Source organism: Anser brachyrhynchus (genome assembly GCF_964034855.1).
Source record: "Anser brachyrhynchus genome assembly, chromosome: 17".
In the NCBI taxonomy this organism is placed as follows: Eukaryota; Metazoa; Chordata; class Aves; order Anseriformes; family Anatidae; genus Anser; species Anser brachyrhynchus.
This window is the reverse complement of record NC_137710.1, coordinates 778,063-919,581: the sequence shown is the minus strand read 5'-3', so window position 1 is coordinate 919,581 and position 141,519 is coordinate 778,063. Positions and strand designations below refer to the sequence as shown.

The following is a 141,519-nucleotide window of genomic DNA, read 5'->3' as shown; positions in this document are numbered from 1 at the left end:
AAATCAAATACTAGGCAGAAGAAGATAGGTCTTTGGGGCCAGTACGTCGAGCTCTTTGCATCACGGCCCTGTAATCTTTGCTCCTGCAGGGCTGCTCCGATCCTCGGCAGGGGCACGGCCTCAGGGACAGGGTCTCTGTTTCTGGGGGACCGAGGGGAGCCTCCCTGTGCCCCTTCCTTCTTGGCCAACCTCAGAATTTTCCTCAAGGCAGCAACAGCCCTTCCCCTGCGAGGTGGAGCCCAGAGCTGCCGCCGCGCAGCTGGGCCGGGTGCCTTCAGGTGGTTTGCGTGCTCATCTCTCGGTGTAGTGAACTGGTGCTTCTACACCACACCAGAAATGACGGTAAATGTGTTTTAAAATTTTGTGACAGTGCATGCACAAATCACCAATTAAAGACTCCCTAAGTGCCCATTAACATGATAAGTCGTAACAGCTCCAAAAGAGACATTATTGTTTATCACGTCAGCGACCCGTGGATTAAGGACTCCCCAAGTACACATTGACAGGGTAGAGCGCAGCCTCTCCGGAGCTGTTCTGCGTGCCGTGGCGATGAGCTGGGGAGGAGGGGAGCCCAGCGAGCGGCGGCAGCACCCCGACCACCCCAGCCCACCCTGAGCCACGTTTTGCTTGGCATCGGCCAGTCCGCCACCAATTCCCACTGCTTTAGAGCAGGCTTAGGAAATAAAGTCTCGTGACTTTTCTCTTCCTACCTATGCCCATCCCACGTCATGAATCTGCAACAATTTGAGTGGATTCGTTTGCTCAAACTTGATTTATTTCAGATCCACTTAAAAGTGTAACAGCAGTAGGTTTCTAACAGAGGTTTTCCACTCATTCGTTTGCAAATAACATCAATTTTCTCTAAAAATTCTTCACTTTTAATTAGAAAGCACGGTTCTCCTGAGCTAAAATATCATAGCCAAAAATGGAAGCGTTCTGAAGGCATTTGCTGCCACGGTGCCTTGTGGGAGCTGTAGTTCCTGCAGCGCAGCTCTGCTCTCCGCAGACCCGGCTCCAAGCATCCCCTCACCGCGCCGGGATCGGCCGGGCACAGAGGAGGCTGCCGGGGAGCTGGAGGCTGCTCCAAGGAGCATCCGTGCTTCTGCATGGGGACACGCGCTCCCAGGGCAGCGCAGAGCCCGCCCGAGTGCCCCCTTCGTGCCAGGACCCCAGCAGCCCTGCCTGCCGGCCCGGTGCAGGTGACAGCCGAGGCAGTGCCTCTTCCTGAGCAGGGAGGCCCGCAATTTGCAGCTCAAAGTGTAACGATGTCTCTTAATTTCCGGCCACGCTCATTACAAGTCAGGCCAGCATATTATACACAATAGACAATTTGCGCAGGGAGCGCGAATTCCCAAGCCTATAAACATCCCATTTCCAATTCCAGATGCACTGACAGAGTTGTACGGTTCAATTTCTACTTAAAACCTCATATGCTGTCTGGTCCCATGAAGGGCTCTCAGCTTTATTCTGCTCATCCCAATTATTGTCTCAGAACCTTAACTCAGGCAGGATTCAGCCTGAATTCCCCAAATCTCTCCATTAGACAGATCTGTTCTTGTTAGAACCTATTTATTCAAGATGCAAATGACAGGCTCACTACCCAATTGAAATCATTTTCATCCAGAGCCAAATAACACACTTTAGTCTTCTTGGCATGAAGCAGCGAGCTATTAAAAATGGGAAGGAAATACAGCCAGCCTACTTCATTCCTAGCTTCGGGCCTTCATCAATATTTTACTTATGGAGGCATAGCTCCATGGTAATGTGCCTGCTGTGAGCAGCCAGACGGCCGCTTCGCCCGCGTGGCAGGTGCGCCAGCCGGGAGCCCAGCGGCACCTGCTGGGGCAGGGGCAGGCTGCAGAAGATGCAGGGCACGCTCCCAGCTGGCTCCGGCACTGGACAGGCAAAGCGGGGCCCCTCTGCCCCTGTGGCCCCAGGATTTGCTGTAACGGCAGCCCCAGGCTATCAGCGGCACTTGGCTCTGCAGCCTGCGCTTACCTGCTGCCTGCTGGCATTTCCCAGGGCAGGGCCACCAGGAAATGGGACGATGCTTATGGGATGATGCTCGTGGGGTGGCTTTTGTGGGATGATGCTCATGGGACGATGCTCATGGGATGATGTTTGCAAGACAGTGCTTGCAGGACAGTGCTCACAGGCAAGACGGGGGCTTTGCTGCATGAGGTGCCCAGCAGTCAGTGATGCCGTGTGGAGCCCGACCCCAAGCACACACACGTTGGCAGGAGGCAGCCCCGGTGCACCACAGCATCCCTGCGCAGCCTGCACCGCCCTGTGCCCACGCGCTCCTCGGTGAGGCACCGGGGAACAGGAGAGGGAAGAGCAGCCGGTGAGATAGCAGGCTCCGTTACAATGGAAGGGGAAAGTGTTATTCGATCCAAGAGCTACAGGAGCAGAGATGAATAATGAGTCTACAGCACTTCCACTTGTTTTCCTCAATAGTCAGACTTGGCTTCTTTCCCTTAGATCCAATACTAACAAAACTGTATTTGAAATTCACCCAAGTGTACAGTAACCATGCCAATGTGTTAGCAACTTACTTCTGGCACACTGCTGGTAACATATAATTACACCTGACACCATGCTATTTAGTGTATTTCATTCAAATTAAACAGTGTGCTTAAGAGTATTTTAAGGCGATGCCTACGTTGCGCCGCGCAGAGGTGCACGGCTGGGACTCGGTGCCAGGCGCGCGACGTCTGGGCACCAGGACCCCCCCGTCCCACCTGGGTGAGGGGCTGGGACAGATCCTGCTCCGGGCTGGTGCTCAGGCCCCCGTGGGGTCTCATGGCCAGAAGCTGCCCCGCCAGCAGCGGTGCCAGCAGCGGCTCCGTGCGGTGCCGAGAGCCAGGAGCTCGCAGCGGTTCCCTGTGCCGGCGGCCGCGCAGCCCCCGTGTCCCTAATATGCTCATTAGCGTCCCCGGCACTCCGGTTGCTGGACGTGAGGCTCCTCGGTATTATATTTAGAAAGTTAACAAGGATCTGCAGGGCAATTCTGAAGTAATGGGAGCTTTTAAAGGTTTATTTTATTGAAACATTTTAGCATTAAATCTCCTGTTACACCAGCAATTTCTATTTCAATACTTTAAGCTGTTTCTGGGCTTGTCACTGAATTTTAATGGGAGCGGAGCAGAGCTTGGTGCTGGGCCCTGCACCTTGCGGAGCAGGAAGGCGCTATTACTGGCGACTAATGTCATTAATTACCCCCCAGGCTCCCCGCCTGCCCCATCCCTGCCGTGTGCAGGTGACCTAATGGCTCCGCCGCCCGCAGCCGCCCGGCCCCGCAGCTCTGCCCGGTGCACGGGGCTGTGCAATGGGTGCCGAGGGGACTTTTCAGGGCAGAGAGGGCCACGGCCCTGCGCAGGCTGTGGGCACAGCAGAGGTGAAGGTGGTGGGCACAAGCTCAGCTCTCTGGCGCCGCGGGGCACTGCTGGCACCCCCATGCAGGGCACGGGCAGGAGGCGCCCGGCCGGGCGTGAGCCTCGTCCCCAAAAGCTGGCTGCACGGCCCCCCCGGCATCCCCGGCCTGTGCCCTGCCCTGCCTCCGCGCCACAGGGCTCTGTAGCTTTGCTGGGCTTCAACTCTTTCCCCTTGCTTCTGCGTGCTCGACGCGTCTCTCATTTCTGGCAGGTATATTGAATTGCTCTCCTGAACGCATATGAAGTGTATGAAATGTTATAGAACAATAAATACATTTAAAAGATGGGGATGCAGCGTGTCAGCCAAGTAATTTCCCCTCAGTAAAAGGAGCCGGGAAAGGGAGCAGTGAAGTTGCTGCGATCCTATTTCAGACTTCATACAGTATCCGCAATAACATCAGCGCAATCCAAAAAGAAACAATACATAGTTTATGAGCACCTTAAGTGCCTCTTGTACCTGTATTTACTCCATTAGGCTGTGTCACATCGCATTTGAACCGCAGGCTTTGCATCTCAGCCTGTTCGCCGCGCTGCACGAGGCAGGAGAAATCCTCGCGGGTGTGGGAAGGGCCCCGCGGAGCTTCCCTGCGCGGCGGGGGCTTCGTCCCGCTGGGGGGCTGTGGGGGCTTCGTCCTGCTGGGGGGCTGTGGGGGCTTCGTCCCGCTGGGGGGCTGTGGGGGCTTCGTCCTGCTGGGGGGCTGTGGGGGCTTCGTCCCGCTGGGGGGCTGTGGGGGCTTCGTCCCGCTGGGGGGCTGTGGGGGCTTCGTCCCGCTGGGGGGCTGTGGGGGCCGGGCCGGGGTAGGGCAGCAGCAGGAGGGCCCACCACAACCCCACACACTTCCCTTGTGACCCCGCCGGGACAACGGCTCGGTGCGGGTCGGCAGTTATCTGTAGCGAAAAGCAGCACAGTTACAAGCACACTAACAGCACGCGACGCCTGGGCACGGCTTGATGGCGTGATGAGCTCCAGCTCGCTGCTCCAAGCGGGCTCTTTCTGCTCCAATTCCACACGCTGCTGTGGACGATAAGCTGCCTGCACTTAAAAAAATACAGCAAGCTTATCTGGATGCTCTGAAGGGGATGGGTTGTCTAACCTTTAGTGCAGCTGGTGATACACTGAGGCATGATTTATTAGTATAAGGCAGTGATCTGCATGTGATGGATAATAGTAGTTCATTATAAGTCTGAAGTAAAAATTAATTGTAGCACATTGGAAAAGGTCACAACTCTCTCTCTAAACTTTATAGGATCCGTTAAAATACCGTAGAACAAAAAAGAAAGGTGATAAAAAATAAGTATGAATTCTGAAAAAATAGATCACTAAATAGGTAGGTAGGTAGGTAGGTAGAAAGATGAACGGGGTATAGGAGTGTGCATTATGCAGAGGGATGAGAAGCCATCCATGGTCCTGATTTCTCTTCCGCCTGCTTGGTGTCACCCCCTGCCCCAAATTCCCAACTTCTCTCCCAGTTATTTATTTGTTTCTCTGTGCTCCTGGGACAGATCACTGGGACTCTCGACCACAGAAACCGGCTTTTCCATCCCATTCAGAAACATGCATTTGCAATTAGCGTTTCACAATTCGTGTTGCATTCACGAGCTCTACGAGTGAGCCGTTCAGAGACCAGGTACAAGCCCCTCCAGTTTCGCAGGGGATCAGCAGAGCAAGGAGGCTGGCCAGCCCCGGCCGTCGCTCTGCAGCACCGGTGGCCCTGGCATGGAGCTTAGGCACAGCGCGGGGGCACGGCTGCACCCAGCTCCCCCGGCCGTGGGGCTGTGCCAGGGCAGGAGGGCTCCAGGCAGTGGACGTGCACAGTGCTCGCCTCTAACGGGTGGCTGGGGGAAGAAACTGTGTGTTATTTAGGAACGCCATCAGTGGCGAATGTCAAAACCGGCTTGTGAGCAGCTAATGAAAGGATAACATTTGCTGAATAAATTATCTGTTGCGATTTTTTTTTTTTTCTCAGCTTTGGTGCGTTATGGTGGTGCAAGACAATAAAACTTTTATTTATGCCTGTCTGTAAGCTGGTGGCTGACAGTGGGGAGAGATGAATGATATCCTGAACGCTGCATTGCATACTCTCCCCATGAACCCTGCTAATATTAGTTTGTCCAAACTGTAAGGCCCTGAAAATAAGAGCTGATAAATGGAAACTAAAGCAGACACTTGACCCTCCTGACGTGCGAGCTCCTCCAGAACAGCCCGGCATTTCCAGCACCTGCTCCGTTTGCTGAATATTGATAACTGCCGGGCTCTGCGGCGTGCGGGGCTCCGCAGCACCTGCTGCACCTGCAGCACGGGTGATCCTTGGGGCTGGGGGGTCCCCAGGGAAGGGGGGCTCGGGACCTGCCCCTGCCCTGCGTCCTGGGGCAGCGCCGTGCCCTCCTCCTGACCGCAGGGCATAGGGATGAGCAGGGACACAGGGACGCAGGGTCAAGCAGGGACACAGGGACACGGGGCTGAGCCAGCCGAGTCAGCCCAGGCGCTGCCGTCCTGCTCGGCTGCTCTCCTGCCCGCTGCCCTTTGGCTTCCCGGCCACGTGAGGGATTCAGGCAGCGCAGGAAAAGCACACAAGGGATCCTCCGTGGAGCTCGCAGGCAGCTCTTCCATCACGCGGAGCGAGGCACAGCGTGCAGTGGTGGGAGCTACAGCTAGGGAAGCGCAGAGGGGATGTGCTTTAGACAGGGAGGATGTTTAGCTGAGTTAGAGCCGTCTGAGCTAGGAATGTGCTGGATTCCCCATCACTTGAGGTTTTCAAATCAAGACCAGATGCCTTGCTAAAGGATCTGCGGTTGCTCACAGCCAGGCTATTCGGCCAGAGCTCCACGGGTGCCTGTGTGACGCAGCAAGAAAAGTACAGTGGGGTGCCCAGCCCGGCAAGCCCCGGGGGAGCCGCCCTCTCACGGCGCTGCAGTTCGGCCCCGTCCCATCTCTCCAGGGGCTCGCCGCGTCCTGGCACCGCGCGGGCTGCAAGCAGGGAGGGGGATGCGCGGGGCTGGGGCATGGCCAAGGCTGGGGAGCAACCTTGGCAGATTTTGCAGACCATAATTTCTAAATTTTAACAACGGGTGGAGGGGAAAAAAAAAAAAAAAACCAACAAAAAAAGTCTAATTAACAAAGCCACACAGCATGGTTCGGTACAAACTTTGGGGCCATTCCATCCTTCTTTTGCTTCGGTGATTTCAGAAGAACATGAACCATCCAATTATCCAATCATTTTTACACTGTCTGAGAAGCAGCTAAGAAAGGGGAAAGGTCAGCACATTCCAGAGAGCAGGACTAAAATGCCTTCATTTTCTCTAATATCTGCCTGTTTAATTACTGGAACAATTGTTTGAACATTTTAATATATTAATTTAGCAGGAGGATAATTGTATGGTTACAAATTCACTTTGGCCACGATAAACTGAAAAGCTGGAGGTTTCCCTAAAACCAGAATTTGTAGGAAGAAAAAAATAATAATAAAAACGTGATGTGCATTGGGTTTCCCTGGTCTTAATTAATTGTGCGTGCACACAGTTTTGTGCAAACTCGAAATGCCCCAGAGGAGGAGGGTGGTGGCAGGGAAGGGCAGGGGGCAAAGCCCCGCGCCTGCAGTGGGGGGGCGGCGGGCCCCGCAGGGAACAGGAGAGCTGCGACAGCCACAAAAGCAAAGAGAATTGGGCATTTCCCACTGAACTTCTCCAGGATTTTTGTCCTGATGCTCCTGGGAAGGGTTAGCTTCGAGTTTTTCCCAAAAAGAGCCTTAAAAACGTTGAAACATCAACACTTTGGTGTCAAAGCACTTGTGTTTTGACATTTAACAAAGCCTTTCAGATTTTGTTTGAAATAGTCCATATTGATATTTAGTCAATTTACAGTAAAAGTATGTAAACAGAGGTCAGCACGGGAAGGCAATGTTTTGAAATGCCTGAAATGAAACATCCCTGGGAGCCGAACCCGCGGGGCTTTTATCGACCGCAAAGCGAGATCCCGACCTCCCTCACCCCGTCCCTGCCTGGCCACGGGTCCTGCCCCTTCCCCTGCATGGGTGGAGAACTGGGGGGCACCCAGCCTGCCCCCGCTGAGAGGTCCGGGGGTGCTGGCCCGGGGACCCGCTCGGCACGGGTCTGGGGTCCCCTGGGTGCCCCTGGCCACGCTAGCCAGGGCCGGGCGCAGCTCCCTCGCACAGCTCAGCTGGCATTTCTGCAGCCACCAGCAAGAGAGAAAATTGGTCTTTAACAGCTATTCATAGAAATGTCACAAAGTGTAAACACCAGGTAACCTTTGCTTCTCCCCTCGCTCCTCGGGGAGCGAGCAACAAATTCAATAATACAGCTAGCGGTTTCTAAATGATATCACCTCCCATTTTAAGTAAATTAGTATCAAATCCACCTGGCCTGGTGCCTTTGCTGGCCTTCAGACAGAGGCGCTCTGCCCGCAGCGCAGCAGCAGCCGTGCGGGCAGCCCCTTGCCCCCGTTCCCGCCCGGCTGCCGGAGACGTCCCCAGGCCCCTGCCTTTGTCCGGTATCTCCCCAAGTATCTCGTCCCAGACAACAATTATATAATCCATCCGTGACAGCACGATCAGTCACACTCTAAATTAAGCATCTCAAATAAGGATTTATTAGAATTAATCAGACAATTAATGTACGGCTATTAAATAGAGTTTATTAAAATACATTTCAGTGCGTTAACTATTTAATGGCATAGACGCTGGTTGCAGAGCTGGCCAAAGGCGCACCGGTCACACCGCCCCCCCTGAACACGGACGGACAGACGGGCACGGTGCAGCCGTGGGGCTGCTCCCCCCCAAGAAATCAGTGCCAGTGGCTCCATGGCAGCCCCCGGACCCCCTGCCCCAGCCCCCAGGGGGCTGCGTCCCCGCAGGGTCCTGCACCCGCTGAAACCTGCGTGCGGCTCCCAGGGCGCTGGGCGGGTGCTGCTTGCTCCAGACGTGCACATGCAGGTTTCAGGGTGTTTGTTTAAAGACAGGAATTTAAAAAAAAGTTGGAACTAAAGGGGTCTCTGCCAAATAGGTGCAGGAGATGCTTTTCATGTCACAAGTGAGTTCTGCCGGAGGGAAGGACCGCGCGGCGCACAGAGGGATGGGTGCCTCCATCAGGACATGGTGCAGCCACCAGCTGCTCCCCAGGCAGGACCAGTGGCGTTATCACTACTGCCCTACGAGACAATTGGCAACCTTTTAAGTGCAGCAGTGCTGAGAGAGCATCGCCTGGACAGCCAGCACCATGCTTCTGAGCTCCGGCACGGGGCCACACTGTGTCTGTGGCACCTTGCAAATCTCTGCAGCCCCCGGTAACACCCCCGGCCCCCAAGCCCCCTCGTGCTGCCCGGCCCAAAGCCCAGGCTGGATTTCCCTGGTTTACTACTACGCTTTTAACTTGCATCCCTTCCTTCCCTCTTACCCGCCTCTCCTCTAAAGTGTCTCTCATTATCTCGAGTACCATTGCAGCTAGCTGGATCATCCCATTTATACTTTGCATAAGTACAGCGCTTTACATTTTCAAAGCAGACCTTAACTAATTAATCAGATGTTAATGATTCCTCAAAGGTGCAGCAGACCAGACAGCTATCAATTCTTGCCTCTCCTTTTGTATCTCCCCCGCCTCCACAATTAGATTCCAGCAGATTTTCCTCCTACTTTGCTCTGTTTTCCCTGTGGCCTCCGTTTCGGGGAAGGACGGCTCAGCAAGCATCCATCAACTCTGCGCCCTCATTACAGATGCATAGTAAGCAGGGCTTGGCCGCGTTTACTGCGAGCAGCTCCAGCCGGGGAGCACGGGAAGGCTAAGCAGCGAGCACGCACATGCAGACCAGCAGACATTTGTTTTAGTCTGAAAAAGCTGAATTTGCTCTTAGAAAAATGATGCGTCCCGGAGACATCCTGTGCTGCCCACCCTCGCCTTGGTCTCCCTAGCAGAGGTGACAGCATTTCCCCACCTCTGGGCGTACAGGCATGGTGCTGGGAGCTGGGGGCTCATGGCACCACGGGACACAGAGCGCCGGGGGTACGAGGGGGGGCTGCTGTGGCAGGGATGGGAGGAGAGCCAGCAATGCGAGCCACTGGCTTCCAGGGCCCCCATTCCTGGGGCCAGCGCCACCTCCAGAGATGAGGCAGCTCTCTCTCCTCCGCTCAGCCACAATGCGTGATTCATCTAACCTGTGGGGTTTGCACTTCCACTTCCTAATGGAAAAGATGGGGAGGGGTAGCAGGGGGAAAAGGGCAAAGCAAAAATACAGATCTTTATTATATGCAAAAATATTCCAAGACAATGCAAATTAAGCAATTTAGCCTCGCAGGCATTCCTCTGCGCACCGTTATTGAAAGTTCCCAGTCTGGAATCGCAGCGTCTGATCACAAAAGAAACCCAAGTTGGCCCAGCAGGAGCCAGGGCTGGGGCTCGGCAGGATCAGGTAAAGCAGCGCCCATGTGGCGAATGTGTTCTACACAGAGGGACAGCGGGCATTTAGTGCCAGGAGGTGAGCAAACAGGGGCACCCCTGGAAAATTGCCTGCAGGTTACTGACCTCTACCATCCAATGCCTGCAGCATGGGGCAACCCCGCAGTCACTGTGCCCCTGCGTGGAAGGGCCCCATCCCATCCCATCCCATCCCATCCCATCCCATCCCATCCCATCCCATCCCATCCCATCCCGTCCCGTCCCGTCCCGTCCCATCCCATCCCATCCCATCCCATCCCATCCCATCCCATCCCGTCCCATCCCATCCCATCCCATCCCATCCCATCCCATCCCATCCCATCCCATCCCCTCCCGTCCCGTCCCGTCCCATCCCATCCCATCCCAGGAGGAGCAGAGGGCGCTGGCTTTTCCCTCCTGCACTGGCAGCGTGGGGCTGGCCGGGGAGCACGGGGGTGGGCCCCGAGGAGGAGCAGGGGGATGTGAGGGCTAATTAGTTAGCAGCTGTGAGGTATTCTGCAGGAGCATATGAAATACGTAATTATAATTACAATAATAGCAACTCCATGAGCAGCGCGCAAGTGATGAATTCAGTTCAGCAGTGGTGATACAACTTGACAGGGCTTATCAGAGGGAACGTTATATCCAATTAACAATTAACTGTACTGCAAGGCTGTGCTAAGCACCCCCGTGCAGCCACCGGCTAGTGCTGGCAAACCTCTCCCCTCTCCAAACTCCTGTGGGGTGCAGCCTGCTCCTGCCCCGCCGCTCGGAGGCACAGGGCTGGCTCCCTGTGCCTGGGGTCTCCTACCTGGTGCTCATTTCCACGGTGAGGTTTTATTGTCTCCTCTCCAGAACGTCACCCCCCATAGCCCCACGAGGTGCAGCCAGGCAGAGCGAGGAGGGAGGCACTGGAGGCACTGGTCCCTTCTGGCCAAGCCAGCTGCTGTGGGAAGCCAGGGCGAGGGGAAGGCCCAAGAGATGCAGCGGGGCAGCTGTACCCAGGGCAGGCACGGCGAGGCAAGAGGTGAGATGCTTCTTGCACCAGCTGCCAGAGGCGATGGTCAGGGTGCTCTCCTAAAGCCCCTTTTGCAAGAGGAGACTCAGAAGACACTACGAGGGGGAACAGACAACAGCTCTCACCTCGAGGTCCGCCCGCCCCAGCCCCTCCGCAGTCCTCGCAGCGCGGGGAGAGGGCGGCCGGAGCAGCCCCGCTCATCCCACCTCGTCCTGAGAGCCACCACAAACACCCCCAGCCAAGGAAGGAAACGTGAAAAGGGAGCGAACTCTGAAAAAGTGAGAACGAGCTCCAAGGAGAGAGGAACCCGGGGCATTTCAGCTCAGATCTCGTGGAAGTGCTCATCACGGAGGAAGCACTGTGTGACCTCTCTGACCCGAGTAACAGAAACAGGATGAAATATAATAGCAGAAAGCACAAACGCCTGCATTTAGGGACCAGTAACGACAAAGCACTCGCCTTAGACTGTGGACTCACCAGCTGGAGGCAGCGGGAGCAGCGGGCAGCCTGGTGATCACAAAGCGGTGCCGCGGGTGTGGTGCTGCTGCTAAAGGCAGCGCAGGTCAGGCTCCGACACATCCACACCGCTCTCCTTCATCTCCCTCTTATCTCCTAGCTGCTACTTTTTTTTTTTTTTTTTGCCTCTAGTGTTTTTGTAGGAGCTGTAATTAAGCTGAGCAGTCTCACCCAAGACAGATCTCCATCTCTGTTTAAGGGGGAATTAATCTTTCTCCTGGTCTCCTTGTTCTCTCCCACTGATGCTCGTCCCTCACAGCCCCTCCGCACTCCATGTCCCCCCTCGCCTCGGCCTCTCGACATTTGCCAGGCGTACCTGGGCTGGACTTTTATACCTACCCACAGCAGTTCAGTCAAATCTCTACTTTTTCTGCACTTTCCACACGTGAAGTCACTAAGAATCCTGAGATTCCCGTATTTTGAAGTGGTTTGTCTGTGTGTATTAGCATCATTTGTTTAAGGAACTGGCTTCTCTTAACGTGTTTCTGTCAGTTCTGTTTCCAAGGATACCATACCTATTAGTTCTCTGAATTTACTCTTTCTCAGAAGCCCGCTGTTTTCACTTTGCTCGCCTTCCTCTTTTCCTTTGTAGGAATTACGAACTTTATTATTTCATGGCCATCCCCTCTCGGACAGCCCGCTGCCTTCACATTCCCAACCTCTTCCTCCTGGAGCAGCATCAGATCCAGATGAGCTTCCTCTCCCTTTGTGTTTTTATCTTCTTTGTTTAAAAGCTGTTTGGTGCAGAGGAATTCAACAGCACAATGAAGGCTAATCTGAAGAGCAGCTAGAACGGGGGGGTGAAAGGGAAGACAGAGGAAGCTGCTCTTGGTTAGCCAGAAGAAAAGTCTGAGGGGGGACACGAGGATTGCCTCTGGGAATGCAGAAGGTGACTGAAGCAGAAAGCAGCGTGCTTCCTCCTGCAGACACCAGCTGAAGAGCCTACCTGGGGGGGAGGGAGGATCGATTAGTAGCAGGACAGCGAGGCTCTCCGGGAGAGAAGGGCCAACAGGGCAGGAGTGGTGCCACCAGCCCGTCCTGCCCGCATGCCCCGGGGGTGCCCGCGGCACGCTGCGGGGCGGGGGGGACGTGCCAGCCCCGGCTCTGGGGCCCCACGGCACCGCTCCCCATTACATCAGTGACTAACGGTGTTAGACTAATTAATAAGCTATGGAAGTGTAAACAATTGTGTCAAAGGGAATTTAATTATTGGCAATATAATATGATTGTGATTAATACAATTAGGTTCCCTAATTGCATTAGCAAAACCAAAAACTAGCTCCTGGTCGCTAATTTGATTGAAATTTCCAGCTAAACAAGCTTCTTCCCTTCTCGCCTCCCTGCGGTGGGCACGACCCGCGGTGTGCAGGCGGCTGCAGAGCCCCCCTCCCGCCCGGGCAGGGGCTCACGGCCCCAGACCCCCGCCTCGACTGCCGCTCCCCACAGCCCCCGGGGGACACCCGGCCCCCAGGGAGCACCGCAGCTCCCCGGGCACGCGCCCCGAGGCAGCCACCCCACGGAGGACCCCATCGGCCCGGCACGGCCCCGTGTCCTGCCATGGGCCTGGCACAGCCATGAGCACCTCTGGGGCAGGGGGAAGCCCTCTGCTGCATCTCGCTGAGGTTTCTGGATTTTTCATACAAGTGTCAAAGAATGTTTAAAGAAAGTCTTAGTGCTGGTTGTTTCTCCGGCAGCTGAGATATCCCAGACTGCCCAAACCACGTGCACAGCTCATAGAGGACAGCAGCTCAGCTGGCTGGGCAGCAGTTCCAATTACCGATGATGAAAATCTAATTATTGACTTTAATGGGAGCTGAATCCAGCCTGAAAAATCCAGGAAAAATTATTCTGTGTTCCTGATATATTAAAAAGGAACGATAGGATAGCTTCATTCCCCTGTCATGCAGAAGTCAGAGCCGTGTAAGAGCTGAATAAAAACTTTGTCCATCGGATTTTGTTTTCTTCTAAATGCAGGAAGTCAGACAACGGTGCTTGTGGGAGCTGAACCCGTCCCAGGGTGCAGGGAGCGCGTGCAGGGGGCAGCCAGGCTGATACGGACCCCTCCTTCCTGATTTGGTCGGGACCTCTGTCATACTTGAGACAATAAAAAAGGAAAGCTCAGTAAAATGCGTGTGCGCCTAGGTAGAAAGTTCACAACCAGCAGTGATAACTTGCTGGGACAAGGGCAGCCTTGCCAGCACAGCCTTCCATATCGGTTCACGCATTCTTAGACATTTGTTTGAATCAGAACAGTAAATGCCCAGCTAAATTAATGCACGTGCACATGCAGGAGTGCAGCCCAACGACAGCTTTGCATGGTTCGCAGGTACCAGGTCTCTTTCCTTCAGCCCCAGCTCGCCAGGCATGGGGGGCAGGACCCATGGGAGCATCGCCAGTGCCCTCGGGATGCTCTGGCCTCGGGTCTGGTCTGGCCTCAAGCCCCGCTGCGGCCTGCAGCTGCCCAAGCCTCCAGATTTATCACTCCTGCAAGTCTCTGAGAACTGAGACGATTTTTAAGATGTGCATTATCCACCCGCTAGACTGTGACGGCTCTTTGTGAGCTGTAACGCTCTATCGTATAAAAGCAGTATTTAGGATCTATTTTAAAATTCATATTTTCTACCACATAGAACATAACGGCTCCTTGGGAGGCAATTTAATGATTATCAGATAGATATGTTTTTGGAGTTATTTTTTTTAAGACACACATTTATTTAGAGACTCTTTTAGAACACGCATTATGTACCAGCCACCACGGGAATGCCCCGCCGGCCTGGCCGGTGCCTGCGGGGAGCGCGGGGCCTTGCTGGGAGGAGCTGTGGGGCACGGGGGGCATGGGCTCTACCCCCACACCCAGGGCCAGCAGCAACCCTGCGGTGCGTGGGGCCAGCTGGGCAGGAGATGCCAAGGGCAGCCCCACCAGGAGCGAGGGTTCAAGCATTTCCTCTTCCTAATGCACTTTGCTCTGTTCATACAGAATTTTCAAGGATTTTGCAGTGTCTGTGCGCTCTCCCAACACTTTGTGCCCGAGGAAGCAGCGGAGGCGCCTCCCTTTCCCTGAGCTTTCTCCAGTCTTGCTGCACATCCGCGGTGCTCCAGCCCCTGTGCCCCAAATACCGCCTTAAACACAGCCTCCTTTATGTGTGACCCGTGTGATTAAAACTTGCCAGAGTACCTGGAAATAACGACCCCGGTTTGCTGGTCTAATCACCGCTCTCTCTTCCCTCCTGGCACTGGGAGGCATCTGAAGCTGCGCTGTTTTTTTCCACGTTCACATTAGAGTTTATTAAATTCTCATTCCGATCTTAACATATTAGGTTCCTAATCCCATTACAGCCAATTAGCCCGCTCTCCATGTATCAGCAGGGTGGGTGGGCTCACAGCCCGCGCCGGGGCCACGAGCGGCGCGCTGCAGAGCGTGGCAGAGCGCTCCCCTCGCCGGGGGCACAGGGCACCGCCTGTGCCCATCGGGGCAGCGTCAGGATCTGCCTTTCCCCAGAAACACAGGGGCTGTTTCGCCTTCTGAACCAGCAGCCCTTAAGGCAGCCCTGCTCGGCGTGTGCAGAAATGGGGGAAAAAAAATGAGAAGAAAGAGCCCCGTGCTTGAGGGGCTCTGCTGCTGTCTGCAAAGCAAACGAGTGGTGCCGCTGCCGCCGGGTCCCTGTCCCGCACTGCAAAGTGCTCCAGGAGCGTGGTGGGTGCAGCTCTGCAGCAGGCAGGGAGCAAGCACAACGAGGGGACCGGCTTTAGAATGAAGGCAGAAAACCTCTTTCGGGGGCAAAATTTTCCTTTGTTTATCGCAAAAGGCAGATTTATGGGTTAATAAACATCTACAATCGACCTCTGAAAAAATATACCCAGGTAGACAGGAATTATTCATTCAAATTAACTATAAATTAAAATCAGCCTAATTTACGTCCATTAAAATGGAAAAGCATATTATCTCCCATTCAAAGGAATTTGTATTTGATGCAAATAGAACAAATTCAGAAACTTTAGAAATGTTCTCTGATTGTTCATTTGCATCGTTAACCAATGTAGAATGGGACTGTGATTCAAAAATGGGAGAACAGAAGGAACAATAATTAGTTATGTAAATAATGTGGCATTCTTGTTTATAATTAGTTCAAGAATAAAATAAAATTCACGCATGTCACAGGACTAATTTTCGTATGCAAATTAACAATCAAAATTATAAACGGTAATAATGCAGTTTGGGAGAATGTGGCATTTCTAATTTATTAGCCGCGGCATAAGCTAGAGCTGATTCCAGTTGACGTTGGGAGATTTTGAAGGTACCTCTGGGATGAGAAAAACAAGCAAAAGAAGAGAAAAATGAGAGAGAAAGGGAAAAAACAGTGTGGCAGGCACCTGTGAGAGCTTTCTGCCAAAGGGAAGAGAATGCAGCGCTCCCCTGGGCTCCAGGAGGATGCGGTGTGGTGGGATGGGGCTGGGGGTGGGACGGGGTTAGGGGTGGGATGGGGCCAGTGGTGGGATGGGGCTGGGGGTGGGATGGGGTTGGGGGTGGCTTTCACACCGAGAATGCTCATCTTGAACCAAAAAGTCAGAGGGATGCAGGAAAGCTGTAAATTCTTCAAACTTGCCATGGTCAGTAGCCACTGATGCAGTCTCTTTTTTCCCAGGACAATGCAGTGCAGAAGAAAGCGGAGCTCAGAAACCCTTTCAGCTGTGGCCTGAAATGCCACTGATTTTCAAAGCAACCAGGGGGAGCTCCACCACATTTTTAGAGTGGGTTCCACCCAGCGTCCCATTGGAAATATCCATCCCACGCCCTTACAACAGTCTGGTTCCACTCCTTCCTGCCGCTCTGCATTGCAGACCCTGCCGTGAATTTTAGTCCGTGAGGATCAGCACCAACAGCTTTCTGCAGCGACAGCTTGGGAGATCTCTTCCCTTCTCTCCCACTGGGGCTGAGGCCAGGGACAGGAACGTGACCCCAGGTTTTTGTACCCTGTTCCCACCTAACCTCACTGTGAGCCCGGTGCCCGGTGCCTCCTCCGAGGATGCGAGGAGGTGCAGAAACCTTCGCTCCCGGCCGCGGCTGCTGCCCACCCCGCACGGCCCCATGAGCCTGGGGATGCTTCAGGACAAGCGGAGCTATAGGAATGTAAGGGATTATTTGGTATTAATTATTAATTATGGCTTATCTTGCTTCAGAGTGTGGAACAGGAGTCAGATCCTGCATCAGGGAGGACAGGACATCTCGGGGAACAGTAATTCTTAGGCTTCTCTCTTAAAATATGCTTTCCACCTCAGCTCTACACTGGAGCTGAAATCTCTCAGCGGAGCAGTGGAGCCGAGACAAGCATGTTTTATAATAAAAGCGAGCACAGGAACTTTAATTAAGGCTCCTCAGCCTCGTGCTCCCGAAGCCGTGCACAAGGGCGGGCAGCGCAGGCTCTCCTGGAGCACCTCTGCCGGAGGCTGAGGCGGGCATGGGGGGTGCTGGGGGGTGCTGGGGGGTGCTGGGAGCTGGGAACTGGGAGCTGGGAGCTGGGAACTGGGAGCTGGGAGCAACGAGGTCCCGTTCCTGGCTCCCGCAAGCCGGGCGCCTGCAGCGAGGCGTCTGCAACTGTTTGCGTGCGTCACTTAGGCCCTTGGATGCCAAACCACTGACTGAACCTTTCTGTCAATCCGACACTTTTAGGGTAATTTAACTTAATAATACCTTTGTCTGCACAGGCATTTGTATCTGAAGGGTTATTACCATAGGAGTTATTTTAGGTTGGTTAATGGTATGTAGTAGACTCTAAATTGACAGAGCAGCTACGCAGGCTGCTGTTCAAAGTGTTTACCTTTCAAATCCTTCCCTCACTTTGCAAAACTTACTACCCTTACCTAAAAGTGCCATCATAAATTATTAGCAATTTTCCCCCAGGTTCTCATGCATCATTAATTCTTTGTTTAGAAGGAAAAAAAAAATAAATCAAACTGTCCAGGTCTTAATTGTTATCACTTTGTGAAGAGTCTGAAATGGGTGCTGGGCCTGTTGGCACTGTCAGAATTTTTCACTTGCTGCAGTTGATATTTAACTCATTGTGTCGGGGGGGTCACAAAGAAAGGGGGCAGGAGGAAATAAGCCTTCTAGAAAGAAGAAAGGAAAATCCTTGTAGAAAATCAACAGGAATTTTGCAAGACCAGGGAGGAGCCCGGTCTCCCTTCCTGCTCCCCATCCATGATTTTTGTAGGGGAACCCGTGACCACAGGCAGCAGAAGTGCCACAGCCCACTGCCCCTGGGGTCCGTGTTGCAAAGCAGAGGGGAAAGCAGCTTTGTTGGGAGCATCCCCTGTTGCTGGCAGCACAGGGGAACACCCTCCCTCACGTTCTGTTTGCTGTAATGCAGGTGTGGAGGAAGAAAAGCGAGGCTCCTCCAGCACCTGCTCTGCATCACAGGCTGCAATAAATGCGTGCCCCGTCCCTAGAGCACTGCAGCTGACACCGTCCTGGTTGCAGCCAGCTGCAGGGCCACCCCCGGCCTTTCCCCTTCTGAGGGGTGGCTTTGGGGTTGGGTCAGGTTTTGGCCTCAGGTCAGGTTATGGGCAGTGCCACCTGCCCCTGTGCCAGGGCTGGCCCCTCGCCTGGCGCTGCCACCGGGTCCCCACCGGGTCCCTGCGCTGCCACCCCTGGGGCAGGTGACCTTGAGGTGGCTTTGCTCTTTGGCTCAGCTGCAGCCGGAAGATTAAATTCTGCTCCTGTCCTGGGAATCTGATGATAAAAAGTCCTTTCTAGACAGAATCCAGATAATGAACAGCTCCCTGGCTTCGCAGGGGAAGAGGGAGAGTGGAGTTATTACTGCATTAAAAAATCTCCAAAGTCAACTAAATTCACCACAGAAGCCGAGAACCAGAATTCTTCTTCATTACAGCAAGGTAGTGCATTAAACATTATAAATAACACTATGCTAATTGCCAGATGGGCAGCGCGGGAGCTGCGCTCAGCCTGCAGCAGCCGCCCTCTCACCCTCGCTCCCCCTGCTAGCGGCCCACCGCAGCTCCTCCGGGGCCACGGGGTGGCTCCTTCGGTAGGAAAACACTTCTCCAGAGCATGTCAGAAACACACTGTGGGGTGTGAGAGGCCGAGCGGTGCTGCTGGTTAACTGCCAGCCCACGGCGAGCGGAGGGGCCCTGTCTCACTGCCCCCTGCCCAGAGCGAGCTCCCCTCCGGCCGGGCTGAGTACAGCCATGCTCTGTCCAACCAGCAGGGCAGCACGGGTTTCTCCAGAGCGTTTTGCCCATAATCTGTTTGGGTATTGTTTGTCTTTTGTTTTTAATATAACCCGCAAGAAGCTAAGAGAACCCCTCAGCTGTCAGGCTGCAGCAGCCAAGGTAAAGGACGGCCCCAGCACCGCGACGCAGCGAGGCTGGGGGGGCTGAGCACTTGTGACGGGCAGGAATGGTGATTAGGCCGGAGGAGAGACCCATGTCTGTGTTTTCCAGGCGGTCAGAGACTCGGCTTCAGCGGCCAGCAGGGAGGTGAAACCTAATTCAGTGAAATGCCCGGTCCCCTCGGCACAGCCAGGTCCAGCAGCCTTGGTGGCAATGCCAATGGCACCTTCATGAGTGCAATCAAGGAACAGGGAGACCTAAGCCAGCTGTCCCAGCTCACGTGTGGTGGCTCGGGACCGAAGCAGGGGACCTGGTCCCTCGCCCTGCACTGCTGGGACGTCTCCAGCCGTGGTGCAGCCACAGAGAGGTGCAGCCGCAGCCACAGAGGGAAACAGGGGCAGCACCGGGCGTCACGGGGACCTGGCCTGGCCGGGCATTTGGGTACAAACACCGTGCTTTAATTGTGCAGAACAAAAGGAGAGGACAGGCCAAGATAGAGAACAGCTGCAGTAAACAATGCTGTGACAAGTCCCTGGTATTAGTCACAGGCAAACGGGGAAGTGGGACATATATCTGGGAGGGTATTCGGCTGCCCGCTAATTAAAAAAGCCTCTGACTGCCGCAGACAGTGCTTATTCATAGAAAGTGTGGTCCCCCTGGACTGTATTTAGGGCAAGAAAGGATTTACACCTTGTAAAAAGTTATTCTTTATGTGAAGCTTGCACTTAATATGAATTTTTCAGGAAAGTTTGTTAAATAAGAAAGGAATTGAGCCCCTGATGGAAAGTCTTTCGCTTTCCTTGGTGCTTTCATTTAGCTAAAGCCATAACATCGCTCTTGCACACACCAGCTTTCATTTGTCCGTGCAGCATGTCACACAGCCCAAACCTCGCTCGCTGTAACGTCACCGCTGTCACGTCTGAACCCTGAGCTAAACCATTCTGGCTGGGTCAATAGATTTTATGTTCCTCTCTCTGGTTCAAGGGGATTGTAGAAAGCCAGCATCTTGCAGCATTCGCCCGCTCTCCCTGATGGATTATTTTCTGGGAGATGGGAATGAAGCAGGAAGATGCCAAGAGGTCTCATTGCCTTCCCTTGCCTTGATAGGAAGCAGCAAGGGCTATTTAGAGATGGCAGAAACTTTCAGCGTGAAGATGCTTTCTGACCTTCAAAAACATCATTGCAAAATTGCCAGAAAACAATCCAGCAGGCAAGCTGAGCCAAATCCAAACCCGGAGGTTCACCCATCACTGCGCGCTGCGAACAGACATCTCTGACAGCATAGAATAAAAGCAGAAATAGCAATTTCTCACTGAAGATCGCGCCTGACATCTCTCTGACCTGTAAGCAGCAGGGACTCTCTGCACACAGGTATAGCCTGTTTGTTTGCTGTTGCTTTAGTTGACACTGCTGATTAGAGAAGACAGCCAGACAGTTGGACACAGCGCGAGGGAGCAGACGCTCCGGCCAGTGATTGGGATGCCTCCTTCTGACCCCAAACCTGAGTGCTATTGCCCTGCATCTGCAGCTAAATAAACGAAGTAAATCATCCTGGCAGATAGATAATTAAATAATTATCAGCCACTTAATAACAAGGAGTGGGTGTTCAGCATTAGCATATTAGACAGTGTCTTTAAGGGCTAATTGTTGCATTACATCAGAGTTACTCATTCATTATTCTTGTCATTTCGGGTGATAATTTGCACTTTAGGAGACAGAGACAATTTTAGCAGGCAATTAGAGACATGTCAGGCTTGGCCTAGTGAGTTACTGTCACAATTATTGCATTTTTTCCGGTGTCCTCATTTGCAGGAGTGTATTTAAGGGCAGTCTAGTAATTTCATGGTTAGGCAAAACAGGCATCGGCACCAGGAGATGCAGCCTGGGCTGGGAACAAACCCGATGCTGCGGGGCTGGGGGCAGCACCAGGGGTGCTGCTGGCTCCTGCCTGGACAGGGGCTGCCTGCCTGGGCTGCTGGTACTGCACGGGAAAAGAAAACAAAGGAAGAAAGGGGTTCTGCTCATGGAAATGCATCGTGTATGCTTGTTTGGGCTCCCGTCCGGTTGTGGAACCCGGCCCTGTAGGATGGCTGTCACAGGGAGGAGCTGCCCACACCCCGTGTTTGTGTTGTTTCCCCTCCCTCACCCCACGCCGCAGCTGGCTGTGCCCTGACCCGGGCATGTCCGCACGGTGCCATGACCCCTGTGGGCACCCAGCACAGAGCCTGGCCTCGCTCCCACCACCGCGGCTCCTCAGGGATGTGTGGGCGCTGCCGGCAGTGGCGTGCAGGGCTCCTGGTGGGGCCTGGGCACAGACATCCCCAGCGGCAGCGGGCGTGCACAAGAATTCATCTCAGAGATGTGCTCTTGGAAGCTTGGAAACCATTTGCCAGCTTTCACTTTTCCGTGAAGCTCTGCGAAATAAGCCAAATTGCTATAAAGCAGCTGGATGAGGGGCTAAAGTGTCCACGCCAGCTACGACATAGCGGGGGTGCAGAGGGCCACGAAGGCTGTCGGCAGCAGCGCCAGCCTGCTTTGCCGTGCGTGCTCCCACCGAGCCGCAGCCACCTCTGCCAGCCCAAAAGCACAGTCCCGTGCTCCACCCGGCCTTCCGGCAGAGCTGCTGTGGACGTGTAGGCCCATGGGGCACCGATGCCAAAGGGGTGAGGATGCCCCCAGCCCACAGCCCCACGTCCCACGCCCGGTGCAGCACCAGCATGCACAGGGATGTGAGTTCCCCCGGAGAACAGCGCGCCTGCACATCAGGCAGATGTAAATTGTACGGCTCCTTCATCAGCCAGACTAAATACAGGGATGCGCCCCGCGATTCTGCAGACCAGCGCCTGAGAATTATGGCGAGGATTAAATATTTCTTAAACTACAATTGAAGGGAAAAGCTAGATATGTAACAGATGCACCTTGGGATACATGCATTATAAGGGCATATACAGTCAAATCGAGTTAATTAAGCTAAAACCACAGTAAATCTATCAGACCCATATTAACACTATAGTCAAAATTGTGGAAAATATAGTATTTTCTATAATAAATCCTGTTCTGTTACAGATTTATGTTGGCGTCTGCATAGTTACCATAGTTTTACAATAATCATTGATCAATCAAAGTTTTATGACAAAACTATAATTTTACTGTGTTTCTTTCTTACTTAGTTTCCTAGTTTGCTTAATTCCCAGAATGCAATACAGTAAATCTTTTGATCCGAGATATTAAGTAGATAATAAGAATGCCATGTAAGATTTGCTTATATTTTAAACTGTCTTTACAAATGATTTATAATTAGGACCAAATCTAAGACAAAACATTATTAAAGTCCAAACCCTCCATAAATTACTGGAGTTTGCTTATGCCTGTAGTAATTTATTAGGGTTTTACTACAGTATTTTCTCTGGTGATATCCAAAGCTTTATATGTCATAAATGGAAAATATGAGTTTATAAACCATACAGAAAACTAGAATGATCCCCAGTGACCTGAGATGACAAACTCATACTCTGATATAACATCAAAATCATTTTTCATTGGAAATATAATGGCGTGGATAATACAATTGTGCCAGACTCAAAATGCATCTTTCTTTTTTCAAAATTAAATCTTTATTTATATGCTTTTTTAAGTTATCCCATTTACAGAAGGTATATAACCTGTAGCTAGGCTGGCAGAAGGAAACACTCTGTGTTTCCTGGCATCCCGCAGAGCGCTCTCCCAGGAGGAGCCGCTGTGCTGAGCTGTGGCTGGTGCTGGTGCTGGCGCTGGTACCCAGTGCTGAGCACGGCAGCATTTTCTGTGCCATGGCAGCCGGCTCCTGACCCTCTCTGCTGGGTAGCAAGCGGACAAAGCTCCAGAACAAGAATTAAACACAACGCTTAGCCCCTCTTGGCGCTACCTGCCCTGGTGCCGATGTGATAATTTGTCTCTGCCCCTTTTTGTAGCTCTCTTCTCCGCCCATGAAGCTGCCGAGCCCACAAACCACACGAGCCCATCCAGACGGCATTTGTGAGCCACCCTAGCAGCGACCAAACATTTAATTTTCCGCTGTGCTGGAATGACACCACTGCGTCGCATGGGGCAGCGCGCACGGCTCGGCAAGGCGGGAGCGTGATGGACAGGCGGGGGGCACAGGGGGTGCTGAGGGTGGCTGTAGGCAGCGAGGAATAAGTCAATTGTACATGAAGATGAAAACTAGATGTGGGCAATCTCAGTTTGCTGCTTGGCTGCTGGAAGGGCTGAGTGCGGGGTGCAGGGAGGCAGCTGAGTGAGGAGCCACTGCTCCTTTCAGCGAAAAGATCCTTCCTCGTGCCTCACTGCAAATAGCAGCAGTGAAACCTGCAGCCACTTCAGTCATCTGTTAAAACAGAGAAAAACAAAACTAAATAAAATTAAGTAAAAGAATATAAAATAAAATAATAACAGATAAGAAGACAAAAAGACTGACTGCAAAAGCCATACTAGTGCATGGTTGTGGCCATCTCTGGAGCTGCTCCATCACTGCTCCCCAGCTTGTGATACCATCAGAAGGCACTGATTGAATTGCAGGTTTGTTATCAGTCTCTCACTATCCATCACTGCAGATAATCCTTTAGCTCTGACATCGGATGATGATGATCTCTGTTGTATACCTGGTACGATGAGCCCGGGATGCTCTCAAAAGCCACAGAGATTGTTTTAGGCAAATCACTGCAAACAGACGAGCAATAGCAGAAGGGGACAGGCAGCCTCGTCGAACAGCAACTTCCATAGGAACGTCTTTTATTGCCCAGAAGAGCAGCAAAAAGGCAGAGATTTTTCCTGAAAGTGATTTGTATTCCTGAGAACAATCACTCATACCTTGTCTGATGTGTTTTGTGGGGTGGATGTATAATTTCAAGTCTATTTGATAACACTGAATTAATCTACTCTCAGGTTTTGCCAGGTTGTGGACACTCAGGAAAAGAATTTGAATTAAACTTCCATGCAAACAGAACACAGATTACTTAACTTGCTTTAAACTCATTTGCGGACATTCATTCAGAATCAAAATCCCGTTAATTTGGTTTAGTTCAATTTATGAGCACTTTAATTCTAAATAAAACTTTCACTGCAGGAGGGGATTTAATGAGGTTTAGCTAATCCAGTGTAAATTCATACCTTAAATTAATTCTAATTAAATTTCCTGAGCAACCCTGGAAAAGCAGGACCGAGGGCAGCGGGCCCGCAGCTGCACCCCCGGTGGGGTGCGGGGCACCGTGCCAGGGACTGCTCAGCCCCAGTGCAGCGGGACAGCTTTGCAGCAACACGACGCTTTAAACAGGAAAATTTCAAGGTGATTCACGCAGACTTCGCTTTTGTATTCCCCTACTCTCAACACATTGTATTCCGTTATATCAGTGTTATCATTTATCTTTTACACCGTTGTATGTGTTTCGCAGTATTGTGACTTTGCCTAAGTGGGATGATTCACTGTTATCAAGGCAAAGTCTTTCAACACTCCGGAGCCGAAATTGCAAATTTCTGCTGAGAGTTTCGAAGTTTAATATTGCATGCCAGTATAGTTTTGATTTTTTTTTGATTTTTTATTTTTTTACAATATAGTTCCAATAGATAAAAGATTTTATTCCAACAGAACCTTGTTATAAGTCATCACTAGAAGCCCTATTGTTCTGCTTTGTCTGGGGCACGCGGAGGCTGGGATGTGTGGCCCCAGAGCAGAGCTGCCACCAGCGCTGTGCGTGGCACTGTGCCCTAACACCGACACTGCCCCTGCCAGGACAGCAGCACTGGCTCCCAGTGACCGCGGCGGCAGCTAGCTCTCGCACAGCAAGGCAATTAACAGCGGCCATTAATTCTCAGCGTCCCCTGACGTGAGGGACATCTCAGTCCCCTCACAGAGGCAGAAGCTGAAGGAGGGTGCATGTGCTCTCCAAAGAGAGACATCTGGGGAGAAATCATTGCCACAGTGAACGCCCCCCGGCTGCAGAAGCGGCTTCAGCCTGCACACCAGCAGCCAAATCCAGCATATCTGTGGCCAAAACCACCATCCTGCGTGGATGAAAGCTCCCACGTCCCCGGTCCACGTGTGCCGCATCCCCCTCCTGCTCCTCGCAGGATGCCCGGCCCTGGAGCCAGCTGCGGCCCCGCTGCCGGAGGACCCCGCGCCGTGCTGCTCCCGTGGGCAGCCCCGCACCCACGGGGACAATGCTCCTGGTCCCTGTCCTCTCCTGGGGAGGGGGGCGGAGAGGAGCCCGCGCTGAAATATAGACATATGCAGATTACACCATTAATTTTTTATGTGAATTCAAAAAATTCAGTGTTGACTTCATGACGCAAATAGGTATGAAAATTCTGGTGAGCACGCTCATTGTTACAGAAATCAAATGGCTGAACAGCCACTAATGAGGCAGACAAGAAGCTTCACTCATCCTCTGAGGATTTGAAGGCAAGAAGAGAAGAAGGAGCGCATTACATTATTCATGCTGCCTTGTTTGAGTTTCAAATCATGGGAAGTCACAGCGAAGGGGGATTTGGGATGTGCTGGTGACCCGCTTGGCTCGGGGAGGGGCCGCGAGGAGCCCTGTCACCTCGCTGACAGCCCCCGATCGCAAACCCGGCTCTCGCCTGGCCACCACCGCCCTGCCTGCACGGAGCCGGCAGGGACAGCGGGAGGGGGCATGGGGAGGGCACCCTGGGGATGCCGCAGGAGCCTGTGCGTGGCCACTGCCACGGGGAGATGTCCTCGCGGTGCCACGCAGCCCCCACGCAGCCAGGGCTGCACCAAGTGCCCTGCCCGCAGCCGCAGCACCTGCTGGCAGCCCCCAGCGCCTCCCCCCCAGGCGCTGCACGGCGGCCGCGCAGGGGCACCGGTGCTCAGCAGTGGGGCGGTGTGCGCTGCTCGCAGAGCCCCGGGGAGCTGGAGCACCCAGGGCAGGCTCTGCCGGCACCTGGGAACCCCACGAACCCAAACCTGAGCTCTGGGAAATGCACCCGAACCTCTCCCCTGTGCAGCCCCCCTCGCCTGCACCCTGTGCGGCATCACAAGGAGGAGGGCAGGTCACATTGGTAACTGTTTTAAACACCCTGTGATGTGCTGGAACACACGCAGAGTCTTTTTAGAGGAAAACTAAAGGGAAAACATGAGATAATAACGGACTGGAGAAGTAGGCATGTGGGCAAGTGTTCCATAAAGCAGAGACAAGGCATACGGTATAACTGTTGACCAAGCACTCACAACTAATAAACAGATTCCCTGAGTACTTCTGCATTTTGTAATTATTACTTACCCATAAAAATCCCTTCTCCCTCCTGCCAACATTATCTTAGTAAACTTTATGAGTGCTCATGAGGTTAATGCAGAACCATAAATCTGCAGTGGGTCGAACAAGTGAGAGGAGAGGAAGTGTTCGTAAATCTGCTGGAATTGCTCCAGTTTGTTTATTTAATAAAATACAGTTTCATAAAAATGCTCACAGCCTGCGGCGGGCGGAGGAGGCGAGGGGCCGCACGCTGCCAGCTCTGCTGTGCGCATGGCAGTCGTGTGCCCCGTCTGTCCGTCTGTCTGTCTGACGCACCACATGCCCGCAGCCACCCTGCCCCGGCGCCGATTTCCCTGGGCCGTGTTGGGTGTTTTGCGCTGTGTAGAAAGCAGGGCACAGACAAAGGGGTTTGGGAGCAGCTCGGGGGGCAGCAGCTCGGGGGCTGCTGGCAGCGACGGGGGCTGTCAGGGCCACCCCTGGCCTCGGCTCCCCTGCCCGGGCAGCGCAGGGTTAAACCCACACCTCGCTCCCCGGGGCCAGGGTGTGTTTGCCTGGATTTTGCATTGGAATTTGAAATCCACAGTTACAAGGAAACATTTATTTTCTTGCCCTTCAATGATCAAACAAGTGGCGTTGAGGCACAAGGAAGCGGAGTTTCCATTAGTAGAGCTGTTTTCTTTTTGCTGTAAAATATCAAATATTTTGACATTTCCATCAGACTTTTCTTTGTATCAAAGCTTTAATGGCAGAATAATCTCAAGGCTTTTATACTTCATAGGTTTTCGTATTTCCGAGCCCTCCCTCCTGAGTAAGGGGACACTTCTGAAGGTCCCTGCTCGTCCTCCCTCCGAGACCGAAGGGAAGGCACCAGCACCGCCAGCCCCGCCACAGGCAGGCAGGATGCGGGGGGCAGCGCCCGGCCCCTCTGCGGGGAGCGGCTGCAGGGTTGGCGTGCAGGTAAGCTATTGTCCTCGCTGCAGCCTCTGACAGCCGGGGAGATGAACACCAGGGCACCATCATCCCCCCCGTCATGTTCGCGAGGTGGAAAAACAAGCGTGTCACTTAAAGGCGAGATCCACCACGGTGCTCTGCGCTCCCCGGGGAAGCAGCTCCGGTCCCTCTCACGCCGAGCTGCGGGATCTGCAGCAGCTCCCCGAGGGCAGATCCCTGTCCCGGCCCTGCTCGGCCTGCCCAGCGTGGATCAGGAGAAGTCTGTGCTGTGCCCGGGGCCGAGCTGCACTTGGGTCTGATACGGACACAGCGTCCGTAGACACTGTTTTGACAGCAGGGCTGTTTTTGAGGACAGGTTCCCAGGCGTGCCGTTGCTTATATCACATTTTCACCCTCATCCTATGTAGCTCACTCGGTATCTGCGAGCTGCCGGTTCCGGCTGCTGCCCTCCAGTCTCCGGTGCTGGCTCTTGCCGCATTTCGTGGCAGCGACCCCGCACAGAGCTGGCGAGCTGCCTGCCCCCTCTGCCGTCCCGCTGCGCCTCCACCGGGGTCAGCTCATCTTCTGAACCTTTCCATTGCTGAAACCAGGGCCACTGGGCAGCACAGCTGGGTGCGTACACAGTCCTGCTCACGACAGCCATCTTCCCTTGTGTTGTTTTTTTTTTTTTCTATTTTTTCTTGATTTTTCCATTCCGGTTTGCTGCAGAACAGCCTGGGAACCCTGCCGCTCCCTTCACGCCTCCCCCACCAGGCAGCCCCGTGCCGGATCACCACCGCAGGTGCCTGGCTGCTCTCGTACATCAGTTGCGGAGGTGATGGGAAGTGAAGAGAGAATGAGCTGGAAAATGGGTGCTGGAGGAGGATGGATGAGTGCTCTGTCACCATGGCAATGGAGGATGCCGAGGGTGCCGCGGGGCTGCCCCAGCCCAGAGCTCCCCTGGGTCCCGCCGGGGGGTGAGTCGGGGAGCAGAGGTTCCTGAGGTGAGGCATCGGCAGGGGGAGAGGGGAAGCAGGGCCCCAGCTCTGCGAATGTCTTCTTAGAGAGAAATTGCTTTGAAGTTACTGTTTATCTCACTTTGATAATAATCTGCTTAATGTCTTGTGTCAAAGTAATTACAGTGTAATTGCCTTCTTTTTTTTTTTTTTTTTTAAATAACAGGTATTTTAATTGCCACAGGGTTAGACAATTCTGCTGTGGGAATACCTGGTTCTGCCCTCGTGGCCTCTGCTGTGTGGCTGTGCTGGGCTCACCTGTGCCTGTCCCCGTGAAGGGCGGCATCACCCGCTGCACCTCGCACCGGGTTCCTTGGGCGCTTCTCCCGGCTCTGTCTCCACCTTGTCTGGGTCCCCTTGCCCTGCCCTGCTGTGGGGCCGCTGCCTCCTCCCCAGAGCTGGGGGTCCTCAGGTTCTGGAACCCCCCAGCTGCTGGTTTTTCAGCACAAAGAGTGACAAAAAAATAATGCGACGGCTACATTTGGGACGATTCAACCTGTTGTTAGCTTTGTTAGAAACCTACCGAAGTCAAAGAGCGGCTGCTCTTTTGCGTTTGGGGGGAACACAAGCTTCGCCTCTTGTGGCGGCGAGCAGCGAGCAGGTCCAAGAGAGCCGCGCAGGGCCCCCACGGGTGCCTCGGGTGCCCGCGGTCCCTCGGGGCGAGGTCTCCGCTCAGCAGCATCGCGCCGCGAGGCGTGCGGCGTACCGCTCGAGAGGCCGCTCTGAAGCTTCCTAAGTGCGATGCTCCAACAATTATAGAGAGATTAAACAAAGACAGCGCTCAGCAGGGAGGAATTACGGGTAAGAGGGATCCTGACAAGAAATGACAATGAAGAGTGGCCCAAAGAGAGTTATTCAAGATTAATAACTTTGTTATTGGAGGCGTTTCTTGCGCCTGAGGGCAGACAAAAACACACTCGGAAGGTTCTGGAAGGGCACTCAGAGCTGTGCTCCCCACGCCCGTGTTCGGTGGTTGTCAGCTCACGGCCAAGCACCCCCGACAGCAAACCCCACCAGCATACCCCCTGGGGTGGGAGGTGCAGCAGGGCCCCCAGCACCAAAACATGCCCAAATTTTCCCCATATGTGCCCAAAATTTGCTTTCCACCCAGTCAGAAGCAGCCAAATATGGCCCACGCCGGTTTGCTGCCCCGAATCCCGTGGCCCTGCCAGCCCCCAGCGCTTCGGCCCTGCCCCGCTGAGCTGCCGTGAGCCCCTCGGCTTCCCCACAGAAGGGGGTTAGACTTTTCTCTCTCTTCTTTATTTTTTTAGTACTGCAGGGTGTTAAAACCAGTCTTCCTATTAGGGGCTAGACATATTCAGAGCCTTAATGATAGATTAAATACCAAATACCTTAACATTTGAAAAATGACATTTATTATACAGAGTTGTAAATAGAGAAAAAAAAAATGACAATAGAACACAGTGTAGATCTTACATAAACTGCACCAGTTCTGTGTAATGACTATGATAATGTCAGTGCTAACAAGCAGATAATTGGCATCACTGAGATAATTTTTGGCACCTTATGCAGAGGGGAAACTGTTCTGCATAATTATTTTACCTAGGAATATTCTTCATTTAACAGGTCTATTTGCATAGCGGTTGGAACTTTTTAAGCTATAAAGGGTGTTTAATACATTGATTTGTTTTATCCATGAAACAATTGTTTATTCATGAGAACTGGCACCTGAGGACTTTAGTAATTAAGCAACAGTGACCCAGTTGGAAGCAACAGCCTTTTATTGGATTTACAGGTCCAGGCGGAGGCAGGATTAGCAGACCACTCACAAACACCAAGCAGGCTTTTATAGGTGTTATAAAGCTGAGTCATTCCCCGTAGTAAAACTTTATTTCCTTAACTTTTACAGAGTTGATAACTTCGACATTTCGCTATTGGTGGAACACAGCTGCCTGGTGCTGCGCATCGCCGGCACTGCGGCTCTCCCGCGGGATGCGCGTCCCACCGCCAGCAGCTCCACAGAGCACAAGGGAAAACACACCCTGAGCACCGGGCCCCTCGGCTGAGGCACCGCAACGAGCCAGAGGAATTCCCAAGACCTGCTGGAAGCGGGGCTAAAGCAGCTGTGACTGGAGCGGACCTAACCGGGCTGGCTCAGCCGCAGCACCCTCCCCCTGCTGCGCCTGCCCGCAGTGCTGCTCAGCTCTTCCCATGGGATGTGCAGCAGCAGCAGAAGAGATTCTCCTCCGGCTCTCATGCACATCTCTGCCTTGCAATTAAGAAGGGGTATGCGAAAAAAAAAAAAAAAGATGAGCAGTGTGATGCATGCAAGCCGTGTTTATGCAGTAATTATAATTGGATCGGCATGTAGTAGGTCAGTATTACCAACACATTTCAGTGCAGAGATGAGTGCATTTTTCAGTCCAAGTGCAGTCTTGACAGGTCAGGCTGATGAGCTTTCATAGTGTCCCGGCAATGTCCCTGCAAGCATGTGCCAAGCTGTCTGGAAACATAAAAGATGCTGGACGCCAGCCTTGGCTTCCTAGCGCAAGCACAGATTTGGCCAGGGGCCAGGCGCTCAGTGGTGCTTTTTCTGAGGCTCTGAGCATCCCGCATTTGTCTTCCTTTGCCACCCCTGACTCAAGGGAACTTCAAGTCATCCTTGCCAGATTCTGCGCAATATATCAGGCCCAGGTTTGTCCCATCCAAAGTACATTTCCAAAACAAGGTACGAACTCTGGCTTAGACTGGCTGTTCCATACCAAAACCTCAGCATGTTCATCAACACAGCCCCGATCAGTGTGATTCATAGCAATCCTGAAGCTTAAAGTCTGCATTGGAAAAGTTCAAATTCCCCACAGGTTACACGTTGACACTTACTTGGCTTCCCTAGCTCCTTTTCTGAGTCTGCTGGCGAACCGTTCCTGTAGCTAGGAAAGCAGCAGATACTCCCTGACAAACACTTTGCATCCAGCAAAGCATTCTTGACACTTGGAGAGAAGGAAGCACCACTCGAGAACCCACTGCTGTCTGAAATTTCCTAGCGGACACTCAGAGCCTCTAACGCCATCCTCCCTTCGTCCTTGTGCCTTGCGCAGCCATTACTTACAAAGAAAACCCTCAGAAAATATAATTACAAGCAAGAACTGTGCCAGAAACCAGCATGTCAGTAGGGAACCTTTTAAACTCTGGTCTTACGAAAAACACATCCAGCCCTTTAGATCCCACATCAACAAGGCCAAAAAGAGTTGTTAGTAAATCATTGCTATGGCTTTGATTCTGCAAGGTCTCGCGTATCCCTAAAGTTTCAGTCTGTGAGAACTCCTATTGACTTCCAAATTAATCATGTGCTTAAGTACCTTGCTGAATAAAAGCTCTAGAAATGATTTGCCAACAGACTTATCGCCAGGCAGCTCCACACTCTGCCGAAGCAGAACCAGGCAATGTCTGCATTCAGAAGCCTGAAACCAAAGCGCTGTTCCCAGGGATGTTATCCCGGCGCCGTGCTGGTGCGGTGACACTGCCCCGGGGGGGGCGGCCAGGCAGGGCTGGTGTCCCCTGCAGCACAGCTCGGCCCCGGGGGGGATGCCCTAAGGTTCGGTCTTTGCAGCTGTGATATTGCTCCTTTAATTTCTGTTAGCTTTTCTCCTACCTGCCCAAATAAACCGTGCTTGAGATGAGCAGCAAAATAATCATCATGTTCGCATATGCACGCACAGTGTGTGTCCCGGGCTCACAGGGTCGGAGACTTCCCAGTTCCGTGCACAACGACACTGATTTGAAAGTAACACTTCCAGGGCCAGCTGAAATATGTGTTAAATATGATCACGCTAGGGTGTTATTAGCAGCGCTGTAACTCGGGGAAAGTTCTGGCACGTCGTGCAGCGTGTTTTACTGATCAGGCATGCATCGAGTCCAGCCTGTTGTCAAACAACAAGCACTTTCTGGCAGCGAAGCTGACCTTTGTGGCGGTGATTGCCACCGGCAGGAGCCCATGCTCACCACTGAGTGGCCCTGCACGGAGCGGCCGTGCCGGGGGGACAGGGGCTGCGGGGCGTGGGGCACCGCCGTGCCCCCGGGGCAAGCCTCACCTCTCTCCAGCCTGGCCGCTGGGTCTCCGCATGACTTGCTCAAGCTGTTTAACGTCTCTGCTTCTGGCTCTCGGCTTGCAGTCGTGAAATGTCTCCCCTGCGTGCAGCCAGGCTCCAACCTGGGCGATGGGAAACCCCCCAGGCAGGAGGGAGCCTCTGGTGCTACCATCCCAGAGACAACCCCGAATGTTCCTCTGCGCGGCTTGCAGGTACCTGGCTTCTGCCTTTAAAAAACCTCTTCCTGCTGCCTGTCGTCTCCCCTGCTTTAGGGAAAACTATTACATTTGCTAAAAAAAGGTATTTATTCCCTGAACCTGCAGACCAATTATTTCTCTGAAAAATATTTCTATTTTTTTTATTATGCACGTCCGTATGTGCAAATGTATGCATGTGTGTACATACTTGTCTGCGTTCCTCTGCAAAAATAGGGGCCTGCAACTTTCAGCTCAGTTAACTTTTTATAGATTAAGTTGAATTTCTTCCCAAACAAGGCTCTTGGCTCTAGAGAAGAGAGGTCTGTAATGTGTTTGCACATGAGACATTTGACTTCTGACTGTGTTTTGATGAGGTTTCCCTAACCTTCGTTCTAGCATATCTGCTGGAAGGAATAGCCTGTACCAAAGAGATGGACTCGGAGTCAATACATCACATACTCATTCTTTCAAGGCCATCTCACTGGCCTCTAATGTTCTGCAAAATGTTGCATTCTCTGCTGTTTTATAAACTTTATGTACAAGCATGCAATTTTTCAGCTATCACCTGGAGTTTCCAGCACATCGAGCCACCCTCACCTCCCCCTCGCCCTTGCTGGCACATGGGCTCCGGGAGCATGCCAGCATAAAAGCTCAGACATTTCCAATAGGAACACTCCATCTGCTGCATTAAAAAATGTTAAGCGCCTGCCTTAAATCACAGTCCTTGCCTAGTTAGAGACAGGTGTCCAACCTTCTTAGGGATTAGCAGGTGATAGCTGGAAGCCACTCTGCTCTTACTCATTGAAGGATCATAATTACTGCATCCCGTTCCGCCCACAAGTTCTGTACCACTTTTTTTTATGACTCCACCAGGCCATCTGTCTCAGGGATGGAGACCACACTCACTCCTGTTTGATTTTTCTCCTTTTCAATTCCCAAGTCAGCTCTAGTTCAGTGGGTAGATTTATTACTACTCCTCTCTGCTCCTTGGCTTCGTGCCACAGCAGGCAAAGCAGTGGCTCCGATAATGCTCTAAATGCACGGGGCTCGGTCCTGCGCTGCCAGCCCCGGGCTCACGTCCCCGCTGTCCCCCAGGCGAGGCGGTGATGCCCTGCCCGGATCTACCAGCGCTGCCTGCCATTGCCTGCAGCACTTGAGATGGTACAAAGTGCTGTACAGAATGCTGCAGGTGACTGCATCTACCACGGCACGGAGAAACCCGCGCAGGACCCCAGACTGTGTGCGCGGAGCAGGCGGGGAGACCCCAGCCTTTGCAGCAGCTCCACCAAGGAGAGTCCTGGGGCCTGGCTTTTGCTTGTTTGGCTGATGGAGCCCATCTTGATTCAAGACGCTGAGGACATTATTGATCTAAACAAGTTGTCAGTGAAGGAAAAGTTGTAATTGCTGCTGTAGTTCCATTGTAACACACCAGCCCCGAAGGGAAATTAAAGTTTGCAGCTAATAGGGTTGTATGATCCTTCAACCTTTGATGTATTGAATCTAGAGCAGCCCATGGAATACTGATTTGATGCACAAAGGATCATTTTTAACAGCGGCTGTACCTCCAATTTCCTCACATCTAACTCTGCTTTCAAACCCGAGGCCGGTGTCGGTGTGTGCAGGGGCGGCGCGGCGGCGAGGGGAGGGCTCACGGTGCGCGGGCAGCGTCCGCCCACCCGGCTCCGCATCCTCGCTCCCCCAGCCGCGGGTCTCTGGGTTGAAGCGCTGCATTTCTGAGCCCCTCGCTCCTACTGTGTGGGTGACACACGCATGAGTGACAGCCAGGATGGGGCAGCACTGCCTGTGTGCGTGTGCGTGCTTTCGGAATTAGGCAGAGATTGCTCACCTTCGCGCGGTTCCCTGCATGAAGGATTGTTTCTTAGCTTTGGATAATTTTCTCTGTGCCTCAACGACAACCAGATCAGCTGGCTGCATGGCTGATCAACGGTGGGAAATTCAGCCCTGGTGTCCAAAAAGTACAGCGTGTCTGTGCACTGCCAACAGTGAGGAGCTCGCGTGTGCCTTGCACGCCTGTGCCCAGCTCCACGTGTGGCCGCGCCGTTGCTCCGTCCCGCGGCTCTCACCACCCGCACCCACACCGCAACCCCAGCGCCTGGCGAGGCTCCAGCTCCAGCCTGTGTGGGAAGCAGCTTACGCTGTGACTCCTCTAATTCATGCCGTACCTGGCGCTGCCACATCCATTCAGAGAATATGAATTTTGCAGCAGGAGCATCAGTTTTCTGAATTCAGTCTTCAGCGAGAGTGCAATGTGTCATCTTCCTGCCTGGACGTGATTTCCTTAAAGAAGCAATTACTGGTGTTTCTAAGCACAATTGCCTGCTCCCCATTAATCACCCGTAATTACAAAGCAGAACTCTGCCACGCAGCCGGTCCCCGGTGTCACCAGCCAGGGCAGTCGGTGGTGGACGTGGAGTCCCCGTGCTGGGCGCTGGGCACTGGGTCCCAGCCTGGCCGCAGGGGAGAACCCGGCTGCCCCCAGCCCCTCTCTGCATCCCAGGCTCTGCGAGCTGCCTGCTGTGCCTGCTCTGTCTGCCCGGCCTCACACGGCACAGCAAATCCATGCCATGAAGGCACTCTCCCTAATTACTTCAGTTAATTAGCACCTCGCAGCCTCCTCAGGTTGCCCAGGAGCCCCCAAGGCCGTCCCACCGCCACCAAGACTGCGCCGGGGACCCTGCACCACCAGGACCCCGCTCCCGGCCGGGGACAGTGCCCGGCGCCTAAATCCCTGCTGAGGACAGCAGGCAATTTAGACCAGAGTGCAGCAACTAATTAAATCAATATGAGATAATGAACAGCAATTAGAGGTCCAGCTAGGCACATCTTCTCTTGTAAATACTGTTTCTCTCCCAACGGGAAGCTCTTTTTTAATAATCTGTTTGTGTTTCATTTCCAGGAGCCGTAATTCCCCAAAGAAGCAATTTGGGAAAGTGATTTGTTTGTCTGTATAATTGCCAAAGCACTTAGTTAGACTTGTTTGTTTTTCTTAGCTCCTGCTACTCCCGGAAAGAAACAATGCGGATATTTCTCCTGTTGTTTCCACCTCTCTCTGGCTTCCTCATGTTCTAGGGCTGGGGTGGCGGGTCCGCCACCAGGCACCACCAGGCGCACCTCCCTTCGGCCGCGACAAAACGAGCTGCCACGAGGGAGCTGTGGGAGCTGAGCCCCACGAGTATCGAATCCACAGCGAGCTGCTGCAGCGAGTGCCACGCTCCAGCCTTCTGCCGTAGGACAAAGCATTTCCTTCTATAGCTTCCAGAGCACGGCCTCCCCGTGGACTGCTCTTTCTTTTTTTTTTTTGTTTTACAGCAAAAGTTCTGCAGATGTTCCCCATCCAAATACCCTTATCTCTCCCGCGGTGCCGCACGCTTCTCTGCTTTGTGTCAGCCCCGGCAGGATCTCCTTATGTGGAAGTTTCTGCAGACACCACGAGCTGACAGCCCCACGCCGCCCGCTCCGCCCGTCCTCCGCGCGGGGCTGGGAGCAGCTCGCCCCGCGCCGGGCCGAGCTCGGCGTCACCGTGCCAAGCACAGCATCGCCGCACCACGGGCAGCAGGCGCTCCCTGCACCGCTTCTGGTGCGCTCCCCGCAGCCCCCGACGTGCCATTTCCTTTTCACTCCCGTTCCTTTGCACGAGCTCTCCCCGAGCTGTCCACGGTCCCAGCCGGGGCCCGCTCCCAGCTGCCCGCAGCTCGCTGCCAGCTCCCGGCAGGCGCACAGGCAGGGCAGCGTGTTCCTGCTGCTAGGTGCTGGTGGCAGCTGGGCAGTGACGCGCTTCACCTGCTGAGGGCTGCCCCCTCGCAGCTTTGGGGGTCTTCCACCGGTGCCTCCGCTCCCCTCCGCGCCTCTGCCTCCACCACCGGGCAGGGCAGCAAACCACCAACACCACAGAGGTTGCTGTCAGCTCCTGTCCCTCTCTCCATCCATTTTCCTCCCACTTTTCAAGGTTGTGTAAACCTTGTTTAAGTCCAGAGAGGAAATCACGCTTTTCCCGGCTGCCATCTCCTCACGACATTCCCCGGGGTTAAGGAAGCAGCGTCCTTTCAGGAGGCTTCCACCTCCCGTCTGGGCCAGTAGGACCACCAGGAAGCAAAACCCACCCCGAGTACGTCCCGCATCTGTGCCTGAGGGTTTCGCACTGACCAGATGCTTCGGAAACTCCTCACACTGCCTTTGTATGATAATGGCCCCAGCAGTGTGCCATGTGAGTGCTCACCGCCATTGAGTCATATTAAATTGCAATAACCTTTCAAATTAAACCAAGCACCTTGTTTATTAGCAGTTAAATGCTTCCCTGAGCCTCTGAGCTACGGCAGGACATAGGATGCTCTGTATACAATCACATAATTGGATATCTATGGCTTGTTTAGTTTGCAGCCAATTAGATAGCAAACAGGTTATAGTCTGCGTACATATTAAATATGACTTTAAGCACTTCCTGCAGGGATTAGCTATTATTTAATCCAGCCACACCACAGGCTCCGTGCTACGTCAGGCAGTGCTGAAGGCCTCGGGATGGGAGGTGCCTGGGAGCAGCCCTGCAGGAGCAGGGGCAGGGGCAGGGGCAGCGGCCTGGGGCCACGCGGCAGCACAGGGGGCTGCGGGGCTGGGGGCTTGCAGGGGGAGCAGCGCAGAGAGCCCCCGCTGCAGCCCGTCCTGCGGCCAGCACCCCCCGGCTGCGCACGCGGAGCTGCAGGAGTGGAAACGCTGCCTGCTGCCAAAAATCATACGCTGTATTTTTCTTCTCCGTCTCGTACGGCTGAGCTGACTCCTCCAGGGCAAATACTCATACTGTCTCTCTGTTTAACATCTCAAAACCTGAAGCTGCACAGTGTTTTCCTTGCAGCTTTGAAAGGAGACAGGCATATTTTGACAAACCGAGATTATCTGAAATCATCTCTGTTAGAGTGAGCGGTTGGTGTATAGAACTTAATTATAAATTAATTAATAGCAGCAAATTTACAACCCAAACGAGAGGGAGAAAGAGGTAGAAGAGATGATTTCAAAGTGAAGGCGGCAAGCCTGGAACACGCACAGCCAAAAACACAAATGCCTCTGCCAGCAGAACCCCGCAGTGCCCGGAGCCGTGGGCGCCGACCTCTGTGCTGTGGGGTCCGCGGGCCGTCACCCCGTGGGGTCAGCGCTGCCGGTGCTGCTGTGTGCGGGCAGCGGGTGCCGGGGTTGGCTGTGATGGCAGGGCCGGGACCGCCTGCAGCAGCCCGGGCACCCGCTGGCCCCCGCACCGAGAGGGGAGCAGCGCGAAGTGACCGAGGGTCCTGCCGGTCTGCCCGTCCCCAGCCAGCAGGGAGCGAACCCCGGCGGTGCGTGCCACCCATCTGTCTTAAAAGCAGTTGCTTTCTTGTCAAAACTTCCACAGCAGCTGTGTGGCAAAGACTTTTACTTTTGCTTACAAAACAGTGCTGGGATTTCTCCAGGGAGGCAATGGATTCTGAATTTGTAAAGCTGCTTTCACCAGCACTCAAGACTGAAGGAGGAATTGAGATAAACATTTGCATTTTTATTTTGCTGCTACAGATCTCTGATGGAGCTTTACAAGCAAAAGGATGGCCCCTTTTGTGTATGTTGCTGGGCTAAGCGTCAATCACTTACAGAACGCACGGCTTCAAGCCATCTCCAAACGCAACGTGTTTGAGCCCAGGTGGGGCTGAGCTGGTCCAGCACCCCGACCCCATGGGGTGCTGCCCCTGCCGCCTGCCCCGGCCACCGGCTGCCCCGCTCCTCTGCGTGGTCGCGAGGGAACCTGCGGTGGGGGAGACGAGCAGAACACGCGGGCAGCTCGGGAAGTTTCAGTTCCTGCACTTGCATGCCAGGTGCAGTGCGAGGGAGCCAGGAAAGCACCGACCAGCATCAGAAGCTGCCTTTCCAACAGAACAGCCATGGCCCGAAGCTGGGAGGACCCGGGGGGTCTGGAGGGCAAACCAGTGACCTGAGCAGGCAGGACGCCGGCAGGACACCAGAAGGACACCAGCAGGACACCAGCAGGACACCAGGACACCAGCAGGACACCTCCAGGACACCTCCAGGACAGCCCCTTGCCTCGGTGCCGTGACCGAAGAGCGCCCTGGTGCCCGGAGCCCTGCCCGGGGCAGGGGCAGCAGCTGCCCTGTATTCGGGGCTGATGTGCGGAAACCATCGCTTTGTTCCGGCTCCAGATGTTTTCCCCAAAAGTGCCTTTACATCCCCATCAAAACATCCCGAGGGGACTTGCTCATCGTGATGACTTTTTCAATTAAATAATCCAAGATTAAAACTGATCCGTTTTGACTTTCTTTACTCTCGCAAACATTTCAAAGATAGTAATGAATTATGGTATATTTCTCTTTTTTCTTACATTTTATTATAATATTTTAACAGCTGTCAGATTGTGTCATTCTAATAAGATTGTTTCAGTGTTTATGAATTGGAACATTTCTCGAAATTTTCCGTTCTGTGAAACACAGATTTCCGTCTCTGCAAACCAGCTCGGGGGGAGAGAAAAAAGATTTCAGATACTGAAATTCCTCCCGGAAAAGTGTTTTGTTTTCCAAATAGGCTAAAGTTAACATGAAGTGAAAATGCTCCACATTCCACCCCAACGTCACACCATGGTTGACTGAATATTCATTTTTCTACTGCAGGTCTCACAAATCAGGGTTTCGCCATGCCGAATCCTGTTCCGTCAGATAAGATAAAGCTGCTCCGAAGGTTAGAACCCCTCTCTAATTAAGCCCTCCATAAGCACCTCTATTAATTTGTGGTATTTATGCCTAAATACAAAGAAAAAAAATCTCTCTTTTTCCTTACAGTAGTGTTATTTTGAACTCTCCACGTCTTCTGGAGAGAGCGCTCAAGTTTTGTAGACTTCTTAAAATTCTTGTTGTAATTTTTTGTTGTTGTTGTTACAGAGCATCATAAATTAGCTGTCACCATTTTTTAAAGGTTACTGAATGTGTAAAATAATGTTTGCCCGATTCAGGAGTGCAGTAGTTTATGCAATTATAAAATAGCACATCAAAAAAGCCAGCTTTTCCCTCGCTACTTGCATAATTCATCACTCATTCTGTTGTCATGGGCAAGACCTCTCATATCTTTCAGACAACAAAAAATTAAGTTTACATTCTCTTACCTAATTAAAAATTTAAAAGTTTAAAGGAAGAGAGTTTGTAAGCTGTACAATCATTAAAAAGCAGCAGACGTAGAATTAAAAAACACAAAATCCAGTGACAGGAATAAAACACAGCTCTGCGGTGGGGCGCCGCGGGGAGCGGGCGCGGAGCTCCGTGGCAGAGACGGGCGGCGAGGACGGGGACGGGGACGCCAGGGCATCGGTGGCCCGGCCAGAGCATGAGAGGGGCGACCGAGCCCCGGGTGGGCACAGGACCCTGGCACCAGGCACCAGAGACCGGGCATGGGAGGAGCACCGCTATTTGTGCACACACGTACATGCACAGACACATATGGACGTGTCTATTTATATGCAGGTGAGTGTGTGCGTACACGTGTGTGTGCGGATGGGTATACACCGGGGTGTGTGTCTGCATACACACGTGCAGCTGCAGCTTGAAGGAATCAACAGGCTCACTTATCTCGAATCTGCACCGGCACAGCTTGTGACATCGCTCCACACAGACGTGGCTTTTCAGGCACCCTACAGCTTTTGGCCTGAGCAAGCAGATGCCCAGAGGCAAGCCCCACGGAGGATGCCCTGCAGCAGCCAGCCGTGCTGGTGGCTGCTGGGACCCCCGTCCCCAAGAGGTGTCCTCCACGGAGGTCACGCCACACGGCAGAGCTGCCGACGTGCCGGCGCAGCAGGGACGAGCCGCCTGTGCGGGGACGGGGACCCCCCCGCTGACCCCAGGTGACACGAGGGCAGCGGTGGCAGCAGGAGGTGGAGCACGGCCAGGGCTCAGCGGAGATGCCCCCACCTTTCCCCACTGCACGTGAGAAGGAGGAGAAAGCACGGAGACAAAACCCACAGAGCCAATGCAGGTGGTAACGAACGCTCATAATGTGTGTTGTGTGAAAACACGGCCATAAATCAGGTGGAAACGCAGCGATCCCAGAAAGGGGGAGGCTGAACCGCGCCGCTTGCCCCTGCTCTGCCCTGCGGTAAGCAGTCGCCTGCTCCCCTTGCTCCCCGGTGTCACCCTAGGGTCTCCCCACGTGTGCCCCGCTGGCACGGGCTGGGTGTGCTGCTCTCAATGACGCCGGGTGACAAAATCTGCATTAAGTGAACCAACAAGGCCGTCTCGGAAGAGGCCAAGTAGGCAAGAGCGGGCCCCATTGCCTAATGGGACTTATCAATTATTATCTCAGGCCATATTTCTTTGAGGGGTGATTGTTTCACAGAGCCTGACATCTCATATAGCTTTAAATTACTCACAACCGGGACGCCTTACAAGATAGCAGTAAAATCAGGAGAGGATTGGGCAATGTAATTATAGTATGGAAATGATGTTGATCGCTCAAGCAGTGAACAGACCTTGAATCGAACCCCCCCGGCCCCCCCTGCTCCTCGCTGCCGCCGAGCACCTGAGCGGGCTGGGGAGCGGGCAGCGGCCGCGGCTCCTCGCCAGGCGCCCGCGACCGGCACGTGCTGCGGCCGGGGCTGGGAGCGTTTCGGGCCCCTTTCCACGGGCACCTCCAGCCGGATTCCCTTGGCCCCACACCGCTCCCCCCCAGCTAACTTACACCGGGCAAGGTGGGGCAGGAGGTGCGCCGGGTGAGGCCGTGCCTGTGCCAGAGGCACGGCCGGGATTTTGCACTCGTTGCACAAATATGCATTTAGTCATTGACCGAAGTGCGAATGTTTCAGCAAAAACGGCCCGAGACGCAAATCTGACTTTAAAACCCCCTAAACCTGGTAGCATCTAACAGAAGTTACTTTGCAAATGTATGTGCACCGTTGTGACAGAGGTACACCGACAGTCAGCCCCTGCCGGCACTGGCTCTAAAACACAGCGCCGTGACCCAAATGGGGCTCTCAGGAGGACCTTTACAAGGGCCAAACGTCCTTCCTTGGACTTCGATGTGTTAGAGCCAGCACTGATCCAAAAGTAACATTCCCATTTCATGGAGAATTTCAAGGCTTTGAAACTTCATTTTGCCCTTAAATGGCATTAATTTTTAATCTTTTAAAATAATATTTCAAAAGATGAAACTTCAGTTTTGCTACTTCAGGTATTTTGCCATATTCTATTTCTGAAGTCAAAAGGAAAAAAAGCAAGGGAAATGATAAAATGAAAATGAAATGCTCATATTAAAAACAATATAAAAATTTCCCATCAAATTGTGAAGAAACCAGCAAATCCCTTGAAGCGTTGATTTCACAGGACCTGCTTTTTCTGTTGCTGCAGAGCACGGCCGTCAGCGAGCCTTCAGGCACCGAGCGGGGGGCGCAGCGGGACCCTCGCGCAGCGCGGCGGCGCAGCAGGACGGGGGTCACGCACCGCGAGCATCGCGTGCTGCACGTGGCCGGCAGCTCAGATCTGCCTGGCCCACGCCAGCGGTGCCACGGGCAGGGCCTGGGGAGCAGGAGGAGCAGAGGGGATGCCTGAGCTTATTCTGAACACCGCCGGCGACGTTTTCCAAACGCCTTACGGATTTTCAGAGGTAATGGAATTGAAAGGGAGAAATCTTCCTCTGCAAAGGCTCCTTTGGGAGGTTACTCAGAAACGAAGCCAGGGGATCAGCCCAGCCGGGCACGTGTCGGAGGCAGGGCTGAGCCCGCGGCCGGCGCTGCAGCAGCCGAGGGGACACAGCGGGAGCAGGGCACCCGGCCAGCACCAGCGGGCAGCACCTCGGGCGGGGAACACCTGGGGCAGGACGCTCCGGCTCGTGTTGGCTGGGCGCCCTGACAAACGCGGAGTGCGAGATGGATTAGGGAGGCTTAGGAATTAAGGAAGTCAGTGATTACGGATGTTTGTGCCTGTTTTCACTTCCTTGCGAGGATTAATGCTCCCCTCTGCTTCCCTTATGATAAAGACTCGTGTTTTATGGCTGCGAGTCGTAAGTGCCTTCACCCGAGACAACACTCCTGATTACCATTCACCCTCTTCAGAGACAGAATGAGCTCCGAAATAAGAAAACTCCACATACCTGTCAGGAAATCACAGGTAGAGAATGAAAGTCACTTAGCGTTCTGCATAAACCGTAACAGTCCCCGGAGCCTGAGTGGTAACCACAAAGAACAGTTCCCAAACCCATCGCCTGCCTTCTGGGGGGATCCCCACTGTCAATACCTGCTACCGGCACCAGGATTTACCTGGATGCTGCTGGGAACGAGTGGACAATATGAGCCTGGCGGGATGTTCGCTGGAGACAAGCAGCAAGTCTGCAGGAGAGAAAATGAACGTCCCTGAGGACAGTCACAGAGCGGCGCCTTCGCCTTCAAAGGCAAACCCTGGCGGGAGGGCTGGGGCAGGGAGCAGTAGCCTATGGGCACGGATGACAGGGCCATCACTGTGATGCTCCTACATGCTGGAGCAGGAATGCTGCTTCCAGGAGAGCTGAGCAGGAAAGGCAGAAATCGAGTCGCTTTTTTTTTTTTTTTTTTTTTTTTTAATTAAAAAGCCCTGCTTTCCTCGACTCCTTAAAAGTTGATGCTCTGTCAGGCTTAACAAGCGGCTGTCAGTGCCGTCCCCAGCAGGGAGGAGCAGGGGCAGGGGCGCACACAAGGGCTCGCAGACACGCCAGGCCCCCGCCGGCCCCGCCACCAGCCCCACCGCCCGCCTTCTGCCCCGTCCCTGCCCAGCACGGGCTGGCAGGGAGCCCTCCTCCTGTGCTGGACTGCAGGCTCAGCCACTGTTACACCCTCTCCCTGCGGCGCTGGAATGATCCCAGCTAATGAGGTTAATTAATATGTTCCTCCAAGCCCAGAGGATCTAGGGAAGATCTGGATCCGCCTGTCCCCACCGGCTGTAAGACGTGCACCCAGGAGCAGGTATTGTCCAAAGGTTACACGGTGCAGATGTGCTCCAGGCCATGCCAGGAGATAATAAATCACTGTTTATTAAAAGCCTTTTAAGAAGGCTCGCAGAATAAAAGGACGTTGGTGGCCCTCCCCGTGCTTCTCTCCTCCTTCAGTTCATGCCCAGCCTCGGGAAGGGAAGCTGGTGCTGACAAATCGCTGGTCTGAGCTCATCGTCCCAGAAGCACCTTAAAAAGCTGGTGAACGCTGGGCTTTGGGGCCAGGCTGGAGGGAAGCCAGTAGCCAAAGAGGAAGCTAAGAAAGATGGCCAGCAGAGCAGGGAGACAGGCAATAATGCTGATGGGCCTGATACGGCAGCCGCAGAGAAGTCCCGATCTTGAAACGTATCCAAAACAAGCATTGCATTTGGTCTAAAATGATGTCACTGCTGATCATTAGCGTGGTAATTACAGTGAAAGCCTTTTGCAATCGTATCCTCTGAAGGGTCATTAATGCAACCCAACCGCACCAGTAAATGTCTCATTAGTCTTATTTCAGACTTATGTATTTTTCAGAGCTACAGAATCCTAATAGTCTTTTCCCTCCAATAACATCAATAGCTGCTCCCCACTCGGCACGGCTGACGGTGGCCCCCGCTCAGCGCGCTGTGCTTCTCCCAGGGACGGAGGGGCACCGAGAGCCAGTGCTGGAGAGGTCGAGGGCTGGCTCCCGGCCTCTGGTCCCCACAGAGGCTCCAAGAGCAGCTCCCGCTCCTTGTTCACAGCAAATGTCATCTGGCTGGAAATCGGGGCGAGGTGGGTAGGCATGTGAGCCCGCAGACACGGGATCGCCACCTCTGGAGCTGCCGGAGGCAAACGTCAATAGGCAGCGGTGGCTGCAGGGAGGGTGGGTCAGACGCTGCTCTGTGTTCCTGCTGACCCCGTGTTGGGGGAAAGGGAGAATGCCAGCTGTGTTTGCAGAAGACTTACGGCCGTTGGGGAGTATAAGACCACTGGGAGGAGACCTGAACTCAAAGCCTTGTTGACAAATTGGAGGCCCGCTCCAAAAAAAAGCAGACCGAGCCCCAGCAGAGACAACCACTGGTTGTGCAGCTCAGCAGGAGCAGCCAGCTGCACAAACACGGCGGGGCAGGCAGGCGCTGCCGAGAGGGGACCTGGATTAGAGGGGTCAGCAGCTGCACGGGGACGGAGAGCTCCCTCTGCCGCGAGAGGCCAACCCCCTGCTGCCGCACCAGCGAACGCGCTGCCTGCGAGGCGCACGGAGACTCGCCTGGACCTCGCGCGGGTGGGACGCGTGGCTCCGGTTTGCCACTGGGGCAGCTCACACCGAGCAGGGAGACCCAGGCTGATGCATTTCGGTCCCCATGGAGCAGCCCCAGCCCTAAGGGTCCCCCCCTTTAGAGTCTCCCTGGCCAGGAGCGCCACGGTGCCAGGCTCACGTCTGTTTAGCACCACAAGGGAGCCGAGAGGCTCAGCGCCGGCCGCGGCCCTCACACCCCTGCTGCAACAGGAGATGTGGGGACCTGGGGAGACCCCTCCCCAGCCAGGACAGGGGCAGGGGAGCGGGGGAGCTGCGGGAGGAACCCACTCCCCAGCAAATGGCAAGACCAAGAGCGTTGTCACTGCGGTGCCAGAGCCCCCGAGATGCTCCACAACTGCTGCTGGTGTCCCAGCAGAGAGAGCAAGGGGCAGGTGAGCAGAGGGCAGCGGTCGGCCAGCTGCCCTGGTTTCTGGCACGAGGGTGCCACCCTGTAGGAACTCTACAAAGGAAAGCCTGGAAAATCTGCCTGGCTGCATCCTCAAAGGCTGCGAGCGAGAGCCGCTCCCCAGGATGCGTCCTGGTCCCGCACCCCCTCCCAGCACATCATGTGTAGCTGTTCCTCGCACAGCCAACTCCTTTCATCAGAGAAGAAAAACTCTCAGAACACAGGATTCAAATCCACCAGGAAAGGTGACAGATTCTCCTATTCTTCAAAGAGGCTCTTTAAATATTAAAAATAGCATTGTTGTTTTAGCAACGTTAATTTAAATGATGCACACATGACACATTTAATCGCCTGTGCGTGCTCCAGACACAGCGCTTCTCTGCAGCGACAGCAGCCAGGTAGGAGCTCTCCCTTTCTAGTTTGGCCTACGACAGGAAAACAGAGTACAACTGCTGTGTGCAGGAGGAGGTTTCTTCCCAGCCTGCCCATGCACAAGGTGGGACAAGACACGGGCAGCCAGCAGCCCGTGGCATGGAGCCAGGGAGCCCAAGGGCAGATACATCCTTGCCAAAGCCAAGTTTCCAGACCAGCCTGGTTGGAAACTCATTCTCAAGAGACAGGACTTAAGTAGGTCAAACACAAGAAGTTATCCAAAAACATACCCTGAAATTTCTCTTTGTTGTTTCTACATTTGGTGAACCCACGCTAAATTATTGCTCTATCAACTCCTTTCCTTGCTCTGCTCTTCTTCCAACCTCAGTAGTCTGATGATCCATTTTGGCCCCTATCTTCAGGCCTTGGTGGGGGATAAAAGGAAACCAAAATATTCCAAGACATCTGTGACTAAGAGGTATCTTGGAATAAGCTGGCTACAACCATCATCTTTGTCTTCTCCCTCCAAATGCGTTTCTGGACCAAGCATAACTCAGATGTGCTCTCCACCACGATTCATTCTAGCAAGTGCACTGAGCACACTCACTAGGCAGCTTAAAAACACACACAAGAAAGGGCTTAGCTTTCTTTTGAAGGCTCTACCAAGGGCAAGGGGGGAAGCATATGATTGTAAAATGATGGAAATCATCTGCTACTTGACCTTCACTAATGATGGATGGCCTGTTTGTGAAGATCATCAGCTGAAAGCCTTCACTCTGATGCATCACCTGCAGCTGCAATGAATTGAGGGGAAAGCCTGGAGTCCTTCCCCACATCTCTCAGGCTTGTGCAATACATGTGGGAATAGTCCAGTTTCTGGTGACCAGGATGCTTAAGTTTACCTGTATGAAGTGAATATAATCTGCATTTGGAATCTGGACTGTTCATGAGCCAAACGCAGGGGCCAGCTTGTGGCTCAGCTTCCCATGTCCGCGTGTCCCAGCACAAAGTCCGTGTGTCTCATTAGGGCTAACTTCAAAACAGACCTTGCCCAAGAGCTCAGCAAAGCTGCAAATAATTTAACTTCCAGTACTGGCTCTTTGCCTCACTCTGAGTCATATGTTGCTGAAGGAATTGTTTTAATCTACAAATTATTTTCTTGTACTAATTCATTCTGGTGAAATAAAACTATTGCAAATTGCTATCAGCCTAAAACCAGATATGCTCGGAGCTACCTTGTGGAGAGTTCTCTCTTTGCTCTCAGTGATAGGACATTCAAAAGTGATCTATGAGTTCTTTGTGCTTGCGTGGTGCTTTCCAGCTGAGGATCTCAATATGGCTACAGGGATTCTCTTTTCTTTTTACGGTGATCTTTATTATTTGAACTTGTTGCCAACAGAAAGAAACGAAAGAAGCCAAAAGCACAGAAATAAAGTGAGATGGAGAGATGCGGATTAGCTATATTCTAACACACTCGGATGCAGAATGTCAGGAAAGTCGCTCAGGTTGCCTAATCTGTCTTTGTGAAAAGGGACTAGGACTGCAGAGACAGGAGCTAAGAAACTGCTCATTCTCCTTATCTGTCTCTTATGGCCTTGGACTAGCTCTAAGGTGTTCAAAAAAGATTGGGCCACCTTTCAGCCAAGGTTACGTGTGAGGAGGTGTCAGGGGAAGATGTTCTTCAGATGCTCCTGGGTGCAAAACTGGCTTCTTCTCAGCACTCTCCCAGTGGCTTCTGCCAGCCTCTGGAAAGCAGCCGCGCCTCCAGCTCAGCCCCTGAGGCTCCCCTGCTGCTGCAGGAGGGGGCAATGTGCCCAGGCATTTCTGGGTCTGTGGCAGGTAGTGGAGCTGGCAGAGGAAGGAGGAAAATGCAAACTCAAAGAAAACTTCCAGAGGGCTTAGTTAGAGCTGGTAATTAAAGGAGTAAAGGTACATAGTGCTTTATCCCACCTCCTGCCTCTTCAAGAAAGGGAGATTCGGATTATGCATTCGGACATGTAACAAGGTCCACTGGTTTGGAACAAGAAGTCTGCCAAAACGCACAGCCTTGGAAGGGGAAGCTGAACAGGAGAGAAGGCTGAAATCGCCCTGGTGCCGTCTCTGCAAGTGCAAAGAATATTAACATCCCTCTGTGGGAGAAAAACAGCCATCTCCAGCAGAGAGGGCGGAGAGCGCAAACCCCATTCCCCAGCTATGTCCTCGGATCTCATTTTCCTTGGCCAGATGTACTTCCCGATTGCCTCTCCCTGGGAGGAAAAACCCGTGCATGATAATTATGGTTGGCTGAGTCACGTAACTGCTGCTCTTTGACTAAGGTTTCAGAAGCGTGTTAGAATGGTACAAGCTCTTTTCAGAACTGCTGTCTCCTGTTTGCACAGGTAAGCAAGCTCATGACTGCATTGTCTCTGATGTCTGCCTAACATCCCCGGGCAAGCAGTATGCTGGCCTGGGACACAGTGCTTGGAAACTCAAGCCAGGTGCACAAGGAGGGGCAGCACCCACGCAAAGCTCCTCTTTGTGTCTGGGTCTCCAGTGTGGAGCGCTCAGCAACGGCCAAACGAAGCCCCACGACCAGGACTGTTTCTCTGTATTTCAGGGGCCTTTTCTGACTGCCTGAGTAAAGAGGCAGTGGTGCCATCATCAGTGGAGCCCCGAGATGATAACTCACTGCAATATCACAGTGAGATGCACGTCATGGTTTCCACTCTGCCACTCCAAGTGTAGTTCTGGTGAAGCAGAGCACCCAGCGATTTCAGCTCAGCAGGGGCTTAAAGTTAAGCGTATGCTTGAGGCTTTTATGAGTCACATAGAAAAGGAATAGATTTGCTACAAGGACGCAGATTTCATTCTGAAAAGGTGCCTCTGTTATAAGAGGACACGTCCTGCAGACATGGTGGTCTGCAAACCAGGGACAGCCAGGCAAAGTCCTTCACATGCGCTCCCTGGACTCAAGGCTGCATCAGAGTTTTCTGTGTGTGTTGGAAATGGGACAGATAATGATGTTCAGCACCCAGGTTTGATTTTGTTTGCTTGTTTCTAAAGCCTAGATTTTTTTCCTGTGATTTCAGAAATACTGTTTTGTGCTAGATACCAAAATGTCAGTTAAAAAGACTGTGGTCTTTGTGTGTGTGTAGGTTGTATAACCTCTGCTGTTCCACGGGCAAGTGCTTGAAGGAGTGTTTGTGCAGAGCTAAGCAAACAGATGAAAACATTTCTGTGTATATAAATTTCATTCAAACATAGATTTCAGTGTAACCATGTTTGCAACCTTTTATAATTTTCTTTGCACCTGTGTTCAAGTGGTGGCACTGGCCCGATCATGAAAGCAGATACTGTACTCAAGTATGTCCAACAAGTTTCACAGTCTACACTTGCCTGCAAAATTCAGAATACATAACCTGTCTGGGACTGGTTTACTTCTGTAGGTCTGCGAGATGAGAGCGGTGCCAAGAGGAAGAGATAACCAGCAGCGTGCTGAACACAGCTTCATGGCAGTTTTTGTGTGAAAACCATCAATGTGGGCAAAGCATTAGAAGCTCAGTCTTGAATGACACACTCATTCAGAAACGTGAAAGAGATGTAATAGAAACTCATTAATATGGAATTTTCTGTTATTCATTGGTTCCTCAGCTCTCCACACACGTGCATGGAGAAACAGCTAAAGAACGGATGCTGTGCTGCTTGCAGTGGTGGTTACCTACATGTGCAGCCCCCCGGTACCCACTAGAAGGATTCTCATTGCACCATTTAAGGCACATCAGGCTTTCTCCGACACTGGGAGACAACAATTTTTGCCTTCAGATCATTTTTTCTAGTTGCCAGAGCCTAAAATAGCTCTCTTATTCATGGCGAAGCAATGGATGCAATTCACATTCATTATCGGCGTGTCATTCACAGCCCATGCACCCATGGTAGCTTTCCCCTCCTCTCGCACTGCCACTTCTTCCTCCTCAGCTCCCGGGGGATGGCAAGGTGCCTGATGACATGGATTGCTCTCATCTAACCTGCGACCCATGTCAGTCTGTCAGCTGCTCCAGCAGCCGAGCTCAGTGAGATGGAGGAGCGCCGCAGCCTCGGCAGCGATGGAAATGTCCACGGCCATGAACACAGCGGTGCTGTCGGCGAGTGCCCAACAGCAGGAAGCAGCCGCACCAGACGCCCCAGTTTTGGAAGCACTGAAGCCTCTGCATGCCGGTGACTCAGCGCTGGGCAAAGCTGGGTCTGCCCAGTATAACCAGCACAGTGACTGGCTCTGAGGGCTGGGACACAGCGGGAGAGCCGGGGCGGGTGGAGGGCTCCCAGAGGGGAGGCCACACAGCGGGGTAGGTCACAGGGGAATGGGAACCATTCAAACACCTCTGAGCTAAAAGCACTGAGTGCTGTTTGCTTAGACTTATTCTGAATTATCTGCATACCTCTCACTTGAGAAAACTTAGGGGGACTCCAAAAGTCTAATTTGGCCTTAAACTCCTCTTGAAAGCGCATTGCTTCTCACTGCCTGATAATTTGCTCAGATCTCCTGCTCTCCAGGTGGAAGCAGCAGCACCGATGTGTGAGTTCACTGAGCCCTGTGGGGCCACAGCAGCAGGAGCGAGGCGTCTGCAGCCAGCAGACGTGGGGCCTGGGGAGGGCAGATCCTCTTGCGGGCCCTTTCCAGAGTTATTCCCCCAGCAAACACCTCCGCCAGCTCTAGCAGAGCCCTGCAGGACAGGCAGCGCCGCAGCTCTGGCTGGGTGCTGGTGCTCGGGGCTGACCCTGCCGGCCCTCCCACGGCTCCTGTTAGAGCCGCCACCCGGTCCCCTTCACTCCAACACCTTCCCGCACAATGTGGCCCTTTTCTTCCCCAGGCCATATGTTTAGTTTTACAGAGGTGAAAAAACCTGTGCAAACAGCGAGCTGCAGCGAGCCACAAGCCGCTCCAGCCCGCTGCTGCTCCGTATCCCACAGAGCTGCAGCTCCTGGCTGCACACCTCCAGCCTGGCCTGCTGTTAATACTCCTCACATGCTTCCGTGTAAGTGATGGAGAAAAGTGTCAGGCTGGGGAAAAGACAGATCACGAGTATTTCTGGCCCTGACATTTTCCTCCAGATATCTGGATTTCCATATATTTGAAAACCTAATATAAACAACAGAGAGAAAATTTGCATTTCGGGCAGTGAGGAATGAAAAATGGAGGCGGCGTAATGTATTGCTGCTCGAAGAAGAGGAATGACAGTGGTAAAGTCGAGCACACACGACAGCACCCAATCGGCTTGTGGCAAACTCATTTCCTGGCAGAATATAGGGTTTCATCTGCTGGAACATTTAATAGGCATCAAAGAAAGATCACTTCCCTCCTCTCGGTGCAGATTGAGAGCCTTCGCTCTTGCTTTATTTTTGCCATTTTATTAAACCCTTTATATAGTTTTAATACAATATGTATGATCCTCCTGAAAACAAATAAATTCTTAGGCGCTTCCCAGATTCTAAGGATTTCTAATGGTTACGTATGTTTTATTTATATTTTCAGAGAGACATTAAATATGTGATGTGTAAAAATATGCAAAAAAAAAAGATCAACTCTAATTTATTGCTTCATACAGAACAACGCTATGTTATGCCGTTAATTCGCAGATCTGGGCAGAGCCAGCCCAGGGAAGGGGCTGAGCATGCTCACGGGTTTTGCTGCCTGGTCCATAATCCTCGCCTTCCCCCGGGGCGTGCGCCTTCCCCACGGCCACCCCGGGCTACGTCAGGAGGGCGCTGGGAAGCCTCAGGGAGCAGCACCCAAGCCCCTGGCATCAAGGAGCCCTCTCGCAGGTGCCGGGCTGTTTCAGGGCAGCAGCGTGGGCGCAGCCAGCGCTGACCACCGTGGCTCCTTACACTGATTTTCCTGCCACGCGTGGGAAGGGCTGGCTCCTAGGCAGCTGGCGGGGCCCGGTGCGTGCCACACCACGGGGCTGCGGCTCTCCTCCCGTCACGCACAGGGCTGCCCGTGGGAGTGCTGCCATCCCCCCGCGCCCCCTTCGCTCCCCTGAGGTAGGGCTGACAGCTTGTCACGGCCACGGCGCGTGTCTGCCGGGGGACGGGGCGGGAGAGTTCACCTGGGAGAAGTGCTCTCGGTAGTGCAAGGTGCAAGGCAGCTCACACGCAAGGCCGGCCGTGTGACAGAGCACCTGGCTCACCGTTACCAGGTTTTCTGTCCCTTCTGAATGCCGTCTTTAGTGCCTGTGACTTCCCAAAGCCAGCATGAAGAATAGGGTAGGAGGAGGGAGCACAGCATGCTTTTTGATGGCAGCGTTCAGCAGAGCTGGAAGCAGAGTGTCTGGTGAACTTTAGTTAGGGCTTGGAGCAGCCTTTTGCTTTGAGGCTCCCTTATTTAGGAACAAAAGAAATAGATCAGAACATTTCACTGCTTCATCAATTCTGGTCAGGTTCAGTCTGGCCACACGATCTCTCCAGCTCAGGCACATCCTTGGCAGGGAGATCCTGCCTCCTAAACGCACACCAGCACGCAGGCGCCTGCTGCACTCGTGTGACTGACGCCTGCGCTGCTCGGAGGGCGGCTCGCCACCAGGACATGGTCACCGGCATGGTGCTGCCTGCCGCAGTGTGCTGGTGCTCGTGCCGCTTGTCTGCAGGGATCAGCACCAGCCTGGAGCATGCCTCACCAGTCCACATCTCGCGCCATGGGCACAAATGTGGGGTGTGACATTAGCTGCATGCTGCAGCACCCCGCTGCGATAGCAGAGGACCCTGGCAGGGGCTGGAGATGGTCAGCGAGACTCAAGGTATTCGTAGCAGATGAGACCTCATCACAGAAATAACTTCACTGGTAAAAGCTACAGGGACAAAGACGACCAAGCGTATGTGGCTTTCACCAGGAGGCTCCACGAGGTTCTTAATGTCACTGCAGAATGTGCTGAGCCTGTAAATGCTTATTGCAACACCCTAATTGCGTATTACAGATCCATAACTCTGGCTACGTGGTAAGCATCCTCCTGCAGAGGCGTCAGGGACACAAGTGAGACTTTTACAGCCTTTCTATCTTGGGCACTTTACAGTTATTTTTAATACCACCAGAGAGACCCCCATAAATCTCCCCAGGCCCCTCCTGCGGAGGCAGGAGCCGGTGCCACCGCCCCACGCTGCCGGGCTGCGCGCGCTCTGCCTTGCTGGAGCACGGCTCCCGCTGAATACATTATTTTTGGTCTTGTGAGCACAGCGATGCGAAGTGACCTCCTGGTTAAGGGTAACCTGCGCTAACAGAGCTGTAGTCATGTTGATTCAGAATATCTTTCATGTGTGTCCTTTAGAAAAATGTATTTGCAGACGACACGATCAGAGCTGGAGCTGCGGGTGCCTTCCGACGCAGAGCGTGACACACGCCTGCACTTCTTGCGGATCGTTAGATCGGACACGGGCGTACACAGATAGAGGCAAGAGCTGGGTTAGCCTCCAGATCCAGCCCCTCGCGCCGTGGTCGTGTCGGGGTGGCAATGCTGGCTGTGTGCAGCCCTGCTCTTCCCGCTCTGCCTGCAGATCCAGGCTTTTACCAAACCTCTCCTTTCCCTCAGAGCTCTGCGTGTTCCAGGGGGAAGCTCTGGAAGGTCTGGAAAGGACAGATCCTGTATGCAAAGCCATGCCTGGAGCCAGGTGTCAGTTCTGAATCACTATGAGGCTGGAGACCTGAGCTCGGCAATAACTGAGCTCTGGGTCTGCTGGCCAAAACCAGAATAACACAATCAGAAGAGTTAGCTTTCTAGTTATCCCAAAATGAAAATGACAATGAAAATGAAGAGGCAAAAGAAATTATTCAGTTGTCCCTAAACAAAAGCTTAATTTTGCTTACAGCCTTATCTCTTTACTTACATACCTGCATTTTTAAATGAAAAGAATTAAAAAAAAAAAACAAATCCAGAGCAGGGTAACATCTTTTTAAGGATGTTTGAAATTTTGAAACACATTTTCCAATTAGTTTTGTGGATGAGGCAACTCCCAAGGTTCATTTGAATGCCTCCAGGTGCCCCCCGACATCCAGGCGAGGGAGCTGCTCCCCGGCAGTGCCAGGAGCTGCCCGGGCTCCCTCCTGCGCGGGGCGGCCGGGGGCAGGACGGGGCAGGCAGAGCCTCCCCATCCCTCGGGGCACGCTGCAGCTTCCCCGGCAGCTCGCTGCCCACAGCATGAGTGCAGATGGAAGAGAACAGAGAGAGGAAGGAGAGAAGCGTTTTTGCCAATATTCTTCTTAGTTTAAATTCTACAATTAGATACCAGGGATCGCCATCGCTGACTGCTCCAGCCCTGGAAGTGATTTTATCTCAAGGCAGTGGATATGCGAGCGGCTTCTCCAAGGGGCTGGGAAGCAGATGGGAGGTGGCGGGGTGCCCAGCTCTGCTGGCCGCCGGCCGGCCGGCGCGGTGGGGAGGGGGCAGCGCTGCCCCCCCGGCTGGGCTCAGGCTGCAGCCAGCAGCTGGGCACGGCGCTTGCTGACCATGGCCCCGCGGCCCTGCAGAAAGCCCTCGCCTTCTGCTCTCCTGGAGGGGAGCGCAGCGCCCGCTCCGGCCGCCTGCCCGAGGGACGCGGCGCCGGCTGCTGCAGGCGCTGGGGCTCAGGGTGTGACGGTGCTGCCATGCGGGGTGGTCTCCGGGTGCCTGGCAGGAGGATGCTGCTGCTCGCTTGTTATTAAAAGCAATCCCTGACTGCTTTTGTTTTTCTCCCCCCAGGTTTGCCAGTTCGACTCCAGCAGTGGTGACGGGCAGGCCCGGCTCTCACTGCCCGTCAGGAGGCACCTGGCGGTGCCAGGCAGACCAAACTGTGCCCGTCCTTGTCCTCAGCAGCCGTGCGTGGCCCTGGGCCCCCTGCCCAGGGAATACCCCAGGCCCTAAGGACGCACGGTCCGCACAGCTTTCCTCCGCGCTGCCAGGCCCAGGGACCAGCCCTGGCACAGAGGCATCTTTTCTTCCTTGTCCCCACTCCTTCACGGCTCCCGGCAGATTAGGAGCGGGGCACAGGACACGGCACCTACGTGGCGTGGATGGAAGAGGATGCAATTCCAGCAGGCCGAGGCCACACGCGAGATGCCACTGCCATTCCCACTAACACGAGCGTTTGTTACTACACGGGTGTCTCAGCCCTTCAAGTGGGGAAATTGCCTAGTGCTTCTGAGAGCTTCAGCCCAGCCATGCCTCTCCTTCCCTGCACCAGCACTTCCCCCAGAGCCACCAGTTTGGCGGCAGCTTCGCTCCGCAGTGCCCGAGGCTGCAGGTCCGGCCCTGCCTGCCCCAGCAGCACGGGCACGGCGCTGGCCGCGGCTCAGCCAGGCGGCGAGCTGCCCGGCCGTGTTTAGCTTTCCGGGTTTGTAGTTGGAATGATGATTCTCATCACCACTTGAATTTAATTTAAATGGTTTGCTTCTGCTTTCATTTTATTGGCACCCATTATATCCCCCTTGTACCTCTGGCATTTCCTTAATAGTCTTTTGACTCATCTGCTCTCAGGAGGAGAAACATTTTTTACAAGAACAATATGAAGTAACAGTTATAAAATCTGTAGCCTGGTGATAAATGTTAAGGACTCATATTCTTTTATTGGAAATTGCTGTCTTTCAAATGTTTAACAGATTTGTAAAAATAATTTCTCCAAAAGGTTACGGTTCTATTGAACTCCATTAGAGAGAGGCTGTGCTCTAAATCATGCACCGCGTCCAGGAGCCCTCGGAAGGGGACACACCAAAGTCATAACTTTCTCCCTTCATACACAACATCGGCTGGCTCCTTTCCAGCATTATTCCATTTCCAGGACACTTTCCTTGACCCTTGGGTCCTTCAGCCACAGCAGAGGGGGTGCGCCTGCCTGAATCCAGGCGTGAAATTATGAAGGAATGGGCCTGCGGTCGCTCCGCTTGTGCTAAGACCTCAGATGTGAAATCGCCACTTTTTTTTCCCCTTCTCCTCATACTGGCCTGTCGCATGCCGGGCGGAAAAGATTGTATTTATCACCTGTCAGGGTTTGGCAGAGCTGAGTTACGTGGAGCAGGACAGCATAAAATTATCATACACAAGCATGAAATTACAAAATCGCTCGGAACTGAACAACAAAATTATTTCATTTCTGAGGGAGGCCATTCCATTTTTTAGTCGTGACACCTCAACTGCCAAACTTTGAATTGAAATTGAGTGTGAGGTGCATGGAATATAGACAGCAATAACAAGCAAAGGCATGTAAACTAGCCATGCAAATACACTACATTAATGGCCCCAGAAACCTCCCACAGGAGATATGTAACTAAATAAATGTCACATGTCCCAATAACTCAACTTTTCTTATACATTGTAAAATGAATTATGCCGCAATCGGAGCAGGCTGCTCCTGCGACGGGACTCCCATTTGCTTGGCATTCTCCTGGACGGCATATGTTTTTTTGCTTTTTCTCTCCCAGCATTTATTATCGGAGGTAGGTAAACACTGCAAACATGGGATCACAGGACGGGTCTGATCTGCAGGGGGGATGCGGCGCAGCAGAACGGGGATTCTGAACCGAAATCTGGTGACGACGTACCCATCCTTTGTAAGAACCTGCCTGCAGTCGTTAAGATGTGTGGGAGCAAGGAACGATGCTATTGCATCTCATCCCAACTCTAAAATCCCCCGGACCTCTGGAGCAGAGCTAACATTTCTATCTGGCTGTCGCAACCTGGTCTCAGGGCTGCTCTGTATGCACCGAAAGGTCTTGCAGAATTGTGCAGGGTTTATTAGGCTGCTTATGCAAGCCAGGCATCACGCAGGGAGGTAAAAGCAGCTCTCTTCCCAGTTAGCTTCCTCATCAGAGAAAGCTCAGCCCGGCAAGCCCTCGCTCTGTCAAGGAAGAGACATCGGCAGTAATTGTGGTGAGGAGTAAAAGAGCAGTTCCATTTTATTGCAACTAGTAGCATCCTGATGACTGTAGGCAAGGCGGTCCCAGAGGAGCAATATTTTATAAACACTATTTGTGTCAGAGCTTATTGTGCGTTTGCCTGGCCGTCCCCGGGGAGGGCCGGCGGTGTGAGGAGCGCGGCACCCTGCGCTGGCGGGGCAGGGCAGCGGGCGGCAGCCCCCGCTCGGCTCGGCGGGACGCGGCGCCATCCATCACGGGGGCAGCGGGGCTGTCAGCTCCCTCCGCCGCGCTGATGGGCTGTGCAGGGTCTGAGCGGAGCAAACCAAATGAGATGTTAAATAAAATTAAAGGCAGAGTGAAACGGCAGTCCGGGATTGGGAGAGGCACCAAGCTGCTTCCCGCTGGCTCCCGTCACCTGCCCCGGGGGCACCACAGGCTCCTGCCGTGCTTTGGCTGGTGGCTGCTGGCATCCTGCCTGGTGGCCACCGGACCCACAGGGGGTCAGCCAGGTGGCCCCGAGGGCTGCGGGTGCCAGCAGCTCCTTGGACCCTCCAGGGCCAGGCACGGTGCAGGATCCCCGCAGGGAGCCCAGGAAGGGCACGTCCAGGGAGGGCATCCCAGGGTGGGCAAGGTGGGGCTGGAGGGGCACAAGAGGGGCTGAAACCAGCTGAGGGCAGCCAGCTGGGAAGGTTTGTCCATCCTTCCTTCACCATGGAAGCCTTTACTTCGTTACACCATTTTTTGTCCCACCTGCAATGGCTCCATCACTCCAGCTTCACGCAGCCTTGCGCAAGGTGTGGCCCTCACCCCAGGTCCCCATTTTAGTAGCTCCACGACCCCACGCTGGGCCATGCAGCTGCAGGGCTTGGCCGGCACTCGCTGTGCAGAGGGTTGTGTCCCCCCGCTGCCCTCTCCTGCCCGGCTGAGCGCCAGCCCAGCTCCAGCCCTGCAGCCCAGGGTCATCCTGGCACACCGTGTCCCGCCTATGCCAGCAGTGAGGAGCGGGAGCCGGAGGATTTGTTGCTGTTTTCAGCAAAGACAATAACAAATCAATCAGACCGAGAAAGGAGACAAAGCCCATCATCGAGGCCACGGACTAGAAGTGCCAATTTTCCCAGTCCCAGGTGGGGAGAAGCTTCCCACCTTCACCTGGCTCTCAATAATGAAGTGAGGCAGGGCTTTCACCCAGCTGCAAGTCTCCCAGCCTTTCACAGAAACTTTTGATCTCAGTGGATTGATATTTATTAACCATTGTTCTTCTGCTCCGCTTGTTTTAAAATATGGAGAGGGATTTTGTAAGGGTCAGAATTTCAAACTGGCGCCCAAGCAGTACTTGGAAGGCAGCCCCATGCCACAGAGAGTTTCAAGAGAAAAGAAATTCCTGGTGATTTATGATGAAGGAGGCAGACCCGGCCTTTGCTTCTCTCAGGCAAGCCTTTGATGCTGCCCCTTTAATCCTTAGCCACCTGGTAGTAATTATAACTGTAAGATAGTCTTTATATTTAATTAGAAACAAGGAAATGCTTCTCTCTATAATGAGAAGCCTCAGGCGGTGGACCCTATGCTTCCCCCACCCAGGTACGCTCTGCCCAGCCCGCCCGGGTTCCCGTGGCACAGCAGCAGCAGCGCGTGAGCCCTGGGGCGCCGCGCTGAGCCCTGCCGGCACCTCGGGGCACCCTGCTGCTCCCCATGGGTGCAGGAGGCCGGGAGCACCGCGGCACAAAGGGTGCTGCAGGGAAGGGCAGAGGGCTGCAGAAACTCCTTTGCAGGAGCCATCTGGATAAAAGTCCAGCCGTGACCGGGCCGGCGCGGTGAATGGCCGGGTGCTGGAGCGCAGTGGTGACATCTCGGGTGGCTCCTGGTGGCCCTGAGCAGCCGCGGCAGGCGCGGGAGGCACCAGGCGGTGCCGATCGCAGCCACGGTGCTGCCTTGCAAGGGGAAGGAGAAGGTAGGAAATTATAATCAGTTTAAGTCAGTTCAACTTCAGTTCCCAGAAAAATATTGGAACAAATGATCAAACAAACTATTTATAAGCACCAAGAAGATAACAGGGTGAGTAGCAGCCAACATGGGTTTGTCAAGAACAAATCGTGGCAAACCGATCTAATTTTCATCTGCGACAGGGTAATAGGCCTTCTGGATAGAAAAGAAGCAGTAAATGTCATATCTTGACTTTAATAAGATTTTTGACACCGTCTTATATGACATTCTCACAAGCAAGCTGAGGAATCATAGTCTAGATGAAAATACTATTTGGCGAGTGTAAAACCAGTTGAAAAACTGCAGTCAGAGACTAGTCATTGATGGTTTGCTCTTGAAGAACTGCAACTAGGTTTAGCCTCTGTACAGTGCTATCGAGTGTTACCGACCTATATGATGGAAAAAGAACATAATTAATAAATTCAAAATTTCTGAATGCATTAAAGGACAGAATCAGAATGGCAAAGACCTTGGAAAATGCTACAAATTACTTGAGAAAAATAAGGTTTACCCTATGGATAAGGTGCAAGGTACTGAAGCTCAGTGCAGTTGGGGAATTACTGGTGTGATAAGAGAAAAGCATTGAGGAGTTATCTGAGAACAGGAGTTGAACTTAGGCCAACAAAATCATGATGCTGAAGGAAAAGCAAACTATTTGCAGGCAATTATAAATAGAAACGCGTCATCTGCGATGCGCGGGATGCAATAGTTCTCACCAAGTCAGCAACGGCGAGGAGCAGCTGAGACACTGCTCCAGGTCGTGGGGGCAAGGACCGAAGGGCAAAGCCCACAGGTGGGTGAGGAGAAGGATCAGAGATCTGCAGCACCTCGGCCGAGCGAGGGGTGCGGACAAAGGTCTGCAGACCTCGTGTCTTCCTACCCGCGCCCGCCGCCATGCCTCCTGCGCCAGGCTCAGAGCGTGATTGTGAAAAACAATTTTGTGTGCTTGTTCCTGTGCTGGCTCTGGGCAGCACCGCCCTGTGCCCAAGGGCCCCCTGGGGCTCTCTGCACACCCCTTGCCCCCCTGCCAGCCCAGAGACAGCAGCCAAAAGCACACCCGGCGTCATGCAGTGGGGCTGGGGGGCCTGGGGCAGCAGCCCCCTGCAGACAGCTGAGGGCCCCGAGGCACCAAACCCTGAGAGCAGCATTTTTTATTATATTTTTTTTTTTTAGCAAGATGGGTTTCTGCCCATGGGAGATGGGCTGCAGGGCCTTCAGTCCTGTCCCACAGCCAGGCGTGGGTCTGGGGGACAGCAGCGGCTGGTGCCCTGGCTGCGGGGCCTGACAAGGGTCAGGGGATGAGGAGGAAAGGGCTCACTGCCGGCGTGACGCCCCTTCCCTTTGTGCCGCAGGCTGCTGCGGGCACGGCTCGGGGAGAGGCACACGAAAACATTTCTGATGCAGTCGGACCCCAGACCTCCCCCCCTTCCCCAAAACCACAGCCCCAAGACCCCGCAGGGCCCCCTGCGGCCGCGGCTGCCGGCGCTCGCTGCAGATGTGCCGGGAGAGCCTGTCCACAAAGAGTTAAAGGCTGCTTCGCCAGACTGTGAATTCTCAGCGAGTCTCCCACATGCAGCCAAACAACAGCTTGACATTTTCCATCCTTCACGAGAAAGACAAAGGCGTGAAGATATTCCCATGATTCCTTTCTGCATGCCTAACTATGAGCTCAGGTGCAGCAGCATTTGCCCTGGACCGGCCTCATCAACATGAAGGGCGAACTCATCGTTTCTGCATCTTTCCTCGCCACTGCTTGATTAATTGGCTCACAACGATGCTGGCTGAATACCTAATGCTTCTCCTGTCCCTGTTCTTTCTTCACAGCCTTTTGCTGCATTTACATATACTTTATATTCCATAATTTTCACACACACAAAAAAATGGGAGCACATCTCAGTAATTTGATGTAATGACGGCATGTCACCAAAAAGAGGAATTAGAAAAATCTGTAGGTATTTAATTTATTCTTGTTTTTTTTTTTTCAAGTAGATCTCTCTGAGAAAGGCATTAATATTCATGTGCATGAAAAAAAAGTACTCTCGAAAGGAAATTTCCAGCATTTTAGTTTAAATTAAATACATTTTTAAAGAAACAATATTTAACTAATAATGCTTAAAGGCAAAATTAACAAAAGTAGCAATTTTTACCTACAAAAGCAAGGTTTTGTCTCAGGGGTTTCCAGTAAAACTGCCCTAACAGGAAAATAGCATGCTGCTTTTCTGAGGAAGGATTCAATGAGAACAAGACGGAGGGCATGGGGAAATGAAAGGCCTTTTAAATTACCCCAGCTGTAATTTTTGCCTAGGCGTGTTTCACTCGCCCGCCGTGTCTGAGTGCTTCCAGCAGGGCTCTGAGCTGCCCGGGCCCCGGGAGCTCCCCCGCGGATGCGCGGCGCACACCGCACCGGGACGGGGAGGGGAAGTCTGCGGATGCTGGGGTCGGTTTCCTTGCACCTCATTTTTTCAGTTAAGCAGGAGAAAGGGAAAAGTAGAAATCAGAGGGGTGATTTTGCAGGAAACGAGCACACGCAACGTATTCAGCAAACGGAACGCAATGACTGGTAGGGTAATTCCCCCCAATTAACTCCTCCACCTCGGCTTATCAGGACCAAATTAAAAGGAAATATGGAAAAAATAAACATTAACTTTTTTTTTCCCCCAGGATTTCATGGCAAAAGGCAGTCCGGACTGCCAGAGGCTGGTGTAGTTTACGGAGGCACCCTGGGAGGCTGAGCGGGGTGCGGAGGAACAGGCGCGGCACAGCTGCAGAGGGGGGGACCCCTGGGGGCTGGTGTCCCCCAGCCCTGCTCCCCAGGGGTCAGCGGTGGCACCGGGGGCTCTGGTGGGGGCAGCGGGGTGGCAGAGGAGGGCTGGGGCCAACCACGGCTGTGTCTGGGGGCAGTACCCCTCAGGCTTTGGGGCGGGGGTCCCAGTGGCCTGCCCTGGCCATGCTCTGCCTGGGCTGCTTATAGATGGGCACGAGCCAGGGGCAAGCACGGGTACCCGGGCAACCCTCTGCATGTTGCCCCTTCAGCCGGGGCCGGGAGCTGCCTTTGGGGTGGCACCGCCGGCCCCACGGGGCGCCCCGCTCCGCCCGCGCCTGAAATGATCCATGGCTAGGGGAGGCTTCAAGGATGCACGTCCTTGAAAAGGGAAAAATAAATCTTGAGGCCTGGGATTGCCTGTAAATTCTCCCTCGTTAGCAGGGTTAGGAACCACCTGGGAGCTGGGCAGGGCCTGACTCGGCCCCCTCCCCGCCGGCTGCCCGGGGACCCTGCTGGAAACGCCGCCTCGAAAGGACGCTGCTGGGGTCTTGCAGGCGCCTTGGCTCTCCTCTCTGCCAGAGCAAAACTGTCTTAATCTGGTCTTCGGGAAATAAAACTTCCCATCTTTGTCCTGGCACATTACAGAAAGATTATCCCCTGGATTAAATAAAATTATAGGGTTTATTTCTCAAGTGTGAAAGCCTGAGCCTGCCAGAGCGCCAGAGGCAGGGGCTGGATAAATGATGGGAACAGTCCCCGCTGGTGGGAGAAACCCGCTGAACGCCGTGCCATTAGGCAGGGCTGCACACACGGGCGGGAGCTTCAGCAAGGTTTTAAATTGGTCTCCTGATATTTTATGAAATAACTTTTTTTTTCCTAAAGTACTTCTTGATATTTTTATGTTTATATATTTTAACTTAGGATCGGACTCATAAAAAATACATGAGGAGTAAGTGGTTTCTGCAAATGTTTTATACATGATTTGGGAACAGATACTGTTCAAAGCAAGAATATTCCTCGCCATGCCAGCCTGGGCGAGGACACGGCAGGGCTGGGTCAGCCGCGGGCGGAGGCGGGTGCCTGGCACCAGTGGTGGGAGCCTGGAGACGCAGAATTGCTGCCACTGCTCCATGTCATCAGATGGGCAGCATTGGGCACCCCAAAATCCCCAGCCTGAGGTGCCCGTGAACACAAGCACGCTTCCCCGGAGCCCTGCAGGCTCTCTCAGCACAGCTGGCCTGCCCGGGACAGCTCCAAAACCAGCTCCTGGTGCAGGCGGGGGGCATCGGCACAGCGCCCCGTGAGCCGCACACCCCAGAGCCAACATGGGGCTCTGCGGCAAGCACCTACCTGGGCAACTGAAGCGTTAATGCCATATTTCATTTGCTTCCTCTGTTGTAGCATATATTATCTTTTTTTTTGACTGTGTAATACGATGCAAAGTTTTTTAAATGATACAATTGTATTCTATTATATTCTGCTCTTCAGGGAGACTTTAGGCTCATTTTTTGCATGAATGATACTCACTCGATGCATTTCAATACTGACACAGATAGCACTGTAGGCACACACAGCAGATAGGGTTATAGCAAGTGCACAGATAAATGCAAAAACATATGGCAACACAAGGAAACCCTACATTTTTTATTATAAAAAAGCAGAACACATGTTCCCAGATACAGTGTGCAGGATCTGAAAGATGGCGTTACTGTCTCCTTCAGATGGATTTTTATAGGATTTGCTTAAAATAAAATCTAAGCAGGGATTCTGTGCAAATTTTCCCCTTTGGAGGATTGGACTGTGAATCAAATTTTGCCTGATCCACAGATGAAAATCAGTTTGGGGGGTTCTTCTCCGGGTCTCCAGCGAGCGTTTGTCCAGCTTAACCGAATTTAGCATAATCTCTGCTCAAATGAGGCCCGGGGGTGGCAGAGCAGGGCGTGCCGTGGGTCAGGAGCGAGGGGGCAGCAGGAGCAGCGCGGAGGCAGAGCCCAGCACCACCAGGATGATGCTCCCACAGCCCAGCCCAAGCAGTGAGCAGGAGGGGCTGCAGCCCCACACCTCCTCCTTGCCACAGGGTGCCCGTGTCCCTGCACAGCCGCGGGGAGGGCAGAGACCCCCGGTGCCCCCCTGCTGCTGCCCCGCTGGGCTCTGCTGCGGCGGGGTCTCGAGGGGAGCAGAGAAGGACGCTGCGAAGGCTGCCTGGCTGCCTGCGAAGGTCTTAAAAGAAATTATAGCCTGCATAAAAATATTCACTCCAGCCAAGGGCCCTAAAACATTCCCCTGAGCATTGAACAGTGACTGAAAGTATATTACCGTGCACTTAAGGTTACTGTAGTAACCCAAGGTCAAATAGCAGCGCGTTATATCCAGATGACTCTGGGATGGATTTGCTTCAGTGCTGGATGGCAGCAGCAGGGAAGGCAGAGGTTTCACCAGGCGCTGGAATTTAACTCAATATTCAATTTACTCTGGAATCAATTTTGATGGAGTACAATTCCCATTTATAATACCAGGTTATTGCCAGCACTGCTGTTTGATTAGACACCGGCAGACTCAGGCCCAACACATCCCCAGCCCCCTCCTGCCCCAGGGCAGAGGTCGCCCACCCCCGTGGCCGCCGGAGCCCACCCCACTGGTGCTGGGGCCGTGACGGAGCCACCGGAGCAGACCCACGGCGAGCCCCCCGCTACCAGGCGCGGCTCCTGTGCACAGCCTGACATCCAGAGATGACACAGCGGGGCGGGAGAGGTGATATTTCTCTCTTAACTTTAAGTTCCCATGAATTTCGAATTCTTTTCTCTGAGGGGCTAATTATATAATTTCCATGTTTACTCTGTGCAGACGGATCTTGTAAGATGGTGCCCCAGGGACACGAGAGCTGGATTTAAACCCCAGTTAGGTAGCACTCGACGGATAGCTTTATGGCAGGGCTCACATCACACCCGCTGCCTGTTCATTTGTTTTGTAGGGGTATCTGCTGCTGCTTTTTGCCTCCGCTGCCTTTGATGATTGGTCACTGACGCTTCATTTCCCCATTGCTGCTCCAAAGACAAACCACCCACCCCACGCTCAGCCAGCACAAGCTCAGCACCCGGGGACGCTCAGCCCCCCTGCCCAAACCGTGCCCTCCCTGTGCTTCCACAGCCCCCATCACTGCCCCCAGCCAGAGACCCCGAGGCTCAGGCTGCAGCTGCTCCTGCGAGGGCTCGGCCATGCCCATGGGCTCTGGTGGCCCCGGGGCCCCTGCCCCGCTGGGACCTCTCTTGCACGCAGGGGATGAGCCTGCACCCCATGGGCTGCTCCTCACCCCCCAAAGCCACCGCAGTACCTGCGGGACAGAGAAAAGGGGAGGCTGCTCGCGCTCCTGCCTAAACCACCGCACGAGGGGCACGTCATGAGGCTTCGTTCTCCCCTTCGCCCCTTGGGAGTACATTTCCCATAATTGCAGGGCTGGAGAAGCCGTTTTTGCCTCTTACTATTCACAGCTATTTATATTTAACATATTTAGGCTCCCTGGGTCAGAAATGGAAATTATTCGGCACCTAACCTTAAAGTTACAACTGCTGCTTAGTAACCAGATGCTGAATACAAAAGGGAAAGCTTTTAAAGCTGCACAATTTAACAAAACAAAAAAAAGTACAGTGTGGGGAAAAGTTTGTATCGTTTTTCCTGTGGAAACAGGAGAAAAGCAAAGGCAAGGAGATTATTCATTTGCAAAGTTCACAATTCTCAGAGCCATGAGCTGTCCCTTTAACCACCGCTAAATTGTTTTCTGACAGCCCTTGCTGCAATTTTATCCCCTGACATTTGATTTACATATGATCTTTAAGCACTACCACTGCTGTAATAGCTATTTGGTTAATATTCAAATCACTCTGTGATGTCACATACCTTGATAGGTCATTTCACTGCAGCTTGGCAAAATGCATGTAAAAATAAATGTATAACTAATGAAATAAACTGATTAAGGGGAGAAATCAATCGTTTTACTGCTGTAGTGAAGATCTAGCAGTTAATTTAGCATGGATCTGCAAGGGTGCACGTTAATAGAACAGGCTCTCATCTAATTGGTGCCACAGTAAATGAAATACAGTAATATTCCATGATGCATTGGAAGAGTTCACTTCATTTTCTCTGCTCTTTCCTGATAACTGTTTACAGCACAAAGGAGCTTTATTTATTTCCCCCCGCAGTGGCAGAAACTTGTAGCTGCCAGGTTCACCACCACCACCAGCGCACCTGAAGCCCTCCTCGGCTGCATCTCCAGCCCCGTTCTGTGGGTGCAGCAGCCGCTACTTCGGTCACTTCTGGCTTTTTCCCCTTTTCTCACCGCTGCCAAGCGCCTGCAGCGAGGCCGGGGTCCGGCAGCCCGCACCGAGCCCTCCGAGCAGCCGCACTCAGGTGAACCTCACGGAGCCTTCCGACGGTTACAGTAAGTAACGGAGCTCCAGAGGGCTCTGTTAATTTCCCAGACATTTAATCAATATGATGCTGCCCTGTTCATTACAGCTGTCAAAAATATGCAAAAAGTCCCATCTGGTCCTAACAGGTACAGAGTCTGAAATCTCTGGTCTAGAATAATCAGCTGACTGACTAATTACCGCACCCCATTTCTCCTAATTTAAGGTCATCCCGTTTAGCAGGAGTTACCACCTCAGGTTTAAAAGAAAACTGTAAATATTTGAGAAATGCCATCTTGGAGCAGCCCGCACTTGGAGCGGCCGCTAGCCCGTCCTGAAGCGGAGCAGAAGGGCAGCAGCAGCAATGGGCTGAGAGCGGGGCTGCCCGCCCGCTCCTGCACCGCCAAAGAGCCTCTCCCCTCCCCAAAAATATTTAGCTGTATTAAAAAAAAATAGGGGAAAAATGATCTATACAAAAGCTTTGCATAAAAAAGTGATCAATGCAAATTCCTCTGAGAAAATTGCACCAACAGATGGAATCAACCCATTTCCAGCAAATGCCTCTGGCTGTGCAGATGGTAATTATAGGATGTATGTAAATACGCAAGCTCTAGGAAGCACAGCAACACGCACTGCTGAATTTAGGCATTGTAGGGGGATGCCGGCTCGGCCCTTCCTAGGCCCTTTGGCAAGAAGGAAGCTGGGACTCGGAGAGGTTTCCCACCACATCTGCACACCCACACTGCTGCCGGCGCCCAAAGACTGCAACTCCTGCCCCCAAACTTCCTGCCGCGGAGACCCGTGAACCCGGGCGTGCTGCCGTGCCCAGCCCCACAGCCCCCCCGTCCCGCACAGGGGGACGAGGCCCCGCTCCCCTCCACGTGGGGGGGGACAGCGTGGCCGCTCCCGAGGGACAGCGGGCTCATCCCCACAGACGGTCACACAGGACTCTCGTTTTTCCACTTGGGCGTCAAAAGCCATTTCCAAGGCTAGCGGATTTTTACTTTATGTTCCTGTTGACAACTGTTTTTTCCTTCTGAGAAAAGTGCTTGCAGAAGTTGTCTGTGGTAAAATGTTAATTGGAGCCAAGTAATTAGACAAAAGATAGTTAGTGATCTCTCCAAAGCAATAAGCTTTCAGTGCTTTGTTTTAGTGCTATAATAATTACTGTCGTTCCATGAAGTGCTCCAGCGTTTGGCAGGAGGGGTCCACGAGTGGCTGAAGCCTCCCCCAGGAGCAGGACCAGGAGCAGCAGCAGCGGGTGGGCACCGTGCCCAGCCGAGCCCCCGACCCATCGGCCTGCAGCCCCCAGCCCTGCGCTGCTCTCCAGTGCTGCAGCACACTCCAGATCAGCTCGCTGAGACCAGTTCCTCTGTTTACACTGGCATAACTAGCTCCAGATTTATTGCTACCTTTTTAAAAAAAAAAATCAACCGAGGCTTCTTGCTTCCTTGCCGTTTCTCCCAGCTCTGAAGAGGAACAGCTTTACAGGCAAGGCAGAGCCTTCAGGTTGGCCATGAAGCACACACGAGAGGGGGCCGTGCCCCACGGAGCACCGCCTGCGTTCCCCGGGCCCTCCAGAGCCCCCCAGCAGCAGTGGTGCAACGAGAGTCTGTGCACAGTGAAGGAACGTCTTGTCTGGCTTCAGGCTTTTCAGTGCTTTAAAAATATATCTTTAATTTAAAAGAAATTTGCAGCCTGAATGACCTGTTGATTGAAAACCTCTTAGCCTTGATCACGCAAACAGTTCTGCCTGCCCTGCTCTTCTTCCTGGTCTCAATAGGTGCCGACTGGGAACAGCAGGACGCAAAACCCAAGCAACGGTTTCACTGAGAACGCATTTTCCTAGCAGAAAATCATCAGGAGGTGTCTTCCCACAAATGTAAACACTGATCTAATTGCCTTCACTCTGCATTTACACCGTGATTCTGTGAGCAAGGGAAGTCCCTGCAGCCTCATTATGCAAAGAGAATGAGCCCTGCATGAGCCACATATACAGCACGTGAATCAGACGTGTCGGATGGAGAAGGCTCCCAGGCTGGGATGTGATTTCCTTGAGGATGGGCTCCTTCCCCAGTAGCTGAAACAGTGCTCCAGATCCTTCCTATTGCAATTGCTACTTCAATCTTAGAGAAAAATAGATGCTGGAGGTGTTTTACGATCTGCAGCAAGCCCAGACTCCCAAATACATGCCATACCCTCTCAGCTGCTGCAAACAGGGTCCAGGTTAACGGCGGTAACCCAGCAACACTGCTAAAATAAATGCTTTCCTTATGGTAAGTCGCTGGGAGAATCAGGGAGCAGGAGAGCTCATGGAAGGGGATGCTCCACAGACCGGCCCTGACAAGCTGGGGGGAGCCCTGGGTGGGCCCGACCCTACTGGTGCCACCCCCAGCCCCATGGGGAGGGGGCCGGGAGCTCCTGCGCCCAGCAGTGGGACCCTGCCAGCCCCCACTCCCGAACTTCATTGCAAACCACCCAACTCATTAAGCGCCGTGTTACAGATAGCGCCAAATGAATGCAGGGACATCATTGTGCTGGGAACCTGCTAACGCTGCTGCACAAGCGTGTTGTACACGAGGAGCACAAAGGGAACTGCACTCATACATCCCTCCCTCGTGTTGCGTACATCAGTTTTCTATCTTTTCATCAGCAATCGCAGACAGATTTTCTCAGCGTGAGAACTGCCGTGAAAATTGAAAGATTGTACAGCAAACATTTTTTTCCTTGATGCCCTGTCTAATTGTGCTGCCTTTGATTTTATTAATCTGTTTTCATTAATATCCTGAAGGCAAGAAAAAAAAAAGAAAAACAAGCAAAGCTTTGCTTTCTGAAAGGGCTGGTACTGCTTGGTTTTTGCCTTATTCAATAAGGAAGCTGTATGGTACCTAAGACAGGGCAATCTTCTGGTGGGAAGAAAGAGAAAGAAGCCTCTTCAAGCACCCTCCTCTTGCTGGGATGAGGGGATGAAATTTTCTATTTCATTATCCAGTATAAAGTAGACTAGTGTCTAGGTATTAATTATCAAGATTCCATATCAACATTTACCATGTCTGCACTCAAGGATTGTTACCCCTTGAAGCTGCTGAGATACAAACTGACATTGATACCATCAGCACAGACATAGGGAACTACCTACCTCAGAGCCAAACAATGACCTTGAAATATTTAACAGATAAAGCACGGTTTCTTATTTATATATAAAGAAGTGGGGAAAAAAGCAAACAAAACTTCCCAAAGTGCATTTTCACGTACCACCTCATGCCTTTTGGGATAACGGATGTCTGGACCCAACAAGAAATTCTTGTGCACTGACAAATACAAAGGGAAAGAGTCTAAAGGTGCCTGCAAGCCACAGAGCACCACAGCTGCAGCACTGCAACCTGGGCTTTAGGCTGCTCAGCGTCTGATGCTGGAAAGGTCTGCCAGGGCACTTTCTGCCCATAACACACACCTTTTTAATTGCTAAACATCACCAATGCTCTGCAGGCACAGGCATGCAGCTCTAGGACGCGTGTTACTTCCCAGCTCTCACACCACCACCCATTTAGCGCGGCTGGGCCCGTACTGGGGAGGGCACGGCAGGGACGGCCCTGTCCCTTCCCCACGCCCTGGGAGGCATTGTGCTCACCGTGACAGCAGAAACACAAACAGGGCTTTCAGCTGCTGTGCCAGGTCCTTATTTTAATGGCGAGATGTGTGCAGTAATAGCACATGTGGGGTTATTGATGTTCGCTTTGTACTTGCCTGTAAAATGCACTGACACAGTATATTGCATGGTCAATAGGTCTTTAGGGTTTTTCCAGCAGTATTAAATATCATTTTAAACGACGTGCCCACATGCCCTATTAGCTGGTCCCGCAGCAGGGCACAGGGAGGTGCAGGAAGCGGCAGCTCGGCCCCGGTGTGCGGGCAGGGGTCTGTGGGGCAGGAACCGAGGGGGCCTCTGGGGCTGGGGGCTTACAGTCGAGCACATGGCAGCGAAACGCCCGCGAGCACGGACTGCTGCAGCCAGCATCAGCCCCTCCACTGTGCTCATGGCCCTGTGGGTCCCCCCCACACACACCCTGGTGGGGTGGGCAATGCCTTGCCCCCACTGGGATGCTCACCAAGCACCAGGGCCACACTCTGCTGCCAGTCCTCCCTCCCTCCCTCCCCCTCTCTGCCTGTCCTTCCTTCTCCTCCTGCCCCCAGCACCCGTTCACGCAGAGCACACACTGCTCCTGCCCCCGAGCGGCTTCCCCCCCCAGGAGGCCGCACCAAACGCGCAGCTCCGGCATCTCCCTGGCACCCCAGGTGGCACCAAGCAGGCGTCGGGCTGCAAGGAGCGAGGGCAGACGTTATTGGCATCCAAGACTTGAAGCGTCTTCTCCCCTTGCCCCCCAGTAAGACACTTCAGCAGTTTTTTTGCAAAGTTTGGGAGGCCAGGAGGAGTGTTTGATTATCTGATTTGAAATACAACCCTCCAAAGAACCCTCCCTATTGAAGAAACCATAAAAAGAAAATCTTTCCTAATGTCACTCTTTCCTCCCTGTTCTTTAGGAGCCTGTGAACGCTGCCATTCATCACCCGCGTGACACTTTCATAATGTAGTCCTAGATAATGGCACACCTTCCAACTTTCCAGAATTGGCTGTCAGTGAAATCGAAGGAGACAAGTGTGAGATGCCGGAGCAGGGCTCCTTGGTGGATTCGGGAGCTGCAGAAACACAGCCCCCAGCTCAGCTCTGCCCTGCAGGCGAGCAGGCAGCTGGCATCACTCGGGGGCACGGGGCCGTGCCGAGAGGGGCTCGGCTCTGGGGCAGCCTGGGGACACAGAGGGGCTCACAGCACCCACAGCAGGGGGCGAGCCTGGGAGCAGGGATGGACACAGACATCCCCCCGCCTTCTGTCCTCCTCTTTTTAACGCCAGACCACCACACAGCCCTCAGAGGCCCTGGGACAGCCCCAGGGGTCACGCTCGCACCCCCTCTCCCATACACAGCCCCATCCCCGTTCCCAGCAGCATTAAAGCCTGACGCATTTACGGTCTGGGCACCTGCCCACCTCGCTGCGTGGGTGCGTTGGCAAGTGCTTCACATCTCACTGACTCCACAACACCTCTGCAAGGAGACAGCCCCGCGTGTGCAGCCCTGCCCCTTCTCTCCGCAGTTCTCTCCCTGTCAGTGTCAAGGCAATTGAAGGCTCCCCGATCAATGCTCCAGGTTTTCCTGCCTTTTTTTTTTTTGATAGCCTCTCCAGGTGTGCATAAGCATTTTCCGACTTGTCGGCTCATCTTGCCTTGGGGTTTCTAACAGTTTATTCTACTTTTTTTTTTTTTTGCCTTTTCAAGTAGAACTGAGTGCACGATATCTGAATGATTGCAGCCAAATTGTGCACGAAAATATGCGTCTCCAAGTAACAAGATCTTCCAAACTTATTTCACGGCTGCTGCAAGGAGCCCTTTCCCACCCAGGCACGGGCACGTCTGCCTTCACACAGCAGCCCAGCTGAGCCCAGGTCGGTTAGCCCACCGCAGAGGTCAGACCCCAAAAACAGGAGCCAGGGCTGGAGCCTGGCCACCCTCTGCCCAGCGCCTGCCCTGGCTCCGTGCTGGTGCCTCTGTGTGCGAGTGCATGTCTATGGTAACGGGGAGCTGAGCAAAGCCAGGTTTCCCCTCAGGGGGCCAAAAGTGCAACCGAAAGCTTTTTCATTTTACTTTAATCTCCCAGGTACACTTATAGCAAAGTCAACACTGTTAACACCTCACCCTTAGTGACTCTCACTGTTCAGACACACAGACTCCAAAAGCCAGGGTTTTTAGACACGCACCCTTCCTCCTATTAAACTCCCAACTCTTAGAAAAGCCCTTACACCAGTTAGCACCCCACCCAAACGCTAGCTGCAGGTGCCGGGCACGCACCACTCACCTGGGATCCCGGTCCTCCTCTCACCGAAGCCTGCACGCCTCCACCCCAAACACCTCTCGCGCCCCCAGGCAGGGCTGATCCAGCACCCCCCGGTCCACCACCTTTCAGGCAAACCGAGGCCCTCCTCTTCTGAGCTATATATACACCTGTGTCCCTGACACCTTATTCAGCCCTGTTGGTGCTAATTAGGCTGTAATCAAGGCTGAAGGAGTCACCTTCAGCGGGTGGGGGAAGTCAGAGAGGGGCAGAAGGGAGGGGGCAGGAGCTGGTGCTGGGAGGCAGCCGAGCCCCTGCCGAACCGAGCGTGTCTCAGCCTCTGCTGGGCACAGCACGCTCGGGTGAGAAGGGAAAGTGAGCACTGTCTGCTGGGTGCCTTATCTTTGTCTTTAAATAAATATGATTTTGTCAGGTTTATGAAAAATAATATAGCATGTTATTTTTCATTGGCCTGACTGATATCTCCATTTCCCATGGTTCAACTTAGGCCATAAACATGACCCTGCTTGAGTGATTTCACCTTCCCCATTGAGCAAAGAACCTCAGCAGCACTCAGACCAAGGTCCTGACTGATTATTGACAAATTAAAAATATAAGCTATTGACCAGACACTGAGATAGAGTCCCTGAGCCAGCGTCCAGAATCTAAATGAGGTTATTGAAGTCGTACCGATCGATACTGCAGTTATAACACAGAGAGCGGGCGGATTGCCGCATACATAATGCAAGGGGGAGCGTGCTGGGTGCTTAAGTAAATAGTTGTTCAAATTAACAAGGATGCTCTAAGATGCATTCCCCTGCTCACAGCATAACAACTTTCTAAAGTCAGAAAAACAATAAGCCAAGCCAGCGAGCGGCAGGGCAGCACGCTCACCTTCTGAGCCTCGGCTGGAGCTGCCGGAGCCGGAGGGATGTGAATGGGAACGGGGTGTGCGTGGAGGGCACGGCCACCCCAGGCCCATCGCCCTGAGCTTTGGCAGCACGGAGGGGCTGCAGGTCTTCTCCAGCATGGCCCTGTCTTGCCATTCATCTTTCCACCGTGCCGCTCCGGTCTCCACAGGTCCTCCCTCCCGTTATGCAGGAGGTGCAAGCAATTTGGGGAGCATCAGGTGGGCGCCCATGATCCCATCTGCTGCGTGCTCACCAGTGAGAGTGCTTGGTGTCCCGGGCTGGGCCGCTGGTGCCACTGTCAGCAGGGCTTGGCAGCAGGGCTGGTTTCGTGGGGCACAGCTGGAGAAGTGGGGGCACAGCCGGAGCACCACGGGACACAGCTGGAACGCTGTGGGGCACAGCCGGAGCTCCATGGGGCTCACTGGGGGGGCTGGAGCCCTCCCCAAGGGCAGGGTTAGGAAGCACTGGGCTGTGCACTGGGGCTTTTTGCCCTGGGGGCTGCACAGTTTCACCTTTACTTTTTGCTGCATTTTAGGGTGAGGCCTGGGGAAACCCTACTCCCCATACCAGTGCAGCACTGGTGCTGCACTGGTCACGGGTTCTCTGAGTGATGTGAAGGTGAGAAGAAGGTGTGAACCATCTTGTGGGGAAACACTCTGCCTCCAGCACTGGGCAGGGTCCCCAGGAGGCAGCCAAGGCACATCATGGCTCTCCTGGGCACCCTCTGGCAGCAAACCCTGCCGTGCTGCGCAGGCACTGGGGAGCTCACAGCGTGTGCCATGCACGGCTTCCCCGGCTTCCCCGCGCTCCTTCTGCCCCGTGCTCTCACAGGGCTACAGACATCCTTTGTTTGCTAGTTAAGTGATTTCTTGGCTCTCCTGCTAATGCTTGGTGGCATTTATTTTGCTTTAATCAATATTAATTATCTTTTGTCCCAAATCAACAAAAAGCATTTTTTTTATTTCCTTCTCGTGTTGATGTCACAGGGGATGTGCGCCTCGTGCCGCCCCGATGGCTGGGCCATCGGGGAGCCTCCCCCTGCCGTTGCCCTCTCAGCTCCAGCTTCCTCCAGCCCCGATGTTTCCCTTTCCCCAGCCGCTCTCCCTGCTCTCCTTGCTGAGCGCCCTGCTGAGCCCGGCTGCTGTGCATCAAGAGTTAAACACTCTGCTCGAAAGCAGCATCATTTACTGGCAAAACCCAGCGCGCAGTGTGCGCACCGAGGCCCCAGAGCCCCGTCCTCTGGGGAAACCACCGATCAGATAGCTGCCTGCATGTTTGAAAACACTCATGTCACCTAGCAGGCTGCAGGCAGGCGCGGTGGGTTTCCTGGTGCCGCCTGATCGACAGGGTCAGATCCCAGCAGCTGTTGGGAAGGAGGAAGCTCGTGCAGCAGCTGTGTGCCGTGATGGAGCTGCCAACGACTGCGCCGTCCCGCGTCACCGCACGCCTCCGTCCCGGCCCTGGCTTTCAGAGGGACGCTCGGCAGGCTCGGCACCCCTCGCCGGGAGCGGGTGGAGGCAGGCACAGCGCGGCGGCAGGTTTGTCGGCTGCCTCGGGTCGGGGTCGGTGCCAGGCAGCACCCGCTCGGTGCCGCCTCTCCCGCAGCCTGCTCACGCCTGGCGCTCGATTCCTCCGGCAGCACCGCGCCGCACTCAGCTGCGGGCTCTCCGAAGGTGCGTGGTAATGATGTGGAGCCATGCAGCAGGCAGCTAATGATGGCAGTGCTGCTTGGAGGTGAGGGGTAAGGCTTAAGGAGCCTTCTCTGCTTTATGAAACGCTGTGCTGCAGTTACAGCACCGAGGAAAGGTTTAAGCGGGGAGCAGCTACTAACTGATTCATTAAACTTGCTCCAGAGCAACTATAAAAAATCAATTTAGTTCACCAGGCAGCTTGAACCAGTGCCAGTGGCAGGGAGCACCTCCCAGCTGAGAGCTCTCCAGCTCTGAAGTGCTGCCGTGATATTACCGGGACTGGAGTACAACGCTCGATTACCCCAAATCACACTCGGCGCGGGGAGGCGCGGGCTCCGGCTGTACGTCTCTCCTGCAGCCCGCGAGCTGTCCCCAGGCGCTGTGCCCCCAGTGCCCCTGGGTGGTGCCGCCCCCAGCGCCTGCCCGTGGGCACGGACTGGCCTCAGCCCCCGGCTCTGGTCCCTCGGGCAGGTGACGGAGCAGCACAAACCCCCTTGGTGGCCTTTCGCTGAGGGTGTCCGGTGCCGTGTTGGAAGGTCGGTCCTACCTCTCCTGCTCTCAGCTCATAACAAATGCTTTGGTTTTGCCCTGCATTTTCAGAGCTCTGAGGAAATCCAAGGAGCTATCACCAGTCTAGAAATTTACCTCCTGGAAGGTTATCTCCGCCTTCCCATTAAATGCCCCTTCGACACCGTGTCCCCCTCCGTCCCAGCAGGCAGCCGTGCAGGGGGTGCTGAGCTCCTGCCTGGCCGTTTCTGTGGCAGCAGTTACAATGCTGGCTGCTTTTCTTTTTCTGTGAGCAGAGCCCACCCAGGCTTGCTTGCTGCGACATCCCTGCGTACGATAACAAACAGCAAAAGTGCTGAGCCCTCCACTCCAGCGCTAATGAAACGGTCTGGTGTTGCTACATGCAATATTCATTACGCACCTTCCCTGCGCCCTCGCTGCCGTTACTCCACCGGCTGATGCTGCCACAGGTGCCACAGGCTTCCAGCAAATGGAAGTGCTGAGAAACACGCGGAGACCTTCCCCTCCCTGCAAGGTTTATTAGAACTGCTACGGCACGGGTCTCGTTCCTGGCGGACTGGCCTGGCAGGAAGGAACCTCTCAAATCCTAATTAAAAGTCATTTTAGAGATTGGCCAGAAGAAGGGGGCAGCGATGCCAAGCAGAGGGCACTGGAGAGCATTTACTTGCACATGCTGGCACCTGCCAGCAGCGACAGGGAGATGTTTAAACGCAGGGCAGGCAGCAGGCTGGGGAGATTTCCATCTTTCCATTTCCATCCCAGGCTTTCCATCGCCATGCAGAGCCCGCTGCTCACTTTGCCTCCAGGAGGCCTCAGGGGGGGTGCCAGGCCCTGCCCTGTGCATTTCTCCAGGCATTTCACTACACACAGATCCTCTCCCCTCGTGAGGCATACACCGCTCCCCCTTTGGCGGGGAAAGCCAAACGTAGGAAGGGAAGGGGCCGCAGGAGGGCCGGGAGTCCTGCCTGGCATTTCACCATGGGACAGCGATGGGGTAACGGCGCCTCTTTGCTCCGCAGAACCGGGGCCGGCACACCTGGGCACAGCAGAACGATCAGCACCGACTTGTGCTACAGCTCACAGCCCAAAATAACCACGGATGAAGAAAGGAGATTGTCAGGAATGCATTAAGCTGAGCGGGTGAGAAAAAAGAGTGGGCGAGGGGCTCGTGTGAAATTCAAATGCTTCCCTCCATGCACACTTTCTAAATGTAGCTGCTGCCTCCCCGTCTGAGATGCTGCTCCTGCCCCGTGCAGGCAGCGCCGTGGGAGGCTCTGCAGGGAGGCCAGGACGGGGCACGGCGAGGCCACGCGAGGCCAGCTCTCCATCCCCGGCCCCGCTGCGATGCACGGCTTGGTGCTGGCGACTCGGCTCGGAGGCACTTCTGCTACCCCCGGCACGGCCTCCAGCCTTGTCCCCAAGAGTGTTGCCAAAAGTGCTGTCACCAGACAGCATTAGGGATTCATTCGTAATGCTCCCAGAGTTAATAAGACTCGTGGCACTGCTGATTCAGGTGCCTGGCTCCAGCTCGGCGCACCCACAGGAGCCGTGGCTCTCGCTGTCCCTGCCCAGTCCCCACTGCCCGCAGTGGCAGCGCTGGCTCCTTGCTGCACAAATCCTGCCGGCAGCACTGCCCCAGGGACGGGGCAGCGGAGCCTGCTCAGGCAGAGGACAGTGATGAGAAGGGATTAGAAAGAAACTCCAGCAGCATTTGTATTCTCAACAGTCCTGTTCTATTCAACTTTACTTTTAAATGTGTTCCTTAAGTTTCTTTTCTCCTTCTGAAAATTTTCCTACAGTGAAAAATAATGCAAGGCACAGGCTGGAATGAGCAAATGACTTCCATCTCAATGACACGTTTAATGTGCCTGTGAATGGGAAGTCTCTTGCTCATTCCGGTCCCGTCCTTTGCATTTGGCTGTTCTGAATTTAGCAGGGCAATCATTAAACCTGAGTAATCTGGAGAAAGGAGCCTGCCCGGGCGCATTCAAACAGCGAGGCAAGAGCAGGTTCGTGCAGAGAGGCGCGCACCTGCCCGGGGTGAGCCGGCCCCGGGGCGCTCAGTCCCGCGGGGTGACGCAGGGGCGCAGCTGGGGGAAGCCCTGCCGCCAGCGAGGCAGCTCCGCGACGCAGAGCATCACGTTCGGGAGAAAATGTGGAGAGGCAGGGAACTAGGTTAGAGAACCCCCCTGGCCCCGGAGCCCCTTGTTTTGTCGCATTGCTCGGGGTTCCTTGGCGCAGGGCATCAGCACGGGGTCAGTCCTGGTTCACAGTGCTGTGCGCTGCCCTCTGCTCCCCAGCCAGGGTGGGCAGACGGCGGCTGTGCTGGCAGAGCCGCAGCCAGGGTGTCCGCAGACAGCCTTAAAGACAACCCTAAAGATCACCTAACTCCAACCCCCTGCCACGGGCAGGGACACCCCTCCAGATCAGGTCTCTCGAAGCCCCATCCAGCCTGGCCTTACACACTCAGGGCTCACAGAAGTGCTGCCGGCTGTGGTGCGCAGGTGGGAAAAGTTGGTGTCTCCCCGCAGTTACCATCCTACCCATCAAGTCAATGCTACCCTGAGCCTCAGCAGAATTATTTAATACAAAAGTTCGGAAGAACACAATTGTCACAGTGGGTTACTCTTAAGCAGAGGACTTGCAGGTCAAGGCTGACACTGGTGGGGCGATTCTGCTGCTAATTAGTTTAGTTTTCAGCCCTTGTTCCTTTTTTTCTCTGTTTACATAATTAATTCTGTGAATTTTGCATTCTCACTTAAACTTACTTTTTTTTTATAGAGCAATCACTACTAAAAGATGAATTTTTTATAAGTTTGCCTTTGTTACTTTGAATTTTTTATAAACTTCTTACCCTTAAGGAATATTTCTTATAGCTGGCAATAAAGTATGTTAATTTCATTTGAAAAGGGAAATGTAAGTTTGTATTTTATTAAACACACGCACTACCCATATATCTGCACACGCACAGTGTGCTTGGTGTGCTGAGGGCTGCACGGGAGCACCGGGAGCCGAGCTCCCCGGCGGGTCCCCGCACCCAGGGCCCGTGGCCGCCAGCGGGAGGCCCTGGGTGCAGCCTCCAGGGGGAGGCCCAGGTGAGGCCCCAGCGGGAGGCTCTGCCCTCGCACCCAGGGCGCCCACAGGTGACCCGTGTCTGCCTGAGGAGGTGAGGCTGGCGGGGGGGGCGTGCTCCCAAACTGCAGGCTGCAACGCGTTGGAAATGATCATCTGTTGCCTTTGCCACAAAAATCTCTCTCTCTTGAAATGAAGCCCTTTATTCACTTTGAAAATATTGCAGATTTGTATTCCTTCGTTTGCATAGCATTTGAGGTAGTCGGCTCAATACATAATGAGGAATATGTGCGGAATCACTGAAACACGCATAATGCACACCTCGTGCTGCCCAGGGAGGCTGCAGCACCAGTGACAGGGTATTACTGCATCATAAAGCACGAGCTACCGAAGGAGATAAAGAATGTTTTCCCCTTTGGACAAGTAACTAGCAACGCTCTGACATGTCCTCAGGTGAAGGCTGCTTGTCTGAAACTATAAAATGCAAGAGCGAGCGGAGAGAAATCAGCAGCGACAAAGCCGCAGACATCGCCCTCGCAAGGCACCAGCGCTGAGGGACGGAGGCACGGGCTGCACGCGGCGCCCGGCCCCGCTGCACCACCCCGCGGGCTGCTGCGGGGACGGGGCAGCAGCAAAGCAGCGCTCAGCACCGGCTGGGAGAGGGCCGGCCCCAAAGGCGGTGCGCGCTGGTTTCCGTGCTCTCCACAAACACGGTAGTCGTGTTGGAGCACCTCGCTGACTGAAGCCGCCGAGCGCAGCGCTGGCACCAACAGCGCGCATCCTGCTCGGGGCACGCCAGTTCTCGGAGCAGAATGCCTGCAGCGGGCTGGTGGTGCGAGGGGTGCCCGTGTGCCGCGGTTCAGCTGCCCCAAACCCTCCGTCCCTCCTCACCGCTACCCTGCCTGCACTGCAAGTGGCACAGCTGCCAGGAGTCTTTTCTTGGCATCCTACTTTCCATGCTTTCGTTTCCGCAGTTTGCTCTCGTAAAGGGACTGTGTCATCAGTCGGAGAGCTGCAGGAGAGCACACCCCTTTCCTTCCTCCACGCTCTGCTTTCAGTGCGAGTGAGGGGAAGATCCCTGCCCTGCTGCACCGGGACGGCCACCAGCTTGTCCGAGCGCATCTGCATGGGACATTCACCCGTGTTGAGCCTGCCGCACCACAGGTGGTGCTTGTGCTCTTCCTGATGAGACGAGCAAAGGGCTCCTCGTTCCCCCGAGCCACCCGACGGACGCTGCCCCTGCCCCGCGCAATGGCACGGTGCTGCCCAGGGCTGCTGAGCCGTAGGTGGGAACAGGGCTGCCAGCACCGCCGGCTCCGCTCGCCGAGGCTTCTCACGCCAAAACTGCTCCCGAGTCTGTGTGCGGGTGGCAGACGGCTTGCGGCTGAGAATGGCCGTGTCAGCCTCCGGTGGAGGCGACATACGACCGCCCAGTCTCATTTGGGCTACTCGGAAACAAATCGATGGGCCGCTGGGTCTCCAGGCTAATAAATAATAACAACAATAAAAATAAAATGCTACTAATGGTAGCGCACTGCATTCGTAGGACACATTCCTCAGACGTAACAGGAGCTTTGCAGCCGAGCTTAATTAAAAGTGACACCAAATAAGCCGTTCCCTCACACTTGACCCAAGGCTGCCGGCTGTTCCCCTGACGGCCGTGGGCCATCGCAGCGGCCACCACCGGGCCACGGGGGTGTGCTGGGGCCGGCACCGCCTCGCTCGGGGAGAGCCGAGAACTTTCCACACACACACACCAGCCAGCACAGCCCTACAGCTGTAATTCATCCTAATTATTTCCTCTGTTAGAGTATGCATTAATGACCCCAGTATTAACGCGGAGCGCTATCATTTGTTCCCATATGTACCAGATTGCTCATTAATACCCTGTAAATTGTAACAAGATGCTTCCTGGCTGCTAAGTATCACTGAGTGTTTCAGGGGGTGGCCCGTGCTCACAGGAGGGCCCGGAAGGTGCCCGCAGCCCTGGCCTTGTGCTGGGAGGACAGGTTTGTGGGGCTGAAGAGGTCACTCACACCCAGCCTCTGCCCCTGCTCCTTGGCCTCCTCCCACGGGACCAGGGCTCCTCACAGGCACCTCCTGTGGAGGAGAGCTGCTGCCCCCAAACCCGACGCTTTATGCCAGCAGACCCTGGGGAGGAGGAAGGATGTCAGTGCCCCAGTGACAGGCCCTGAGGTCTGCGTTGCCTGCCCAGCGCCGCAGCAGAAAGGGAGCTTTGGCTGGGACCGCAGGTGGCCTGTGGTGGGCTCCTACTCGTCCCCGTGAGCCACCCTCTGCTCCCCGCGGTCACCGGCAGCCCTGCAGCGCGCTTCCAAAAGGCTCCTTGGACAGAAGCGTGCCCTCGCTGGCAGCAGGGCCCTGCCGGTGCCCGGGGGCTCCTTGCTGTCCGTAAGGTTGGGTGCCGCAGCTCAGCCCGCGCGGAGCCACCGCTGCCGCCGGGAACTGCCTGGGAGCAGCGAGCTGCAGGGCTCGCCTCGCAAACTGCGAGACGGCTCGAAACCGGGAACCGCCTCATTGTAATCTCTCCCACTTTGATGACTTCAGATCTATATTAGCACAAGATGTTTTTAATCTCTTATCTGTGGCACTTTGTTTTCCCTTTAATCGCACAAGGTGGGCTCAGCCAGGAGGGTATTATACAGCTCCCTCCCGCTGCTCCTTTGTAGCTCGGTACTCGCACATACTGATGCTCAATTATTTGGTACGCAGTGTCTAATATTTTCTATAGTAAAGAGAGTTTTATTATCAGTTAATATATTGATGAAAGAGCATGAGTTAGTCGATTGAATATGTAATAAATACAGACATATCCTTGAACTATTGATTACTTCAGTTGCTTACTTGAAGTATTGATATACAGTGTGCAGATTTGCCCTCAGACTGTTGAGTCATGATACACCAGTCACCATTTTTAATAATGAAAGGTGACTATTTTTAAACACTTCACGAGAAAAAAATCCATTTGCTAAATGGATTTGTGCGTATCACTGGGACTATTCATGTGGAAGCTGTGGGAGAGGAAGAAGGGGAAAGGTGCCAGCTATCTGCACGCCTGAGGAAATATATGCTCAACTAGTGAAACACAGATTATCGTCTGTATCATGGTTACATCAGAGCTGCTAATGAAAGGCTGTCAGACTTGAAAGTTGCGAAATCAATGTCTCCAAAGTTGGGATACATCGACACGAGGGCTGTCCAAACAGCCTGGCTCTCTGGTGCACGCAGATTGCAACCAGAGCCGGGGTTGGTCCCAAGCAGGAATGTCACTCGTGATTTTCTGAGTGATTCTGAGATTTGGGGAGGGAAAACAAATTTGTTTGTTTATTTGTTTGTTTGTTTTTCACAGGAGGTTCTCCTAGTTGTTGAATACCCAGACACGACTGTGGCAGCACCCGGGCCATGCATGCAGCAGAGGCATTTGCTGAAAATTCAGCATCACTCACGCTGCAGGTGGGAGCAGTCACCCACATAAGGTGCAAACCGAGCTCATTGCACCCTGAGCCGTCTCCTGCCAGCACAGAGCCAGGGAGAGGCTGCATCTTCTAAAAGGCCTTGTGCAAGTCCTTCTACTCCTACCAGCAAAATTTTGTCTTCCCATTGCACCTGCTGAAAGGGGTGGTTGAACAGTCTGAGACGACTGTGGTAGACGTGGAGCTTTGCTGTGATGCCTTGTCCGGCAGCAATTGGTGCTGAGAGCTGATTTCCAAGTTGCAATGCCTTCCTCTGAGATTTCCTATGCATATAAACATAACTCAGGTTGAGAATCCCAATCTAATTACCACATTTCACAGGTTGTGGGGCATTAGCTGAGCTACAGTAACTATCTGTGTATGCATTCTTAGTTTGCAGCAAATGTAAATTTATATTTAAATTGTTTTCTTGACATATAAGATCAGTAACAGTACTTAGCAATTACTTCTGGATAACAGTGTGTACTTGCCAGCTAGCTTAGGTGACCTGCAGCAACCTGTTAAGTGCATTTACTTATTTGCAGAAAAGAAAGAGGGAGAGTAATGAACTGAAAAGCCGTGAAGAAGAAAACTCGTCGTCTCGTGACTTCGATACTGAATTCAGCCACAACTGTTCCAGGACACGGCGTCGCAGTGAGCTCCCACCTCCCTAAAACGCTCTGCTCATCAGATCCTGTCAGGCTACACCTCCGTCAGTCCCTTGACTTCAGAAAAGTCCCAGGGCACCCAGACAAAAGCTCCCGTGTACGGTGGGAGGCGATGAACAGCTTTTTCTTCCCCTGTGCGGTGTCCCGCAGTGGCAGCAGACGGCGTGGCCACCGCCGGGCAGGGCAGGGCTGCTGGTGCCCTGCGTCACCCCCGGGGCAGGAGGGCCCAGCCCAGGGCTGCTGGGCTGCGATCCTTGGGTTACAGCCCCATCTGAGGCAGCTTTCAGTGGAAAGAGGACCCAGGCTCCTGAAACACAATATCACCCACGGCTTTCGGTGCGCAGCTGCCCTTGTGTCTTTATTAAGAGCCCCTCTCTATTCTACAACTCTAATGTTTCTTTTGCTTCCCCGTTTTAACCCTGAAGCCCTCCCCTCTTAGGCACCGTGCTCAGTTAATGTCTAATCTCCATGAGTCTCAGCCAGGAGGCGGATCAGTTACTGCCACCAATAATGACTCCATTTACAGAGCTCTTTCAGCAGATGCAACGTGATCCTAAGCCCCTGACTTTCCCAGTCCATTCACAAACTTCTTTAGACGTCCCCCCGTCATTAAACAGTCACTCCTGTCCTCTTCTGCTTTACCTTGACCGAGCACTATGGAAGAGACTGTTACACCGTATGGAATTTCTCCCACACAATGCTCTGCGACCAGACGGCGTTATTGAGCACACCCCTGCTCTGCCAGTTGTAAGGCACGGTTTTGCTAAGAAGTTTGCTGCAATCTGGAGTGCTATGGCAAAACCAAAAATGCAGGACAGGACACGTGCAGCCTAGCCTGACCGGAGCTCACGCACCGAGCCTCCAAACGCAGTCCCTCCAGGCACTCGTGCCGGTGAGGTCTGAGCAGCAAGGCCCAGACCGTGCTCCTCTCCCCGCTCCTCCTCTCCCCGCTCTGCCCTCCCGTGCCGGAGCCCTGATCAGTGCCAGCAGCACCGCCCCGCTCAGTGCTACCCGGGTTTGCCCGGGAGGCAGCTCCTTGGGCGTGCTGCAAGGAGAACCCCGAAGCATCTTCTTGTAACCAGTGGGACCTTATGGTCCAGCACACAGCCACTTCACGTGGCCCTGCCAAGTCTATCAGGCACTGTGGGGAAAAACGAAGTAAAGCAATGCTGCTTCTAATCTGCCTGCTAAAGAAATTGGAGGAAATGAGAGATTTCCAGATAAAGCCACGGCAGGGAATGGCATCAGGCTGCAGCAGGAACCTGGGGTTTAGAAAGTATAATAAAAATCAAGGCAAACCGAGAGATGGCAGGTGTGATTTCCCCATCCCTGCTACAAGAGAAATGGGATGTTGGTGGAGGTAAGGTAATTGCACAAGACACTGTGGATATAGCAGAGGGGAGTAGGGTGGCCTAGAATGCCACCAGCTTCTTGCTCGATTTCCCTCCCAGCTTGAAAACATCCAGGAATGTGCCACAGAGCACCAGACATGTAAGAAGAGACTGAAATCACCGTCCTGGTTGCAAAGCAGGATCTGCCAGCTGAACCTGGCCACCCTGCACATCCAAGTCAGTAATGCAGAGAGAAGTAGTGTAGCAAACAGATTTTTTCTGGATTTTAGGCAAGTCTGTGACACAGCAGTCAACACTCACCAGAAAGGTATTGCCCAAATTATCAATTCGTTGGTGATAAATAACTGGAGCGCAGATGGGACCAAAGGATTACGCTCAGCTGCATTGTGCCAGCTTACAGGGAGGCAACCAGCCCAGCAAGGTGACACGCAGATAGGAGGCAGGTGTTGGGGGTGAGCGGCTGTGCAAGGACGCGGCCCCAGGTGAGGGAGGAAACACGTCTGTGGATGTCTGCAGTGGAGGAAGGCGCACAGAGAACGGTCACACACCCCCTGCCCTCCTCTCCCTGCTGCCAGCCAAGCGTGGGGTGGGACGGGAGCAAATTCTGGTTTTGTGTGAGCGAGAAGGGAAGCGCTCAGTTCCTGGCCTGGATAGCAAGTCCCCAGACTCTGCTAAACCCCCAGCAGCGGGTGACTGAGCTGGCCAAAAGGTACCAGAGGATGCTGAGATGGAGCCAAGGGAGGGAGAAGCAGGACCCTTGCTGTTGTGTTTTCACTGTTTCTGGTTTTAATTTAGCTTTTTGAAGAAAGTGCGGCTTGGGTTTGATAGAAAAGAAATCTTTTCAGAAGTTTTGTCGAATCTTTATCTACTTTTCAAAGAAAATATTCGGGTTTTCATTGAAAATGCCAGTAACTCAGTACAGCAAGGTTTTTGCAAATACCTAACTTCAGTCGATGCTTTGTTTACTTTTTGACAGTTTTCATTTAACTCAAAATGTTCATTGGAAAAAAAAGAAAAAAAACACACAGCAAATAATCCCTTTCTGACCAGACCCGGCAAGGAATGGAAACCACCGCAACGCACAGCGACCCTGCTGTCCGCACCCTGTTGCTCGTGGAGCTGTGGGAGAGGAAAGCAGCAGAGGGGTCCCGGAGGCGCTGCAGCAGCTTCACCTGCTGAAGCCCGACCTGGGCTGGCTCCCGCATCCCCCACGCACTGCTGGCACCTGCCCCAGGCACACTGTGCCCCACGCCGTGCTCTCACGCTGCTGCCGCCTAACCTGCAGAGCTAGTTACGAAATTATCTCCATGTTTGGGGGCAAAAATAAATATTTAATTGTGGTAATGGCCATAATTTGCATTCAAATGTTTTCCAGAGTACGAATTCCTCACTAAATGACACCAAAGGCTTCTGAGAATGATGAACTTATTTGAGAACATTGCTTTCTATTCCGCTGAACGTCATCATCAGAAAAATGGCTAAATTTAGCAAATAAAAAAAAGCAAACAAAAAAGAAAAAATCTATTTTCTCAGCTGTAATAAATATAGTGGGTAGTAAAAAGGAGCATACTTCAGTTGTAAGTGGGGTATTGTTATTTGATATGTGGGAGAAAAAACAGAAAGCTAATAAGACATTTTTATACATAAAGAAAAAAGAATCACGTAATCCTAGTGCATTATACACGTTATACTTATTCATGGTCTATCCACAGGCAGATATTTATTATTATACACAGCTATCTGTTATGCAAGGAGATGCAGATCTGAGCTTTCGCACGGAGAATCTTTGGGCATGTCCTCTGCTCAGAGAGGATCCCGGTGTTATTTATCCCCTGTATAAATATGGTTCTTCCTCTGGCCGAGCTGTTTGCAGTCGCCGTCACCGACGTGACCCCAACAGTCCCCGGGTACAGCCCGGTGCTCCCCGCTCAGCCCCGGGCACAGCGGCGGCAGCGGCTGGGCTCTGCCCCGCGGCACAGCTTCTCCTCTCGGCCCTGACTCCGGCCCTGGGTCTGTGCCCTCTGCTCTGCAGCCTGGGGAAGCGCCCGGGAATGAGCCTCCAACCGGGGCAGCACCACGCACACCTCGCGGGCTGCACAAGCTGCCCCTGCAGGGTGCTGTGCCATCCTGCCCCGAGCAGCCTCGCTGCTCGCTGCGCTTCTCCCGGCGGGGACCTGGCCGCTCGCGGCTCTGTGCCGGGTGTCCCCAGGCACAGAGCACCCTGAACTTCTGTATCCCCTTTTCCTTTCATAGGCGGTAGCTTATCTATCTCAGCGCTATTCAAAGCAACAAAGAGAGCACATCCTTTTAGTTTTGCCAGCTTTCTGATTATTTTTTTTTTCAACATCCTTTCAGTCCTGAACACTGGCTGCTGTATGTCTGCCCAGTTTGTTCTTATGTGGAGATAATCCCATGACTTGATTTTCAAGTACATTTAATGTCTAGACAGGGCATTGTGATCCTTTGTCCTTCCCGCGTGGTTCCCTTATTGATTTCAGCAGCCCTTCAGGCACAGGCACTTCCTAAATTCAAAACTGGTCAGCATGGCAGGCCTCCCCACGCCACATGCATCCCAGCTTCCATCGGTGCCTCGGTGCTATCAGTTTGCTGCACTTTCTGCTTATACTTCTCATCAATAGCCAGGAATAAAATAAAATAAAATAAAATAAAATAAAAATAATAAAATAAAATAAAATAAAATAAAATAAAATAAAATAAAATAAAATAAAATAAAATAAAATAAAATAAAATAAAATAAAATAAAATAGTCAGTGTGGGATATGGCAATTACAATGGGGGAGGAAAACGGAAGGTGAGACAGTGACCTGTACCCAGACACTGGCTCCATGGACCTGCCCTCGAGTTGCCCCCTATGCTCAGGCTCTGGGCCAGCCTGGGGGGATGTGGCGCAGCCCCTCGAGGACACCCCCGTCTCCAGGGTCCCCAGCAACACGCTGCCACGGTCCTCAACCCACATTCAGAGCATCCCAGCCCCAGAGTGTGGCTTATGGCGGCGGCTCGGACAGGCTGGAGCGCATCCGACTTGTGCCGAACCCACAGCGGGTCCTGGGAGTCCCGGCCCCAGGAGGGTCCCGGCCCCGGGGGGAGCCGCGAGGGGCAGCAGCCCAGGGCACCCCCAGGACACCGGGCACGCACTCCTTCCCTCTGCATCCATACATCAGGACAACCCAATTAAGTCATTTACAGTGAGGACCTGGAGATGGCAGCAACATATAATCACAAACATAAGCAGTTTTTACATGGTAATTATATATTCTATTTTTTTTATCAGTGCAACACAGACAGAAGATTATTTTATGCTTGATATCATTCTAATTTTTGATCCATTTTTCCCCCAACTTAAAAAGGATTAAGATTGGGCTTCTGGTAATAATTTTGGATATGCCGACTTCATAAGTACTACACAGCTTTGTATTAAACTGATTATTAGCTACTTTTGCTTATTGTTAACACCGCTTCTCTTTGGGCTAACATCTGAAGCGTATGAAACCAGATGGTTTGAATGGTCAAGCCGAAAGGCCGGAATATTTTTTAAGTCTGTTTTAAAATAAAACATACTCTTCCTTTAAACTCCATCTGATAAAACAGACTCAAGTAGATAGGCAATGAGAGAGGAAACACCGTGCCTGGCTTTGATCATTTTCAAAAGGAATTGGCACATGTGATTTTCCAGAAGATGAAGGCACCAGGTGAAACTATTTCATATCCCAAGACCTTTTCTCTGCTGAAACCAACATCTGCTTCTCGTTTTCCCTCGGTTTGAAGAGCAGTCTGCCTGACCCCCCAGTTTACATCAATAATTGGTTTGTACCGACGGCTGGGCGAGAGGCAGCGGCTGCCACGCGCGGCCAGCACCGCCCTGATGAGTCCCGGCAGCGCGTCCTCGACTGGGGGACAGCCCCGTGGCAGGACGGGCTGCCAGGGCGGGGGGCTCCCTGCACCCTGCCTCCAAAAAGAGGAGCCTGTGCCCCTGGGGAGCCGGGCGGGGGGAGCACGAGGCAGGAGGCAGGAGACGGAGAGGAAGGGGCGGCTGCCCAGAGGCTGCGGGGACGCTCGGCGGGGCAGCAGTAATGAATGGCGCTTCAAAGCCTTCTCTTGCTGTTTTTTCCTTCCTTCCCAACATTCGTCCCCGCTCACGTCGAATGATTCACTCGCTTTCCACCACACAACACAGTGTCCATAGAAACGGGCGGGAGCGCTGGGAAATGGGAAACGGCTCCTGGGGGCGCAGTGGCAGCCCCGCTGCTCGTCCCCCTCAGACCCGACTCACCGAGGGCGTCCGGCGGCGCTCAGCCTCGGTCCTGCCTCCCGGCCTCTGCCGCAGGGCCGTGTTCAACAGCCGGGGCCCCGGTGCATGCAGGAGGCTCCTCGGCCAAAGCAAATGGCTAAAGCCGCCCCTTCTGGCCCCAGACGGCCGCGTGGCGGCACCGCACCGGCCACCAATGGGCAGCACCGCCACACATCCGCGTAAAATCAGACTATCATCAAAGACAACATTAATTATAACTAGTTCCCTAATAGCTGAAAATAACTAATGTAATTCTCTCTGTTTGGTGCCAGTGGGGAACAAGTGCAGGGTAAATGAGCTCATGGTTAGGAATCAAAGATTAACAGACTATCTAGGAGTAATTTCTTCTCCACATGAATTAGCAAATCGTAGGTAATTATTGTGGACAGAGCTAGGCAGGTTCATTTTACTAGGTCAGTTAAGAATAGCCTAGAATAATTAAATTGTCTCTAGAGCCGGTAACGATGCTGGAGTTAGAGCTGAAAAGGCCATTTTTCCCTCGCCGTTCATCTTTTCAGTAACTCATGTTTGCCCTTAGCGTTCCCCGTTGGGCAAGCCTGCGCTCACAGGCGCCTTTGGCTGCTTGGCCGGTGGGCCGAGCTGCACCACGGGGGGGCTGGGACACCCGGCTGCGTCCCCACGCCAGCACCCACACCCAGCTGCGGGGTCCATGGGGACGGGGAGGTGGTGGCACCGCTCTGATCCCACGGCAAGCGGGCCCCCAGGATGCACAACGTGGCTCCGAGCCCTTGCAGGTGGCACCGGCTCTGCCCGCGCAGCGCCAGCGCGCTCCGTCTGCTCCCCTCACTACACGAGGGCAGGATGTCACCCCTAGGGACTTTCCTTCTTTTCTTCTTGCAGATGGGGAGTGGGACAATTTGTTTGAAAAGAGCCCATTCACACGCATGGGTCACTCACTCAGGTGCCGGTGCCTGCCTGAAATAAATAATCACAGCATCGCTCGGGAGCTGGTGCTTCAGGTGGGATGGTGAGAGCCTGGGGGACTCCTCTGTGTATTACTTACCCCAGACGTTACCTGGCAGTGGGATGCAACTTTACCTCTCCTAATGCTCAATGCCTACTGGAAAAAGGATGCAGCATCATTAAAAATAGAAGCATGAAAGATTATTTACATTTCAAGAATAGCTAAGCTCTTTAAAGAAACTTCCATCATCCTTTAAAGGCTCTTAGTCAAACGTTGTTCATTATTAATGCCTGTTGGCTTTATTTAGCCTATGACTACAATTATATATTTATGAGGTAATCAGCAATTGGAAATTTCCCTGTAATGGTAACTGGAGCTTGGCATCCAAATAAAATGAACACCATTAAGAAAGTATTGCGGTCATTGGGGTGGATCAAGTGTGCTAATAGCCCAACTAACAGCAATTAAGTCAATTAACCATTCAGACATATGCTGCTCAATTTCCCTGCTTAAACAGCCCGGTGCATCTGCGAAATTTGTGGAACTTATTTATGGTGTAAGCGGCTGCTAGTCATTATTAACCAGGGGAAACAGTGAAAATAAGGGAGGCTTGTAAAAAATTAACTACTGCAGCAAAAAGATCTGCTAATTGTCAGATCCCTTCCCCATGGGGAAGGTTTCATTTTCCAGAGTATTTGTATTTGTCTTTTGAACGTTGCTACGAGCGTTTTATGGAATTGCATGTAGAGGTGGATGAGACGGGTGCGAGCTGCAATACCAATCTTCGGGCGTGCAGTGTGCTCAGCCCGAGCCACGTGCAGAGGGGGATGTCTCGCTCAGGAGCAGCACAGGGCGCTTTGTCCATGGGGGCTGAGCCTCGGGAGCCGAGCTGTGCGGCTTGGACGTGCAGGGGAAGAGATGGAGCGGGGACGAGGAGGGGGAGACAGCTGTGCCACGCGCTCACGGCCCTATGGGGACATCCTGGGACCGAGCACTTGGTGCTCAGCAAAGGGTCCCCCCGCTCCCCGTCCTCCTGCAGGAGCGAGCGGTGCACCCTGCAGCACCGCTGCGGGATGGGGCTGCCGGCCAGGAAGCATCGCAACAGAGAGCCCAGCGCGGGCAGCGGGAGCTGGGCCACCCCGGCCCTTCCCTCCCAAACGGCAGCACCGAGCTCGGGGAGGCTTGTTGGAACAAAGCGCCTCTCCTCTCCCTTTTACGGTTTTGGTTTCTCACCATCTGTCCAAGTGAGGATGTTCCAAAGTTTTGTTAAGTGCCTGTTTTAATGAATCCCATTAAAGTTAACCTAGCCATATAATATACAGGAGAAATCTACCATAAATATAGGTAAATAGAGATTGTAAAGATAAATAACAATACCGGTGTGTGAGAAGTGATAATGTACTCTATTTACTGCAGGCCCATAAAAGGCCAGTAAAAGATACTGCACCTTTAATGACTTACTTTCTCCATGGCAGCCAGCACTCACAGTTAGCAAGCTAAGGATGCAGTGACACAAAAAGCTTACAGATAATTAAATATTGATTTTTGTTTTCTAATCCTATATAAAAATTGTCCTGGGTCTCCCAATGGTAGTTTCATCTCACTAGGACACAGGGAGGGCTATTAACCCTATTTGGTTTCAAGCTGTTGCAGAACAAATAAACAGGGAGCCTGGAAAACTGAGGCAGCGGCTCCGGCGGGCGCGAGGCAGCTGCCAGCCCCCGCCTGCCCCATCCGCTGCTGCTGCCAAGAGCATCGTGCCCGGGAAGGAGGCCAGCGGCAGGCCTGTGATTAGAGCCACAGCTTTTTTGTACGGGTTTCATCGTTTTCGCCTGTGCGTGTGGTTCTCATGGTGCAGGGAGCCTTGCAGCCTCTGTGCAGACACGAGAGCCCCGTGCTTTAGGCATGCGCGCTAAAAGCAGCAGGGGCAGCGCAGGGTGCCCCGGCGCCTCTTCCTCCGGCTCCTGCAGCCCTCCTGTAACGGAGCTGCAGCAGGCACAGCCCTGCCTGAGCGCAGCTGCACCACTTGTTTCACCGCAGCACATCTCTGCCCCTGCGGAGGCAGCCGCAGAGCGGTGCCGCGCGCTGCGTGTCGGCAGCAGCGTGAGCAGCGCAGCCGAGGCCTCCTCGCCGGGCGGCCTCTGCCCGAAGGCTCTGCGAAAGCCGCCCCACGCAGCGGGGCTCGGGCAGGGCTGCGGGGACGCTGCCGAGCACGACCATGATGGACGAGCCGCCTCCGGGGAACCCCTAGGGGAGGCAGGCCCTCAGGGCCGCGGGAGCAGGGGAGTTTCAGTTGCTCGGTAATTTTTCAACAAGCCCTCTGTTGGCTAGAAAATATGAGATTGCGGCACTAACGCGATGTGTTGATCTAGATGAAGTGTCATCAGAGGGATGTCTGTGGTGTGGAATTTCTGCTGAGGGTAAAGGAGAGCATGAGAAACCTCCCTGCAGCACATGGCCAGAGTGGTCTCGGAGTGCCGGCTCTGCGTGCCTGCCCTCTCCTGCGAGCCTATTTGCTCTTTAGAGACGCTGCTCTTCTCCCTGTAGCCCCCACGTCTACCATGTCCCAAACTCATTTAGACTGTCCCAGAAGATTTCTCCTGGAAAATGATATTTCGATTCTCATGCAGAACACGTGCAAAACCTCAATGTTTTTCACGACGCTGACGTCTCCCCAGGTCTGGGTAGGAGCGTGGCAGGCAGGCGCTCTGCGAGGAGGGTGCTGCTGGGGAGGAGCTGGCAGGAGCCGCCCGCAGCACCGGCTGAGGGCTGGGGCTGCCTGCAGCCACCAGCACGGGGGGAGCACGGTTCTGAGCTCGTGGCTGCAGCTGGGGCAAGGCTGGAGCTGCCTGGACCCACGGCAGACCTACGGTGCTGGCACCGCCGGGGTGCCGGGCGATGGCTCGCGCGTGGCGGGGAGCGACGCAGCGACCCAGCGTGCGTGCTGGAGCGTGCGGGCACATTGCTCTGCAAGGAGAAGAAAGGTATTAAAATAATAACCTCTAAGTCTGCCACGCATGATGTTTTCTATTGCTATTGGGAAAGCAATTGCCTCCAGCAAAGATCTATTTCCTAAGTTGCTCATTTACAAACATGCGGTAAGTACTGTGTACACAGTATGAAATGGAATAAACCCCAACATTATACAATAGAGCCACTCATTCACAAAATGAAGCAAGGGGCCTCCTTTTCCAGTTATCTTTTCAAAAACACCATGCAGCATAACTCACACTGTTTACAGACTTCAGGATGTGAGTAAAGCACATTGCTTTACATAATTCCTGTCCTTTGGTAAATCGTGCCTTTTCTGAAAGAAGAGAACATCCATTCCCATCACTTCCCCAATGCTGTATATAAATGAGGCCGTCGCTTTAACATGCCAGATGAGCCTGATTGTAGGGAAAACAGCAAAACATCTTCCTGAAAAACTGCATGCACCATTTGCTTAGAAATCTTAAATTTTGTCTTGCAGAAGCCTGTAGACTCAATGCTTCCCACGCCAAGTGTAAGCAGTTTCCTGCGTACACAAGACCCCTGCACAACCATGCTGGAAGTTCAAGGAAAATAACGAAAGAAGCACATCCCAACTTTGTGCTGGCCACAAGCATTAATGCCATATTAATAAATGCCATAAGCATTCCGAGCAGGTGAACTGAGGTCTGCAGTGAGCATGCTTGTGCACCCAGGGGGCTCACGCCTCTGCGCCTCCTCCCCCCCCCAGCCCCCAGCCGTGCTCCCCTCGCCTCCTCCCCAGCTCAGGCCTCTGGCTCACCGCCTTTAGAGCTGCGGCAGAGCTCGCTTGTCCAGGCACCCCTCGGAAGGACAGAGACAGAGCAGCAGCCCCCGTGCGATGCATCTGAACCTGAGCAAATAACCACAAGATCTTTTGTGGTTGTCTGACTCCTTCCCTGCTCTTCCTCTGGGGGTTCATGACCTCATTTGCATGCTTTGCAGGCTAACCGCTAATCTGTGCTCTCCTTGGTGTGCTCCTTCAGGAGGCTGCTCAGGAGCCCACGGCTGTGTTTGGAAAACAGCTCGCACTGAGCCTGCTGCATTCCTTCGTGGGGACGGGCTGCTGCCCAGGCTCGCTTGTGCCTCCTGCCCAGACCACAGCCCCTGCCCTGCCCGGCCACCTGCACACTGTGCTCCCCACCCCTGCTCCTGCCGCCTGAATCCAGCCCCTTCACAGCCCCTGGGAGCACAGCCTGCCTCAGGACCCAGCCAGCGTCCGGAGACTCTGCCCAGGACCTTCTGCTGCAGCCCTGAGACCAGGCCTGACGTCCGCTCCATCCGCCTGCAGCTTTTAAGAGCCGAACACTTAGAGTCTCTCTAAGGATTGAAAGGATGTGGCGAATCCTGTTCCTACAGACACGTCTTTTTCTCTGCACTCGAGGAGCAGAAGTCGGCAGGTGAGGAGAAGCGCAGGGACCGGCAGCCCTGCAGGCAGCCCCCCGGCGGTGATCGGGCACCTTCTGCACAGAGGAGAGCTCTGACCCTGCCGCAGCCCTGCCCAGCGCCTCGGCACCAGCCCCGCTGCCCACCAGGCAGAGGGGGTGTGGGAGAGAAGCCCCACGTGCCGCCAGCACAGGACACATGCTGCCAGGCCAGGGCTCACCTGTGGGCACCAAACTCCCAGCCAGGAGGAGCTGGTGGCACCAGGGCGAGGGCAACGCCTGGGCACGCTGCGGGTGCTGCCCCCGGCTGCTTTGCTCCTGGGGAGCACGGAGCCACATCCTGGCAGGGGGCAGTTGGTGCTGTGCCGCCTAGCCGTGGTGACCTGGGATGGCACAGCCAGTCGTGGCTGTGACACGACCACCAACCCTCCCGCTGCCCAGCCAGGGCACCTGTACCCCTCCGCCTCCCCAGGGCAGCCGAAGCTCCATCCCGTCCCCGTGCCCGGCTGCTGCCGACACGGTCCCTGCTTTGAGAGTGGGTTGTGGGCAACCTGGCAGCTGCGGGGAGCACCTTCAGACGCAGCCACCCGGCAGCCGCTGATTGAGACTCAAAAGAAATTGTTGGAGGGCAGCAGGATGTCAGGCCAAAGCAGGAACAGCAGCAGGTTTGAGACTACAGACGCGTTAGTCAGAGCTGATGAATGCTGGCTTGTCAAGTCTTCCCATTTCAGTCCCTGGATTGCCTTTAAAGTTTGCCAAGTCACTTTTCAGCATTTGTGTGGGCAGAAGGAGACATGCAATTAAGCTGCAATTGCTGCACCAAAGCTGAATACTTTCAAGTTTGTTATTTCCTCAAAAATGACAAAATGCTGGTAGCAAGACAAGTAACAGGATGGGCGCTGCTGTTGCAAAACTACTCAGAGCAGGGACGTGTTTGTCCAAAAACTGATCCGGCTTTTGCTGAAGAATGAAGACATGTATATCAAAAGCTGCATTAGCATTGGAGAAGCAGACTGGGGAACTGAGAGCCATAATCAAAAAGCACTTCAGAGTGCAGGTGAATCACAGGCAGTTAGCGTGTCTGGCTGCAGCAGGCATCCCAGCGCTCAGAGACGCCTGGCTCATGCACGCTGAAGGTGCACGGCTCGGGGCTGGGTTTGGCAGCCCTGGGCCCATGTTCCCGAGGCAGCAGCACTCACAGCCCCTGCCTGAGCCCTGCCCCGGCTGCAGACGCGGTGCTGCCCACGGTGAGCACTACGGGCAGGGAGGGCAGGGGGTCCCCGTCCCCCTGCGCCCACACTGCACCGCGCGCCCTCCTGCCCCTGGGCAGCCCTCCTGTGCACGCTGCCGCATCTTTCCTCTTTTGTCTCTTCTCCCTCTGTTGTCCCGTTAATTGCTGTTGTTACCATGAAAAAGACAAAGATGAGGCTGCGTGCAGCGCGGGGCAGACGGGATGACAGGTAAAAGCAAGCTTTCATGCGCATCTCCCAGTAAAGGACAGCAGAGCTACAGCTCTGAACACGGGCTGTGTCTCAGCACAGCTGTGATCAGAGCTTTCCTGGGAGCCTTTGGCAGCCTTCTGAGCAGCCAAAAAGCTGTTATTTCCCAAATATCACAGGGGTAGTTTTGTGGATACCTGTTCCACCAGGTTCCCTTTCAGTGGCCGCACAAGTACCAGCATGGTGCCGTGTACTGAGAAACGTCCTTCTGGGCCACAAACCAGCCCGGCTGCGGAACGGATCGATTCGGAGCCAGTTGGCTGCTGAACTAAATTCATTTCATCCTAAAGTGCCTCGCTGAAATGCAGCAAACACCTCAGCAAGAGATCCGGGGCTGGGAAACGGTTCCATGAGGAGTCCACGCTGGAATCGGCGCTGGCATGTCGTGATAAATGCCCGCGAGTAACCAGGCACCAGGGAGCGGGAGTCCCCCTTGTGCAGCGGAGCTTTGGGTAACATACTGCTTCTTAATCAACACTTAAACAAGAAATGCTCTTTTCTGTCTAATGCCTGGGATGATTTCATAGCAGCTCTTCGTGCCATACAGTTTTAGAGCAGAGACAAACTTTTCAGAAGGGAACATTTACCCAAAACATGTGATTTAATTGAACAGTCATTTTCTGCCTTTCTGCTGACTGCAGAGCGCTGTCTGTGAATCCGAGCTGCTCGCATGCCAGCTCAGCTTCTCTTCTGCTGCAAAGAGGCAACAGCAACTACAAAATAATCAATTAACTTGCATAAATAACCCAGTGGTGGGATGGGAGAAGAGAAACTTGGGTTTTGGTTGGATATACTGCGTACGGGCTTTGCGGGAGCTCGGCACAACGTGGCCGTGCCGCCGGGAGGGGCCGGCCACCATCGGGGGGGACACGGCAGCGTCCCCACGCGCCCCCTCTCAGCGCCTCAGCAAAACCATCCCCGGTCACAACTTTTAAAACAGGCTACGGGGCATGATTATAGTTTTAAATATTAATGGCATACTAAATGCAAATTACAGAGATGCTGTGCAAATAAATGGAGCCCGATTTATTTTGTTCTGAGCTGTGGTTAACTAGGCCAGAACAATTGCAACCATACTGTTTATTTATGCCTGCTTTAAGACCGTTCTAATCCAGAATGGAGAAGTTAAAAACCACAGATTTACATTGGCTTTATTATGTAAAATGAAACAAAGCCTGAAAAAAACACTGCCCTCGTGAACATTTAATAAAAAGGAAAATATACGCGGACACAACTGAATTTGTGCCATATTCTGAAGGCCACATTCCCGGCCCATCTTTCTGCAGCGGCTGCTTTTCCCAAAGCTGATTATTTCCCCCACGCTGCTGAGCCTGCTGTGGCTGTTGGATGTGCTGGCACCTCGAGGGCTGCTCAGCACCACGGGCCAGCTGCGCTGCTGGCAGCCCCGGGCCTCCAACACAGACCACCGGCCGTACCGCCAGCCCCAGCAGTCCCCTCCCAGCGCAGTTTGCTGTTGCCACTCTAAAACCCGAAGTCATTTCTTTGGAAACTGTTGTTTTATCGCCACAAACTTTCCATGGCAACATGTGATTTTGATAAAGTTTAATTTCAAAGGAAATTGAAACAAAGTATTTCAATAATGCAAGTGTTCTTTTTAACATTTTCCAAATGTCACATTTTGATATTTTGCTTTGAAACGTCTTTTCTTTAGAAATTTATACTATTTAAGAAAATTAGGAGGAGATTAGATTTCTTCCCAAATCATATGACTGAGCGCGATTTCTGCGGGAATCTCTCCCACGTGTGCGTGGCCGGCCGGCCCGCTGGGCACCCTGAGCACGGCCCCCAGCCCCAGCCCCAGCCCCGCGCCCCTCTCCCCGTGCCCCTGGTGCGAGGCTGCCCCACGGGGCTCCTCCTGGCCCGGGGGGCTCGGCCCAGCAGCAGCAGCGCCACGGTCCCACTCCTGGGAAGAGCGGCTCTGTACGAGGCGCAGGGCAAGTTGCCTGAGCCGAAATCCCCTCTGACCTTGGAACACGACGGACAGAAAAACGACAACAACAAACAACAAAAGCTTTCCAACTGATGCAAATCAGACGGGAAGTGTCTTGAGGAAAATTTAGAAATGTAAGGTTTGCCACTGGTTCGGGGGATTCGAAAATTCTAAAACTAACAGAGAATGAAAATGCTGCCTTTAATTTAGCAAAATGTGAGAGAAGGAAGGAGAAAGGGAAAGCTTCTTAGCAGGACAGAGGCTGTTTCAGGGAACCCAGTCCTAACAACAGAAAGAGCCCAAGGTTTGCACAGGCAGTTCCTTTAGGTCCAAGACCTCCTGCAGGCGAGTCTTTGCCTGCCTCAGACAGGGGGTCTGGAGGCCAGTGCAGCACACGTTTCCTCCTGCCCGCTTGCCCAAGTGGCGGTACCAAACTGCAGGACGCGACATCAGACAACGAGGAAGGGAGGTAAGGGCTTCACTTTTCAGTTTCTGCTGAGTGTGGAAGGGGAATTTTTCTGGTCTCCAAGGATTTTACTCACAGGGCTGTGTAAGATGACAAAGGTGGCATAGATTATTGGAGCCTTCCTCTGTAACGGGCGGCAGAAAGGAGCGGCGGCCATTCATTCTTGGGGGAGGGGGTCACAGCAATTCTTTGCAGCCTATTTTAAATTACGGCTTCCAGCAGAGTTGGAGAAGACAATGACAGGAGGAAAAAAAATGCCGAAAAAAAAATCACAGACAGCAATAAATTCTCCTACAATGGTCTGAAGAACAAAATGCTTCCTAAGCAAGTTCAGCTAAAAGTATGTGTGCAAAAACCATATGGGCAGTGGGAGTGCGTGGGCGCGCTCGTCAGAGGTGCCGGGTGCCCGCTGCTGCCTGGGCACGGACACTCGGCACCTCCGAGCACCCGAGTGGGAGGGGGGGGGTGCAGGGAGACCCGGGGGGGTGGGCGGGGTGGGGGCGTGCAGGTGCCTGCACGGTGCCCGTGTGTGTGTGTGCGCGTTCACGTGCACGTGCGTGCTCCGCTCCGGGCGGCAGGAGAGCGGGCGGGCGCGGGAGTGTGTAGGTGTGCTGGGGGAGGAGAGTTTCTTTATTCAGAAGCCCACTAATTCATCAAGAAAACGTTTCCTAGTCGCGGCGCTCATTGGCTGCCACAGAAGTACATATTTATTTCTGTAGATCGTGAAATCATGGTGTGGGAGGGGACGTTCCCTAGGCAGTAAGCATGTTCATCCTCTGGTTTTATTCGGGGCCCAGCTTCACTCTTCAGATGCATGTCTTCAGGATGCTGAAATAACGGCGCCGCTAACCGCACTGTTGTAGGGTCACCCCACCTCGCCGTTAAAGCCCCTGCGTGTGCCGTGTATGTGCACAATGGCCCCGAGGACGGCAGGCAGGGCAGCACGGCGCATGCCCTGGCTCTCGTTGCCAGCTGGGCGCTGCAGAGCAGGGGGCTCCGCGCACCACATCCGCGGGCAGCTCCCCCAGCACTGGCCCAAACCCAGGCACCGGTGCTGGGGACAGCCCCTGACAGCGCAGGCTTTGGCCCCGAGGGGACCCCTGGGCACAGGAGGGCCGGTGAAACCAAACCATGCGTTCGGCGGGGTTCGTGCCACCCGTAAGCACTTGGCACACAAAAACGCCCTGTGCAAAGCCTTTCACTGCATCTACAGAAGGATTTCAAAGAAGTTTTCCTGCAGGAGTCGCCAAGCTCTGTTCGTTTCCAGCCTGCTAAGGCCCCGCTTTCTCAGCAAGGGGACAGAACCAGGGGCTGAAGGCGGCGGAGGCGGCGCGGTGCCGGACCCGGGGGCAGCGCGGGGGGCGCGCACCCACGCGGGCACGCGGCGGCTCCGTGTGCCTGCCGCCGATAAGAGCAGGGCCAGGCGCCCTGCGCCGCGCGTGACGGGAATAGCGAGAGCACTGCTGGTCTCGAGGGCGGCAGAAGGAAACGGCTGCACGCTGGAGATGAAGTCAGCCTCAGAGCAGGGACAGATAAGGGACGGCAACGGGCAGCCACAGGATATTTTTAATACACGTTTAAAGAGAAGGTTGCGCCCAGTTTTGATGGTTAGGATAGCAAACCTTCACTCCTTCTGATATTTTAAAAGGCTACAGGAAGGATTAAAACGTAATTCCAAATTCAGATTCATGTTTCTTCTTCAGCTCTTTCAAATACCCAAAGGAATTGTTAATATTTCAGAGGAAAATTTCTTCTCTCCAGCATCTTTGGCATCGCCTTTGCTTGGTAGCCTGTATTCAACACCGGGAATGCAAGAATAAAACACAACAGGTATGTTTTGCCTGTTTAAAATCCACACTCTTCTTCACAGCAACAGACAGACAAAGGAGGAGACCTGAGGCTTAAACCATGGGGTGAACACAGGGATGTGAACAGCTGGTGACGAATTTCATCCCTGCTTCCCTGACCAGAACCTCGCACCAACAAAAGGCTGTTCCTATGGATGCTCCATAGGATGTTCCTATGCTTCGTCCTCCTGTGCTCCCACCCAGCCAAACACAAGCTGAGCTTCAGTCGCTGGAAAAGCACATGGAGTGCAAAGCACTATCGTCACTAGACATTTATTTCTGCAGAAACCGAGCTATTGTTTTAAATTTAATTTGCCTCCAGTACCCAAAGTTCCCATTCCAGCCCCAGAACAGCCACGCGGCACCTGCCTGCTGCTGCCCTGCGGGTGGACACAGCATTGGCCCAGCCTCTCCCCTCAGCTATGCCAGCATAAATCCAAACTCAATGGGGTTACTTCAGATTTATGCCAGCATAACTGAATTTAGCAAGTTAATAAATGTCTCCTCCATTAATAAGCAGAGAGCTGCTTAAGATCACGGACTTCATGACTACAACAAGGTCATGCCCACCACTTCTGTCCTCATAACTTTTCCAGCGTTAGTATCTTCTGCATTTTGTTTCCCCCAGTGTGGACCCAAAGCCGGGGAGAAGGGAAGGGGCACCTATACAGGGCAGAGCTCCCTGGGATAAAGGCAGGATGAGGCCATCCCGCCCCGTGCTGCTCGTGCCGCGCTTCCCCCAGTGACGTTCTCTCCCCCTCCTCTCACGGCTCCTGCTCTGGCAGCTATGTCACTCTCATCCTGAACCATCTGGCTCCTGCAAACAAATATAAGTCCTCCTACACAGACCCTCTGCTGAGGGACTGATCCTTCCCCAGCTGACACCAGCTTCCTTCCACTGACGTTGGCAGAGCCGCTCCTGCCCCAAGCGTTCATCCCGTGTCCCCCGAGCACCCCCGGCAGCGGTGGGTGCAGGCAGGGCTGGGTCCATCCCCGTCACCCAAGCAGCCCCTTCCGAGGGTGCAGGTGGGTGGCAAAGGCTGCAGGGCCCCGCGTGCTCTGCTCCTAACTGGGGGTGTCCGGACCGGCTGGAACTTCTTTGCAAATCTTCACTTTTAGGGTGAGAGAGATGTTCCCGTACCACGATCCCCAGCCCCAGGTGCCAGCTGGAGCAGTGACGCTGGGCGTGCTTGCAGCTGCCCCAGAAGGATGGCTTGGTGTTGGGGCTCACCAGGGGATCCCCCGGGACTCCTGCCCGGCACCGCGGCGGCTGCAGCACCGGGGAGCTCACCAGCGAGCACCCGACCCCCCCGTCACTGCACTGAAACACCAGCGCCCCAAGTTGCCTTGTGCTCAGGATCTGAACAACTCCTCCAAGCAACTGCCTGGAGAAAAAAGGATGTGCGGTTTGGGTCAATAAAAACAGTCAACTGAATAACGGCAAAAAAATATTTCATCCTGACTTTGGTTTTAAAAACTATTAGAAAACAAAATGAATTTGAAAATGAATATCCAGCAGTCCATTCCAATAAGGCCAACAGATAATGCTTTAACCTTATTAAAACGCAGAGGGTTTATTTCAAAGCAAAAACTTATTAACATAGAAATGTTCCTGCAAAAATAGTATCAATTTGATAAATTTCTGACAGGTAAAAATTGAATTGCAAAACTGTCAACCAGCTGTGTTTAGATCAGCCACCTTAACTAGAATTTGAAGGAATACAAAATAATGGGATTTTGCTTACACTCAAATTGTCTCTTATGTTTAGAGCTGTGTGAATAATATATTCTCCAATTGACAAAACACATAAAAAAATAAAAAAATACAAATAATTTTTGACCATTGGAGAATTGTAAAGTTCCAAAAAACTAATTTCAAGATGAATAGAGCAACTGTTATTGCAAAAGTTACTATTTCACTGTGAGTGCTACTTTCAGATTTTGTTTTGACCTTAGTCGAATGGATTTTGAAATAATTCAAATTAATTTCTCTTCTCTGAAAATTTAAATATTCCATTTAAAGTGGCAGGTTGAGATTTTTTTTTTCCACTCTTTTTGCCTTTTCCCTCTGCAAGCAAGCTGGTGGTACAAAATTGTGACATGCCTCCCTGTGACGGGGGAGCCCAAATTTCGCTCTGGCAGCAAGGTGGGATGCAACACCACCACCCGCAGCCCTGCGCCGGGCAGGGCAGGGCGCAGCACACGGAGCATCCCGAGGGACCAGGGTGCCGAGGGCAGCCCAGCAGCCGCAGGACCCCCACACCGCCAGGGCCCTCCCAGACCCCCAGGAACAACCGGGGGGGCCCCCACGCACGCCGGGCAGCAAAGTTGCATCTAACCCAGCCCGGCTCTGGGAATTGTCCTCGCATTTCTTCCCCTCTTCTATTGGTGTCTTTTGATTACAAGTCTGCTTTGAAGAGACACTAATTGTAGCCTGCACACAATGCTTGTAATTATGCCTATTACATTTTGATTCATTTCCATATGTCAACACTACTACAAGGGGGATGTGTGTGGGGGGGAGAGCACAGTTTTATAATCGGTTATTGTCTGCAAAAAAAATCTGCACAGAGCATGAGTGAAGTGTTCTTTGTGGAAATTGAAAATAAGATTATAAATAAAAGTCTTCCTCTGACATCCAGAAAATGGACACTTTAAAATAAATTGCCACTGTTGATCAAGAAGATTGCTAGCTACCTTTTACATTAATGAGGCAAATACTCTTCAAGTCCCTAATAGCAATATGTTTGAGTATGTCATTTCAATAGCTTCTTTCTTAATAAAGCTTGACCCTAATATTCCCTTTGCTGTCAAAGGCATTGTCCTGCCAGACATATCTGTGATTTTTAGCTGCTAATCAAAATAAAAAGGGGGGGACGGGGGGAGAGAGAGAGCGCAACTGTTATGCAAAGAGCCACGGCCCCCGAGCGAGGAGATGCTGCTGCTCGGCCGAGGTGGGACAGAGCCAGCACCCCCTGGAGCCCGGCTGCCCCTCAACCAGCGCGGTCACCAGCTGCAGGCAGCCCCAGCACGGCCTCTCCACCGCCCAGTCACCCCAGCACAGCCTCCCCACCGCCCAGTTGCCCCCGGCCCCCACCCATGGCACAAATGACGCCGGCGTGGCTCATCCCCGCCAGGTAGCTCGACCAACTAATTACAGCACTTGCAAAAGTAGGAGAGGAGCTTATTCTTTAGAAATCAATCAATACAAGTTAAAAGGGCATCTTGTTTGTTTCTGTAACAATGCTCTTTAGAAAATTGGGTCCCTTTACATTTCCTGGCTGATACACCATCAGTCATATGTTGCATCAGTCACATCACGTTACGTTTCAAAGCATAATATAACATGATGTGACTGGTGCATCAGGCAGGGGATTTACAAAGAGAGGCATTCTGCAAGACGTTAGATCCACTTTTTTTTTTAATCCGAGCTTGAAGATAAAAGCAGTTGGCTTTGTGTACCGTGCGCCGTGGTAGGAAGGGTGCCCGGGCAGCAGAGCGCGGCCGCGCTCACCACGCGCACACACACATCTCCCCCCGCCACACTCAGAAGCAAAGAGAAAAATAAGATGGATGCTGACAAATAGAGCCTCCCAGGGTCCAAGCACAGGGCAGGCACAGCCACGCAGCCCCCGCTGTGCCGGGGTCCCCGGGCAGCAGCCCCTGTGCCAGGCACCCCCAGCCCACAGGGAAAACGACGGAGCCGTTCCCGCCGCGGGCACCCGCGGGTTCCCACTCTCCCCGGCCCGTCTGGCCCCCGCTGAGCCGCACCCCACGTGCCGCAGCTTCTGGGCAGGACGGGCATCTTCTGGCTGCGGTGTTTCACAGCAACACGTGCGAGGGTCTCACGAACAAAGCCGCTCCTGCATCTCCGTCACGTGGATCAGTTCACTATCTTTCAAGTTCTTCAGAGACTCCTATTTTAGCAAAATGAGATTTTAAACTCCGAAATGGCACAAAAGCTACATTTTCCCTGGAAATAATGGTAGCAGAATTTTTTTCCTGGATTTGCACCAAGCTATATTATATAAATATAATACAACTTTAAAGCATAAGGAGATACAAAGCGTTCGATTTTTTCCAGCACCCATGCTTGATCTGAATTCCTGCGCACCTCCAGACCTCCCAGCTTGGAAGGCCATCTCAGAAGGTTGCTGCTGGCATGAAAATGAAATATAATGCCTGAATTACAATTAGCCAAAAGTTTGTTCTCAAAGTCTGAAGGTGTAGGCTCCCTAAAGCCCTGTCACGAACCCAGGTCTGCGCCACCGGTAATTTCTGGTTCCCCTTTCAGAACCATCCCCACCACAGCCGCTGCTCGCAGAGGGATGCAGCAGAGCTGAGGAGGGTTTCAGCAGCGGAAGGGAAGGGATGATGTATGCCGGTTTTAATTGGGGCTGCAGAGAATATTCAGACAGCTGCCCACATAGGAATATAACCTGGATGTAACACGCAGGCTGGTAAAAAAGTTTATGAGAAGGAAACATTGTGACTTTTTCCTACAGAACACACTAAACAGTCTCTGAGCAAAAAAAATAATGATTGGAAGATTCCTTATTTATTCTGATAAGTTATCATCAGTGTCACCGAGACGAACATTTAGGCAGAACAGCTCCCCTGCCCACACACTGTGTTTGCTTTTTAAAAGTATTGCAAATAGCTCAGCGGCTTTAAATAAATAAATAGCTAATGAGTCACACCAATAGGAATTTAATGTCAAGACGGAGGAAGTGCGTGCCCAAGTGCCTAGCCTACAAAGTTTGTCAGTATTTCTTAACCACGTCGGTGCTGCGCCCGCTAGCAGCTCGCTCTGGCGGACAGGGGAATTATGCTGGGCATCCCCAGCCGCGCAGCCGGGCAAAGGCAGAGCTCGTCCTGCAAGGAGGGCGCGGGGACGTGGGCACGGAGCGGGTGCATGGGGCCGGCCAAGGAGCACCTGGAGGCACAGACATCGCCCGCTGCCTGCGCAGGGCTGCGCACCATGGCCAGCCCGTGCCAGGGCCCATCCCGCAGAGACAAAGGCAGCAGCCCGTTCCTGGAAGCACGAACAGAGCCCTCGTGTTTCTGCTCCTGGAGGAGGTCCCCCACGCGAGCAGGAATGCCCAGGAGAAAGCAGAGATGGCACCGCTGGGTTTATTGTTGCAGCTGCCCGGGGCAAGCACAGATGGCACTGGGAGATGGGACAGGGCACAGGATGCGGCCAGCACGGGGGCGGCTGCGAACCCCTGCCCGCTGTCCCTAGCACGGGCTGGGCTGGGGGCTGCCGCGGGGCAGCCACGGTGCCTGGGCACGGGGCCCAGCAGCAGCCGTGCGAGCCCATCTGAGGGCGATGCACGGGGAGTCTGAACGAAGCTCAGCCCTGTCGGCATGCCCAGGGAGCGAGTGGGCGCTGGAAGGTGACACCATCCCTCTCCTTCATTCATTTCTTCATCCGAGAGAGCTGCAAAAGCCCCCCAGTTACTCAGAACACGAGGTCCCCTCTCACCACCCACTCAGCCTATATTGGTACCTTCACATTTATAACAAGCTGGCTAGCTCGAAAGAGCAGTCTGAGTTTAGCAAATCCTGCCTCGCCAGCGGAGCTGAGCTCAGAGCTAACCCCAGCCACCCTCCGACAGCTCCAGCTTGCGCTGACAAACCTGCTCCCACCACAGGCTTTTTCCCCACACAAATCCTATTAACGGAAGAACAAAAACTTTTCCAGCACTGAAAACCCATGCTCAGAAGTCATCCCAATGGCTTCCCCATCCTCAGTGACCAGAAGCCTGTCTAATAACGACGCGCTGCAGGGCCCAGGAGAGGAGCTCCAGCCCACCATCGGCACAGCAGCTCCTCTCCTCGGGGACACCAAGCCGCACAGAGGGGACCCAGGTGCAGGGGGGTCGCTTTAGGAGACCCCAGGGCACGTGGGCAGGGAACCACCAGAGCTCTGCAGGGAGAGGACACCGAGACACTAGCGCCAAGTTACGTGCCGGCCGAGACACAGCTGCCACGTGCCACAGGACACCACGTCAGCTGCATCCTGCTCCTCTCCTTTGCTGGCTGCTTCGGAGCAGCCCTGGGGGTGTGCTGGGTGAGGGGCGAGCACAGGCTCAGGGCCACACCAATGCACGGGGACCAAGCACCCGGAGCAGCACCCCTGAAGGAGCATTTCCAACTCAATCTTCTTGAGTGGGCTGTCCTACTAGAGCTAGATTTTTTCCAAAGGAAATCTGGTCCATCCTGCAAAACAATCCATTTGTCCAAAAAATACCCTTTTCAGTGAAAATAGTTGTAAGGGGGATTTTCAACCAGCCACAATCTTTGGGCAGGTGGCTGGGCGCATCCCAAGGGACACTGTGCAGGAGGAGCCACCGAAGCGCTGCCCAGGAAGGCAGAGGGGAGAGGGAAGGATGAGGCCGGGCAGCCGGACCCCCGGCACTGCCCGCTGGTGGGCACAGCCCGTGCCGGCCCAGGGCCCATCGGTGGGGGAGGAGAGGAAGGAATGGAAAAATCATCACATACATAGCACAGATGGAAAGAGTTTACAGCCCTCCTCACTTCCTCATCCTCGTGGTGTAAATTATACGGACAGATGTACAATCTGGGAAGTTGTCCAGATTTTCTCTTTTTTTAATTTTTTTTTTTTTTTTTTAAGAAAGAGGGATGCTAAACCAACACTAGTTATGCCATGTCTCGTCCTTGGCTTTCATTGCTGGCTATGGGAGAGAAGAAGCCAGCGCTGCTGGCACGTGGTGAAGGATCCCGACGAGCCCCGAGCCTGCCCGTGGCACCTCTCACCATTCTCCTGCGGACAGGGGCGCACGGCGCTGCCGGGCCATGGCCGGGCAGGGGCTGGTGGTGGCTGTGCCCCCCGGCTGCCCCAGCACCGAGCGTTCCCAAGCCCTGCCGATGGTGCTGGGCCAGGGTGACTGCGATCCTGCGCACAAATTGGAGCAGCTCTGAGGCTATTTACTAGATTGCCAGGAATGAGAGGGAGGGGGCGGATGACAACATGTTTCCAGTGCCTTGCTTTGCACAGATATCCTCCAGGCAGCATGTGTGCGTCTGCAAAGGGCTCAGTGTGCCTCTCCGCGCTGCTTCCAAACAAGGATCAAGTAAACTTTCCAAAGCATATTCTCCCCCGTCAAACACCACTCTCACTTTGGAGACTGTCCATGGCTTTGACACGCCTGTGGGTTTTCTACCCACATCCTTGTGCCAAAGACTCCCTGGCGGGAGCAGCAGGTTGTGCTTGGCTTTTGATGGAGAGACGGGAGGCCGCTGGCGCCCAGCCCCACACCCGAGCTCCGGCTGCCATTGCAGCGGCCACGGGGACGTGCCCCAGGACTCCGGCTGTCCTGCACCGGCCCTGCCGCCAGCAGCAGATGCAGGGATGGGCAAGACCCATGGATGGAGCCCACCGCAGCTAACAGGTGCTGGTGCCCTGCAACACGAGCACCCGGGGACCCCATCTGTGCCGGCAGCCACGCAGCCCCGTCTGCCCACACAAGGCTCCCGTCCGCCCAAAACCAAGCCCAGAGCACGGCTGGGCCTGTTCACCTTCTGTTGCTGCACATGGCATCAGCAGACATCTGCTTCCAAAACCTAAACTTGGAGACCCAGAGCCATGGCTCTGACCCCTCTCCCCACGGTCCCACTGAGCTCCTCAGCAGCAGGAGAGCGGCCCAGAGCCTCGAGGTCCTGGAGGACCCAAGGTCAGGGACACCCCAGGGGTGGCACAGGGAGGACAGAGGTGGTGAGGCTGAGGCTGGCTCAGCACAAAGCCCCGGGGGAGCCTGAATTGGGGGGCGCCCGGCTGGCAGCCCGGGGACCAGCAGCCCTGCAGACAGCAAGTGGCAGCCCAGAGGGCTCACAGCTGTGCCACAGGGAGCTGCCGGGCCCTTCTGGGCCATGCGGCACTGCACGGACCTCCGCAGGTAATTAAAGGGCTGGGCGGCTGGAGAGAATAAAGGCTTTATTTATGCCTCACTATGGCAGGGATTCAGAGCTGTTAGCAGGAATTCCCAAGCCCAGTCCTGCCTGCTTTGTTCTTAATGGGGATGGATTTTTATTCTAAACCACCAAAGAACCAGCAAAAAATAAAGTAAAATCAGACTGCACATTGGTCTCCTGTGCCCCACTGCAACACAGTGGTAAACATTTCCACCCACTGGCCACAGTGCTTTCCACCTCAGCTCACTGCCCCTGAGACCTTACCCAAAACCCATCACACTGAGCTGCACCCAGCCTCCAATACCAGCAAAAACAAGTCATTCCAGAGCGAGGAATAAAATCAGAGGCATCTGTGTGCTTTATACTCTAAACAGGAACTGGCCTGCCACCTCAAACTCCATACCAAATCACAAGCAACAGAGCAGAAAACCAAATTATTCTCAGCTGTTACACTGCTTAATTTAATATTTCCAATGAGCTCCTTTTCCTTCTCTTCAAGAATGAAATGCATATTTGTGCTGTGTCACAAAACATTAGATTTTGTCAAGGCAATTCATTTTTCAATGGTAATTTGTAAGTGCACACCATACCACACACGGTCTGGGGAATTTTATGGCTTCTTTCAGAGGGAAGGAAAATAAGAAGCACTCAAACTAGTGATGAGAGCATGGAGAAAAAAAAAGTGAGAAGAGGTAACAATAACAGACTGAGCATTCATCTCTCTCAGCCGCACCAGTCTCAGAAAGGAAAGGGAACCCAGGGAGTAAGCAGCGGCCATGTGGTTTGGGTGCTCCAAGACAAACACCATGAGCGTCACTGATGAGCACAGGCCATGCCCGCTCTGCAGAGCTCCAGCTCTCTGCAGAATTCCAAACACTGAATTTAATGGGGCATATAACAGGCTAAATAACCTCATCAGCTTAATAATAAAACAAATATAAGTCAGCCTGCTCCTAGGCTTGTTATCGCATAAAGATCTTTGTGAAAGACAAGGGACTTAGGCTGTGACATGGAGCTCGAGCAGGGACGACCAGCCCGCTGGGTGGCAGGGGATGCTCTGCTCGGAAGCCCCTGCCTCAGCCAGATGGCTGTGGCCCATCCACGCTGCCCACCAGCCTGGTCCTGTCCCGGAGCAGGAGCGGACGGATAGCTGCTGTCCCGGCACGTCCTGCTGGAAGACGTGGCTGCCACGGCTCCAAACGCACACACCAGGAGCCAGCACCAACACAGCGAGGTGCCAGGATTGCAACAAAAGCTCGCACGCTCTGCTCCGGCCACCAGCACAGCCAGGGCTCGGCTGCCCCCCTGCAGCCAGCCCGGGGTGCCCAGGAAGGGCCCAGCTCCAGGCTGCGGCACAGCCTGGGAGCCAGCCAGGGAGCAGCTCCGGTCACCAAGCCAGCAGCCCCGGCAGAAGGGGCCCAGAAGGAGCACCCGTGCCCAGCCGTCGGGCTCAGTGCTCTCCTGCAGACACCGCCTCCTGCAGCAGGGCTCTCCCTGCTCAGCCCAGCCAGCTCCACGAGTCCCGGGCTGGCACCGCAGGCATGGGCATGGAGGCAGAGCACACCGCCAGCCTTAAAACAGAGCTTGTAAAGTTGATGGGTGGAATTGTGTGACAAAACAGGGTGATCCTCTAATTAAACCTGTGATTTGAGGCTTGAGTTAGGTCACCAACAGGGGCAAAAGGAGACTTGATCTACTGTGTTTGTTGTACTACGCTCATAGGCAGCCATTTAATTAAACTCACACCTCAGGGAACTCCACAGGCCAGAGGCAGGAAGATATTCCCCACCTGCCTGATGCAGAACTTTGCTGCTAGTGTTGTTTTGCTGTCCCACCTTTCCCCAAACATCAGATATCAGCCACCGCTGCGGGCGGGGATGTTGGCTGCACGAGCTGTTTCTTCAAGTAACACTGACAACACTGCAGTCTGGTGCTGTTTCAGGATTAAGCCAATGCTTTGGTGTCAGGACAGAATTTTTCCCAGATCTGGCCGTCTGGAGGCTGCTTTTGTCTCTGGTTCGGCCACCTGAGCACTCACACCACAGCAGGACCCTAAGGTCCCTTGCTCTCTCCTGCTTTCTCCCCAGTTTGCGTTGCAGCTCAGAGTTTTTTCATCTTTGTAGCAGGAGTCCTTTGTTTGGCTGTGGCACATTAGCAGGCGTTTTTAGTTTATGTTTTGTGCCTTTGGAGGAAACTGTCAGCTCAGGTAAGCCGCAGCAAGGATTACAGCTGGGATTTCCATTAAACCTGGAGGAGTTTCTGTGCTCCTGGCCCATGCACATCTCACAGGGACTGTGGTCTCCAGCTCATGTACACGCTTTCTACCAGTTGAAGCACCAAAAAAAGCAAATACCAGCGTACTCACACATCTCAGAGGGCCACAGGCTCCTGGGTCACGCATGCACTTCCAGAATCCTGCCCTGCTCCTGGACGTTCCCGCGTGCCAGCCGAGCCCCGGGCGTGCAGGAGCAGCCCCTGACTGCCCGGAGGCGCTCCCTCTGCTCCGCTCCAGCCGCTGCCTTCGCTCACCACCTGCACTTTGTGTTTGCTGCTAGTCTGCAAGCTAATAGCAGGTATCCAGCCTGTCACAGGCTGACATGTTGTGACATACCGTAATATGACAAGCCCTGAGTGATGCCACTAAATGGGATCTTGCTGCATCAGTGCCAGACAGACAACAATATCTTTCAGGTTGGTACCAATGCCCCCGTCTCAGTAACAGACAAAGAAATATTCATTTAATACCAGCTTGCTTTGGATATCTCACTTGGTTTTCTTGCCACCAACAAGGTTATTAAGAGGGATTACCAGGAGCCTGAGACGACCATGCAGCCGGGCAGAGCTGGAAGCTGTAGGCGATGCAGCAGGTAACCAGCTAGAGAAAACTCCTGCGTGTCCCTGGTTCTCAGGGGGGCACCAGCACTGAACAGGGGGATGTTTTTAGTATTATATTTAAAACCACGTGGTCTACGTTATTTAGTGCATTATGATGCAGCATAAAACACTGGCATGGTGTGGAATACACGAGCTAAATATTTTTGTGCTACGTGTTTCATACTACTTATTTTTCTTGAACTTGTTAGCTTCGCAGCTCAGAAATTCAGGTGTATCACTAGGAGGAACCAGCAAGGCTCTGCCACACAGCAGAACACAAGGGAAGAGGCACTAAGCCACCACACTGCTGGTCAAAACACCCTCACTAACACTTCACCAGGAGCAGAATAGCACCAACACAGTAGAAGCCACCCCGCATACACACAGGAAATACAGTTTAGCAGGAATAGCTTGCTGTGCTGTCCAATCCAAATCCTAGCTACAATATTTAGTACCTGTGCATCTCATCTTCAGGTGCAAGTTCTCCTTGAAGCCCAGCATAAGAAGATCACAGGCCCAATGTGTACGTTGTGTTTCTGAAGGCCTGGCTGGTGGCTGCCTGGTGGGTTGTTGTGTGAGCACATTGGTTCACCCGGACTGGTAACGGAGATGTCTGGAGATGACAGCAGCTCTTCTGCAATTGCCTGGCAAGACACGCCACACCTCAGTGACTACGGTTTTAATGCGTTTTCAAAATAATCTTCTATATCTTCATCCTGGAGTTGCAGGCAAAGCACAGGCAAGGAGACTGGAATTACCTCTCCACCAGCTAGCAGTTCTCTTCCACCACCACCAGGCCAGCAGAAGACCTCAGACACTTGGTGGTGCAGCTTTGGCTGTATACCTCGACAGGAGGACAGAACGGCATAAAAACACCTTTTTTTCCACGATGCTGACTGCAGCCTGCGGCACCCAACAGCCCCACACCGCCGGTCCCTGCTGCCCTGGAGCTCCTCGCCCGGGCCGAGGGAGCTAGCACTGCCACGCGTGCCAGACTCAAGCGGCACAGGAATCTGTTTGCTTTCTCAGTGCTCCACGAGTAAGAGAATAAGATTTATAGCATATTTTAAGGTTAATCAGTAAAATCTTTCAGGCAACTAACTGTATAAGCTTCTATTCATATAGCATGATTTATAACACTGAGGAGAAGTGATTGGAAGCGGCGTGGAGAGGCAGAGAAGGTGTTTGCTTTGACTCCCCACTCGGAAGCATGCAGGCACCAGCACAGCTCTGCAGCACCCAGCAGAGGCACCCCTCACTGAGCTGTGCTCCCACGGGGGTTGTCTGTCTGCCTGCCCACCCCGACCCCGCGCAGGTAGCGGGGGACACCCCTGCCACCCCTGGGCCCAGCAGGAGCAGGATGGTCCCTGCAGACCCCTCAGGAGGGTGCAGCACCCAAACCACCCGCGGGGAGCGGTGCCAGGCACTCATGGGCACCCCCGGAGAGCATCGCTCTCGTGCAGTGCAGGCACCTCACAAAACCACGGCTATTTCCTCAAAATGAAGTTTTGTTGAGGAGGAGAAACAAAGAAGAGCAGTAACAACATTCAACCTGTCCTCCTGTAACAACTTTTTCAATTGTCCTTTGCGATATATAAAAAGTTTAACTGATTTATTGTATCTGAAACAGTACTTGTGCCAATTATCTATCAGTCTTCCTGAAATACATTTTTTCTGCCATCCTGAGAATTTTCCTAAAGGGACAATCTAAATAACCAGGTTTCACTACAGTTAAAAAGGAAGCTGAGCACCAAAATCCCCGCATCCCTTTGCAGGGTGCGCTTTCTGTCCCCCTCCAGCTCTGACAGCGCCTTCCTGCTTCCACTTCACACCCTCGCAGACACGGTGGCTGTGCTGCATGTAATTAACAACCTTAATGAGTTCAGTGGCCTGCCTGTGGATAACCACAGCCAAACTCTGCCTTTAACGTGCGGCACCACAGAGCAGCGCTGGCTCCGCGCTGGGCTCGTGCCGCGAGCTCTGCGCCGGGTTGGGAGCGCGAGCGGTGCCTGGGCAGAGCACGGGGCGCAGAGAGGGCAGCCCCGGCCCCTGCTACAACCAGGAGGCGTTAAACAATGATTTCAGAGTGTGAGGGGAGAAGATTGCACAAAAGATAGAAACGCTGCGTGGTTCCTGAGCCAGCAATCGAGTTCTCCAGGAGCAGCTAGTGAGGGGACTCCGATAATCACTAACAGTGTTTATTTGCCTTACTTAAAAATATAAAGATTTTCTCTCTAGTTCTGGGAAGGGGGAAAGGTTAATGAATTCCTTCAGAGCAAAGAGATCTTCAGACCCCTCGGTGGAAACAAGGTCAGAAATCAATGCTGGAGGTGGAGCAGTGAGGCCAGGTTGGAAAATAATGAAAAGGGAAAAAAAATACATAAATAGAGAGGCAGGAAAAAATGATAAGCTAAACAAATAGCAGGGTGACACTTGCTCAGCTCCCCACAAAGAATATTGAATTATTGTCTATAATTTGGGCTATCGAACCTAAATTAGGGCCTCCAGACTAAAAACTGCTGCATTGTCTGAGGGTACATCAAGGGTCAAATGCTCCTTTGGTTTGCTCATTATTTGCTCTGATACTAGGCTGTCATTAGCGGCAGCAGCGCTGAACAAAGCTGCATTACAAAGGCAGTACACATCAATGGTGCTAATTAATTGGATTAATGGAAGGGCAGCACAAATTAGGTCTGGCTTGGATAATTTCAATGAAAACTGAATACCAATCCCCAAAGTCATTGGAATATGGATGAGGCAAATTGAGTTAAAATAGAGGAGACTGCTGCATTCATTAGCCCGCCCACCCTCTGAAGTAGTTGTTTAATATGCAAACTATTAATATGCAAATCAGCGCAAATGAAAAAAGTGTGATTTTTTTTTTTTAATTCTCCCGAACACAGGCAGCTGCCTGACGTGAAAGAGCTGCGCATTTCCACGCTGGCAGAGGATGGCATTGCAGAGAGCAGCTTTTATCTCAGAAATTCACATCTCGTAACCTGCGCTGCCCTCAGCTCAGCAGTACACAGGCAAGGGGAGGGAAAAGGCTGGGAAAATAACTAGTTAAAAATAAGCAATCCTGCCCCAAATCACACTGCCAGGCACGGGGAGCTCTAGCCACAAGCCCCACAGGCAGAGGGCCTGTCCTGACAGAGGGGACACGCTCAGGAGCTGCTCAGCGCAGCCCCGGTGCCCCCACGCCACGTCCCCCCGGGGTGCTCGCCCTGCCGCATCCCGGGCACATGCTCCCAATTCCGGGGTGGTGCAGGCGGCCCCCAGCTCACCGCCTTGTGCCTGCTGCTCCTGGCTTCGGAGCACTTCTAACAACTGAGTTTATTAAGGAAAAGTGATAGGCAACTTTCCCACTCTGTAACTGCTGCCTATGGGGGCCTTCTGGTAGTGGAGAGCTCTTCACCAAGGCAGAAACAAAGCAACATCCAACACCCATACTGAAGCTCCCACATTTGGGCCAGAAACAGAAGAAAAAATCTACACAATTCTTGAAATGATGCGCTGAGCCTGCCCGCCGCCTCTGTGACAAGATTTGCTGCGGTTCACCCAGCAACGTTGGGTCTGCGCTGGTCTCAGGCAGGAGATGCTCGGGTAGAGCTCCTGCACCCGGGCAGCACAGGAGCGCACATGAGATCGCTGCGAACGGCTCCTCCTGAGACTATAATCCGAATTGCCTTGGCCAGCATACGAGCAGCTGAATCTGTGAAGATTAGTAATAATTCCCAAACCATTTCTGACTTCACGGTTCCAGCCCCGTAAATTACAGCTCTATTGTGGTGCTTTCCCACCACTGCTGCAGCGCCAATCACCACCCTCCGACAATTACAGAGCAAGTGAAAAACTTCTTAGGAACTGTAATTACACCTAAGAACTGTTTCCCTCTTTGGCTTCCTTTGCTTAGCGGGTGACCCTTCAATGTTGTGACAAACACGTTGTTTGGAATTATTTTTTCATTTCTAGCTGTTAACCAGACATGTCACCGCTTCAGCTTTTGGCATTTTCTGCTGTGATTTTCTTAGTTAACTAAGATTGTGTGTTATCTCACACCCCCAAGCCCACTGCTTACTATGTGCACGTGCCACTCGCTGTGCTGCGTACCCCTGACCACCGCTGGCCCGCAGCTCAGGGGAAACTGAGGCACACACTGCGGTCCCCAAGGGCTGGGTACCCTTCATGCATCCATTGATGGCGTGAACCAACGGTCAGAAAAAATGGAAGTACTCCACATTTTATTAAAATACTTTCACATGGCTCAAGCTGAGCAAGCTCCAACCCCACCAGACTCGACCAGTCACCTCTCTTCCCTGGGAAGAGGAGCACCTCCCAGCCCAGCCACATCAGAACATCACTAACAGGACTGGGACAGGGAAAGCATCCACCTGATAACATTTTTCCTTCTTCGTCTGTTTCCTTTTAACATCATCTTTTGTCTGTAGGTTCCTATACTGCACTCACCATTTGTTTTTGAGTGCCTAATCATCACAGCATATGTGTAAGTTCTTTGTGCAGAATTAAGCCATTAAATATTTCGAGGGATGGGGCATCTCACTTCTCCTCCAGGAAACTGGTGAGTGCAATAAATCGCACTGTCGGGGTCCCCTTCACCCTGGCTCAGTGCTTTGGCCTCGCCAGCAGGTTCGAGCACATCCCTTGTCACTCTCCCCGTGCCAGCATGGTCAGAAGGGAAAAAGTCCTGGAGCACTTGGGAAAGATGTGGTAATGGGTAAAAGCAGCCAAACAGGAAACGAGCATTTTTGTTTTATCCAACAATATACTCTTACTGATTTTCTTGGCACTCCATCCTTATCAGCAGGATGGGCAGCTGCAGCTGTGCCCAGTCTGCTCTGGGGCATGTTCTGCCTCTTCGCCTGCTGCGGGGGCACGAGCCGGTACCCGAGGACCCAGCCCCGCACAGACCAACTGGAGAGAAACGGAAGCAAAATACCGGGTTCCTTTAATGACACTTATCAGGAGTACAACCAGCCTTTCCTAATTAAAGTCAGATCACCTCCTCGGGCAGAACAAGCCCAGAGCATAGCAGCTATTTTCTTGGTGATTTCATTCGGTTTGTTTTTCTGTGCATAAGGCAATGTTCCTGCGATCCCTCCAAGACCTGGCAGAGCCTCCATGCTCTTGTCACCCTGTAACAGCTTCCTGGATTAATGATTCTGCAAAGGGCTAATTCTTAAGAGGGCAATGTCTTTTGCAGGCTGGTATTGATCTTTGTCAGCTTCCCCTTGAAAGAAAGAAAATATTGGCTTATTTACAAAAGGTAGCTTTTTGCTCCTGGCAAGTCAGCCTCAAGATTCACAGCTCCTCATGTCCCTCAGAAATTGGATAGGCTGAGGGTAGCTCCTTGAGTGTCAAAATCAAAGTCCTCAAAGTTCACAAAACCACAAACTTGCATGGTAGAAAGGGACGGGTGCTTCCACTGAGCAAACGGACAGAAGGTCTTGTGCTGCAGCACAAAACCCCATCAAAGAGGGCTGAGCCTGAGCCAAGACGAAGGGAGAGGAGCTGCACAGAGAGCAGCCATTTGCTTCATTGCTGAAATGCTACGGGTGTACTTGGGTTTCTGTTCTAAAGTGGAAGAAAATACAGGTTTTCAACAGTGTGCATGGAATAGATTTTTTTTAGAAGTCATATATATTTGTATAACAGCCAAATAAATATATATATAAAACTGTACAAAATTCAAACTGAAAAAGAATCTAAAATTCTGAAAAAAATATTTTAGCAAAACACAAGATACCCTTTGCTAACCAGCACTGCTGAAACAGAAATGTTCTCCTTTCAGAAAGTGGCCTTTCCAGTGGCAGAAGCTGACACTGGTGACAGAAGGGCAGCGCGCAGGTGCCTGAGCACAGGACCAGCTCTGGTTCGTCCCTGGAGAGGTGCCCAGTGCCTCTGAGAAGTGCAGGAGGTGCCGAGAACTCTGCACCCTCTTTGCCCTCCCAAGAGGGAGCCTAAAATATCCGCACATGAATAACCAAATGCCCTGGGCTGGTTTGCAAAGCGATCCCAGAATAGCCCAGATACGTGTGTGCATCTGTGCATACGTACGTGTAAGCACACATACAAATAGAGAAGGAGGCATTTGCAGCTCAGATAAAGGAAGAAACATGAATTATAATGCTAAAAAGATACAGGAGAATGTGTGGCTACAGCATGCTAGTTGTGAGCACCAGGGTCTAACGTGGACTCGATGCAGGGTTTTCCTGGGGCCATCCCACCCCTCCCGCACACACGCGCAATGGGGGTCCCGCTGCCCACAGCACAGGAGCCGCGGTTCGGGGTCGTGGCCACGCTCCTCCCACAGCAGACCCAGGGGTTTCCCCAGTTGCTTCCCAACCTGTCCATTCACTGGCGCTTCAGCAGCAGGAAGTTATTCTGTTTTGGGCTTTTCCTTTTCCCTTGAAAATATGAAGTACAATACAATCTACAAGAGGACTTCCTCGCCCTGGGGAGGAGCACAGGGTGCCTGGCAGTGCTCCCAAGGCTACAGCCCTGCGGCACGGGGATGGCAGTGGACACAGCGCTGGGGTGTAAGTTACTGACGTGACCTCTACGAGAGATTCGGGGCAGTGACACTGAGCATGACATTGGCCCAGGTGTTGATACCTCTCACACCTGAGAAAAAGTCCCCGCAGCATCGTGACCGCAAATCCCAGAAGCACCTGAGCCCTGCGTCCGGCTGCACGCTCAGGTCGGCCCGTTCTGCACAGGGCTCCCCCCAGATCCCATGCTTAGCACCATGCTAAACAAGCAATATTACACACTAAAAACAAACAAACAAAAAAACTAAAAAGCTCTTCCACCCACTAACTCCTGCTGTGCAGAAGGTGCCAAATCAGATTACAGTGCACAGTTGCCACATTATCCTGTCTCGACTTCACTAACGCTCATTAAGCTTCTAAAATCCTTTTTATGGTGTTTATAACACCTCCAGAGGAGTTTACTGTGTAAATATTATTCTACCATTAAATCCTGCAACAAGGCAACCGTCAACAAGTGGAATTTGTAATGGGCCTGCCGAGAGGGCTCTGCTTGCAGGCTGCAAAGCCTGTGAAGTGAGGCCAACGAAAGCAGCCAAGAACACAGTACGGAGTGATAAAGCACTTCATTTTGATGCTTTAAATCTCCTACCACTTGGGCCTGCTTAATGTAACAGGCCCACTGAGACATTAGATTTGGGCCTGGAGTCAAATAAGCTACGGGGAGCCACTTACTGAAAGCAGCCTTCCACGTAGCAGGAGCATTAGCAGTTTAACCCAGCTAATCTGGCGCGCAGCCGACGCGGGCTGACGCGCGCCGGCCGAGCGAGGGCGGGATGAGGCACGGCGGTGGGGGCCCCTCTGCCCCCCGGTGGGGCAAAAACCCCGCGGCTGGAGCCCGGAAGAGGCGCGGGGCAGGAGGCGATGCGGGGCCAGTGGTGCCCGGCCACCTGCAGCCCGGCGCAGGGGCTCCCTGCCCGCCGCCGGCCCCGCTCACCCCGGCCGCGAACAAAAGAAATGCAAAAAGGAGAAGGTCGCCTGGAAAAAAAAAGGAAAGAAAGCAAAAAGCAGAAGGGGGAGCCTCGGCGAGCGGAGGGGAGGGAAGGAGACTCCCTGAAGATCCTGCAGAGTTGGCAAGTGTCAAAATATCAACAGCTGTTCCCAGAGCACAAAATAAACACATTGGAAACGCATGCTCTTTGCGAAACCGCGCCGCGCTCCCCGCGCCAAGCCGAGCGCGCTGCCTCTGTTCCCCTGCCAGGCCCCGCGCCGAGCGGGCTTTGGTGAAAGTGCTCGCAGGCGCGAGCCAGCCCCCGGCTCCATTTTCCAAGTGGCACCCAGCAGGTCCTGAGGCAAGCCAGACAAATCACAGACTTTCTTTTACTTCAGTGGCGGAAAATGAACCCAAAAATAAGCGCTTGGAATTTTAGGGCAACAAATAATTAAAACACTGAACATATTGTCGAAGCTGAACTGAAATATTTTGTTTCGAGTTGTTGTACCCCTTTCCTAGAGCCTTCCCTCCAAACACAAAGGCAAAAACCCAAATCCATCCTTAACTGTTAAATGCCACATTGAAATGAAAAATCTCATTTTGAAAATGGCAATCTGATACGCTTTGAGGTTTTGGAAAAAGAAAAAAAAAGATCATTCCTCCTTTTTCGGGCCAAAGCATTAGTCAAACTCAAGCTCAGGTTTATAAACAGCCCCGGTTCCTCCCCAGCCGACGGCCGCCCCTCGCCCTGCCCCACGGCCGGCTCAGCACCGCTCAGCACCAGCCGGGGCCGGGCAGCATCCCCGGCACGGCACAGCCCAACGCTTGGCAACCTGCGCTTGTACAGGAGAGAAGATGACCAAGTTTGGAAATGTTGCTAACTAATTTTTACCATATGTGTTTCCTGGTCCTTTGTCAGTGCCTGTGTCCAAAAACACGGCTCCCCCAGGTTAGAGGGGGCTCCGCTGCTGCAGCAGCCCCAGCCCGAGCATCGCCCGGCGCTCCAGACCTCCTCCGTCCTCCCGCACGGCCCCGCGCTGTGCTTCGGGTGGGCCAAAAGGCATCCACAGGAGCTGGAAGTCCGAGCGCTTCAGCGGACCTGCTGCGTGAATTTCAAGCTTAAAAAAAAAACTTTTGGAATGAGAGCAGAAACAAACGTTTTTAAATTGTCTGTGAAGGAATATGCTGGAAAGCAGTGCTGCAGCTTAACTAACACGGTTCGGTTTTGACAAAAGCGCTTGGATTTTATTTCAATTTTGACTTCAAGCAAAATAATCTATCATGTAAAATTAATATAGGAGACAACAGTTACGATGCAAAACACAATGTAATATGATAAATAATGAAAATATTGAAATACAAGCTGTTTCTGAATTAAAAATTGAAATGACTTGATACGAAAATGTCACACAGGATGCTGTAGCGTGCTTGAATGTTTTTCCAGCTTTCCTCCAAAACAAAACTCCGCTGCAGCCCGGCCAGCTCCGCAAAGCACGGCGGTGCTGGGGGGCTCCTCGGCAGCTCCGTGCTGCCGGGGGCCGTGGGGGCTCCCCTCGGCCCCGCGAGGGGCTCTGTGCCCTCCGGCCCCTGCTCCCGCGGTGATGTCAAGCAGCCGTGCGGAACGTGTGAAGGAGCAGCGATCGCCATGGCTACGGAACACAACAGACCGCAGGCCCTCGCTGCGGGCTGCTGGCGGGGGGCCAGGCTGGAGCACGGGCCCGGCCCCCCCCTCCCCGCTGGGCGGGGGTCCCGTCCTGCCCCGTGGCCGCCCAGCCCTCAGCCACCGGCCTGCGCCCCGCGGAGCCCCCGGGGCTCGTCCCTGCCTTCAGACGACGATGACGACACCACGGCTCAGAAGGACTGGGACCGGGCCATCAGGAAAGGAGGAAAAAATATCCCGTGCCCCTCCTAAAGAAACACGGATTGGTAACTCCCCCCTCAAAGCTGCATATTTTAGCAGGGTTGTCATCCACATATTTATCATCTCCGTAATCCCCGAGAAAAGGCCAAATGCTCCTCACAAGCGAGCCCAGCAGCTGTGGGTCGCTGCTGCTTCCTGCCCAGCACAACAGCCCTGGAGAGGGTGAGAGAGAGAAGGGGGGAGCAGAAGCCCAGCGGGGGCAGGAGCCCACCATGAGATGCCAGGATTCACCAGACACTGACATCAAACAAGGGGACACCAAGGAGCACTCAAAGGGACCCTTTTCTGAAATGGGGTCCAGAGGAGAAAGCTGGAGGTCTTTACCAGCAACGGATGGTGAGCCCCAGCTGTGCCATAGGTGGCTTTAACACTGCAGAAAGACTGATCCTAATGTCAAAGCCTGCGTTCCTTTCACACTGCTTGGAAACGAGGTGTCTTTCCACCACGACAAGTCACACCGTGATCTATCCTATGCAATAAACGCCTTATGTGACACTGTAATAGTCCAGTTGCAAACACCCTCCTAACTCATAAATTGTTTGTTTTCCCCTGATAAACACTGAAGACATGAGTCTTGATAAAGACAGACAATGGCCCCGCACCAGCAGCTCCCTCCCCACCAGCCCAGCGGGCAGTGCCCGATGCTGGCTCCGGCAAGCCCACAGGGCACGGGGCCAGTCCAGCCACTCTGCTGCTGACCCCACACAATATGGGACCCGGCCCCCCTCGGCAGAGCATGGGCAGCACCTCCCACCCTACTGACTGCAGCTGGGCCCCCCAGGGCTGCAGAGCCCCCCTCGTCCAGCTGAGGACAAGGAGCATCAGTGGCTTAGGGGACACCAGCCTGGGCTCCCCCAGCGCCAGATAGGGCAGCTCCGCGGGTAACAGCCTCCAGCACAGCCACAGGGCAGCCCCCATGCTCAGCACAGCCTACACATGGCAAACGTGTCCTTCACTTTGTGCACTGCAGTCATACAGCGCCGTGCAGCAGAGGACATCAGGAGAGGAGACCGGCCGTGCCCACCAAGCTGACCATGTCAGGGGAGTGCAGCCACCTGCAGGACAATTTCCTGAGTGGGGGGTCCTGATTGTGAGGGGGTCAGCTCTACTCACTTCCATGTGCTGAGCTGCAGAGGCCACAAAATGCGGCCAGAAAGAGGCAGGCACCCCAGGCAGGATGAGGAGCGCCTACGTGCCGGCTGCACCACGCACCCTGGGCGCTGAAGGACGCCCTCACGCACTTTGTGCAGCGTGCTGCGGAGCTCAGAATGCTCCAACCTGAGCAGTTACGTGTGAGAAAACAACCAGGGTGCTGAGGGCATTATAGCACATACAGAACACTAATTAAAGGGTTTCCATCAAAAGGGAGGCTTGGGTAAGGTTCCCAATTATCCCGACAGGGATACAGATTTTAATGGGCACCAGCACTTGCAACAAAGGTCTGCATGCTGGTCCTGACAAAATCCCATTCAGCAGCTTTTGTGAGGCTGGGAGGGAGCAGGGTTGGGAACGCCGCTGTGCCTCCGGGCAGGGGATGTGGATGTAGCTGGGGTGGCGTTGCCTCCCAAGGGAGGGATCATTGCAAGGCTCTGGAGGCACTGAGGATTTCGCCTCCACCCCTTCCCATTGCACCCTGAGTGACCACAACGCTGTCTGTCTTTTGAAACTCTGATGCTAACGAAGTCCCTGCCATCACGCTGCTTCTGCTGCAAGGGCTGCAAACACACACTCGGGGGACCCTGTCCTTTGCACAGAGAAGACCGCTGCCTCGCTCGCGATGCCAGACGTGAGCCTCCCACCGAGGGCACCTACAGCTCCTGAGCCACAGCACCAGCGCCAGCTGATGCCGGCAGCACCCGTGCCATGGCCGCCCGCAGCAGCTCGGGGCCGCGGTGACTCAGCCGGCAGGAATGTGGGAGTTTGGCACCGCTCGGCACTGAAAGCCTTTTAATTCCAGCCTGGTGATGAATGGGCAAGGCCTGAAATGAAATGTTCGGAGGCTCAATGTACCAGGCCTCCCGCTTGTAATTATTTTTGTACAGAATATGTCAAGTGTCGTGCTTCACAAGAACTCGTTTAGCATGCAAACATTTTGTGATTAAGTGAGGCTTACTTAATTAAGCACTTTGTAATGACTCTTAAACCAAAGAGTAGTGGATTAGTGCGTCCTATTTGTGTCTATCATGTTAAAGGCGCGGTAATAACAGGTTGCTGCAGACAATTAGGGTTAGAATACAGAGTGGATGGAGGGAGAACCAGCAGGCACCCAGAGCCCTGCCACTCGCTCACGCCCTGATTTAAAGCTGCCTCAGCGCAGACAAGGTGAATTTGCTCCCTGCTTCTGCTGCCTCAAACCCTGCATGGTGCCACCGAGCCCCAGCACTTGGCATCGCTTGGTGTCATGCACCAGGATGGGCCTTAGGGTGCACAGCAAACAGGAGGCCGGGTGGGGTGGACATTGTTCTAGGAAATGGCCCCCACCCCAGCAAAGACTGGGGGTACACAGTTGCCGTGGCAGTAGCCAACTGATGATTTGCTTGTGGGCATGCAGATATCACGGTTTAGAGCCACATGGATGAAGCAGGGGCCTGGCCCTTGTGTGCTGGGGCACAGCACCTCCCCAGGGCAGTCGGGGTTGGTGGTCTCCTCTGCACCAGGGTAAGAGCACAAATGGGGGCAAGTCCCCAGAGACACGGTGTGCAGCCAGGCTGGCTCTGATGCCCAGAGCACCACCTGGCTCCAGATTCTGCAGGCAGCAAAAGAATAAAATAAAACACTGAACTCACCAACCCAGTCTGCTTTGGCCTGCTGACACCAGGGCTGGTGGCTGCACCACAGCAGCTGGTGCTCCCAAACGAAGGCAGATGCGTGTTACCTGTGTGTTACCACAGAGATGCGGCTTCTGAGGTTTCTGGCTGCTACCAAGACTGGTGGGGATGCCACCAAACCTGTGCACTGACCAGCCCTTCTTAGCGATGGTGGGTCATCCTACATCACTGTTCTTAGAAAAACTAAAACAGAAGATCACATTCCTCTGCCTTCAACACATCTATCAGGCTGGATGGTTGCTTGGGGCTATCACAGGATATCGATACCCCGTGCTCTTGAGCAAGGCGTTGCTTATTATCTCAGCTTCTGACCACAGAAGGTGCAAACCACCTCCTGTGGTCACTTGTGATGTTTCAGAGGCACCACAGACCAAATCCAGGAACTGTTAAGCTGGAAGATGAAGAGCTGGGCAATTCAGCCCTGAATTGTCAATCCTCGGTTAAATGGTTAACAGTTGTACTTGATCTTTGAGGTTTCTTCCAACCTAGATGATTCTACGATTCTTAACACTGCTCATCATGCGCCTGCGAAGCTCACAAGCCCTGTGGGGCCACACTTCTGTTCCACAGCAACGCTTACTTAGCGAGAACTATTACCTATTGATTCTTGCTATCTGAGAGGCACAAGTACAAAAAAAAGTTGCAATAAACATGAATCTCCTGGGTGCTCAGGATAAAGGAAAGCAGCGTTGTGATGTCCTGTGCTGGAGAAAGCCCTTTTGTTTTCTGACCAGGAGCACACCAAGCGTGCACAGAGCCCGGAGCCGTGAGCGGGGGCCTCAGATGCCACCCACGGAGGAGGAGGGAGGCGGCCGGCCCTGCAGGTCAGCGTGTGACCTTCCTCTGCTCCCCGCTCTGTCCTGGTGCCCCAGGCCACGATCTCTGGGGCAAGGAGAGCAGAAACCTCCCCCTGCCCGGGGAACCTTCCAGAGCCCCGCCTGCGGGGACACATCCAAAACGGGGGGGGACCGGCAGCAGGCGCCCAGCACCCCGCAGACCGCGGGGAGGGCAGCGCCGAGGGCTTCCCTTCCCGCTCCATTTCCCGGCGGCCTCGCCCGCTGCCACGCGGAGCAGGAGAGCCTTTTGTCTCGGCTCGGCCGGCCGGGGACAAAGGCGCTGCTGCGCCCTTGGCCGTGCTCTGGAGGGCGTGCACACACCGAGCTGCGGCCGCCGCCGCCCCGCAGCCCCCGGCACGGCGGGACCCGGCCCCCGCTCCCGGGCCGCGGCCGAGCCGGCACCCGCGGCGTGCCCGCGCCCCCGCGGCGCGTTGCGGCAGGAACAGCGATCGGGGAGAAGCGCAGAGGGAGGCCGGGGTGACGGCAGCCGGCGCTGCCGAGCGGCTCCCCTGGCTGCCGAGCGTTATTTTCCATGGTAACCGGCCCAACAAGCCCGGGAACAGCAACTTGGTTGGAAAACACGGCGGCGCTCAGCCTCCTCGCTGCCTCTCCCAGCCTGCTGGGTGGCAGGCACGTTTGTCACAGGTGACACCACCCTCCCGTACATCACGTGGGGAGAGGACAAATTATCTCATTACTCCCCGACAACTAATTCATTTAAAGGACCAAACCAAGCAGCACATCAGTCCGGCAAGTACAGTGAAGGTGAGAGGCAGAGCTATAGCCGCGCACACATTACATACCAGAAGCCACGATGGAAGAGCACCGGGCGTGAAGCAAAATGGAGCGCACGGGGAGAGAGGTGACCAACGCAGCTCCAGTTTGCCACCTCGTGTCCCTCGCGTCCCACTGGGGATAACCCAGCAGCCAGCTGTGCTCCTGTGGGTGCAGGGCCACCAGCAGCCCGGGGCTGGATGAAGGCAGGGATGGAGGCAGCGCCTCCTGCAGCCCCTGCCTCGCTCCCACTTCCTGCGGCGAGCAAAGGATGCTGGTGGGGACAGCCGTGCATGGACAGTGCTGTCCTACAGGCACGGGCTGCTCTCGCCTCCGTTTTGGAGCTCGTGTGATGGTAGGCAAAGTTATTTACAACACAGAGCTCTCGCAGCTGCCTGCTCCCTCCACATCCCCGTCTGCTGAGCGCCCAGCAAGAGGTTTCCGGGATTTACACCATGTCAGAGATGAACGCTCACAGATGTGTGCGGGCCAGCTACACACACAGAAGGTGCTACACGAGCAGACCTCGGGTCCCATGTGCCTCACATTGGACATTTGAGCATTTCACCACCCTGATAAAACATGCTTCTCCAGCGGAGGGCAAGTGCAGAGCCCCCGCACCGGGACTCAGCCAACAGGCAGTAACTCAGCTCTTGCAGCTGTGCTGGTGCACCCAGCACACAGAGCTCTCTATGGTTGTTCAGTAGAGTTATTTTATCAGGTTTTATGGTTTTCCTAATCCAGCTCTTTTGTCTAGAAACACCTTACCACTGCACCCTTCTTCCTGCAAGAGGATGAGTGGCTCAGGGCACCCCAGGTACGATGCCCAAGAACAGGGGCTCGCTCACCCCGGGCTGCAGCCTGCTCCCTCATTAGCAGTGCTATTAAGCCCAACACTAATTCAGTGGTTTGCGCTTTTTTTTTTTTCCAGCTGAAGAACAGGAAAATGTAGACAGTACCTATCCTGGAAAATCTTTCCCTTTGAACAGAGAAAAAAATTCTGAATTCAACAACAAAAAATGTTTACCTGCATGCGCATGGGGTAATGGGGCTCAGAGACAGTAGGCTTATGTGTTAGGACCAATTCACTTCTTTATCTCAAGAAGCACAAAACTCAAATATTTTCCTTCTGATAAAACAGTGTTATGAGCAAGCAGCGCCCGTAGAGCTGAAGGCAGCACACGCAGCAACATTAAGGCTCAGAGGCTTACAACTTCGATACCATTCACCCTCTTGCCCCCAGCTCCTTACTTTCAAATACTCAGAAGACAACAGGTAATAAATCTGGATGCTTTACACTTTTTCATTTCCTCTTACCTCACATTTAATGAGATTTCTCCCTTAACAAAGGTACTATTGAAGCTGACTCTTAAACAAGACCAGATAGGGGCTGAAACATTTTGGGGACGGGTAGGGGAAGAGGACTGCAAAAGGCTGGGGGAAGGAAGGAAACAGGAGCTTAGCAAAGGGTCAGCCTGGCTTTAGTTCAAGCTTTGAGTGAAGGTTTAAAAGTGATTTTCTTTTATCTCAAACATATATCCAGCCTGGAAATCATCCCCCCCACAGTTGTTACCTTGAGATGAGCCTGGTCTCAACAAGTCCCGAGCAGCCCAAGCACCAGAGATTCAGTGCTGCAGCAACCAGAGCTCCCCCACCACAGGTGGAATTTATACCGGTGAGAGGGACACCAGCTGAATGCCCTTGCAAACATCAGCAGGGGGATAAACAGCGGGACTAACTCCAGCATAGTTCAGTCATGATTAATTTGGAGTGCATTCCCCTGAGCAATGCCTCACAAAGGAGGGGCTTTGAGCAGTGCAGATGTACAGGGCTACGGGTCTGGCAGTGTGCAGGTAACGCCGTGCACACCTGGGCGCTCCTCTTCGCCCCTGGAAATGTGTGTGCTCTGCTAATCCTACACCGTGCATCAGGGAGAGATGCTATTTTTGCCTAAACTTAACCACCCTTGAACAAGAAGCAAACCCAGTAGATTTAAAACTACAGGAAGAAAACTCCGGAACTCAAGCTGCAGCTCTGAACTTGGGGAAGCCAAAACATTTTGCAAAACCTCCAACTACACAAGGTTTTCCCAGCCCTAAATACTTTAGATTTTAGTAGCTGTTGAATTTCAGAAGTTCAGTATTGCAACTGAAGGCGATTAACGAGCAAAGGAAAGGAGGGAATCAAAGCTCCTGGTCCTGTGAGTGCTCTCAAAGGAGATTTCAGGTGGAAGTGATACTTCTTAAGTCGGCTGTGATCATACCGCTTCTGTTAGATACTGCAGTGATGGCTCGGCTCTGCTTGCACTCCCCATTCTCCCTCTCCCTTTTGTTCCTGTTGCCATTTCATTGGTTTAACTCCTCCTTTTCTGTGTCACATATTTAAAAAAAAAAAAAGGGATATTTTAATCTGCTTTCCTGTCCTTCAAAGAGAAAGGACCGGCTGTTGTGCTCCGTCCCATCCCCGCTCCTCCACCCACTGCACGCACACTGCGCCGAGTGCACGTGCCACGGGGTGATGCTGAGCACCAGGAGCCAGCGTGGAGCCCACGGGTGCCCTCCCTGGTGCACCAAACATACCGATGAGGGCGTGCTGCTCCGAAGGGCTGGGAACGGTGCCCTGCCCTTCCCCGGGAAAGGCAGGAACACGTCTCACTGTTAATAACTTGAGCTGGAGAACGCACCCAAACAGGGCAATAAAAAGGGAAGAGCAAAGGACAAATATGATCGCTGGAGGGAAAAGCAAAGCTTCTGGAGGGGAACCCTGGCTCCGGAGTCCGTCCTTCGCAAGTGCAGCGTGCGCGGTGTCTGACATCTGCTAGTGCTGCGACGCGGAGCTCCAGCCCGCTGGGTCTGGAAAAATGCTGCGCTGTTTTAGTAACTCTAGGCAGTTGGCAGTTTCACTTTAAATTGCAGCGTTAATCAGAAACACATTGTCCATATTGTCAACACTTCGTTTAACCACTTCTATAAATTCAGTATTAGTGTTAAAAAGATTCTGATTTGATGGATGAAATAGTCATCCTCCTGCAAGCCAAACCCAATAAAAGAGAGCTAATAATTCAAGGAAATAAGGCAGAAGATACTTGACAGAGGCACAAACTGGTGAGATTTCCCTTCATTTGTATCCGGTTTTGAAAGAATGGCCAGCGAAGCCAGAAACGTGAGACAGGAGAGCAGCTCCCTGTTGACAGGCTCGGTGGGAGCTCCTGTTCCCTGCCGGTAGGTATAACGGCTGGAGGAGAGCACGGAGCCATACACAGGACATCGACAGAGATTAAGTGGCATGAATACATCCTGAGTGTGTCTTGCTTTGAAGATGGCACAAGCTGCCCTGGCACATGAGCTTTTCTGGGCCTTTTTGGCTTTCTCTGGCTGGAGCAATACAGGCAGGCAGCGCCCATTCACCCCGTGCCGGCAGCAGCCCCGTGGAGGGGACACACGGAGCAACGGATCCTGTCCTCGAGGGACAGCCCGGGACCTGTCCTGCTCCTGGCGCTGCCCTTCCCACCGGCTTCCCGAGGACACGGCCCCAGAACGGACCCGTGGGCTTGCTGCAACCTCGGGGCGGTGCGGCTGGGCGAGCGCCCACTGCTCTGCCGCTGTTTCCCTCCCCAGAGCCCTCTGCCACTTGTGCTGCCTCTGACTCGTGTTTTCTGCAGCAGGAGCGGCCCTGGGTGCCGGGAGGAGCCGGGAAGCGTCGTGGTGCCATCCCCACCGGGCTGCTCCTGCCCACAGCCCGCCGATGGCCCTCGCCTCCCTCGGGCCTAGCCGTGGCCCTGAACACATCCCCCTGAGCAGGATTAGCCCACGAAGTGCTGCAATGACCTGAATTTCCTACACCTCCACCCCTTATTAGTGTAGCCTTCTGAAAACACTTTTTTTTTTTTTTTAAATGTGAGCCAGGCTCCAGATTCCAAATCTAATTGCATGAAACAAGAGGTTTTCAGCAGTTCTCATCCTACACAAATAGTTTCCATTTTGATTCCCAATCTTCTTGACAAAGTATTTGAAAGTTGTTGTTTTTACTGCAATATGAGTATAAAAAAAATAGTTCTAGTCAGTGAACTTGGAAGTCATGGAATAATAATCCAACAACACAAGCCTTCTTGGAAAACTCTTCTGAGAATAACAGTGCCCTTGGGCATGTCTAGAGCCTTGTTTATTAAAACAATATAATTTAAGAATTAATGCATTTATAAAGCACGACTTATTACATAAGAATATTGTGCTTCTTTCATCGTTACAAAGGATCTACTTACTAAATTAATGTAACTCATTTTAGAGTTTTTTTCTCTTAATCTTATTTGGATTTAGGTAGCTGTTTTTGAGAAAAATATGGAAAAGGGGAAAAAAGGAAACCTTTCCACAAACACTCATGTCAGCCAAACTCTTCATGGGTTCTGCTTCTAAAACTGAAGAATGCAACAAGAGATCAAAATTAGGGGAAATAAATCACATTTCCAGAAAAATCTCTATTTCTGTTGGAACAGAGCATGTCTGACAAGCAGGGAAATATTGGGGGACTAAGGGAGTTGGGAAGCACTAAAAGCAAATTTAGGTTCCCATTCTGCAAACAATTAAGCACGTGGCTAATTGACGTGCGGGCGGGATGCCCATTCCATAGCTGCCTGCAGCACCACTGCTCACGGCGCTGCTGCCCCGGCTGCACCGCGCGGAGCGGCGTGGGGACGCGGGTGGGAGCAGGGACACGGGTGGGTGTGGGTACCTGGGGGGGTACAATGATGACAGCGATGCCAGATCCCCGACTGCAGGCTCAGCGTCCCGCAGGGGCAGATGGAGCGAAAGTGGAGCAGCGTCCCTGGAGTATTAGGGCCTGGCCCCAACGCCCAGCTGGCCCCAACGCCCAGAGAGGAGAGGAGATGTGGCACAGGGAAACATCATTTTTTCAGACCTGCTGTTCTGGTTGTCCCTGTGTTTCAAGCCCACAGGTAGCCAGGCAACAACAGCAACCCTGACAGCAATCCTTTGGGTCAAGCTGAGCCAAGGGAGAGGTGCTGGGGCAGAGCACATAATGCCATGGTTCCAGCCTCGCCAGGTGCACAGGACAAGGTGCCAGCGGGCTCCCAGCGGTCAGGACAGACCCCAGGGGACAGGACAGACCCTTGCCAGGGCCATGCCAGCTCCAGAGTGCAGAGCTCTGCAGGACCAGCTGCTCCTCTGGGGGCTTTTCGTGCCCGCTCAGCACCAAGGGGCATCAGGGACGGCTCAGCTGCTCTGGTTCAGCCGCCTTCTTTCCACCGCGGGCACTTGGTACGAGACCTGAAGGGAGAAGCACCCAGCTCCTGGCAGCACCTGCAGTCAGGCAGCTGAGCTGGGATTTGCCCTTGTTTCTTGGTGGCTCCTGGCTCTGCAGGGTGGCCAGCAGCAGGGTGCCCGCCTGGTGCCGGCTGAAGCTGCCCCTCCATGGGCAGGGGCTCTGCGCTCCCCAGTCCTTACGCTGGTTACCTGCTGGGGGGGCAGTAAGAGGGGTCATTTTAAAGTCACTTTGGGTTGGGAGAAGTCTGGATTTCATAAGCCCTTTTCAGTGTGAATTTTTTGAAACTTTTCACAGTGATATCACTTTGAGGTTTTCCACAGCCTCAGAATTTCTTCCAATTAATGGGAAAAACATTAATGTCCATTTAGGAAAATAACTTCTACATTACTGACAAACGTCTTCAGTTACGCCGCATGCAGCAGAAGCCTTTCCAGAGGAGAGGCACTTCGCACCAAATACCGTTCCTTCATGCCTTTTTAAGCGCCGTGGCAGTGCCCATGGGTGCCATCCTCTCTGAACCAAGAGGTGTCCGGAGCAGGGACGGGGACAGCGAGCAGCCCCCACAGAGCACCCGCTGTCATCCCGTGCCTCCGCCCATCACACTCCCCGGGAGCCGAGGAGCATCCCGCCCGGCCACAGCAGTCACCCTTCACTCAAAGCCTGAGCTGCCTTCAAGCAGTGCTCAGGGCTCTGCTGCCACCCCTGGCATTGGGCTGCTCTTACCATGCTCTGGCAGAACCCTGGTTTAGCTCCAACCAAAGCCAGGTGCTGCTGAGAAAGCTGGGCAGCTTCATCTCCGCACTGCGGCTTTCGTGCAGCGTCTTGCCACCAGCCTGGTCCTGGCTTTGGGTTCCTACACAGTCCTTACTTGTGCCGTGCAAATGCAGCTGGTGATCTGCTGATAAATGCCTGAGACAGCACATACAAGTAATAAAGTCAGCGCTGGGCCCCTGTGCACCACATGGCCCTGGGTGCTGAACCCCTCTGCTGCTCTGGCCTCGCATGGACAGTGCCAAAACAGCTCCCTGATCTGTGGTGAGAGGACAGGGGTCCCCATGGATTTTTCACAATTTGTCATATTCAGATGAAAATTCCTCTCTCTTGGCCTCTGTCAATTCATTTAACACGGGCTTCTGGCCTGGTGAGCAGCAGGGTGCGCACGCTGCAGCTTGGGGCTGGCAATCGATGCAGCCGGGTTCCTCTCCCGGCACAGTCCGGAGCCGTGGCACTGTGCTGCAGGCCCACATTGCCCTGCTGGAGCGCTCACAACCACAGAGCGAAAGGCAAACACCAGGCCCTCCTATTTACATTAATTTGGCCTTTAATATGGCTGTTTCTTAGGCAATATGCCACAGGAAAAGATTAATTCAGAAATGTAGAACGGCTTCTTAAAATTAAAATATTGCAAACCAAATACCTAAAAATCTCAGAGTAGACCACAGCACTGGGTAGGACAACTCAGCATGTATAGCATGGGCAAGTATCCAAGTATCGGGAGAAGCCATGTCCTTTATTTCTGGAAGATTAAACCAGAATTTATACCTAGCAACATTTCATTAATATCAATAATACTGACAAACCTGAGCAGCTTGGTGAGGAGCACACCGGCTTCTCCAACGAGGAAAACAAACAAAGCACGACTCTCGTCCCAGCTGGTCGGGGCATCCCCGGCAAACTCTGCTCGCTGCCTTCGTGCTGCTGCTGGCAACTCCCTCCTCTCACACTGCGGCAATTTTCAGTAACAGACCAGGAAAGGGCAGAGGCACATGAAGTTTTACTCAAAGCACTGTTTATGTGTTTTTCAGCCATACAAATGCTTGCTCTCTGATGTGCTTATAAATAATGAATGAAAGGAGTCCAGTCTTCATTGTTTTATTTCTGCATGATCCACTCCTATCTGGTAAGGGACGCCAGCATGTTCAGGAATGTTATTCAGAAAAGATAGCCATCCTATCTCGTATGTGAAGTATTACTTTCATAAGAAACATTTTCACGTAAAAGCTACTCAAAGACCTTGCACTCAATGTAGGGCTGAAGCAACCAGCAGATACACAGCTCTTGGAGGCTTGAAGCTCTTTCAAGAACATTGTACTTCTCCTCCCAGTCGTCTGAATAAAATATATGACTATTTTTTTTCAGTCGCTGATATCTTCTGTCAGGTTCTGGGACAGTTAGCAGACATTGTAAATAGAATGTGCTTTAATAGGACTGTAAAGAAAATTTATGGCTGCTGTAACTTAAAGCATTCAGGCCACAGGATGGTTTTTAAAACGCTTGTGCATTTTTTTATTTAATTTTTTGTTGTTGTTTAGAGATTTCACCATCTGGGAAACTTTCTCCCTTTTCAGTTTTTGGGATATGGAAATGTCTATGAACAGAGTTGAAAAGATGAGCAGCATTTTAGTAACCTGCACCTGTTTTTCTTTCCTGCACCATGTGCTGTTGTTCTGCATCCTCAGTTTAAAAAAAAAAACAAACCCTTTTCACAGGATAGAAGTATATATTCCATTTTCATCGTATGTGCTGTGTTGGACCAAGGCTGTACCTCCCAGTGCTAACATGGCCAAGTTAGGTTTCCACCTAGAAACAAATTCCCTTTGTTCTCTCAGTCGTGTGTCTGCGTGCGAGTTCTGTGATCCAGAACACAACTTTTATACAAGTGGACAATGCAGCTGGGTGAAAATGTGCAAAAATAAAAGAAAAAAAAAAAAAAGGATGGCAATGGGTGACCATACATGACGGTGCTGAAGGGTTCCAGATTCCCAGGCAGTCTCCCGCCACTCCCCCGCAGCGAGGGCATGGCACAGGTACGGCAGCCCGCCACCCGAGCCCGGGCTGCCCGCCTGGGCAGGGGCTCTGCACGCGCTGCTCCTCCCAGCTTTGGTTTCTCCGTTGAAACCCTCGGCTAGCGTTCTGCTTTGCTTAGAACAAGTTCCACCTTTTTGCGGTGGTGCAAGAGCTTGGCCCCGGTCTAGGAGGTCTTCTGCATTGGCAGCGGCCCTAAGAGCAAGTGGAAACTCTCGCGGCCACACGAGAGCCTGCGTGGTCTCGTCAGCACCCCGGCTCTGCCAGCAGGGCTGGGAGCAGGGCGCAAGGCAGGGCAGGCGGCATGCTCAGCTCGGGCCGGGGGTGGCTTCGGAGGTGAAGCAACTCGCTGCTTTAAAACCTGAAGCTCGGCAACAAGCTCGCCGTGCTGCTTCCAGTTAGCAGGCGCCGAGGCTTCCTCCTCCAGGAGCCGCGGGAGGAGGCGCAGGGGTGCCCGGCCCCGCAGAGGGGCAGCCGCCCCGGCCTGGCGCATGGCGCCCGCTGAAGTCGGGGCAGCGCAGGGGGGGATTTTCTCTCCGTAAAGACTTAAAGGGTCTTAAAGACTTAACAAAATAGCTTTGAGTGGTGTCTGAAATAGTATAGCTCTGGGCTTTCAGGCCTGAAGTGGAGTGCTCAGTTCTCCGACTGAGCATTTCCATCAGAAACTGCAATTTCAGTGACATGAGAGCGTTTCCCAGGAATACGTTGATTCTGAGAACATTTTTACAGGAATTTTGTTCTGCAGCTACTGATACCATTCATTCGGGTTTTATTATTCTGTTTCATCAAATATTTAATATTTGCTAAGAATACCAAATTTCAGACGATTTTAAGGCATGACTTCCCCAATTCAAAATGTTTATTAAACATCATTTTCTGCGTAAGATCCATCCTGTCTTCTATCTGATTTTAATTTCAAAGTTAAAAACTTTGCAGTCACCATTATCGGGAGTTACAGCAAGGTAAGGGCAGGGTGCTGGGTGCCGCTGAGGACGGTCCCTGCCTCCTGGCCCGCTGCTGCGCAGAGCACCCGTCGCCGTGCACCGCTCCCTGCTCAGCTTCTCCGCGGATTTGTCAGCAAGCGCGATAACGGCAGCGATAGCGCGCAGCCATCAGAGCTGATGCCTATCTGGCACAGGGGCTGAGCAGGGCCCCGGTCTCCGAGAAGCTTTGAGCTTCAGAGCCTCAGAGCCTGAAGGAAATAAAGCCCTTGGTAAAATAAGCGGATCAGATAAGCCAGGAAAAAAAAATGGAATTGCATAAAGTAAAAATAACTAATCTATCTGGTTTTTACCACATACAAAAAGCAAGAGCAGATCCGAGAAGATACCTGCTGGATGTGTGCTCATTGGTTCAGAGGTTTCTTTCTTACTTTTAAGAAAAACGTGGAGATCTGTAACTGGGGCCAGTGAATCAGACTGCGCAGTACTTTTAACTGGTATTCAAAGGCTGTCAGACTTGAAAGCATTTAAACCCAGGAAATGCTAATATTATATTTTATTACATTTTAAAGAGACAAAAATCCGTGGAAAAATCTATGAAAAAATAAACAACATTTCAGTTCTGAACTATGGGCGTCGGGTTTAACATTGACTCTGCTGTGCAGATAGGCTGCCTGTAACAAAATGCTTTCCTAAGGACTCTGAAGCTCCAGCGGGGCCCCTGTTTGACTAAGGGAAGGAATTGGGTTCACATAACCCTCACTTAAAAAATAGACTGGCACATTTTTGCTTTATCAAACTCTATTTGCAAAAGACTAGGGCTAAATGATCTGAAAAGGTTATTTTGAAGCAGGGTCACCCTTGCTGCCACAGGTCTAATAAAACAAAACTATAGCCAAATTAGAAACATATTTCATCTAATAGGGGAAAATATAATTGGTGAATCTGTCTGGTGTTTGACCTACAGTATTTATGCTAAATGAAAGTTTAAATATATCACAATGCAGCATGAACAAGAAAAGCTGCATTCACTATATATTCTGCGGTTTGATTCCTTCCCCTTAACCCTTAGCTTCACATGAAAGCCAACATCAGCAGTGCACAGATGCTGTGAAATAGCAGCAATGGCCAAGATTTGCAGAAGTGATGAGTGATTCTGGGTAACTACTCGAGAAACCCAGGGAGGGCTCTGGAAACGCTGAGTCTGTCCCTCTGGGAATCAGAGCTCAGGGTGGGGAGCTGGGCACCACACTCTGAGGCTCTGAACGTCCCAAGTCAGGTTTGGGGTCTGTGCGTTAAACCCAAGGACCCTGGCACTGGCGTCCTCGCGAGCACAGGGTGATGAGGGCATGACCTGGATACAATAAGGATACGGATCCTGCATCTGCAGAGCTAAAATAATGTGCTGTGCTCATAAGCGCAGGCAGCAGGGCTGAGCTGCCACGGCAGCCACATGAATCCTGTGCACACAGGTCCCTTCGGGGGCTGCTTGTGATACAAACCAAACACTTCCGAAGCTTCACCACACTGGACACGGACTTCTGCAGTTGTGGCTACACATAACAGCCTTGCCAGGAATCTGCAGCAAAGAAATTCAGGTGCTAATAGGTGGTGTCAGCCTCAGTGTGTCCTGGGAGGCTCGGTCCCCAAGCACCGGCCGGCTGCGGGTGCCGGCTGTGCAGTTTGGGTCAGCCAGCTGCTCGTAACCCCCACCGGTCACGGAGCCCCCAGAGCATGAGCTCTGCATAAAAGCAAGAGGATCCTCGAGCAGCAGTGATGGATGGAGGAGATTATTACCAAGGATATCATTTTAAGAGAGCCTGTCTTTTGGTTTCTCGCAGTTACATAACATTTCATAAATTTCCTAACAGGTCTGCTCCCCGCTCGTCAGCCCAACAGCCGCCGCCCCGGCCGGCCCTGCGGCAGCTCGGCGCTGCCCGTGCCACGAGCCCCGGGCGGGCAGAGCCGCAGGGCCGTGCCGGGCACCCACCCGCGCCTGCAGCAAGCGCGGCCAGCGCGGGGGCTGGCAACAACCGCCAGGATAATGCTCTCGCCTGCCCTTGCCAGTGCAGGGGTGGGGGGAACGGATTTCTTGGTATGGTTTTTGGCACCACAGTGGAAACAAGCACAGTTTATCCAGGTCTAGACATCAGCTGCAAAAACAGCTTTCAGCGTCAGCTCAGCAGGGTCCACATCCAGCCCCTCCAGCAAGCTGGGAAGCCAGGTACCCCGCGGCTCTCCCGCGTGCCCAGCTCACCGAGCAGCGCTCCGCTCCCCAGCACCCAAAGCTTCCACCGCAGCCTGGCACGAGGGCGGCTCCCGTGGGGCACCGCGTGCTGCCAGCGGCCCCTCTGCCTCCTGCCACGATGCCTGCAGCCTGCAGCCCGCCGCGGCCCCTGCGCCAGGAGGTTTTCCCCTTTGCACCAGGGCCACGTGGGTGCAATGCTCGGCGGCGGCTCAGAGGAAGCCCCTACGCAGGGATATACGGTACTCGTTGTCAGCGCTCTTCTGACGAGGGACACGTGCCAGTCCCTGTGTTCCCTAGCATTTATGTGTTCCAGCAAAACTCTGCATGCTCAGCCAAACTCATGCAGCTATGATTCATCCCTCACAGGAGTTCAGGCTAAAAACAAAGATCCCAACCAAACAATCCTTTAAACTCTAAATATCCAGTAAATCAACTCCTTGAGCAGGAGGCAGAGGGATGCGCAGCTCTTTCCAGTGCCACGCTCAGGACGATCACTTTACACGGGCAGGACCTGCTCTGATCATCTGGGCATGGCTTTCCCCAGGAGAGACGCGTTAAAATCTTATATAAAGTACCAAGACTACAACAAGGAGCTGAGAAGATGGACTTAGAAGACAGGGAGCTTTCTTCCTTCCCTTTTCTTCCCCCTTCTTTTCTTAAAGCTTCATGTGGAAGAGAAAGAGGCTAATTAAATTCTTTTGCTGAACATATTTAGCAAGTCTTTCAAAGTACTGATTTTGTTTGGCCGCTGTCCAACAGTGGGGAGATAGGACTGTGCTCAGTGAAAAGCAAGAGCAGAGCATTGATTTAGGAGGATCCACGCAGATGACCAGCTGACAGGATCTGGCCTGTTTCAGACGCGGAGGGAGGAACGATAAGGGTGGCCAAGGTGGCTTTCTTGAATTCCTGGTGCATGAGGTTAACGCGGAGTTCGTCTCCACGACATCCTCCAGCGCTTAATTTACAGCGCACCCCGAGCGTGCGCTCGCAGCCCGTGCACCACTCTGTCTCCGCTGATGCAGGCGTTATTATTTATTCAGTACCAAGCATCCCGTGCATCCAAAAATAAACAAAACTGTTTGTTGCATCAGCAGCTTGAGGCCCCACCCAGAGCTGCACTGACACTGAAACATACTCAGATTTCCAGCCTCATTCATGTCCAACAAGCACTGAACATGCCTCCGAGCCCGGCTGCTTGTCTGAGCCGAGTTCCCAGGCTCGCGGCCGGTGCTGGCTGTCCCGGCACACGGCAGGGATGCCCCACGCGGGACGCAGGAGGACGTGTGCTGGCAACCACTGGGGGCCCTGCAGCGTGCACGCCTCCGGGGTCTCGAGGGCACGGTGCCAGCCCTGGTGTGCTGCCGTGATGTGTGGGGACGGGGACCAGGCAGCACGGCCCCCGGGTCCCCCGGCAGCCTGGCAGCCAGCCCCCGTCCCAAGCACAGCACCAAACCTGCCCCTGCGCCGCGCCAGCTGCCCGGCGGGATGCTGGCTCCTGCAGGGTGGCACATTTACATCTCTTCACCTATTTCCGGGGCAAATTGCCTGATTTTATGATGCCTGACCGGCTCCCTCGGGGATATCATTAGGCGGGCAGTTAGTGAACCACGACATGAGGTTTTGCTTTTCCCACAAGGTTCCTGTGAGAAAGCCCTCCCTCCCTCCGCCCGTGGTTATCTTATCTCCAAGCCCTGCTGAGCTCAGCGCCTCAACCCCTGCACACCGGGGAGCCCCAGGGCCCGTCCCCACACCCTGGCCAAGCAGCCACCCGTCAGCACCATCCCCGTCCCCGTCCCCGTCCCCGTCCTGGCGGCTGCTCCCCAGTGCCTCAGCCGCCACTCAGGTGGCTCCTCTGCTCTCCTGGGCAGCTTTTCCTTCCGATTTCGGCTCTTTTTTACGACTGGTCTTTGTGCAGAGAGCCTGGCTGTGATTTTAGAACGTGAGACACTGCAGATATGATTTCTGCTTTAATATCCACGTGGGGCTGAGGCGATCCAGCCTCGCAGGCATAGGGGGCTCTATCACCTCTTGGGTCCAGCACCATTCCCAGCACTGCTGTGCGCGAGACTGGGACCCGGGACACCCTGCCTCGGAGCGCATTCCTCAGCCCTGGGCTCGCAGACCATCTCACTAAGGCAAGGCGCTTTACTGGGAAAGTCTGAACTGAGAGACAGTTTCATCCCGAGCAGATGTTTCAAATTTGTTGCTAACCCATATTTATTTAGACTGATAATAACAGGCAGCCTTCCAATCGTGCCGCGAGTTTTTACAATAAACTCGAGCTCACATTATCAAAAGCAAATCAATTAGCAGGCACAATCAGCCCCCCCGCCGGGCGAGCGCTGCCGGGAGACCCGTCCTGTCCCATCCCGGGGCTGGGCCCCCCCAGCACCCAGCCCAGCTTTTGCCGCGAACCCCAGCAGCACCGCCCAGTCCCTCGTCCCCTTCCCCATCTACGGCTCCCTTTTAATTGACTTCAGAGAGGAACAGTGATGCTTTCTAAGGGGAGGATTGATTTAGACATGCAGTTCTCTCCACAGACTTCGCAAATGGTTGTAACAAGGTCACAGAGAAAAACAATTTTATCCTCTGATTACTGTAACATGATATGAGCTTGGAATTGCGTCCACTTTGCCTATTTATTTAGGCGTTGCTTGTCTGGTCCCTGAAGAAAAGCCTCCTGGTGCAGGAGCAGCGCGTGGACAGGGCCAGGACTGCTTCTTGCTGCCCCCAGCCCCCAGCCCGCGGAGCTGCCGTGGCTGCGAGCACCGCTCAGCACACCTCGAGCCCGGAGCGGGACACAATGGGGCGCGTGTCTGCTAGACAGCCTCTGGACAAACAACATCTTTCTGCACCCCTTTTTTTTGAAAAAAAAGAAGTCCAAAATAGCATATTTTAAAAGTGCAGCTAGGAAAGAATACAGCACATCAGCTCTCCTTGATCAGCTGGATCCACACAGATAAATGGACGTGGCAGTTGTATGTACGCACCTCACTTTCTGAGAATGTTCCTCCAGAGTGAAATATTACAAATATTCGGTGGATTGTCAAAATAATGGGAATATAACAAGGTCAAAATACTAGGCTATAGGATTGTAACCAGCCCTAATTCCAGCAAAGCCATGTTTAAAGCCGAATGTTTTGTCACAGTTTTTTTGTGGACCGATGGCTTTGTAGCACAAGGTTGTTTGGACCAAGTCATTTCTGATGAACACTTAATATAGTGGGGAATGTCACATTCATTTCATACTGTGAAAGTTAAACTTTCTCGGATAATTTAGAGACTTTTCAGCCAGTAACCTGTTGCCTGATGAATGATTTACGTGCTGAGGAAAGGCAGAGCACAAGGCTGGGGCTCTGCTCTGAGCGCTGCCGGACACGGGGGCTGCGGGGGGCCCCCGGGTGCACGACAGCCACTGGGGGGGTCCCCAGGTCCCCCCTCTCCCCTCCGCCAGCTCCCAGCCACCCGCGCCTGGCGCGGCCGCCCCGCCGCAAGGGTTAACGTTCCCGTGCAGCGAGCGGTGGGGGTTTTGCTGACTTCTTGCTCTTACATCATGGCTGTGCTATGAGGCCTGGCAGGGGTCCGCGCTTCAGCACTGCAGCTCGGCCCCGAGCGCTCTGTAATTCTTGGCAGGCGGGGAAGGAGACTTGTGTGGGGCTGCCGGGGCGTGGGGATGGGGCAGAGGCACCGCGTGCGTGCCCTTCCCCTTGCTGGGGGCTGTGGGGGCTCACCCAGAGCCCGGCACCTGGGGTCTCGCACCCCCGGGGGGAAGGTGACAGAGATCCTCCTGCAGCTCCCCGTCATTGATCAGGCTGCAGGCTGGGGAGATTCAGCCTGCGCAGCACGGCAGCGCCATGCGGAGCAGCGTGGCACGGCATGGCACAGCACCGGGCGCTCTGCAGGATGTCACTGGTCTGCGTGGGCAAGCATCACGTCACGTCAGGGACATTCCTGCAGTGCCCTGACAGCGAGACGCGAGTCGCCATGGGTCCAGATCATGGGAATGAACTTACAGAGCAAAACCAAGCAGTCGGAGTCAACTACTCCCTAAAATCATCAATTACACCGTGACAGCCCTGAAGGAAGAAGGGGAAGTCAGGGACGCGCTGCTCAGGGGAGTATGAGGCCAGAATTAGAGCGCAGTGCTCAAAAGCAAGGCTGCGAGTCAGGAGGCAGCAATTGCATTTCCAGATGCAGGAGCCCTGGAGGGGCCGTGAGGCTTCCCCCGCTGCCCAGCCGAGCTGCGCCGCACCTCAGGCTCCAAGGAGCACCAGGGCACAGCTCGGGCCGAGCCCCGGGCCTGCAGCAGCTCCGGGAGCCCCTGGAGCAGCAGCACGGGCATCCTGGGGAGGGAGAGGGTGGGCAGCAGGCGCTAGGGCAAGTATTGCTTATAAGTACCACTAGTACTTTGAAAGAGAGAATAAACACCCTATCAATAAAGTTTACAGACGAGACTCAGCTGGGATAAATCACAAATACCACCACCAGCACAAGAAGCAGGACTTGGAAGAATCAGTAAAATGCAGAATATGACCAAGAGAAACGCGGCTGGGACCAGTGCAGCTGATACAGCTGAGACATGAGGGAGGAAACAGGAAAATCTGGATACAGTTAGGATGGAAGAGGCAAAAAAAGATTTCAGACAAAAACTGGGATGAGTCTGCAATGAAGGATGAAAGCAAAGATTGTTTCCAGCAGTGGTATCACTTCAGGCCATGCACACAGCCATTCTGTCGGTGACTGGAGCAGAGCCAGATGCCGAGCGCCAGGCTGGGCTCCTCCAAGGCACAAAGGGCACCTGAGGAACGCAAGAGCCGTCGGACCCCGCGCTATCGGATGGGCTCACGGCCGCCCTCCAGCTCCACCACACAACGGCAGGAGGAGCTGGGACAGGCGTACGGGCAGCCGGCCACACAGATTCTCAAAAGGAGGTATAAAGAGTTGGACCTGAGCATAGACACAGTATTCCTGATTTTCTCTTTTCCTGGCAGAATGATGTATGAGATACCCAAGGGAAGCAGTAGAAACTTTCATTGTGCATGCTGTTGAGTGAAAAACAAAACAGAAACAAATAAAAACATTGACTGAGTATTTGGAAATATATCCTAGAGTGCAGTCTCAAGAGGTGACTTAACAGTTCTTCAGCACCTCTGGCTCTAGAAAACAGTGAGACTAGTGGTGAATTTACCTATTATTCAGCAAAACAAAGTTAATTGGAACATGGGAAAATCATCAGCAGCAATGTCTTTAAAGAACTTATTCGTAATAAATATAGTCCACAGAAAAACAAAGCAGGAGTATGCATGGGACTAATATTATATTACCTCAGTTTTATCATATCTGAACTGGAAGGGGAATGCAGTGACATCTGGACAAATCATTAGCAGTAACAGGCTCAGCATTATAGCCGAGGGTCACCGCAGTCCTTCCAGCACAGCAACCAGAGCCGGTGCGGGGCTGAGCACAGGGATTGCATTTCCCCCAGAGCCGGGGTTTTGACCTCCGGAGGAAGGGATGCTTTTGGCCGAACATGCTGCATGGGGAGAGGAGGAGGAGCAGGCCACCAAGCTGGAAATAATTCCTAACTAGTTTCTTCTCCTCGAAAAGTAGGTTACTTCCCCATGGCTAACTTCACTGTCACCTTTTATGTGCCTTAGAAATCCACAGGCTGATGGATGTAGAGTAAAACTGAAATGAAATGCTGGGAGATAATGGCCTCATGCACTTCTCCCCCTGTCCCCGGACCTGGGCTGGTGGCTTTGTAAAGCCTGCAGACCCAGCAGCTCCCTGCACCGCCCCAGGAGCAGCCTCGGGGACGCGGCAGCATCGGCGCTGCCGGCACAGGAGGGACCCACACGAGGCCACGCCGCTGCAGCAAACCCTGCTCAGCTCTCCTCAGTGCTGGAGGGGAAAGGATGCCCTGGGACCTGGGGGAAGGCTTTTATTTGAGAATGAGGAAAGGAATGAGGAAAATCAACTGTAATTCACGTTGATGAAAACAAACACTTTCCATAGCAGCTGCTCAGAAAAAAAAAGCCTCTTTCCATTCTCTGCACAGGAGCCAGGTGTTCCCACCCCCAGGAGGACAAAGGGGTCTGTGGGGTGATGGTGTGATCCCAGGGCCAATTCCTCACATCCAGAGCAGCCCAAGATGCCCCAGCCATGCAACTCCATCGCATTCAGCAGCAGCTCTGATCCCCCGCTTGATGCTGTGAACCCCACAGAGCCGGACCACGCTCCCGTATCTCCCCACTGTGCCCAGGGGACCCTGCAGAGTCGCACCTACCCCAAGGAGACCCCCAGCAGGTCCATGCACGGGTGCTGAGCCTGCTGGGGCCACAGCACACCCGCGACAGCCCCGGCAGCCCCACACCTCGGCGGCTGTCAGCGCCTGCCCAGGCAGCCTCAGCCCCGTGGGCGTGGGGCTGGGGGCGCGTGTGGGCAGCGGGGCTGGACAGGATCATCGTGCTGCAGAGAGAGGCAGAGGAAACGTTTAATGAGTCTGGCATAAGCTTTAAACAGCGTGCTGAAGTGTGGGGGGATGCGTGTCCAGGCTCTCTGCTCCTGCATCTTGTAAAAGAAATGTATGCAGCGCGAGCGAACGGGAGCGTAATTAAAGCAAACAGCAGCTCACGGCGGCTGGCAGCGGGAAGGGGCTGCGGAGCAGGAGCACCGCCAGGGTCGGAGCAGCCAGAGCCACGCAGGATGTCTTGCTTGCAGCTGAACGAGATTATATCACCACCTTTTTGTTTGAAATACATAAATATCCAAGAAGAATCTGCAAGCGTGTTTACTCAATTTAACATCTGGAACATAAATAAAAGATGGTCAGAGAGAGGGATTTCTTCGGAGAGCAGAAAACAAAGTACCTTGCAACTAACTTATTTTAACAGTTCTCACTAACATAATTTCCAGTTCATTTGGTTATCAAAAACACTGATTATTTTCACGCTGAAGAGGTGATTTCAATGCCCAGTGCAGTACGTCCTGTGTTTGGGATTCTGCGTTAGTTTTTTGATATCCACTAATTTCTCCATGCTGAGGCAAATTTGTCACACGCATGGGTCTGTTTGATTTCATTAAACAGAATATTTAAGCATAAAAATTGTTTAATCGCCTTGTGTCATTATGAGATGAATTTCATTTTGCATACATTTGCATATTTCATCAAAATTAAGGCTGCTAATATGCAAATGAAAGACAGGTTGCGGCTGAGGTGTTTATTGTAATAGCTGCAGGCTGTTCCACTTGAAAAGCTTTCTGGGTGGCAGGGCAGAAGCGGGTGCAGGAGCAGGCTGGGTCTTGCAGAAACAGCTCAGAATTCTCTTTAAAGTCAGTTTTCTGCCATTTTTCCCATTAAAGTGCACTGCAAAAATACTCTGGCTTGTTAACGTGCCATTGCTCTC

At 53.3% G+C, this 141,519-nt stretch overlaps 2 protein-coding genes and 1 long non-coding RNA gene across 8 annotated transcripts; 1 reads left to right on the top strand and 2 right to left on the bottom strand.

Annotated features, from left to right (window-relative positions):
• Positions 1 to 28,071: 28,071 nt before the first annotated feature.
• Positions 28,072 to 78,730, bottom strand: LOC308179202 (uncharacterized protein; the record flags this gene model as incomplete). Of its 4 annotated transcripts, none has more annotated exons than XM_080559020.1 (5): positions 28,072 to 30,161; positions 30,278 to 30,395; positions 42,463 to 42,531; positions 45,496 to 56,365; positions 71,113 to 78,730. In XM_080559020.1, one exon carries the CDS (start codon positions 78,728 to 78,730, stop codon positions 77,795 to 77,797), a length of 936 nt encoding a protein of 311 aa, XP_080415146.1. In that variant the 3' UTR covers positions 28,072 to 30,161; positions 30,278 to 30,395; positions 42,463 to 42,531; positions 45,496 to 56,365; positions 71,113 to 77,794. The 4 variants fall into 4 exon arrangements, with proteins under 4 accessions (XP_080415146.1, XP_080415147.1, XP_080415145.1 ...); XM_080559021.1 differs by lacking the exons at positions 28,072 to 30,161; positions 30,278 to 30,395 and adding exons at positions 41,558 to 41,722; positions 42,297 to 42,367; XM_080559019.1 differs by lacking the exons at positions 28,072 to 30,161; positions 30,278 to 30,395 and adding an exon at positions 41,558 to 42,367.
• Positions 30,385 to 39,919, top strand: LOC308179201 (uncharacterized protein). 2 transcript variants are annotated; one of them, XR_013940275.1, is made up of 2 exons: positions 30,385 to 32,192; positions 35,268 to 39,919. XR_013940275.1 is itself a non-coding variant. In XM_080559018.1 (2 exons), the coding sequence occupies exons 1-2, from the start codon at positions 31,797 to 31,799 to the stop codon at positions 36,162 to 36,164; spliced, it is 1,053 nt and encodes a 350-aa protein (XP_080415144.1). In that variant the 5' UTR covers positions 30,385 to 31,796; the 3' UTR covers positions 36,165 to 39,919. The 2 variants fall into 2 exon arrangements, 1 of the variants encoding a protein (XP_080415144.1); XM_080559018.1 differs by having other exon boundaries at positions 35,508 to 39,919.
• A 22,758-nt stretch (positions 78,731 to 101,488) lies between the features above and the next one.
• LOC308179203 lies at positions 101,489 to 128,005 on the bottom strand. Of its 2 annotated transcripts, none has more exons than XR_013940276.1 (3): positions 124,413 to 128,005; positions 109,436 to 109,696; positions 101,489 to 102,088 (listed from the first exon to the last, which is right to left on the bottom strand). It is a non-coding gene; the product is annotated as an uncharacterized lncRNA (long non-coding RNA). The 2 variants fall into 2 exon arrangements; XR_013940277.1 differs by having other exon boundaries at positions 109,436 to 109,624; positions 124,413 to 127,039.
• Between the last annotated feature and the right edge of the window lie 13,514 nt (positions 128,006 to 141,519).

Bases quoted from the DNA above. Each gene is read 5' to 3' on its own strand.
- LOC308179201 (XM_080559018.1), top strand. From the start codon at position 31,797: ATGCATCGAGTCCAGCCTGTTGTCAAACAACAAGCACTTTCTGGCAGC. The intron at 32,193-35,507 runs GTACCTGGCTTC...TTTGTTTTACAG, and splicing joins TTCCTCTGCGCGGCTTGCAG to CAAAAGTTCTGCAGATGTTC.